At 39.7% G+C, this 144,179-nt stretch overlaps 2 protein-coding genes and 1 long non-coding RNA gene across 6 annotated transcripts; 1 reads left to right on the top strand and 2 right to left on the bottom strand.

The window, feature by feature from the left end:
* The first annotated feature begins 34,177 nt into the window (after positions 1-34,177).
* On the top strand, positions 34,178-108,598 carry RPRD1A (regulation of nuclear pre-mRNA domain containing 1A). 3 transcript variants are annotated; one of them, XM_010362699.2, is made up of 8 exons: positions 34,178-34,518; positions 65,600-65,729; positions 68,327-68,433; positions 68,518-68,615; positions 72,113-72,239; positions 72,347-72,522; positions 105,114-105,312; positions 107,826-108,598. In XM_010362699.2, exons 1-7 carry the CDS (start codon positions 34,368-34,370, stop codon positions 105,261-105,263), a joined length of 939 nt encoding a protein of 312 aa, XP_010361001.1. In that variant the 5' UTR covers positions 34,178-34,367; the 3' UTR covers positions 105,264-105,312; positions 107,826-108,598. The 3 variants fall into 3 exon arrangements, with proteins under 3 accessions (XP_010361001.1, XP_010361000.1, XP_030781766.1); XM_010362698.2 differs by having other exon boundaries at positions 105,114-108,594; XM_030925906.1 differs by lacking the exons at positions 105,114-105,312; positions 107,826-108,598 and adding an exon at positions 73,724-75,020.
* LOC115895487 lies at positions 88,313-99,236 on the bottom strand. Its single transcript, XR_004055679.1, has 3 exons — positions 99,119-99,236; positions 98,063-98,125; positions 88,313-88,385 (listed from the first exon to the last, which is right to left on the bottom strand). It is a non-coding gene; the product is annotated as an uncharacterized LOC115895487 (long non-coding RNA).
* A 13,051-nt stretch (positions 108,599-121,649) lies between the features above and the next one.
* C21H18orf21 (chromosome 21 C18orf21 homolog) lies at positions 121,650-128,662 on the bottom strand. Of its 2 annotated transcripts, none has more exons than XM_010362700.2 (6): positions 128,511-128,662; positions 128,069-128,177; positions 127,967-127,989; positions 125,661-125,860; positions 123,335-123,525; positions 121,650-122,085 (listed from the first exon to the last, which is right to left on the bottom strand). In XM_010362700.2, the coding sequence occupies exons 2-6, from the start codon at positions 128,143-128,145 to the stop codon at positions 121,920-121,922; spliced, it is 657 nt and encodes a 218-aa protein (XP_010361002.1). In that variant the 5' UTR covers positions 128,146-128,177; positions 128,511-128,662; the 3' UTR covers positions 121,650-121,919. The 2 variants fall into 2 exon arrangements, with proteins under 2 accessions (XP_010361002.1, XP_030781998.1); XM_030926138.1 differs by having other exon boundaries at positions 128,394-128,633.
* Between the last annotated feature and the right edge of the window lie 15,517 nt (positions 128,663-144,179).

Below are 144,179 nucleotides of genomic sequence, written 5' to 3'. Positions count from 1 at the left end.
CATAGGAAAAGCAGAAATTCATATAGATAAAAGAATCCTAGATAAAATAGCAAATCAAGCTCAACAGTATATAATATGATTAGGTAAGGTGATCCCAAGGAATACAAGGAATGGCTCAACGTCAGAAAACCTATTACTATCATATACCATGTTAACAGATTAAAGAGAAAAATCACAAATTTAATAAAATATTCAGGATTAAAGAACAACATTTCAGCATACAAAAATAGAAGAAAATGTTTACAATTCGGAAAGTCTATTAAAAACTTGCCTTTTTCCTGAATACTCCCATCCTGTGAAGTCAAGGGGTTAAGAATGAGCAGCAGAGGGGGGTGAAAATGTGCAGAGAGGAAGGAACTACTGGTAGACCAGAAAGATAAACTATAATACAACTCATGGATGGAGCTTGACTTTCTCAGCTTGTCTGCTTACCTATAAAATACTATGAAAATTGAGGTAGCAAATTGTTGCAGTTCCATAGCTATCATCGTAAGCACTGAGTCACTGGTGGCTACAATTATTTTTTTTTTCCTTTTTTAAAAATTGCGGTGAAATGCAAATAACATAAAATTTACCACTTTAGCAATTTGTAGGTGTACAGGTCAGTGACATTAAGTACATTCAGGTTGTTGTACAATCATTACCATCCATCTCCAGAACTTTTTCACCATCCCAAATTGAAACTCTGTACCCATTAAATAATAATTCCCCATTCCTCCCTGACAGAAAGCAGGACAGTGGTCCCAACCCCTAGTAACCACTGTCTTACTTTCTTCTCCTCTATGTACTGGAGTATTCCAGATAGGTCAAGTAAGTGAGGTCATACCATATTTCTCCTTTTTTGCCTGCCTTATTTGTGCATAATGTCTTAAAGGTCTATCCATGTTATGACATGTGTCAGAATTTTATTCCCTTTTGAGGCTGAAAATGAATGTGTATTAGAGTTCTCCAGAGAGACAGAACCAATGGGAGATAGAAAGATAGGTAGATAGAGAGATAGAGAGATTAGATAGATGATAGATAGATAAGAGGGGATTATGGGATTATTAGGGAAATTGACTCATACAATTATGGAGGCTGAGAAGTCCCACAACAGGCCATCTGCAAACTGGAGACCCTGGAATACCAGGAGCATGGTTCAGTCCATGTCTGAAGGCTTCAAATCCAGGGATGCCGAGAGTGTGACTCTCAGACCAAGACCAAAGACCTGAGAACCCAGAAAGCCACTGGTGTAAGTCCTGAAGTCCAAAGGCCAGGAAGCCTGGAGTTGTACAAGGACAGAAGAGAAAGAGTGTACCCCAGGTCCCACAGATAAACCAACATATTCACCTTGTCTCTGTTTCTGTTCTCTCTGGGCCCCCAGCAGATTGCAATGTGCCTGCCCACACTGAGGGCAGATCTTCCCTACGTAGTCCACTCAGACTCACATGCTCATCTCCTCTGGAAACACTCTCACAGACACACCCCAAAATAATGGATTACCAGGTTTCTGAGTATTCCTTAATCAAGCTGACACCTAAAATTAACCATCACACATTGTAAGTGTATGACACATCATGTTTGTTCATTCATTGATGGACACTTAAGTTGCTTCCACCTTTGGGCTATTGTGAATAATGCTGCTATAAACATATGTATACAAATACATGTTTGAGTCCCTGCTTTCAATTCCTTTGGGTATATACTCAGAAGAGGAACTGCTGGATCATATGGTAATTCTATATTTAATTTTTTGAGGTATCATCATACGGTTTTCCATAATAGTTGTACCATTTTACATTCCCACTAGCAATGTTTATATTATTTTTGCTTCTTAGGGTTCTTTTTTCTTTTATGATAACCATCCTAATGGATGTGGTGTCTCATTGTGGTTTTGACTTGCATTTCTCTAGTGATGTTGAATATCTTTTCATGTGCTTTTTGGACATTTATATATCTTTGGAGAAATATCTATTTAAGTCCCATCAGGACCCTCTTCCAACACGGGGGGTTACAATTCGACATGAGATTTGGGGGGATACAAATTCAAACCATATCACGATATTTATGTAAGTCTGGTTTTTGTATCAGAGTAATCCTGATCACATAAAAATGAGCAGAGAAGTATTTTTTCCTCTTCTATGTTCTGGAAGAGATTTTGTAGAATTCACCATTAAAACAATCTGGGCATGGAGTTTTCTTTAAAAGTTTTTATCCATGAATTCAATTTCTTTAATAGATATAGGAACATTCAGGATACATATTTGATACTGAATGAGTTTTACTTAGTACTTTGTGTCCTTCAAGAAGTTGTTTCATTTTACCTCAGTTGCCAAATTTATAGCCATAGAGTTATTCATAGTCTGCCTATTTTCTTACCAGCAGTAGCTTCTGTGGGGATATCATTCATACTATTGTTAAAGTGTCTTTTCTCTTTTTTCCCTCATCAGTCTGACTATAGGTTTATCAATCTTGGTGATTTTTTTTCAAATAAGATTTTGGTTTCATTTTCTTATCTGTTTTCAATTGCATTGATTTCTGCAATTATCTTCATTATTTACTTTCTTCCATTTGTTTTGGTTTTACTTTGATTTTAATTTCTAATATATTAAAGTGGAACCTTAGAATATTGATTTGAAATCTATCTATCTATTTATTTATTTATTTATTTATTTATTTATTTATTTATTATTTATTTGAGACGGAGTCTTGCTCTGTCGCCCGGGCTGGAGTGCAGTGGCCAGATCTCAGCTCACTGCAAGCTCCGCCTCCCGGGTTTACGCCATTCTCCTGCCTCAGCCTCCGGAGTAGCTGGGACTACAGGCGCCCGCCACCTCGCCCGGCTAGTTTTTTTTTTTTTGTATTTTTAGTAGAGACGGGGGTTTCACCGTGTTAGCCAGGATGGTCTCGATCTCCTGACCTCGTGATCCGCCCGTCTCGGCCTCCCAAAGTGCTGGGATTACAGGCTTGAGCCACCGCGCCCGGCCGAAATCTTTTTAATACAAGCGTTTAATGCTATAAATTTCTCTCTAGACACTGCTTTGCTTACAATCCCACAAATTTTGATATTTTGCATTTTCATTTTGTCTGCTTGAAAATAAATTAAAAGGAGGGAGTCCTAAAAGGAGAGCTACCTGGGAGGCTGACGTGGGAAAATCTCTTGAGCCCAGGAGTTGAAGACCAACCTGGGCAACTTAGTAAGACCCTATCTTTAAAAAAAAAAATAAATAGGATAAAGAATACTGAAAAATTACACTTGCATAAATTTGGAAACTTAGATCAAATGGACCAATTCCTCAAAACACACAAATTATCAAAACTCACCCAGGATAAATAAGCAACCTAAATAGCACTGTAACTATTAAAGAAGTTGAATTTATACACTTTGGGAGGCCAAGTCAGGTGAATCACTTGAGGCCAGAAGTTCAAGACAAGTCTGGCCAACATGGCAAAACCCCATCTCTACTAAAAATGCAAAAATTAGCTAGACGTGGTGGTGCACACCTGTAGTCCCAGCTACTCAACTTGGGAGGCTGAGGCACAACAATCATTTGAACCTGGGGGGCAGAGGTTGCAGTTAGCTAAGATCATGCCACTGCACTCCAGCCTGGGTGACAGAGCAAGATTCTGTTGAAAAAAATAAATAAAAAGTTGAACTTATAGTTAAAACCTTCTGAAGAAGAAATTCCAGGCTGATATGGTTTCACTGGTGAATTCTACCAAATATGTAAAGAAAAATGATAGCAATAGTACATGACCTCTTTTCGAAAATAGAAGAGAGGGAAACACCTCTTAACCCATTTTATAAGGACATTACCCTGATATCAAAACCAGACAAGTGACAGCAAAAAGGAGACAGACAAATTCCTAGGTAGACAGGGAGAGGTCCCTGGTGAAACTCAACCTTCAAGCCAAAGACAGCCTGAAGCCTGAAAACCGAGCTGCAAGTTGTGGATAGAGTCCATGACTGGAGTGAGAACTTTCTTGATACATTTTAGCCTATCAAATGGTGCTTTTTCCAGCCCACCTATGGACCAGTCAGCATGTACTCCCCCATTCTGAGCCCATAAAAACCCCAGACTTAGCCTCACTACCCGCTCTCGGGCCCCCTCTCTGCTGAGAGCTGTCACTCAGTAAACTTCTTCTCCGCCCTACTTACTCTCTGGTGTCTCTGTACCTTATTCCTCTTGGTCCTGGGACAAGAACCTGGAACTCGCCAAGCTGCGAGCGGCAGGACTGAACAAGCTGTAACAAGACCCCATCCTGCTGCTGTGGGCAGCAGGAATGAGAGAGAGCTATAACATTTCTTGGGGGCAGAACTTGGGACTCCCAGGCAAGAGCTATAACACTCTTTGGGGCTCTGTGGTTACTGATGTCTCCAAGTTTTCAGGTGCCACCATGTTCCCCTCATCTAGATGCCGGTGCCTAACATGGAAACCATTCACAGCATGCCTGGTCCAGCCACAGGTTGAGTGCGGATCCCACAGCCTGTGTGGGATCCAAGCCCGGCACGAGCCAAGCAGAGCTTTCTGGGTCGAGCCCACAGAGTGAGCCCAGCAGGCTCAAGTGAGGTCCTTCCTGGACAGAGTTCACAGCAGCCAAAGAGATTTCCAGCTGCCAATGTAACACCAAAGGAATCCTGTAACACTGAAACCCTCCCTTCTGCTCGCTGAGCAATGGGGGAGAAAAAAAAAAAAAAAAAAAAAAAAACTGCTGAGAGCCATTCCCTTCCACTTGCTGAACTACAAGAGCCACAACACAAGGACAATACGAGAAAACTACAGACCAAGAAAAACCTCATGATTATATCAATTAGTACAGAAAAAGATGTCTGATAAAAATTAACGGTGGGGAGGCACCAAGATGGCCAGATAGAAGCAGCTCCCATCTGCAGCTCTGAGCTAGACCAACACAGAAGGTGGCTGATTTCTGCATTTCCAACTGAGGTACCCGGTTCATCTCACTGGGACTGGCTGGGCGGTGGGCGCAACCCATGGAGAGAGAGCAGAAGCAGGGTGGGGTGTCACTTCACCCAGAAAGTGCACAGACCAGGGAAACTTCTCTTCCCTAGCCAAGGGAAGTGGTGATGGACTGTGCCACCAACCAGGAGCACTACGCTTTTCCCACAGTTTTTTCCAATCCGTGGATCAGGAGATTCCCTTGTGGTGAGGTTACAGAGAAATAGGAACGCTTTTACACTGTTGGTGGGAATGTAAATTAGTTCAACCATTGTGGAAGACAGTGTGGCAATTCCTCAAAGATTTAGAACAAGAAATACCGTTTGATCCAGCAATTCCATTACTGGGTATATACCCAAAGGAATAGAGATCATTCTATTTTAAAGACACATGCACACGTATGTTCAATGAAGCACTACTCACAATAGCAAAGACATGGAATCAACCCAAATGCCCATCAATGATAGGCTGGATAAAGAAAATGTGATATATATACACCATAGAATACAATGCAGCCATAAAAAGGAATGAGATCATGTCTTTTGCAGGGACGTGGATGAATCTGGAAGCCGTTATCCTCAGCAAACTAATGCAGGAACAGAAAACAAAACACATAGCATGTTCTCACTTGTAAGTCGGAGTTGAAAAATGAAAATACGTGGACACGGAGGGGAACAACATTTACTTGGACCTTTTTGGGGAGGGTAGGGGTGGGAGATCACTAGAGAAAAGAGCTGATACATGCTGAGCTTAACACCTAGGTAATGGGTTGATAGGTGCAGCAGACCACTGTGACACATATTTACCTATGTAACAAACCTGCACATCCTGCACATGTATCCCAGAACTTAATTTTAAAAAAAGAAAAAAATAAATAACCAGTTGTAGGCTGAGTGTGGTGGCTCACATATGTAATCCCAGCACTTTGGGAGGCCAAAGTAGGAGGATCACTTGAGTCCAGGAGTTCAAGTCAAGCCTGGCCAACATAGTGAGACTCCCTTTCTACAAAGATATTTAAAAATAAGCCAGACATCGTGGTGTGCACCTGCTACTAGGCAGGCTTTTGTTGGAAGATTGCTTGAACCCAGAAGTTCAAGGCTGTAGTGAATTATGATCACACCACTGCACTCTAGCCTAGGCAATAGAGCCTGTCTCTTTAAAAAAAAGTTAACCGGCCGGGCGCGGTGGCTCAAGCCTGTAATCCCAGCACTTTGGGAGGCCGAGACGGGCGGATCACGAGGTCAGGAGATCGAGACCATCCTGGCTAACACGGTGAAACCCCGTCTCTACTAAAAAATACAAAAAACTAGCCGGGCGAGGTGGCGGGTGCCTGTAGTCCCAGCTACTTGGGAGGCTGAGGCAGGAGAATGGCGTAAACCCGGGAGGCGGAGTTTGCAGTGAGCTGAGATCTGGCCACTGCACTCCAGCCTGGGTGACAGAGCAAGACTCCTTCTCAAAAAAAAAAAAAAAAAAAAAAAAAAAAAGTTAACCATATATGATTAAGAAAAAACAGCTCAGTAAACTATAGCTAACATCATACTTATTGGTGAAAGACACTTGCTTTTCATCTAAACTCAGATATAAAACAAGGATGTCAGCTGGGCATGGTGGCTCATTCCTATTAATCTCAACTCTTTGGGAGGCCAAGGTAGGAGGATTGCTTGAAGCCAAGAGTTCAAGACCAGCCTGGGCAACATAGACTCTGTCTCTATGCAAAATTTTAAAATGAGCCAGGTATGATGGCATGTGCCTGTAGTCCCAGTTATTTGGGAGGCTGAGGTGGGAGGAGCGCTTGGACCCAGGAGTTTGAGGTTGCAGTAAGCCATGATCATACCACTGCACTCCAGCCTATGCAACAGAACAGGACTGTCTCTAAAAGTAAAAATTAAATTTTTAAAAGAATGTTCATTAGTAAAATGAAGTAAGAGAAATGCATATAGACCCTTCTATAACTGAGTGTCTTCATTGTAAAATGCATTTTTGAACTTTTTTCTCCAAACTCAGTATATGGGCTTGAAATGTACTTTGAAACTCTTTGTTTCTCTCCATTTTCTACCAGACACTCCCTTGCACCATACTCACTTATCTAACCATCTGCTTGTTTAAAAGTTCCAGGGGCTAATCTTGAAACAAGCTAGGCATGGAGCCCTTAGGAAATCCTTCTCTTTAGGGGAGTCCATAAACAATTAGTTCACCATCATCAGGCTGAAGTCAAGATAGCACCAACAAGACTTCTGAATAGGTGATTATCCAAGATAGCCATCAGAACAAGGCATGCAGAGCTGCACTCTGCAACACTCCTACATGATTCTCACAGCAAGTTTCTCTTTTGAAATTCCCTCAGTCAGCCCAAGAGTTTGACATGATCTCTTTGTGACTTGAGCTCAGCTATCTCCCTAACTGTTGGCATTTGAAATAAAGGTTACTTTTCTTTTACCATGCATTGTTTCTTGTGTGTTTAGCTTGATAGGTGGTGAGCAGCTGGACCTGAGTTTGGTTACACTTCTAGAAGTAATAAGTGAATTTAGCTTTGTACAGGATACAATACCAACACACAAAAGTCAATTATGTTTCTATTTACTGACAATGAACAACTGGAAATTAAAATTAAGAAATAAAATTCCATTTAAAATTGCTCCCCCCAAATTACAACACTTAGGTGTGATTCTAACAAAACATGTACAGGATGTTTATACTAAAAACTACAAAATGCTATTAAAAAAAAAAAAAGCAGCCGGGCACTGTGGCTCATGCCTGTAATCCCAGCACTTTGGGAGGCCAAGGTGGGCAGATCATGAGGTCAGGAGATCGAGACCATCCTGGCTAACACGGTGAAATCCTGTCTCTACTAAAAATACAAAAAATTAGCCAGGCGTGGTGGCGGGCACCTGTGGTCCCAGCTACTCAGGAGGCTGAGGCAGGAGAATGGCGTGAACCCGGGAGGCAGAGGTTGCAGTGAGCCGAGACTGCACCATTGCACTCCAGCCTCGGGGACAGAGTGAGACTCTGTCTGAAAAAAAAAAAAAAAGAGTTCAACAGCATAAATCACTAAGGAAATGCAAATTAACACCATGACAACCTGTCAGTTCTCACCTCCTAAAATGGCTAAAATTAAAAATTCTGACAATATCAATATCCAGCAAGCATGTGGAGTAACTAAACTTTCATAAATTGGTGGTGGGTATGCAAAATGGTACAGCCTCTATGGAAAACAATTTGGTCATTTCTTACAAAAGTAAATATATAACCACATTATGGGTACATTATGACCCAACGATCCCTCTCCTGTGTGTTTGCCCTAGACTAATTAAAACCTAACATTTGCACAAAAACTCGTACAGCAGTTCTATTTATAATCACCAGAAACTGGAAACCACCCAAGTGTCTTTCAACAGTTGAATGGATAAATAATGCTGTGGTATATTTGTATAATGCAATACTACCCAGTATTGAGAAGAATAAACTATTGACACAGGCAACAACCTCCATGAATATCACAGTGATTTTGCTAAGTGAAAGAAAGCAGACTCACAAGGTTACATATTACATGTTTCCATTTATATGGTGCTCTGGAAAAGATAATATGATAGGAAGAAAAGATCAGTGGTTTCCCAGGGTTAATTTTGGGAAGGGTGTGACTGTAATGTAAAATAGTAGCATAGGAGTTTGATTTTGGGGGGACAGGAGTTGAGAGATGGTAATGGAATCATTCTGTATCCTGATTTTGGTGGTGGTTACACAAATCTATATGTATTGAAACTCACAGAATTCTACTGCATAGGAAAAAACTTAGTTGTAAGCTTTTTTTTCTAAAGAAGGACGAGGTGGATATTTCTCTTGATTGAACCATACAGTGTAAAATATTGAGTTATTTATGCCTGGGTGTGGGTGTACTTACAGAAATTTTGGAAGGATACATAGTACAGTGGGAGACTTTTCTATATATATATATAGAAAATATATTTTTTTCTATATATATATAAATAGAAAAAAATATATATATATATAATTTTTTTTTTTTGAGATGAGCCCTCTGTCGCCCAGGCTGGAGTGCAGTGGTGTGATCTCTGCTCACTGCCAGCTCCGCCTCCTGGGTTCATGCCATTCTCCTGCCTCAGCATCCCGAGCAACTGGGACTACAGGTGCCGGCCACCACGCCCAGCTAATTTTTTGTATTTTTAGTAGAAATGGGGTTTCACCATTCGCATAATGGTCTCGATCTCCTGACCTCGTGATCCATCCACCTCGGCCTCCCAAAGTGCTGGGATTACAGGCGTAAACCACGGCCCTTGGCCGACTTTTGTATCCTTTATACATTTCTTTACTTGAATTTTATTTTTGACCATCTTTTTTATTGTGGTAAAATATACAATAACACAAAATTTACCATGTTAATCATTCTTAAGTGTACAGTTTAATGGCATTAAGTACATTAACATTGTTGTGCAGTCATCTCCACCATCCATATTCAGAATTTTTACATCTTCTGAAAGTGAAACTGTGGATCCATTCAACAATAACTCCCCATTCAACAATAACTCCCCATTTCTTCTTTTCCCAGCCCTGGGCAAACACCATTCTACTTTGTCTCTCTGATTTTGACTACTCATATAAGTGGAATATACGATATGTGTCCTTTTATAACTGGCTCATTTCACTTAATACAATGTTATCAAAGTTTTTTCATCTATGTTGAAGCATGTGTCAGAATATCATTCTTTTTTAAAGCTAAATACTATTCCATTGAATGCATATAACACATTTAGAATGTATTTAAACCCATGCGGTGAGCCCAACTTAGTAGCGCCACTCTGCCACCTTGTGAAATTTTAATGCAACTTCAGATTTTACAAATTGAGAGGATGACTGATTTAGAAGTGGTGCTACTAGTGTTCAATTACTAGTTATTTTCTGGTGTCAATTTAAAGAACTAGTTTTATTTAACATAACTATGCAAGATGTATGTGAAGAGAACTTCAAATGCTGCTGATGGGTCAAAATATTTGAGTAAATGGAAAGTTACTTCCTATTCTTGGGTAGGAGGAATGGACCACAAACATAAAAGACACAAATGGCTTTTTATCATATAAAAGCTTACATATTACGAGCTTTCAATCTCACTCATCCAAAAAAATGCAATTTAAAAATTGTCTACAAAAATTGTAGACAGAACAAATTTGTCTCCAAAAAAGTTGTAGACAAAAAATTATCTACAACATGATGAAAACATATGGTAAAATGGAAAAAGCCAGATACAAAAGAATAGATATCATAGTTGTCCTTTATTTATTTATTTATTTATTTATTTATTATTTTTGAGATGGAATTTCATTGTTTCACTCTCGTTGCCCAGGCTGGGGCGCAATGGCGTGATCTCAGCTCACTGCAACCTCCGCCTCCCGGGTTCAAGCGATTTTCCTGCCTCAGCCTCCTGAGTAGCTGGGATGATAGGCACCTGTCACAACACCCAGCTAATTTTCTTATATTTTAGTAGAGATGAGGTTTCACCATGTTGGCCAGGCTGGTCTTGAACTCCTGACTTCAGGTGATCCACCCTCCCCGCCTTGGCCTCCCAAAATGCTGGGATTACAGGCGTGAGCCTCTGCCCCCGGCCCTTGTTCTTTTTTTTCAATATGGTGTTATCCTTTAAAAATAAGCCCTTTACTTCCATTTCATCTTAGCTGAAAACATTTGGCAAATGGGAAGAGGTTATGAAGTAAGAAAAATAGCATTTACTGATGTCTACTATAGTCCTCTACGTAATTCTCTCCAATCCTCATAACAGCCTCACTATGTAGGCCTTATTAGTTTCATATTGCAGATGACAAAATGAAGTTTGGAGAGGTTAATTGGTTTGGTAAAAGTCCCAAAGCTAGTTGATGCCACAGAAGAAACTTAAACTCCTGTCTATGGTCTCCAAAGTTGAAAATTTGGGAGTTCAAGTTGGGCATCTTTACTTTTCTTTTTTGTTAAACAGAGTCTCTCTGTTGTCCAGGCTATAGCTCACTACAACTTCAAACTCCTAGGCTCAATTGATCCTCCCACATCGGCCTCCTGAGTAACTGGGATTACAGGTGCACGCCACCATGCCTGGCTTATTTATTTATATATATATTAGTAGAGATGAGATCTTGCTATGTTGCCTAGGCTGGGGCTTCCCTTCCTTCCTTCCTTCTTTCTAGTTCATATTCCTTCCTCCTCAGTGCAGTGAATTCCTTAATCTCTTCTTTTTATTTCCTTCCTCCCTCTTGCAAAGGAAGAAGTCCTTTCCTTCCTCCCTCCTTCTCCTCCTTCCTTGTCTTCCGCGGCCTTTGTCCTTCCTTCCCTCCTTCCATCCTTCTCTCCGCCCTCCCTCCCTTCCCTCCCTCCCTCCCTCCCTCCCTCCTTCTTTCTCTTTCTTTCTTTCTTTCTTCTTTTCTTTCCTTTCTTTCTTTCTTTCTTTCTTCTTTCTTTCTTTCTTTCTTTCTTTCTTTCTTCTTCTTTCTTTCTTTGTTGGGGACATCCTTTCTTAAAAGAGATTTCCCAATTGGATGTCTGATGTCCTTTTTCTCCATTTCCTTTGAGATGTGTGATTCCGTTAGAGATACAGCACATATCCTGAGCTATGAGGGGTTGGCTGACTGTGGATTTTCTTCTTTGCAGGAAAAGTACATGGTTCTGGATAGGGAGGCATGAAGTGGCTGATATGCCTGCCAAACAAGCTAGGCTTGCTGGGCTGCATCGTAAAATGCCAGGGTTTGAACAAAGGGGAAACATCCTACTATTCCAGAATTTGGCTGGAACAACCCCTGATCATTTTAGAGAAACACTGCCAAAGGAACGTGCTCATGGATGTGGGACAAAGGTCACAATGGATCTGAAAACTATTCATTCAACAAGTATTTATTGAGCCCGTACTATAACCAGACACTGTTCTATGCAGTGTTTGTTAATTAGAAAAACAGACCCAAATCCTTGCTGTCATGGAACTTTTATTCTAGTAAGAATAGTAAGAATAGGCAGAGAGGCTGGGGTCAGTGGCTCACTCCTGTAATCCCAGTACTTTGGGGAGGCAGAGGTAGGAGGATTTCTTGAGGCCAGGAGTTCGACCAGCCTGGTCAACATAGCGAGACCCTGTCTTTACAAAAAAAAAAAAAAGAAAGAAAGAAAGAAAGAAAGAAAGAATAGGTGGACAAGAAATAGGTTAAATAGATAAACAATGTAGTGTGCTAGAAAGAGACATTTTCCAAAAAAAAAAAAAAAAAAATGTTGCGCCGGGCACAGTGGCTCACGCCTGTAATCCCAGCACTGTAAGAGGCTGAGGTGGGAGGATCGCTTGAGGTCAGGAGTTTGAAACCAGCCTGGCCAACACGACAAAACCCTGTCTCTACTAAAAATACAAAAATTAGCTGGACGTAGTGGCATGTGTTTGTAATCCCAGCTACTGAGGAGGCTGAGGCATGAGAGTCACTCGAACCCGGGAGGTGGAGGCTGCAGTGAGCCGAGATCGTGCCAATGCGCTCCAGCCTGAGTGACAGAGAGAGACTCTGTCTTAAAAAAAAAAAAAAAAAAGGAAGAAAGAAAGAAAAGAAAAGAAGAGAAAGAAAGAAAAAAAAGAAAGAAAGAAAGCAGAAGAAACCACGTGATTTTTCTGTTCAACACTTTGCAACAACTTCCCTTCTCACTCATGCAAAGTAAAAGCCAAAATTCTGGCAGTGGTTTATAAGGCCCTATCTGATGATTGTTCTCTCCTCACACCTCATCTTACTGACTGTCTCCTCCTCTCCTCTTTGATCCCCCACTCCAGCCACAGGAGTTCTCCTTGCTGCTCATGGGCCACCCCAGGCACCCTCCTGTCCTAGGGCCTTTGTATTGGCCATTCTCTCTTTGAACACCCCGAAACAGCTGTGCGGCTCACATGTCCCCTCCCTCAGATCTTAGAGTGGCACCTCAATAAGGCTGTTCCTAGCGAACCAAAATCCCAAAAGCCATATCCCTTCCTCGAAACTTTTCTGCATGGCACAACCAACACACCATACTACGCTTTCAAGTGCTTCACTCTTCACTTTCACGGAAGCTCTGATGGAGGCACAAAGTTTTGTTTGTCTTATTCATTGCCCTATCCCTAGTGCCTGGCTCACATTAGGTATTCAGTATGTCAATGCCTTCCAGCCAAAGACCACCAGGAACATACCCGTAATTGAACAAATTCAGTTTTTGGCTTGTTGTCATGAGAGAGAATGTACAAGAGGGGGAACCACGGAGTGGATTGGTATGTTAGCAAGGAGCATCTGGGCTTAAGTTAGGTGATTTAGCAGAGGTTTCAAGGAAGTGAAGTTTTGCTCTGAATTGGATGATGCCAGGAAGCAGGAATAATTCTCTGATTGGGTACCTTAATAAAATTTTTTTTTAGGAGGAGGGAAGAAGAGAGCAACGCTAAGGATATAATTGGTAAAGAAGCAGCAGTTACATTAGCAGGAAGAGGGGACTATTTTTGTGGTTTACACAGTGACTTTATTTTTTTCCTGTTCTTGGATAAGATTTATGAAGTGGTCTTGTTTTTGTTTGGTTTGGTTTTTATCTCACTTTACCAAGATCATAGAGTGCCCTTGTCTGATGTAGGTGCTCTGTGAGATTGTTTATGTTCATCAGGAGAATACCATGACCTGTCTGTGATGCCAGATGAGCTCCTAAAATCACAGAGGGCCAGCTGATAGAGCCAGGCCAACTGCCCATGTCAGTGGTTTCTTTTCTCTTTTTCAAGTATATATTTGTTAAATGATTGAGTGACTGATTATAACGGTAGTCTTCATACACCTAAAAGGCTATCATGTGGAAGAGGTTAGGCTAATTTTATAAGAATTCAGAGAGTAGAACTGGGACAATGGGGCCAGGCACGGGTGGCTCATACCTGTAATCCCAGCACTTTAGGAGACCAAAACAGGCAGATCACTTGAGGCCAGGAGTTTGAGACCAGCCTGGCCAACATGGCAAAACCCCATCTCTACTAAAAATACAACAATTAGCTGGATGTGGTGGCGCATGCCTGTAATCCCAGCTACTCAAGAGGCTGGGGCACAAAAATCACTTGAACCTGGGAGGTAAAGGTTGCAGTGAGTTAAGATCGTGCCACGGCACTCTAGCCCGGGTGACAGAGCAAGACTGTGTCTCAAACAACAACAAAAAAGGGTTGAGACAGTGGGTAAAGCCAGACAGTGAGTAAGCTTCAGCTTACCATAAAAACTTAAAAATAAAATGAGCCCCTGCCCCTGCAGAGAGATGAGTGTCAATTACTTGAATTCTTAACAGAATCTGGAGGGGACATTGTAGAAGTGATTAAGAAGTGATTAACAGAATCTGGAGGGGACATTGTAGAAGGACACTGCACGGAGTGCTGAAGGTGATGGCCTCAGATTTCCTGAAGTTCTAGGAAGATCTGCCAATGCGTCCTTGGCCTTTCAGGGTGCTTCCTATGAAGATCTGGGCAAGAATCAGTCACTGGCTACCCTAATATAAGGAAGAAATTGTCCAGGCCTTAAGGATTTCACAGAAGAGAAGTGAAGACAGGTGTAAAAGCAAGTATCTGCAGTGCAGTTCTTCAGGGTAGTTTTGAAGAAGTAGTTGCCACTGGGGCCAATTTTGCCCATATGACATTTGGTAATGTGTGGAGACATTTTTTGCTGTCACAAGGAGTGAGGAGTTTGCTACTTACAAATAGTTAACAGAGACCAGGTTGCTGCAAAGCATCCTCTATGCACAAGACCACTTCCCACATCAATGATCCCTGTCAAAATCAGTACAGGTTAAGCATTCCTAATCCAAAAATCCAAAATCCAAAATGCTCCAAAATTGGAAACATTGTTGCTGACATGAGACCACGTGGACGATTCATACCTGACCTCATATGATGGGTTGCAGACAAAGTGCAGGTGCACAACACACAGATTATTCAACATCCCCAAGGGAAAAAAGATTTTCCCAGGCCCCTTCAAGGGTCTTTTCCACACATGCCAGACATGTGTGTCATGTTTCACTATTAAGCACTGACGTGTGAATACGTGTAAGAAACTGATGGCTTATTGGTAGTATATAAATTCAGAGCCAGGAATGATGATAATGACAATCAATCACAAATTGTCCACATGGGTGACTAAAATAATGACACCTTTGCTTTCTGATGGTTCAACTTGGTCCCATGCACAAAATCATTTAAAATATTGTATAAAATTACAGTACCTTCAGTGTATATATAAAACATAAGTGAATTTTGTGTTTAGATTTGATCCCACTCCCAAGATATCTCATTATGTATATGCAAATGTTCCCAAATCCACAAAAAAATCCAAAATCTGAAACACGTCTGGTCCCAATCATTTGTGGATTTTTGTTTGTTTGTTTGTTTGTTTGTTTGTTTTTAGAGGCAGGGTTTTACCATGTTGGCCAGGCTGGTCTCAAACTCCTGGTCTCGAGTCATCAACCCACCTTGGCCTCCCAAAGTGCTGGGATTACAGGCTGAGCCACTGGGCCCCACACATTTAGGATAAGGGGAGCAACTTGCAGTGCCAAGGTTGAGAAACCATGGTTCAGAGGAAGAGGTAAGGAGTTGTCAATACACATAGAGAGGAATGGGTCATGCTGCTTCTAAGGGAAATGGGAAACAAATGGTCTTACAGAGAAGGTGGTATCTGAGGTGGGTTTTGAGGGAGGAATAGGAAATCCTTGGTAAAGAAATACTTACTATGTTCAGACGTGGTGATTCAATCCTGTAATTCCAGCGCTTTGGGAGGTCAAGCGGGGCGGATCACGTGAGGCTGAAAGATCAAGACCAGCCTCGCCAACATGGCAAAATCCTATCTCTACTAAAAATGCAAAAATTAGTTGGGCGTGGTAGCATGGGCCTGTAATCCCAGCTACTTCGGTAGCTGAGGCAGGAGAATTGCTTGAACCTGGGAGGCAGAGGTTGCAGTGAGCTGAGATCACGGCACTGTACTCCAGCCTGGGTGACACAGTGAGACACTGTCTCAAAAAAAAAAAAAATGCTTAATTTATTTTGGAAACAATTCTCAAATATTTGTAGATAATAAAATGTCTGGATATTGCTGCAAAACAATCCAGCAGGGAGGGTGATGTGTGAAAGAGCAGAATTTGGCCAGAAATTGATAATTGTTAAAACTAGTGATGGATACATGGAAGTTCATTACACTTTTAACTTTGGTATATGCTTAGAAATTTCCATAATACAATTTCAAATTGAGTTTTCTTTTTTTTTATTGTGGCAAAATATACATAACATAAAATTTACCATTTAAACCTTTCTCTGTTTGTTTTTTTGAGACGGAGTCTTGTTCTGTTGCCCAGTCTGGAATGCGGTGGTGTGATCTCGCCTCACTGCAACCTCCACCTCCCGGGGTTCAAGCGATTCTCCTGTCTCAGCCTCCCAAATAGCTGGGCTATAGGCACGTGCCAGCATTCCTGGCTAATTTTTGTAGTTTTATTAGAGACAGTGCTTCACCATGTTGGCTGGGCTAGTCTCAAACTCCTGACCTCTCAGGTGATCCACCCAACTTGGACTCCCAAAGGTTGGGATTACAGGCCTGGCCAGAATTTCATTATTTTAATGACTGAATAATTTTCCATTGAATGCACAGTCATGTGTCATTTAATAACATGAATATGTTTCAAGAAATGTTCCAGGCCAGGCATGGTGGCTGATGTCTGTAATTCCAGCACATTAGGAGGCTGAGGCGGGAGGATGGCTTGAGCCTGGAAATTTGAGACCACCCTGGTAACATGATGAAACCCTGTCTCTACAAAAAATACAAAAATTAGCTGGGTGTGGTGGTGTTGCCTGTAGCCCCAGCTACTTGGGAGGCTGATATGGGAGGATCACTTGAACCTAGGAGGCAGAGGTTGTAATAAGCCCATATTTGCACTACTGCATTTCAGCCTGGGCAACAGAGTGAAACTCTGTCTGAAAAAAAAAAAAAAAAAAAAAAAAAAAAAAAAAAAAAAAAAAAAACGAAGAAAAGGTAAAGAAAAGAAATGCACCATTAGGCAACTTCATCTTTGTGCAAATATCATATAGTATACTTACACAAATCTAGATGGTGTAGCCTACCATACAACTAGGCTATATCACATAGCCTATTGTTTTAGGCTACAAATCTGTATAGTATGTTATAGTACTGAACACTGTAGACAATTATAACACAATGGTATTCATGTATCTAAATCTTTCTAAATGTAGAAAAGGTACAGTAAAAATATGGTATGAAAGATAAAAAATGGTTCACCTGAATAGGGTACTTACCATGAATGGAGCTTGTAGGACTGGAAGTTGCCCTGGGTGAATCAGTAGGTGAGTAGTGAGTGAATGTGAAGGCCTAGGGCATTACTGTACACAACTGTACACTCTATAAATACTATACACTTAGGCTACATTAAATTTGTAAAAATGATTTTTTTATTGAATAATAAATCAACCTTAGCTTACTGTACTTTATAAACATTTAAATTATGTTTTGACTCTTTTGTGTTTTAAAAATTTTTTTCAATAGTTTTTGGGGAACAGATGGTGTTTGGTCCCACGCGAAAGTTCTTTAGTGGTAATTTCCAAGATTTTGGTGCACCCATCACCCAAGCAGTGTACACTGTACACAATATGTAGCCGTCGGGTTTGTTTTTGTTTTTGTTTTTGTTTGAGACAGGGTCTTGCTCTGTCACCCAGACTGGAGTGCAGTGGCGCAATCTTGGCTCTTTGCAACCTCTGCCTCCCAGGTTCAAGCGATTCTCCTGCCTCAGCCTCCCGAGTAGCTGGAATTACAGGCATCTGTCACCATGCCTGGCTAATTTTTGTATTTTTAGTAGAGATGAGGTTTCATCATGTTGGCCAGGCTGGTCTCGAACTCCTGGACTCAAGTGATCTGCCTGCCTTGGCCTCCTAAAGTTCTGGGATTACAGGCATTAGCCACTGTGCCCAGCAGCCACCATGTCTGGCTCCCAATGTGTAGTCTTTTATCCTTCACACCTCGTCCTAACCTTCCCCGAAGAGTCCCCAGAGTTCATTATATCATTCTTATGCCTTTGTGTCTTCATACCTTAGCTCCCGCTTACAAGTGAAAACATATGATATTTGGTTTTCCAACCCTGAATTACTTCCCTCAGAATAACGGTCTCCAACTTTATCCAGGTTGCTGCAAATAGCATTATTTCATTCCTTTTTATGTCTGAGTAGTATTACTTGATTGAGATATATATATATATGCCACATTTTCTGTATCTATTCAGTTGCTGGGCGTTTAGGCTGGTTCCATATTTTTGCAATTGCAAATCGAGCTGCTATAAACATGCTTGTGCAAGAGTCTTTTTCACATAATGACTTCTTTTTCTCTGGGTAGGTACCCAGTAGTGGGATTGCTGGATGAAATAGCAGTTCTGGCTGGGCGCGGTGGCTCAAGCCTGTAATCCCAGCACTTTGGGAGGCCGAGACGGGCGGATCACGAGGTCAGGAGATCAAGACCATCCTGGCTAACATGGTGAAACCCCGTCTCTACTAAAAAATACAAAAAACTAGCCGGGCGAGGTGGCGGCCGCCTGTAGTCCCAGCTACTCGGGAGGCTGAGGCAGGAGAACGGCGTGAACCCAGGAGGCAGAGTTTGCAGTGAGCTGAGATCCGGCCACTGCACTCCAGCCCGGGTGACAGAGCGAGACTCCGTCTCTAAAAAAAAAAAAAAAAAAAAAAGAAATAGCAGTTCTACTTTCAGTTCTTCAAGGAATCTCCATACAGTTTTTCAAAGTGATTGTACTAGTTTACATTCCCACCAGCAGTGTGAAAGCATTCCCTTTTCACCACATCCATGACACCATTATTTTTTGATATTTAAATTATGATCATTCTTGCAGAAGTAAAGTGGTATCACACTGTGGTTTTGATTTGCATTTCCCTGATAATTAGTGCTATTGAGCATTTTTTATACGTTTGTTGGCCATTTTTTATCTTCTTTTGAGACTTGCCTCTTCATGTCCTTTGCCCACTTTTTGATGGCATTATTATTATTTTTCTTGATGATTTGTTTGAGTTCCTTGTAGATTCTGGATATTAGTCCTTTGTTGGATGTATAGTTTATTAATATTCCTTCCCACTCTGTGAGTTTTCTTTTTACTTTGCTGATTACTTCTTTTCTTCTTCTTCTTCTTTTTTTTTTTTTTTTTTTTTTTGACAGAGTCTCACTCTGTCACCCAGACTAGAGTGCAGTGGTGGCACAATCTCAGCTCACTGCAACCTCAGTCTCCTGGGGTCAAGTGATTCTCATGCCTCAGCCTGCCGAGGAGCTGGACTACAGGCATGAACCACCACACCCAGCTAATTTTTGGAGCTTTAGTAGAGATGGGGTTTCACCATGTTGGCCAGGCTGGGCTCAAACTCCTGACCTCAAATGATCCACCCACCTCGGCCTCCCAAAATGCTGGGATTACAGGTGTGAGCCACTGTGCCTGGCCTTCTGCTCATTGTTTCTTTTGCTGTGCAGATGATTTTTAGTTTAATTAGGTCCCATTGTTATGGAATCCTTGGCATGTTGCTTTTCTGGCTAGAAACCTCTGTGACTGGTGGCACCTTTGCCCAAGTTTTACTCAAACCCACTAGGCTCATTTTGCCCACTCAGCCTGGCAGGCTGCACTCAGCTCACACTACCAGCCTGGATCACATGCCTCAAAGGCCTGGATCCCATGTCTGCTAAGGTTGAGTCAGGCATGAAACAGTGAGGGGTGTGTGAGCAAGCATGGGGTCTGACCACCATGCACAGTCAGACATGCTGGCTGCTGCAGCGGGGCAGGCGGCTCCAGGTGCTGGCATGGGCACCAGCTCTCTGCAAGGCTATGGCAGACCGGGCTCACTGCAAGCAGCTTCCATGGTTGGCACTGGGGAACGTGGTGGTTTCCAGAAGCTTGGAGATGCCAGAAACCACAGAGCCCCAAAGAGACAATCATAGTCATGGCTCAGGGAGCTCCCAGGTGTGGGCTCCCCAAAAGGCTGCAGCTCTTCTCTCCTTCTCCTTGCCTACAACATGGTGGGCAAGAGGCATGTTTCAGTCCTGTTTGTGTTACAGCTTTTTTACCCTTGCCATTCAGTGGGTCCCAAGTTCTTGTCCTGCAACCAGGAGGAATGAGGTACACAAGTAAGTGAATGGTGAGCAAGACGAAAAAGAACTTTATGAGCAATAGAACAGCTCAGAGGAGCCCCGCAGGGAGCAGCTCCTTTCTTCATCCAGGGTGTCCTGTCAAATGTTCAGCTTTTAGCAGAGAGGGTAGCTCTTCTCTGCAGGCAGGTCGTCCCAACAAGTGTTCAGCTCCCAGCAGAGAGGGTACCTCCTCTCTGCAGCTGGTCATCTTGTCATCCGTCCAGCTCTGGCTGACCCCAGGGCTTTTATGGGCCTCAGAGGAGAGGAAGTGTGTGCCAATTGGTCCACAGGCAGCCATGGATGGGCCCAGAAAAGTCACCACAAGTTTTCATTCCAGTCCTCAGTCTTTTTTTTTTTTTTTGCAGCTGCTGCACAAGGGGTTGAGTTCTTGATTTGATCCTCAGCTTGGTTATTGTTGGTGTACAGCATTGCTACTGATTGGTGTACAAAGTATCCTGAAACTTTACTGAATTCATTTATCAGATTTAGGAGCTTTTTGAATGAATCTTTAGGGTTTTCTAGGTATACGATCACACCATCAGCAAACAGTGACAGTTTGACTTCCTCTTTACTGCTTTGGATGCCCTTTATTTCTTTCTCTTGTCTGATTGCTTTGGATAGAACTTGCAGTACTATGTTGAACAGAAGCGGTGAAATTGGGTATCCTATCTGGTTTCAGTTCTCAGGGTGAATGCTTTCAACTTTTCCTCACTTGGTATAATTTTGGCTGTGAGTTTGTCATAGATGGGTTTTATCACCTTGAGGTGTGTGTCTTCTGTGCTGATTTTGCTGAGGGTTTTAATCATAAAGGGATGCTGGATTCCATCAAATGCTTTTCCTGCATCTATTGAGATGATCATATAATTTTTGTTTTTAATTCTGTTTATGTGATGTATCACATTTATTGATTTGCATATGTTAAACCATCCCTGCATCCCTGGTATGAAACCCACCTAATCATGGTGTATTATCTTTTTAATATGCTGTTGGATTAAGTTAGCTAGTATTTTTTGACAATTTCTGCATCTATGTTCATCAGGGATATTGGTCTGTAGTTTTCTTTTTTTGTTATGTGCTTTCCTGGCTTGGGTATTACGGTGATACTGGCTTCACAGAATGATTGAAGGAAGATTCCCCCTTTCTCCATCTTTTGGAATAGTTCCAGTAAAACTGGTACCAATTCTTCTTTAAATGCCTGATAGAACTCAGCTGTGAATCTCTCTGGCCCTGGACTTTTTTTGTTGTTGGCAATTTTTAAAGTTACCATTTCAATCTAGCTACTTGTTATTGATCAGTTCGGAGTTTTTATTTCTTCCTAATTTAATCTAGGAGGGTTGTATATTTCCAGGAATTTATCCATCTCCTCTAGATTTTCTAGTTTGTGTGCATAAAAGTGTTCATAGTAGCCTTGAATGATCCTTTGTATTTCTGTGGTATCAGTTGCATAATAATATCTCCTGTTTCATTACTAACTGATCCTGTTTGAATCTTGTGTCTTCTTTTCTTGGTTGATCTTGCTAATGGTCTATGAAGTTTATTTATCTTTGCAAAGAATCAGCTTTTTGTTTAATTTATCTTTAGTTGTTTGTTTATTTCAACTTTATTTAGTTCTGCTCTAATCTTCATTATTTCCTTTCTCCTGGTTTGTTCTTGTTTCTCTAGCTCCTTGAGGTGTGACCTCAGATCGTCTATTTGTGCTCTTTCAGACCTTTTGATGTATGCATTTAATGTTACGAACTTTCTTCTTAGCACCATTTATGCTGTGTCTTGGATGTTTTGATAAGTTGTGTCACTATTATTGTTCAGTTCAAAGAATTTTAAGATTTCCATCTTGATTTCATTCTTGACCCAAAGATCATTCAGGAGCAGAATATTTAATTTTCATGTATTTGTACAGTTTTGAGGGTTGCTTTGCAATGAATTTCCAATTTTATTCCACTGTAGCCTTAGAAGATACTTTATATAATTTTGATTTTTATAAATTTATTGAGACTTGGTTTTTGGCCTATCATATGGTCTATCTTGGAGAATGTTCCATGTGCTAATGAACAGAATGTGTATTCTGCAGTTCTTGGGTAGAATGTTGTGTAAATATCTGTTTAGTCCATTTGTTCTAGGGTATAATTTAAACCCATTGTTTCTTTGTTGACTTTGTGTCTTGATGACCTGTCTAGTGCTCTGAGTGAAGTACTGAAGTCCCCCACTACTACTGTGGTACTATCGATCTCATTTCTTATGTTGAATGATAATTTTTTTATAAATTTAGGGACTCCTGTGTTGGGTGCATATATATTTAGGATGTGATATTTTCCTGTTGGACTGACCCTGTTATTACATAATGTCCCTCCTTGTCTTTTCTAACTGTTGTTGCTTTGAAGTCTGTTTTTTTGGATATAAGAAGAGCTATTCCTGCTCACTTTTGGTTTCCTTTTGCATGGAATAGCGTTTCTCACCCCCTTTCCTTAAGTTTATGTGAGTTCTTATGCATTGGGTGAGGCTCTTGAAGACAGCATATTCTAGGTTGGTGGATTTCTATCCATTCTGCCATTCTGTATCTTTTAAGTGGAGCATTTCGGCCATTTATGCTCAACATTAGTATTGAGATATGAGTTACTCTTCTATCCACCAGGCTAATTGTTGTCTGAATACCTTGTTTTTTTTTTTTTTTTTTTTTTTTTTTTTTAATCATGTTATTGTTTTATAAGACTTGTGAGACTTATGCTTTGAGGTGGTTCTATTTTGGTGTATTTCAAGGTTTTGTTTCAAGATTTAGAACTCATTTTAGCATTTCTTGTAGTGCTGGCTTGGTGGTGGCAAATTCCACATTTGTTTTTCTGAAAAAGACTTTATCTCTCCTTCATTTAGAAAGCTTAGTTTTGCTGGATACAAAATTCTTGGCTGGCAGATATTTTGTTTAAGGATGCTAAAGATAAGACCCAATCCCTTCTGACTTGTAGGTTTTCTGCTGAGAAATCTGCTGTTAATCTCATAGGTTTTCCTTTATAGGCTACCTGATACTTTTGCTTCACAGCTCTTAAGATTCTTTCCTTTGTCTTAACTTTAAATAATCTGATGACTATGTGCCTGAATGATGATCTTTTCATGGTTAATTTCCCAGGTGTTCTTTGAGCTTCTTATATTTGGATGTCTAGATCACTTGTGATCTAGATCTTCCCTGTGAGGTCAGGGAAGTTTTCCTCAATTATTCCCTCAATTATGTTTTCCAAACTTGTAGATTTCTCTTCTTTCTCAGGAACAGCAATTATTTTTAGGTTCCACTGTTTAACGTAATCCCAAATTTCTTGGAGGCTTTTTTTTTAAAATTATTTTTTCTTTGTCTCTGTCTGATTGGGTAAATTTAAAGACCTTGTCTTTGAGCTCTGAAGTTCTTTCTTCTACCTGTTCAATTCTATCCTTGAAACTTTTCAACATATTTTGTATTTCTCTAAGTGTGTCTTTCATTTCCAGAAGTTGCAATTGTTTTTACTTAATAATATCTATTTCTCTGGAGCATTTTTCATCCATATCTTGTATTTTTAAAAATTTTCTTTAAATTGGTTTCACCTTTCTCTGGTATCTCCTAGAGTAGCTTAATAATCAACCCTCTGATTTCTTTATCTAGCAATTTAGAGATTTCTTCTTGGTTTGGATCCATTGCTGGGCAACTAGTGTTGTCTTTTGGGGGTGTTATAGAACCTTGTTTTGTCATTCTACCAGAATTACTTTTCTGATTCCTCCTCATTTGGGTGGACTATTTCAGTGGAAAAATCTGGAACTCAAGTGTTGCTGTTCAGATTCTTTAGTCCCACAGGGTGGTCCCTTGATGTGGTGTTCCCCGCTTCCTCTAGGGAGGGGGCTTCCTGCGAGTCAGACTTCAGGAAGTAATTGTTATTGCTTTTCTTGGTTTATACACGTGGAGGTACTATCAGGCTCTGTTGCTGGAGAATATCTGTGAAGAGTCCTATGATGCCATCTGTCTTCATGTCTCCCAGCCATAGATACCTACACCTGCTCTGGTGGAGGTGATAGGGGAGTAAAGTAGACTTAGAGAGTCCCTGGTTGTAGATGTGTTTAATATGCTGGCTTTCTTGAAAGCTGGTTTTGCTAGCAGTGAAGTTGTCACATGGACAGACTCAAGATTACTGGTTAGCCATGATGTTGGAGGCAGTGGAATTAGCTGTTATTTTCTCCTTCCTTGGAGCAGGGTCATTCAGTCATGAGTTGCTGTAATGTCCTGAGTTGGTTGGCCTTTAGCCAGGAGGTAGCAATTTTGAGAGACCACCAGCTGCAACAGTAGAAGGGGGATATAGGCTTGCCCTAAATTGGCCATGTTAAGTATTCAACCTTCTCAGGCGATGGGCGGGGTCATAAAGCGCCCAAGAGTTTATCTTTTGTGGTCAACTACCGGGACAGGTAGAGAAATACCATCAGGTGGCGGGGAGCAGGGTTAGGTGGGTCTGAGCTCAGACTCTTTTTGGGTGGGGCTTGCTGCAGCCACTGTGGGAGATGGGGAAGGCAGTTCTTGGACCAATGGGGTATGTTCCAGAGGGGATTATGGCTGCTTCTGTCACCAGGGAAGTGGGGGAAAGCTGGTAGCAATAGACCTCAGCCAACTCCCAACCAGTTGGCAAGGCCGGTCTCACTCTCAACGTACCCCACTAACAGTGCAAGTGTATCTTCAGACAGCCTGTGCACAGGACTCTGACTTAGCCCCGAACTCTAAGTTTCACCCACTAAGAAAGCAAGCAAGCATGGCTTTCAGCCACGCCCCTCCCCATCTGCCCTCACTGTCAGCTGTGACTCCTGCTTTCCTTTCTGCAGCAGTTCCCATTTGTCCTGGATTCTGCTCAAGAAAGTTTGTGCCCCATCAAAGTTATTACAAAGTTTAGCTGGAAGCTACTTTCATCTGGCAACCCCTCCCAAATTCCACTGGCTGCCTTTCCCGAGGGCCTCTGTGAGATAGAGTCAGGGATGGTTTCCCTGGGCTCAAGCTGGAGAATGGAAGTGCCTACAAGGCTCTTCTCATGACCTTCATATTTCACACTGTTTCAGATCTAAGTAAGGTTAAATCCTTCTCCCATAATCTGGACTTTCGGGTTCCCCAGTAGGGATGTGTGTTCAGAGGCAGGTTTCCCCCCCTCACACCTTGAGAACTCACAGTTTTTCACCTGTCTCACAGAATTTGCAGCAGCCTACCACTTCTTTCAAAGGATCTGTGAATTCTTTTGGTTTTCCTAGTACATCCCTGCAGTAGTTCCTAGAGCAAAAGTCCATGGTGTAAGTCTCCACACATTGTTCTGTCTGTCCAAGTGGGAGCTGCACGTCTGCTTTGTCTCCAATATTCCATCTTGAATTCTTATCTCTAACTATTTTCTAATAACACTTAGCTTAAAACACAAACACACTGTATAGCTGTACAAAAATTCTTTCTTTATATCCTAATCTTATAAACTTATTTTTGCCAAAAAAATTACTTTTTAAACTTTTTTTGTTAAAAACTAAGACACACACATATTACCTATGCCTAAACAAGGGCAGGATTATGAATATCACTGTCTTCCACCTCTACATCTTATGCCACCAGAAGATCTTCAGGAGCAATAATATGTATGCATGGAGCTGTCATCTCTTATACAATGCCTTCTGAAATACCTTCTTTTTATAAAAGACCATGAGGTGTGCAGAGGAAAAACAAAAGTGAGCTTTATTTTCTAAAAATGAGCAATCTGCAGATTCAGGAGAGGAAGCCCTGATATAAAAAGAAAGCATGCTCTGGAGAACAAAAAGGGGTTCTGGCTTAAATAGGGAAAGGTCCTGCCCCAGTCCTCAATCAGGTCTGTATATGCAAATGAGGAACTCAAACTCATTCAGTCCTGATTGGTTGAAAACAGTTGAGTCCCAATTTGGTAGTTTCCAAGCCCAAACCAGAAGTCTTGGTGGGAGTTTTCCCCACCATAGTGTCTCAGCTCAGAGAGTTTCCCTCTCCAGGATCAAATGGGGTGTGACTGTGCTGCTCTCACTCACCATGGCTGTTGGGTTAGTTTCACTCCACATCCTGAAAAGCCTGCCTGAGGCTGTTTCACAGTTAACTCTTTTTCAGAAGTAGAAGTCCACTTTAAAATAAAGATAAAAACCACAGTAAATACTTAAACCAGTAACAGAGTTGTTTATTATCAAGTGTTATGCACTATACATAATTCTATGCACTATACTTATACAACTGGCAGCACAGGTTTGTTTACACCAGCATCACCACAAACACATGAGTAATGTGTTGCACAACAATGTTATAACAGTTACACATCACTGGCCAATAGGAAGTGTTCAGCTGCATTATAACCTTACTTGTCTGTCATTGACCAAATGTCATTATGTAGTGCATTATACCACATTTTGACTATACATTCACATGTTGGTTCAAATCAAATTTTATTTTATTTTATTTTATTTATTTTTTGAGACAAAGTCTTGCTCTGTTGCCCAGGTTGGAGTGCAGTGGTGTGATCTTGGCTCACTGCAACTTCTGTCTCCCAGGTTCAAGCAATTCTCCTGCCTCAGCCTCCCGAGCAGCTGACAATTACAAGCATGCACCATCACAACTGGCAAATTTTTGTATTTTTCTTAGAGATGGGGTTTCACCATGTTGGCCAGGCTGGTCTTGAACTCCTGGCCTTAAGTGATCCACCTGCCTCGGCCTCCCTAAAGTGCTTACAGACACGAGCCAGCTGAGAAAGTTCTTTATTTTGATGGGTGAAGTTAGAGTGCTGCAGGAAGAATGATGTTTGCCTGTTTAATGGATAGAAGGCAGTGGAAAATGGAATAGGAATGGATTTGGGAAATAGAGAAGTTTGGCCCTGCTGGAGATTCAAGAACATAGTGAGGGAGCTGTGGCAAGGGGACTGCAGAAAATGGTAGAACTGGATTAATATGAGCCTTGTATGCCATACTAAAAATATGATCTTTATCTTATTTGCAAAGGGAAGTCAGTTGAGGTCCCTCTTCTGCCCCAGTCAAGATATATTGATTATTTTCTCATTATACAACAAACACATGCTTGTAATAAAAAATTCAAACCATACTGAAGTATAGGTCAGGCATGGTGGCTCACACCTGTAATCCCAGCACTTTGCGAGGCTGAGTTGGACTGACTGCTTGAGACCAGGAATTTGAGACCAGCCTAGACAACACGGTGAAACCCCACCTCTATAAAAAATACAAAACATTAGCTGGGCATGGTGGTATATGCCTCTGCTCCCAGATACTTGGGAGGCTGAAAAGTGGGAGGATTCCTTGAGTCCAGGAGATCAAGGCTGCTGTGAGCTGTGATTGTGGCACTGCTCTCCAGCCTAGGCGACAGAACAAGACCCTGTCTCAAAGAAAAGGAAGAAAGAAAAGAAATACATACATGGAAAGAAGAAATTACCTGTATTCTTACCCATAGAGCTAGTCACTATTAAAAGTTTGATGTATGGTACATATGAAAGCCCATGGGTTGGGTGCCATAGCTCATACCTGTAACCCCAGCACTTTGGGAGGCTGAGACTGGACGACTGCTTGAGCCCAAGAGTTGGAGACTGTCCTGGGCAATGCAGAGAGACTCTGTTTCTACAAAAAATTTAAAAGTTAGCCTGATGCACTGGCATGTGCCTGTAGTCCCAGCTGCTCTGGAGGCTGAGGTGGCAGGATTGCTTGAGCCCAGGTGGTCGAGGCTGCAGTGAACTATGATCGTGCCACTGCATTCCAGCCAGGGTGACAGAGCAAGACCCTATCTTAAAAATACCAAACAAACAAACAAAAACCAAACCCACCAGCCAAAGACCATAAGAACCATATAACTTTAAACAAAGTTTATTTAGTTTGCTGCAGCAAACAAGAATGAGAACACACCAGAAACAAGAATGAGAAACTATGGGGTGTGTTATTAAGAAGGAATTGGGAAGGCTTATTTTAAGATTTGAGCTTGTGTGATTCTAAGGATACTTTAGAGGTGCAGAGTCAGTTCTGGATTAGGTGCTGTGAGGAGCAGGAGCAACTAGGTGATTGGGTAGATTTTTGATCATTTTTTATGTAGGAGGTCAGAGGGTTGAGATGGGGGTAGAGATGTCACTGGCTAAGAAGGTGCAATTATTCATGTTAGTTATCAGAAGGCGATACTAGCAATTTTCATGGCTGCAGGGTAGCCTTGGCTCTGTTTTGCTCTGCTACAGTCATAGAATGGACTTGCCTAATTATTGTTTATATCCTGTGAGAACAGTTTATATTTCACTGGCAAGACTGCAATCTAGCTGTCAGTAACCACAGTTATCTTCTTTCTTTCTCCGTATCCCATTTTGATGTAGCTGAAGTTAACCTGCAGGAATGTTATTCTGTGAAATTCAGACTCATTGTCAAGTTTCTATTGATCAGAAGATTGCAGAGAGAACATCATCTTTTGTTCAACTAAAGGCAGTACTTCATACTCCTGTTGTAGGAAGATGGGCTGTTGAGTTATCTGACGTGACAATGGCTCGAAAGCAGTATTTACACATATGGGAGTATCAGCTAGAGTCAGCTAGAATACCTAACCTCCTAATTTGTTTGTTTATTTCCTGGAACTTTTTAGGAATATTAAATATTCCAGAGAAGTCTGTAGAGATGTAAGTGTATGTTTTTTTTTTTTTTTTAAGATAGCACATGTTCCATCTCACAAGATCAATATTATATAAATACTCTGGAATTTATGTTGTTTAAATTGGTAACAGTGCTTGTTAAAGTCCTTTCCTTTAAGGTTATTATCTGATCTCCTCCAGAACCTAAAATCTCCTGGTCTAAGATCATGTGGAAGGCCAGGTGTGGTGGCTCACACCTGTAATCCCAGCACTTTGAGAGGCTAAAGTAGACAGATCACTTGAGGTCAGGAGTTCCAGACCAGCCTGACTAACATGGTGAAACCCCATCTCTACTAAAAATACAAACATTAGCTGGACATGGCAGTGCACATCTGTAATCCCAGCTACTTGGGAGGCTGAGGCAGGAGAATTGCAGGAACCCAGGGGGTGGAGGTTGCAGTGAGCCAAGATTGCACCATTGCACTCCAGCCTGGCAACAGAGTCAGATGATGTTTCAAAAAAAAAAAAAAAAAAAAAGTACTTTTTTTCTTAGGTGGCTGGTGAGATAGTGGCAGCTCATATCTATTGGTGATGAGACTAAACAATTTCCCCTAATTATATTATGATTATATTTAACAGTCTTATTGGAATAGATATTGAGAGTATTAACATATTATAGATAGTATTTTTTAAACTCCAAAGCCTTTAATTTTTCGTTTTTTCTTTTTCTTTCTTTTTTTTTTTTTGAGACACGGTCTCACTCTGTCACCCAGGCTGGAGTGCACTGGCGCATTCTCGGCTCACTGCAACCTCCGCTTCCCGGGTGCAAACAATTCTTCTGCCTCAATCTCCTGAGTAGCTGGCATTACAGGTGCCCACCACCATGCCCGGAGACTTTTTTTGTATTTTAAGTACAGACGGGATTTCACCATGTTGTCCAGGCTGGTTTCGAACTCCTGACTTCAAGTGATCCGCTTGCCTCAGCCTCCCAAAGTGCTAGGATTACAGGCATGAGCCACTGTGCCTAGACCACACTGTTTTGATATATTTTTTTTTGAGACGAAGTCTCGCTCTGTTGCCCAGGCTGCAGTGCAGTGGCGTGATCTTGACTCACTGCAAAATCTACCTCATGGGTTCAAGCGATTCTCCTGCCTCAGCCTCCCGAGCAGCTGGGACTACAGGTGCACACCACCACGCCCAGCTAATTTTTGTATTTTTAGTAAAGACAGGGTTTCACCATGTTGACCAGGCTAGTCTCGAACTCCTGACTTCGTGATCCGCCACCTCAATCTCCCAAAGTGCTGGGATTACAGGTGTGAGCCACTATGCCCGGCCTGATATATGTTTTGATATAACTGTAGCTTTGAAGTAATTTTTGAAATAAGAAACTGTGAATCCTCCAACTTTGTTTTTCTTTTTCAAGATTGTTTTGATTATTCAGGGCTCCTTTCAATTCCATATGAATTTTAAGGTCAGGTTTTCCATTTCTGCATAAAAGGCCATTGGTATTTTAACATGAATTATATTGAATCTGAAGATTGCTTGGGGCATTATTACCATCTTAGGAATATTAAATCCTCCAATCCATGAACACAGGATATCTTTCTATTTATTTAGATCTTTGATTTATTTCACCAATATTTTGTAGTTTTCAGTATACAAGTCTTACACTTCCTTGGTTAAATTTATTTCACAGTATTTCAGCCTTTTTTGATGTTATTGTAAATAAGATTTTTTTCTTAATGTCATTTTCAAATTATTTATTATCAGTGTATATAAATACAACTCATTTTTGTGTGTTGATCTTACATCCCACAACTTTGCTGAATTTGTTTATTATCTCTAATTTTTGTGGGTGGATTCTTTAAGATCTATATCTAAGATCATATCTTCTGTGAATGGAGACCATTTTACCTCCTGCTTTCCAATTTAGAGACAAGATATAAAAACAAGTCATAAGTGTCTAAAGGTATAAATAGTCAATATTTTGAAAATATAACTATAAGTAACAACATCAATAAACGTAGATCTAACAGCCTAGTGCCAAAAGCCATAGTACATTCATACATAGAATGTTCTGGGAGCCTGGAGCAGGGACAGTCAAATCAGACTGTGGACCAAGGAAGACAGAAGAGTTGGTGCTATGACTGAATCATGGAGTGCAAAATCTAGCTGGAGAGAGAGAATACAGATATTAAATTGTAAATAACATAGACTAGTAGTGTAAGTGCTAAATAAGGCATTCAAGTAATTCAAAAACACAAGGAAGGAATCTAACATTGGACTGGGTGAAAACAAAAGAAAGCTGAAATTTAAGGCAGAATTTAAGCTGAAATTTTAGATAGAATTGAGACACAGAGGAAGACAGAGATAGAGAATGAGAATAGTGGAAATCTCAGGTGAAGATACTGGGAGATGGGAAGTAGTCTTTGGTGGCTACAGGGCTCATGGAAAGGAATAGCACTGAAGATACTTTTAAGGTCTCAGAGGATAGATAGGTTTGGCCAGCCTCAGTAGCTCATGTTCCCAGCACTTTGGGAGGCAGGGACAGGAGGATGGCTTGAGCCTGAGAATTCAAGACCAGGATGGGCAACATGGCGGGACCCCATCTCTACAAACAAAATTTAAAAATAAGGTGGGCATGATGGTACGCCTGTAGTCCTAGCTACTTGGTAGGCTGAGGTGGGGGGATCACCTGAGCCTGGGAGGTTGAGGCTGCGGTGAGCTGTGATGATGCCACTGCACTCCAGCCTGGGCAACAGAGCGAGATCTTGTCTCCTTTGGAAAAAAAAAAAAAAAAAAAAGGTTAAACTTGAACTAAATTAAAATTAAAAACTAGGCTAAATAGATTGGATAACCAAAAAGATGTACAATGGAGAAAAAAATGTAAAGATAGGAATAGATATTGGAGTGAAAGGAGGTGAAGGAAGAGTGAACTTCACCTCTACAACAATATCTCTGAACCTCAGGCACAAATATACATATTCAGTTCCTACTTGTTGGAAGTTCTTTTTCTTTTCTTTCTTTCTTTTTTTTTTTTTTTTCTTTTTTTTGAGATGTAGTCTCGCACTGTTGCCCAGGCTGGAATGCAATGGTGCGATTTCGGCTCACTGCAACTTCTGCCTCCTGGATTCAAACGATTCTACTGCCTCAGCCTCCTGAGTAGCTGGGATTACAGGCGCCCACCACCACGCCCAGCTAATTTTTTTTTTTTTTTTTTTTTTTAGATGGCGTCTCGCTCTGTCGCCCAGGCTGGAGTGCAGTGGCCGGATCTCAGCTCACTACAAGCTCCGCCTCCCGGGTTTACGCCATTCTCCTGCCTCAACCTCCCGAGTAGCTGGGACTACAGGCGCCCGCCACCTCGCCCAGCTAGTTTTTTGTATTTTTTAGTAGAGACGGGGTTTCACCGTGTTAGCCAGGATGGTCTCGATCTCCTGACCTCGTGATCCGCCCGTCTCGGCCTCCCAAAGTGCTGGGATTACAGGCTTGAGCCACCGCACCCGGCCAAATTTTTGTATTTTTAGTAGAGACGGGGGTTTCACCATGTTGGCCAGGCTGGTCTCGAACTCCTGACCTCGTGATCCACACCGCCCCCCACTGCCTTGGCCTCCCAAAGTGCTGGGATTACAGGTGTGAACCACCGCACCCTGCCCTTCTTTTTCTTTTTTTGAGACAGGGTCTTGCTCTGTTACTCAGGCTGGAGTGGAGTGACACGATCATGACTCACTGCAACCTCTGCCTCTCAGGTTCAGGTGATCCTCCAACCTCAGCTTCCTGGGACCATAGGCGCATGCCACCATACCCAGCTAATTTTTAAATTTTTAGTAAATACAGGGTCTCACTCTGTTGCCCAGGTTGGTGTCTAACTCCTGGGCTCAAGCGATCCTCCTTGGCCTCCCAGAGTGCTGGGATTATAGACATGAACCATGCATCCGGCCACAAAGTTCTTGAATGGTGCTTCTCCAAAGATAGTTTAGGAATTCCTATTGTTTCTTATGTATCTTTCTGGAAGTTTCTTGTATTAATATTTAGGGCCAGACACAGAGGCTGACAACTGTATTCCCAGCACTTTGGGAGGCTGACACAGAGGAGGAGTGCTTGAGCCCAGGAGGTTGAGACTGCCATGAACGTGACTGAAACACATACTCCAGCCTGGGCAACAGAGTAAGACCCGGTCTCAAAAAAAAATTTAGGATGTGACAGTGTTTGCATTAGATTAATAATGAGATTTCTGTAATTAATTTTTAACTATGTAAGTAATATATTCACATATTCTTTTTGTAAAAACGAAAACAATATGGACACAATTTAAGGGCTCCAATTCTGATCCTCTCCCTGAGACCAATATTCATGTGGTGTGTATTCCTCTAAACCTTTGCCATGCATTTACGTACTTGTGAACCCATATGAACTACATACCTTTAAACAAGAAGTGGTATACTATACTTTTGCTTCTGTAATTAAAAAAAAAATCCAGCTGGGCACGGTGGCTCACACTTGTAATCCTGGCATTTTGGGAGGCCAAGGTGGGAGGAATGCTTGAACCCAGGAATTCGAGGCTGCAGTAAGCTGTGATCGTGGCACTGAACTCCAGCCTGGGTGAGAGTGAGGCCCTCTCTCAAAAAAGATCCCACAAACACCCACTCAAACCCCTCCAAATCCACCATATCTTGGATTAATCCTTATTTTAAACTGCTGCATGTATTATGGAATATACATGTATCTGTGTAGATTGCAACAGTGAATGTTTCAATTTTTCACTGTTACTGTGTTGGACTGAACACCTAGAATAAGCCTCCTGGTGCAAACATGCTGGTGTTTTTTTCCAGCATTGACAGCAATTAGTGAAATTGCTAGGAAAGTGTATTTTTATAGTTTTTAAATTTTTATTCATTTTTCATTTTTGTGGGTACATAGTAGGTGTACATACTTATGGAGTACATGAGATATTTTGGTACAGGCAATGCCTAATAATCATATTATGCAAAGTTGGGTATCCATCCCTTTAAGCATTTATCCTTTGTTACAAACAATCCAATTGTACTTTTAGTTATTTTAAAATGTACAATTAAATTATTATTGACTCTAGTCCCCCTGTTATGCTATCAAATACTAGGTCCTATTTATATTTAGTCCTTCTATTAGTCCTTCTATCTAGCCCTCCCCCACTACCCTTACCAGCCTCTGGTAACCATCCTATACTCTATCTAGGAAGGTGTATTTTTAAATGTCATGCAAATAGTCTTTAAAGTGCCTGCCCTAATTTATCCCAATTTACACGCCTATATAGAGATCTGTAATCACTGCTTCTTTGACAGAGTTTCCCTTAGGGAGGGTTCAGGCCTGGCAAACTCCCACCATGCCTCTGAGACTAACCCAGACGTCAAGCCCCTGCCCACCTCCCCTGAACTTGTTTCGGCTCCGCCCCTTCCGCCTGGTGGTTCCGCTTTTAGGCCACGCGTTTTCCCAGGGCTTGCAGCGGGAGGGGCGGGACGTGGGTCCGTGTGACGTCACTGCCGGGCGGACGCCATCTTGCTGGTTTGCGGCCGGACTTGGATGAAGCGGCGGCCGTGGTGAGAGCGTGGGGAAGGGTGGGGTGAGGGGGCGAGGCCGCGGCTAGGGCGGCGAAACTCTCCTCCCCTCGGCCCCACCGCGTGGGACGGCGTGAACGTGGTGTCGGAGGGATGTCAGCCTTCTCTGAGGCGGCGCTGGAGAAGAAGCTGTCGGAGTTGAGCAACTCACAGCAGAGCGTGCAGACCTTGTCCCTGTGGCTCATTCACCACCGTAAACACTCGCGGCCCATCGTCACCGTGTGGGAGCGGGAGCTGCGGAAAGGTGAGTCCCCCGCACCTGTCGGCCGCCCCCCACCACCCGGCCGGCCTCCAGGCATTCCCGGGAACCCTGCTTCTCCAGCGCCCCCGGCTTCCTGGCGTCGGGATGCCAGCCCGCGGTGGTCTGCGGGCTTGGAGGAGCTGCGTGCACCACGCTTCTGCAAAGTCTGGGCTTAGATATTTATTGAATAAAGAAATGAATAATTTTAAAAACTCCAGTTAGCTTAACAAAGAAACAGTAGCAGGGGGTCGGGACTCCACAGCCAATTAGGGCCAGAAATTCAGGTGGTCAGGTATTTTTTTTCATTCTGTGAATGATAATGGAGGATAAGGGAGGAAAAAGGTAGGGGAGTGGAAAGAAAAAGATTGATGTGGGTTTGGGAGTTACTTCTGTCATTTCTATAACGCAACAACTTATTCTCGTGAAATTAATAGAGAAATAGTTTTAGAAGTCTAATGTAAGTAGAGGGGTGATGCAGTGGAAAAGACTCTGAATTTGTAGATTTTAGAGGATCTCAATTGGGCAAGTTTCTTACAACTTCTGGGTTGCAGATGCCTTACCTGAAAAGGAGAGATTTGGAGTAAGTGACCTAAAGTCCTTTCCTGTTCAATGATTATATGCCCTAATGCAGTGTCTTTGTTTTCCGAAACATTTGATAGTGTTCCTGTAAATGAAGTAAACTTTTTTGAGATATCTGTCACTAAAGCATTCAGAATCAGTTCACGTATGCAGGGCAACTTGAGCAACTTTATCTGTAAAAAGTTAATTATGCTAGTGCGACTGAAAATGAAAAATTTCATTTGCTTAGTCTGAGCTTGTACTTTAATTCTTAATTCATGGGGTAGAGTGGACACTCTTCATTATTGTTGCAAACATCCTGATGGATATGATGGTTGTTTATCAAGTGTTAAAGGTTTTAACAAACCGTTGTTAATCGAAATAGACGCTTGCTTACTGAACCTTGTGAAAGCTATATGATGTATTTACATAACAGACAAAATGTGAACCAAAATGCTGGCTGTATAGAATGGAGACAATCTGTCTTTGTATATTGTTTGTGGTTATGAAAACGTCACCCATTCTTTAGAATAAATTGATTTATAGCCTTGTTTTTCAGTTTATGTGTAGGTATATGTGTATTGGCCCTGAATGAGGAATTCATCTTCTGTGAGTGGACAGAAAGGTTTGAGAAACACTGACATAAAGGTCTGGAATGTAGCTTTGAGCTTTGAAAAGTCAGGAATTAGCTTTGCTTTTACATTTTACTAGATTTCAGAATCAGTAACAGGTTTATCTTGTTTTTTCTTTTTGCAAAGCGCATTTAGAAACACATGTAATCAATATAGAGTTGGTACCTAGACTGTCTTAAGAACTATTACAAATCAGAAGAAAAATGGCAGTACTGTTTATAGGCATTTCACATGAGGAAACCTGAAAGGTCAATAAATGATACTTAATCTTACAAGTCAGAAAAAGTAAGCCAGTGAGGTACCACTTTATGGTCATCACTTTGGCAAAAAGTATGGCAGTATGGTTAATTGTTGCAGACGAAGAGAAACAGGAACTCTTACACCACTCGGTGTGCAGACGAAGAGAAACAGGAACTCTTACACCACTCGGTGGGGATGTAAAAACATGTAACTATTTTGTAGATCAGCTTAGTTGATGAAGTTGGAGGTATATATTAAATATATCCTTTGACCTAACAGTTTTCTTTCTAGGAATATATTCTAGAAATAAGTATTGTGCTCAAGGATTATGTTTATTGCAGCTTCATAACAAAATTGAAAGCAAGTGAGACCATGTCTTTACAAAAAAATAAGAAAACAAACAAAAAACCATTCCATTAGCTTGAGAATGGGCAAATAAACTGTGATATTGATAAAATGTAGTACTATCCAAAAGTTCTCACGGGTGAACTAGAGCTGCATGAAACAACATGACTGAACTGAAAAACAACAAACAAAATCTTGAGCTAAGAAAACAAGGTACAGACGAATAATGCTATAGGGTAAAGTTTAAAAACATGCAAAACAGTACTCCTTTTGTTTATAGATACTATATTAGAATATGTATAGTAGTGATTAACACCATTTTCCAAGGTAGTGGTTGCCATAGAAGAAAGCTAGCTAATATTTAATGTATTTAAGAAAATGTTGGTGCAAGTGTGGGAAAATTGTAAGATATGCTTTTAGCAAGGTTTGTGATATTTCCGTATGTTTAAGTGTTTCATAAGTAGAAAAAGTTAAAGCATATAAAAAGATGCTTTAGGAGGAGAGTGGTAGTGATGATAGTGTTGATAGTGATGGTGATGCTGATGAACATACCGCTGCTGCTGCAATCCTCATATTAGCCTGGCCTACTCTGCCAAGGGTTTCCTTTTCTTGACAGATGACTGCTTTTGTAGGGTGTAGCCTTTGTGTCCTTCCCCTTCCTTGCAGTTTTGCTCATCAACTTCAGGATTCTCATCTCCGGTAGTTTAATGATAATGACAATCACTTACTGAGTACCAGACATTCTTTTAGTTATTTTCCCATATCTTGAATCACATTATCTCTGCAGAATAATTATAAAATAAATCAATCAATCTTGAAAATATATTAACAAACTAAGGAAAATTAGTTGAACATTTTGTGTTAAGCCAAGCATTCTTTAGTTTCTCAAAGTGTGTAAAGACAAAAATGTGAGAGTGGGAGAAGCTACTGTTCAAAATATAACAATGAGCTGGATACCGTGGCTCACGCCTGTAATCCCAGCACTTTAGGAGGCTGAGGGAGGTGGATTGCCAGAGCTCAGGAGTTTGAGACCAGCCTGGCCAACACGGCAAAACCCTGTCTCTACAAAAAATACCAAAATTAGCTGGGCGTGATGGCGCGGGCCTAAGCTACTCAGGAAGCTGAGGTTGGAGGATCACTTGAGCCCAAGAGGTTCAGGCTGCAGTGAGCCAAGTGTGCCATTGCCCTCCAACCTGGGCGACAGAGCAAGGCCCTGTCTCAGAAAATAAACAAAAAAATTAAGAATGAATGGTTAAATTATATATGTTAGATATGGTAGCCATTCAGTTATGAAGGTTTCCCTTCTTTTTCTACCTTCCTTATCTTTGTCTCCTTTAATGAAAGAGTTTCTGTTTGGAGGGATAAATCTCAAGACCTTTATGAAGACCAAAATGACATATAATTTTCCTGATAAATGCAGTAAAGTGTAACCAAAAATGTAAGTGACCGTTTTGTTACTTCTTTATTAAGATGTAATTCACATGCCACACCATTCATCCATTCAAGTATACTATTCAGGGATTTTTAATGGTTATAGAATTGTAAAGCTGTCACCAGTTATAGAACATTTTTGTTACCCAGAAAGAAACTCCATGCCATTTAGCTGTTGTCCCCAGTTCCCCATCTCTCCCAACCCTAGGCAACTGCTAATTTACTTTACCTCTATAGATTGGACTATTTTTACCATTTCATATAAATAGAATTATATAGTATGTGGTCTTTTGCATGTTTTCCATCCAGGCTATAACATGGATGAGCCTGGAAAACATGCTAACTAAAAGAAGCCAGTTGCAAAAGACTGCTTACTGTCCTTCAGTCCTTTTTATGGCAGAATAATATTCTGTTGTATGAATTTAGCCATTCATCAGTTGATAGACGTTTGAGTTATTTCCACTTTTTGGCTATTATAAATAATGCTGCTGTGAGCACTCCTGTACAAGGTTTTTTTTTTGTTTTGGTTTGTTTTGTTTTTGTGGATATGTTTTCATCTTGGATATTTACTGAGGAGTGGAATTTCTGGGTCATATGGGAATCCTATGTTCAACCTTTTGAGGATCTACCAGGCTATTTTCCACAGTGGGTACATGTTTTTAAAATACATTCCTACCAACAATGTATGAGGGTCCAATTTCTCTACATCCTTGCTAATATTTGTTATCTGTCTTTTTGATTACAGCTGTCCTAATAGGTATGAAGTGGTATCTCATTATGATTTTGATATGCATTTCCCAGATGACTAATTATGCTGAGCCTATTTTCATGTACTTACTGGCCATTTGGATGTTGTCTGGAGAAATATTTATTCTGCCTATTTTAAAATTTGTCTTTTTATTACTGAGTTGTAAATGTTCCCAATGTTCCCAATGTATACTAGGTACAAGTATTATATTCATACCACAAATATTTTCTTCCATTCAGTGGGTTGTCTTTTTACTTTCATAATAGTGTCCTTTAAACTGTTTTAAACTGTAAATGTCTCAGTCAATACTAGGCTAAATTATAAAACTTAATATGCATTATTTATGTTCGTTTCTGTAGAAATATTGACCATGAACATACCTGAACTTAGAAACCAACACTAACATTTGGGCCCTTTTCTACACACACTCACTGAAAGATCTCTATAAGAGCTGTAGAAAACAAGATAGATAGGAGGAAATTGTTTGTAGTTGGTGAAGGTCACTGCCCTCCCTTGTCTGGTGATTGTATCCTTTGTACCAGCCTCTTTTATGTTATATTGGTGTCTTAACAAAATTATAAGTGCCTCAACCCCTTAAAGTATGTTAATTCACCCTGTATTTATTGATTGTGTATTACAGTGGTAAAGAAAAGAAAAGTTTATTTCTGCCCTCAGAATTTATAGTTTCGTGGTAAGGGCAACCAATAAACAAAACATTTTTGATATAAATTTTGTGTTTAGTTCTTTGAAGGAGGAAATCTTTAGTTAGAGGGAAATCATCTCTGCAAGGTGATGTTTGATAGAAGACCTCTTTGAAGAAGTTGGGGGAGTTTGGGCCTGCAGCCACTGGGGATATGTGAAAGTGCTGAGGTGATAAATAGCTTTGGATGCAAAGAGCCAAACCTGGAAATGGTCGGCCTTTGAATGCCTATTAACTGTGTTTCCTAATTTTTTTTTTTTTTTTTAAATGAGACAGTGTCTCACTATGTTGCCGAGGCTGCTCTTGAACTTGGGCTCAGGTGATCTTCATGCCTCAGCCTCCCAAGTAGCTGGGACTACAGATGCACACTACCATGCTGGGTTTATTTTTTTCTAGGGTTGGCAACAATTAAAATAATACATTATTTAAGGTTTAGATTTTCCTCCTATTTGTAATCATTTGTTGAAATGAGCACGTTTTCATCAGTAAGCTATGTTAGATATCTTTCAGGGAACTAATTACCATTTCATATTGTATTATAGGTTGGGGAGTTACATATTGGTTGTGAAGTAGATAGTAGGCTCCTTCACGTTGTTTTCCTATTTCAATTTTTAGCTTCCATAGCCCCAGCATACTGCGTTGGATGAAAGATCTTAAATATTTGTTGAATTAACATTCGTATTCATTAATACGGCTTTAAATTTGTAAGACGTGCTAAAATAAGTACTGTATATTCTTGCCTGTTCTTACTATTTTGGTTTTAGAAAAATGGAGACGTTAAAGAACATTTTTCATTTGCTTTAAAAATATATAGCAATATAAATCCTAAAAATGAGGAGATTCTGTTTTAAATTGTCAATTCAGTGACTTTTATATTGTCTGATACTGTTACTCGTTTCTCTTTCAGAGTTAGAATTGAAAAAGTAGACAATGCTTGCACCTTCTAAGTTCTTATATTTAAGAGGATTAATGTTGTCAAACTGACCTTGATGACTCCCATGTAGTGCATGTCCGGGCTCGGCAACAGAGTGAGACCCTGTCACAAAAAATACAAGAAATTTCTTCTGTTTTCTTTATTCAAGAAATACTTACTGATCTCCTTACTCTCTTAGTGAACAAGGATGATTGAGCACATAAAAAGACATATAGCTGTCTTCATGAAGCTTACATATCAGCCAGGCAAGTGGACTCTGCTAAACTAGTAACTGCACAGTAATACAAAGGAGAAATGTAATTGGGAACCTATCCTAGTTTATGGAATCAGGGAATGGTCCTTTGATTTAAGATTTGAAGTATATGTAGAATTTACTAGGAGCTGTACCAAGAATATAGACATAGGTTTTAGCTGTTGTAATCATTCAAATGTGGTCTTATGTAGAACAACATTATTTGACTTTTCAAATAGAACATTTCCGTTCATGAGTCCTTTCTGGAGGTAGACAGGATAACACACATTTAGATAAACTTTAATTTTAAAATTTTTTTTGAGACAGGGTCTTACTCTCTCACCCAGGTGCAGTGGCATGATCTCGACTCACAGCAACCTCTGCCTCCTGGGCTTAAGTGATCCTTCCACTTTAGCCCCCTGAGTACTGGGACTCTAGGTGCATACCACCATGCCTGGCTAATAATTGTTTTTGCATTTTTTGTAGAGACCGTGTTTGCCGTATTGCCCAGGCTGATCTGAAACTCCTGGGCTCAAGTGAGCCTCCTGTTTTGACCTCCCAAAGTGCTGGGATTATAGGCATGAGCCATGGAGCCTGGGTTAGATAAACTTTTAGTGTTTTATATCTGAAAATAAGTGTCTAAAGGTGTGTGTGTGTGTGTGTGTGCACGCTATGTGTTGTTGTTTTTGAGAGACAGGGTTTGGCTCTGTTGCCCAGGCTGGAGTGTGGTGGTAGATCAGGGCCCACTGCAGCCCCAACCTCCTAGGCTCAATCAATCCTCCTGAGTAGCTAGGCCCACAGGTGCATGCCACCATGCCTGGCTGATTTTTTCTTTTTTTCTTTTTTTTGGATAGAAACAGGGTCTTGCCATGTTGCTGAGGCTGGTCTTGAACTCCTGGGCTCAGATGATCCTCCTGTCTTGGCCCCACAACATGCTGGGATTATAGGTGTCAGCATTGCGCCTCACCTTTCTTATTTTTTGTTTGTAAAAATATATAAAGAGGATTATACAGAAAAAAGAAAAATGAAAGGATTATAATGATGAATTATTTATTTAGTCACCTTGCTGTCATCTGAGCTTTGTGGTCATTTTGGTTCTCTTGCATAACTCATGGCTGTTCTAAGGTGCCTATTCATCTTGTTCTCCTTTTTATAGCTTTTCTTACTCCTTTTTATCTGTAATAACTGATAATTTTTTTTTTAACAAAATGGTTTACCATGCTTATGTTGAATGCTTGGATTTTCCAGGTGTGTTTTTAAAAATATTTAGTAGGTAATATGTGCATAAAATGAAATTTAAAAGGCAAAAAAGTCTGGATGTGGTGGCTGACACCTGTAATCCCAGCACTTTGGGAGGCTGAGGTGGGCAGATCACTTGAGATCAGGAGTTCAAGACCAGCCTAGCCAATATGGTGAAACCCTGTCTCTACTAAAAATACCAAATTTAGCTGGGTGTGGTGGTGGGCACCTGTAATCCCAGCTACTTGGGAGGCTGAGGCAGGAGAATCACTTGAACCTGGGAGGTGGAGGTTACAGTGAGCCGAGATTGTGCCACTGCATTCTAGCCTGGGAGACAAAGCTAGACTCCCACTTAAAAAAAGCAAAAGAATGACCAAAAGCCTGTAAAGAATGATATATGGGTTCTTTCCATTCCTATTCCCTCCTTAACCATTTCTCTACCCAGAATCAGTCTGTTAATAGTTTAATGGCATTGCTTTGTTTTAAAAAATGATTGCATTGTATTTCATTTTATGGATATGTCAAAATTTACATAATTGTTACTCTGTTGATGAACGTTTAGGATGTCTGTTTTTTCTATTAAAATGTATATGTCGTTAGTAAATATACTAGTATTTTCTTAATGGTTTTAGGTGATGATTTAAGAGACCTTGATAGAAGGACTCAGCATTAGTGTATCACACCATTTTGTGAAAAGTTCATTACCTTAAGTTTTTCTATGTATTGGTGTGTATTCTCAGTCTCATTGTGTTGCATTGCTCTGTCTACTCATGTAGCACTATTATATACTCTTCATTATGTTTTCATGGCTGATAGGACATGTACCCTCTCAGACATGCTTTTTTCCCTTCAGCAATTACCCTTCCCTGTTGCAGAGTTTTCTTGTGTATTCTTGTTTTTTTTTTTTTTTATATAAACTCTAGAATCAACTTGTTATTTACAAGAACAAATTTTTTGGTATTTCTGGAATTATCACTTTAATTTGTTACGGTATCTAAAAGAGAATGTACATCTTTATGATGGCAAATGTCAGGCTGAGAACTGTGCAATCTTATTTTAAATGTGTATTTAATTGTTTAAGTGATTTTCAAACTCGTTCAGATGTCACTTCTTGATGCTTTGTAAAAAAACTCTGTAAAGAGTATCATGAAATGCACATTTAAGTTTAAAATAATTGTCTAACTTTGTGCTAAATAAATGTATCTTACTTGATTCTTGTACAGGCTAATAGAAGGAAGTATTGAAGAATTAAGTCGCATTATGAAAAAAGACTTAAAACTGAAAACATCAATTAGTTTTTCTCTAAGTTGGGAAAATGGTTTGTATTGGTTGATTTTTGTGATGGCACACTTTGGTCCAGTTAAAGGAACATCATTTTGCTTCAGAATATGGTTTAAAAATACCTTAGACATTTAATCTAGCAAATCATTTTTGTCAAGGACCGTATTTTTGCCAAACTATCAAAAAATTCACTTTTCTTAGTTGAATATCATGAGGTATTATCTTGAACAGCATTTGTGATGGTTAATTTTCTTTGTCAACTTGACTGGGCAACAGGATGCCCAGACATTCAGCCAGCCATTTCTGGATATGTGTGTGTAGGTGTTTTCTGGATGAGATGAACATTTGAATCAGACAGAAAAGCAGATGCCCTCCCTAATGTAAGTAGGACTTACCCAGCCAGTTGAAGACATAAATAGAATGAAAAGGTTGATTTTTCCATGGATAAGAGAGAACTTCTGCTGACTGCCTTTGAGCCTGAACTTTTTTTTTTTTTTTCTTTTTTCTTTTTTTCTCCTGCCTTTGGACTCAAACTGAAGTATTGGCTGCTCTTCCAGGTCTCCAGTTTGCTAGCCTTCAGACTGAAATTACACCATTGGTAGTGCTGGTTCTTAGGCCTTTGGACTTGGACTGGAACTACTCCATTGGCTCCTCTGGATCTTAAGGCTGTCCTGCAGTCTGAACTGCAGATCTTGGGACTTGTCAACCTCCAGATTCCCATGGCTGATTCCTTATAGTCAGTCAGTATTTCTCTCTCTGTCCTATTGATTCTATTTCTTTGGAGATCCCCAAGTAAAAGTAATTTGAGCACTTCATCTAGATTTACTAATATTTTATTTATTTACTTATTTATTTATTTTGAGGTGGAGTCTCGCTCTGTTGCCCAGGCTGGAGTGCAGTGGTGTGACCTTTGCTCACCGCAACCTCCGCCTCCCTGGTTCAAGTGATTCTCCTGCGCCAGCTTCCCGAGTAGCTGGGATTACAGGCACCCACCACCACATCTGGTTAATTTTTTTCTATTTTTAGTAGAGACGGGGTTCATCATGTTGGCCAGGTTGGTCTTGAACTCCTGACGTCAAGTGATCTGCCTGTCTTGGCCTCCTAACGTGCTGGGGTTACAGGCATGAGCCACCATGCCCGGCCATAGATTCACTAGCATTTAATTGGTAAATCAATTAGTACGGGTTTATAATTTGATGCTTTAGATGGTGTTTTTAGTTTCTGTCATAAATATGCTGATGATTCGATGGTCTTTTTCTGTAGCCCCAGTCTCGGCATCACTGAATGGCATTTCCTACACATCCCAAACTCATTGTGCACATAAACCCTTTTTTGTCATCTTCCCCCATTCCCATTCCTCTTCCCTATTGCTCTGCCTTTCCTATTTCAGTGAAGGGCATTACTAATCTTCTAGTTGCCTATGCTCAGAACTTCAAGATTGTTTCAACCTCTTTCTTCATAGTTTTCTCACCTTCAGCTTTTAAAATTATTTTTGGCAGTATCTCCCTTGCCTTTCCTTTTTCACCCCACTGCCTAGGTTCTCATATTTACTAGTATTCTTGCTGTAGCCTCCCAGCGGATCTCCTTGTATCTAATTTCATTCACCTACTAGCTGTCCTCCTTATGTTAACATAGAGTTACTATATGACCCAGTAATTTCACTCCTAGGTATATGTTTATGAGACTTGGAAACAGATATTCAAACAAATACTTTATAAGAATTCTCATAATAGGACTGTTCATAGTGACCAAACGATTGAAACAACCTGCATGTTCATTAGCAGATGAATGAATAAACAAATATGGTGTATCCACATGCTGGAATATTATATTCAGCTATAAAAAGGAATGAAATACTGATACATTCTACAGTGTTGAGCAACCTCAGAAACGTGCAAAGCAAAAGAAGTCAGACACAGAAAGTCACATATTGTGTAATTTCATAATATATGGAATATCTAGAATACATAAGTCCATAATACTCCTGGGGGCTAGAGTGAACAGAGGAATGGCGAATAACTATTTAGTGGGTGTGGGCTTGTCTTTGGAGGTGCTGAAAATATTTTGGAACTAGATGGAGGTAATGGTTGCACAATCTTACAAATGCAGTAAAAAAGCCTGAATTGTATGCTTTAATGTGGTTAAATTTATGGTATGTGAGATTCACTTCAGTTTTATAAATGATGTGTCTTGTACTTTAATGTGTCTGTGTGCTTTTATGTACTTTTTCTTTTTTCTATTTCTCCTCTATCCCCTAGTCTCCAGACTCTCATGACAACTCCTCTCTTCAGGTTTTTATAGTCTGTCCTGGGAAGAATTAATTGTTCACCCACCCATCATCCCTAGTTCTGTTTTTTGAGATGGGTTCTTTAAAACATTTTTTGAATTAAACTTTAAAACTTTAAATTTATAATTTTTAAATTTATAATTTATAATTCAAATTTATAATTTCAGTTAACATCTTAAATTTGAATTGAGGTTGGGCATTGGGCGTGGTGGCTCACACCTGTAATCCCAGGTGGCTCACACCTGTGATCTGCCCGCCTCATGATCTGCCAAGGTGGGTAGATCACGAGGTCAGGAACTTGAGACCAGCCTGGCCAACATGGTGAGACCCCATCTCTACTAAAGATACAAAAAATTAGCCAAGTGTGGTGGTGCATGCCTGTAATCCCAGCTACTCAGGAGGCTGAGGAAGGGGAATCACTTGAGCCCAGGAGGTGGAGGTTGCAGTGAGCCGAGATCATGCCATTGCACTCCGGCCTGGGTGACAGGGCAAGATTCTGTCTCAAAAAAAAAAAAAATTTTTTTTTAAATTGATACCAACTTATCTTCAATAGGATACAAAAACTCTGTTCCTCTATAGCCCTATCCTCCTTTTATGTTATCACAAATTACATCTTTATATGTTGTATACCATTTGATAAACTTATGTTTTATGCATTTGATTTTTAAATCACATAGGAAACAAAAAGAGAAGTGACAGAGTAAAAATACAATATTGGTTTTTATATTTACTTAGGGAGTTACCTTTACTGATGCTCATTATTTCTTATGGCTTCTAGTTACTATCTAGTATCCTTTAATTTCATCCTGAAGTACTGTCTTTAGGATTTCTTGTAGGTCAGGTTTAATAGTAGCAAACTCTGTCAGCTTTTGTTTAGCTTGAAATGCCTTAATTTCTCCTTTAGTTTTGAAGGATTTTTTTGCTAAGTATAAAAATCTTGGTTGACAGTTTTTTTTTTTGTTTTTTGTTTTTTTTTTTTCCTGTTAGGATGTTAAATACATTGTCTCACTATTTTCTGGTCTCGTGGTTTCTGATGAGAAATTGGCTTTTAATCTTGCTGCTTTCAAGATTCTCGTTGTCTTTGTTTTTGACCGTTTGATTATAATGTGTCTTAGTGTGGGTTTCTTTCAGTTTATCTTGCTTGAAGTTTGTTAAGCTTTTTGGATTTGTAGATTCATGTCTTCAAGTTTTGGAGTTTTCAGCCATTAGTTAATCATGTATCATTTCTTCATCCTTTTCTCTTGCTTTTCTTTTTGTAACTTCATAATGCATTTGTTAATTGGCAGATCCATTAGACTGTGTTCATTTCTCTTCATTCTTTTTCTTTCTGCTCCCCAGAATCAATAATTTTAATTGTCTTCAAATTCACTAATTTTTCCTACTCGTGATATTTTCCATGGTGTCATGTACTTTTAACTGTTGTTATTATAGCATTTATATATAATAGTGTGTTGAGTTTATTACTGGAGGACTGAACTTATTTCTTTATTCCCTCAGAACCTAGCATACAATAGACACAACTGTGTGTTGAATGAGTTACTGAATGAATGTTGAAAAGTGTTTAGAATCTGAGGGTTTTAGAATTGGAAGAGGTATTAGAGAATATTTGGTTGTTTCTTTTAGAACTAGTGTATGATTTAGGAACTTCTGATATCTTGAGTCAAATAATGAACCCTGAGTTATATTTTCTTGGTTGAGAAAGACCTGAAAAATTTCCAGCCTTTTTAGTCTATTACATTGTTCCACCCTGTTCATACTTAACCCTTTTTAGAGCTGTGGTCCTTAAAATGTGGTCAACAGACCACTGTGAATCACCAAGACCCTTAGGTTAGGGGGTTATATGGGTCCAAAAGGTCAAAATGATTTTCCTGATACTACTTAGGCTTGTTTGTCCTTACTTGCTATATTGACACATGTCTTGATGATACCAAAGCAAAGGTGGGTGAAAACCAGTAGCACCTAATCATTAGTTAAGGCAAACTGTACTAGTAATCATTGCACAGTTTTCCATTAAGCAGCGTAGGTCTGACCTTTGTGGGTCCATGTATACATGAATTTTCTTCCTGAGGCAGCAAGACACCAACTCCTTAAGTTTTGGGGGGGTCTCAAAAATTATATGCAGGTTTTTGATTGTGTGATGGATTGGTGCCTGTAACACCTGTGTTATTTAAAAGTCAACTTTTTTTTTAATGCCACACACAGTTTAAAAAAAAATCAGTTGTATCTAATGTGCACATTAAAGGCAGTAAAAAAAAAAAAAAAAAAAAAAATTCTGGTGTGGTAGTTCACACCTGTAATCCCAACACTTTTGGAAGCTAAGATGGGTGGATTGCTTGAGCCCAGGAGTTTGAGATCAACCTGGGCAACATGGTGAAACCCCGTCTCTACAAAAAAAAAAAAAATAACAAAAATTAGCTGGGTTTGGTAGTGTGTGCTGTAGTCTCAGCTATTCCCTAATGACTAATGATGGTGAGCATAGTTTCGTGTACTTATTGATTTTCTGTATATCTTTTTTGGATAAATGTCTGTTCAAGCAGTTTGCCTGTTTTGAATTGTTTTTTGTTGTTGAATTGTAGGAGTTATGTGTGTGTGTGTGTGTGTGTGTATGTATGTGTGTGTATATATATATTCTGGCTATCAATCTCTTAGAAGTTCAACGATTTGCAAGCCATATATGAGACGCATCTTCATGATACAAAAGCAAAGGTGGGTGAAAACCAGTAGCACCTAATCATTAATTAAGGCAAACTTAGTAGTAATCTTTGCACAGTTTTCCATTGAACAACATACTCTGAGATTGGAGGATCCCCGACTCAGGAGGTTGAGGCTGTGGTGACCATGGCTGTGCCACACTGCACTCCAGCCTGGGTGACAGAGTGAAACCCTGTTTTTTTTTTTTTAATATATATGTATACACACATATATATGTATGTATCTATAACATATATAAATGTATATATAACAGAATTTACAATTTCAACCTTTTTTAGTTCGGTGGCATTAAGTACATTCAGTTGTTGTGTAGCACTCATCATTATCTCCAGAACTTTTTTCCATTTCCCCAAACTGAAACTTTGTATCCACTAAACATTAACTCCCCATTTTCTTCTTCCCCAGCAACCCTTTTATTTTCTGTCTCTGTGCACATCAAAAGCACAAGCAGATACCACTTCATATCCATTAGAATGGCTATTATCAAAAAGCAGAAAATAACAAATGTTAGTGAGGATGTCAAAACAAGTAAGAACCCTGGCATACTGCTGGCCAGAATATAAAAGGGTGCAGCTGCTATAGAAAACTATATGACAGTTTCTAAAAAATTTAAATATACAATTACCATGATTCAGCAATTCTACCTGAGTATAAACTCCTAAAGAATAAAGGAGGGACTCAAACAGATATGTGCACACCCATAATTCCAGTGTTCCACAGCAGCATTATTAACAACAGCCGAAAGGTGAAAGCAACCCAAGTGTCCAACAACAGATAAATGAATAAACATAATGTAATATATACTTAAAAAGAAAGGGTATTCTGACACATGCTACAACATGGATGTACCTCAAAAACATTATGCTAAGTGAATTAAACCAGTCACAAAAGAACAAATTGTATGATTCCACTTATATGAGACAACTAGAGCAGTCAAATTCATAGGTCTGACCTTTGTGGGTCCATGTATACATTAATTTTCTTCCTGAGGCAGCAACACTCCCTAAGTTTTGGGGGGGGGTCAAAAATTATATGCAGGTTTTTGATTGTGTGATGGGTTGGTGCCTGTAACACCTGTGCTATTCAAAAGTCAACTGTATTTTTAACGCCACACACTCACAGTTAAAAAAAAAGTCAGTTTTACCTAATGTGCACATTAAAAGCAGTAAAAATGACCAATTTTGTTGAATCTTGATCCTTGAGTACATTTTTGTGTGTGTGCATTTTTTCATTGTGGTAAAAATAATACACAGCAGGGTCTGGTGGCTCACGCCTGTAATCCCAGCACTTTGGGAGGCCAAGGTGGGTGGATCACCTGAGGTCAGGAGTTTGAGACCAGCCTAGCCAACATGGCAGAACCCCATCTCTACTAAAAATACAAAAATTAGCCGGCAGCGGTGGTGCACGCCTCTAATCACAGCTACTCAGGAGGTTGAGGAGGAGAACCGCTTGAACCTGGGAGGCAGAGGTTGCAGTGAGCCGAGTTAATGCCACTCACTGCACTCCAGCCTGCACAATTCAGCTCTTGCTGAACACATTTATTTGCTGTAAAAATTTTTTTTTCATAAATTCCTTGGCGTTTGCTTTGTAGATAATCATGTCATCTGCAAATAGGGACAGTTTTATTTCTTTTTTAATTTTTTGTCTTGTATTTCCTTTTCTTGCCCTATTGTACTTGCTATAATATCCAGCATCATGTGTAATAAGACTGATGAGAGTAAACAGTTAATTGCCTTGTTCCTGATCAACATTCAGTCTTTATCCATTGTGGTGGAATGTTAGCTGTAGGTTTTTTTTTTTTTTTCTCTTCTTTTTTTTTAGGTGCTGTTTATCAAATTGAGGAAATTCTCTATTCTTGATTTCTGAGGGATTTTATCATGAATAGTTGTTGAATTTTGTCAGAAGCCTCTTCTGCATTAATTGGTTTGACCATTCAGTTTTTCTTTTTAGCCTGTTAATATGGTGCATCACATTGATGTTCTGATCTTGAACTAGCTTTGCATTCCTGGAATAAATTACACTTATCTGTGTTGTATAATTCTTATTTATATGTTGCTGAATTTTATTTACTAATATTTTGTTAAGAATGTTTACATCTGGCTGGGTGCAGTGGCTCATGCCTGTAATCCCAGCACTTTGGGAGGCTGAGATGGGTGGATCACCTGAGGTTGGGAGTTCGAGACCAGCCTGACCAACATGGAGAAGCCCCGTCTCTACTAAAAATATAGAATTAGCCAGGTGTAGTGGTGCATGCCTGTAGTCCTAGCTACTTGGGAGGCTGAGGCAGGAGAATTGCTTGAACCTGGGAGGCTGAGGCAGTGGTGAGGCCAGATCACATCATTGTGCTCCAGCTTGGGCAACAAGAGTGAAACTCTGTTATTAAAAAATAAAAAAGGAATGGGTACATCTGTATTAACGAAGACTGTTGGTTTGTAGTTTTCCTTTTTTTGGGTTCTGTGTCTGGTTTTGATATCAGAGTGCCATAGCACTAACTTCATAAAATGAATTGAGATGTGTTCCCTCTTCTATTTTCTTTTTTTTTTTTTTGAGGCGGAGTCTCGCTCTGTCGCCCGGACTGGAGTGCAGTGGCCGAATCTCAGCTCACTGCAAGCTCCGCCTCCCGGGTTTACGCCATTCTCCTGCCTCAGCCTCCCAAGTAGCTGGGACTACAGGCGCTCGCCACCTCGCCCGGCTAGTTTTTGTATTTTTAGTAGAGACAGGGTTTCACCGTGTTAACCAGGGTGGTCTCGATCTCCAGACCTTGTGATCCGCCTGTCTCGGCCTCCCAAAGTGCTAGGATTACAGGCTTGAGCCACCGCGCCCGGCCTCTTCTATTTTCTAGAAGAGATTGTGTAGAATTTTAAAGATTCTTTAAACATTTGGTATAATTTTCTGGTGGAAACCGTCTGGATCTGGAGATTTTTTGGGGGAGGAATTTTAAGATTGAGAACTCAATTTCCTTAATTGTTATAAGGCTATTCAAATCTGTTTCATAGTGAGTTGTGGTAGCTTGTATTATTTGAGGAAGTGGTCCATTTTATCTAAGTTGTCAAAGTTATATGCCTAGAGTTGTTCATAGTATTTCCTTTTTATCCTTTGGATGCCTGTAGAGGCTGTAGTGATATCCTGTTTTATTCCTGATATTGATAATTCGTGTCTTCCCTCTTGTTTCTTTGTCATTCTGGCTGGAGACTTTTCAGTTGTATTGATCTTTTCAAATAACCAGTGCTTTGCTTCATTGATTTAATTTTTTTCTGCATTTTTATGTTTTTATTTTCATTGATCTCTGTTCTAGCCTTTATTATTTCATTCCTTTTACTTGCTTGGGTTAATTTTGTTCTTTTTCTAGGTTCTTGAAGTGGGAACTTATTACAGATTATTGATTTGAGACTGTACCTTTAGTGTTCAGAATTTCTCTCAGCACTGCTTCAGCTATGCCCCACAGATTTTTGATATGTTGTATTTTCAGCATATTTTATTTATTTATTTATTTTTTGAGACGGAGTCTCGCTCTGTCGCCCAGGCTGGAGTGTAGTGGCCGGATCTCAGCTCAGCTCACTGCAAGCTCCGCCTCCCGGGTTTACGCCATTCTCCTGCCTCAGCCTCCCAAGTAGCTGGGACTACAGGTGCCTGCCACCTCGCCCGGCTAGGTTTTTGTATTTTTTAGTAGAGACAGGGTTTCACCGTGTTAGCCAGGATGGTCTCGATCTCCTGACCTCGTGATCCGCCCGTCTCGGCCTCCCAGAGTGCTGGGATTTCAGGCTTGAGCCACCGCGCCCGGCCTCAACATATTTTATATGCTAGTTAATAAAGGATTTTTATGATGGCTGCTTACTTTATTTATTTATTTATTTCGAGACAGAGTCTTGCTCTGTTGCCCAGGCTGGAGTATGGTGGTGTGATTGTAGCTCACTGTAACCTCCAACCTCTGGGCTCAGGCAAGCCTCCTAAGTAGCTGGGACTACAGGTATGAGTCACCATGCCTAATTTTTTAATTTTTATTTTTGTAGAGATGGGGGTCTCATTGTGTTGCCCAGCCTTGGTGGCTGCTTTAAGTCTTTGTAAGATCATTTAAACCTCTCTACTTTGTGTTGGGATCTGTTGCTGTTTTTCCCCATTCTGTTTCAGATCTTCCTGGTTCTTGATATGGGGTGATTTTTTTTTAATGGATATAATGGATTTTGGGATGTTATGAGACTCTAGGTTGTTGTTGTTGGTTTTTGTTGTTGTTGTTGTTGTTTTTGAGATGGGCTCTCACTCTGTCACCAGGCTGAAGTGCGGTGGCACCTCACTTCATGACCTCCCAGGCTCAGCAATCCTCCCACCTTCTGAATCCTCCCACCTCAGCCTCCTGAATACCTGGGATTACAGGCATACGTCACCATGCCTGGCTGATTTTTCTGTGTTTTTTGTGAAGACGGGGTTTCGCCATGTTGCCCCGGCCTGGCCTTGAACTCCTGAACTCAAGCAGTCCACCCACCCCGGCCTCCTATAGTGCTGAGATTACAGTCATGTGCCACAGTGCTTAGCCAAGATGATAGATCTTATTTAATCTTAATTTAACTGGGTTTCTCTGACACTGCCCCATCAGGAGAAGGAGGTACTGTGGTACTGTTGTGTGCGAGTAGAAGTTCTGGCTTTCCAGTAGGTCTCCACTGACACCGTGGGGAGGGGAGAAGGAGTATATGTTCCCATTACTGCCATACCATGGTGAAAGTCCTGTTGTTCCCCTAGGCCTCCTGTGATACAGCCCAGTGGGGAGTGTTTCCTTATTGCTGAGTGGGGTTGGAAGTCCAGGTTCCCTACTTTGCCTTCTCTGACACTACTCTGGTGGGAATGTTGGGATCCACATTACAGTACTGTGAGGGTGGAAGTCTAGGCTTACCGTTTTCTTTGCTAGTATGGGTATGGCAGAAGTTTTTTTCTATGGTGTTTGGCTGGAGCAGAACTGTTTTTGTGCTGTTATTATAGGCATGAGGCACCATGCCTTGCCTGTTTTCTTTTTTTTATCATTTTCAGCTCATGGATTTTTATATGTTTGTATTTCAGACTATTGTTATTATTTTTGATGCTCTTTTGTCAGTGGCAGCCTCTTGGAAGTTTGCTTGTGTCCTTTGGATACAACTGCAGTTTTTAAAATCACTTTTATCCTTTCTAGCATGACAAGATGTCCTTGGTACATTTTGTGCATTTCCTGCTTTTATTTGCCAGAGGACGTGAGACTTGACCTGCTTTTATTTAGTTATTTTATTTTTTATATTTTTTGATGCCGAGTCTTGCTTTGTGTCCAGGCTGGAGTGCAGTGGTGTGATCTTGGCTCACTGTAACTTCCACCTCCTGGGTTCAAGTGATTCTTGTGCCTCAGCCTCCTGAGTAGCTGGGATTACAGGCGTGCACCACCATGCCTGGCTAATTTTTGTATTTTTGGTAGAGATGGGGTTTCACCATGTTGGCCAGACTGGTCTCGAACTCCTGTCCTCTGGTGATCCACCCGCCTCAGCCTCCCAAAATGCTGGGATTACAGATGTGAGCTTTCGTGTCCGGCTTTGATCTGGTTTTATTAATGAAATGTTTTTTAGGGACACAGTATGTATGGGGCTTGAGAGTGCTGATTGATTTCATTGTAATTTACATTTAATTACAGTTTCCCTTTGAACAATATGGGTTTGAACTGCCCAGGTCTACTTCTATGTTAATTTTTTTCAGTAAAAGTTACATGAGTGTGTTTGCCTTCCCTTCCACCTCCTTCAGCGCCTTCTGCCTCCGATGCTCCTGAGACAGCAAAACCAACCGCTCCTCTTCTCCCTCTTCCTCCTTAGCCTATTCAACGTTAAAATGACGAAGAGAAAACCTTTTTGATGAAAACACCTCCACTTAATAATAAACGTTTTCTTTCTGTGATTTTCTTAACATTTTCTTTTCTCTAGCTTACTTTATTGTCAGAATACAGTATATAACATACAAAATACGTGTCATTTATGTTATCAGTAAGGCTTCTGCTCAGTGATAGTCTATTTGTAGTTAAGTTTTTTGGGAGTCCGAATTTATACATGGGTTTTTTACTGCACAGGGGGTTGACCCCCTTTACCCCCCATTGTTGAAGGGTAGCTGTACTTTAATAATTGTTTTGTGTCCGGAATTGGTGGGTTCTTGGTCTCAGTGACTTCAAGAATGAAGCCACGGACCCTCGTGGTGAGTGTTACAGTTCTTAAAGACGATGTATCTGGAGTTTACTCCTTCAGACATTCAGATGTGTCTGGAGCTTCTTCCTTCTGGTGGGTTCATGGTCTGCTGTAAGAAGTGAAGCTGCAGATCTTTGCAGTGAGTGTTACAGCTCATAAAGGCAGCGTGGACCCAGAGAGTGAGCAGCAGCAAGATTTATTGCAAAGAGCGAAAGAACAAAGCTTCCACAGTATGGAAGGGGACCTGAGCAGGTTGCCACTGCAGGCTTGGGCAACCTGCTTTTATTCCCTTATCTGGTCCCACCCACATCGTGCTGATTGGTCAATTATTACAGAGAGCTGATTGGTCTATTTTACAGAGCGCTGAGTGGTCCATTTTGACAGCATGCTGATTGGTGCATTTACAATCCTTGAGCTAGACACAGAGTGCTAGATGGAAAAGTTCTCCAGGTCCCCACTAGGTTAGCTAGACACAGAGTTAGCTAGATACAGAGTACCAATTGGTGTATTTACAAACCTTGAGCTAGATGCAGAGTCCTGATTGGTGTATTTACAAACCCTGAGCTAGACACAGAGTGCTGATTGATGCGTTTACAATCCTTGAGCTAGACACAGAGTGCTAGACAGAAAAGTTCTGGAAGTCCCCACTAGGTTAGCTAGACACAGAGTTAGCTAGATGCAGAGTACCAATTGGTGTATTTAGGAACCTTGAGCTAGATACAGAGTACTGATTGGTGTATTTACAAATCTTGAGCTAGACACAGAGTGCTGATTGGTGTATTTACGATTCTCTAGATAGACATAAAAGTTCTCCAAGTTCCCATCCGACTCAGGAACCCAGCTGGCTTCACCTAGTGGATCCTGCACCGGGCTGCAGGCGGAGCTGCCCGCCAGTCCCAAGCCGCACCTGCACTCCTCAGCCCTTGGGCTGTCAATGGGACTGGGCGCCATGGAGCAGGGGGCAGCGCCTGTTGGGGAGGCTCAGGCTGCGTGGCGGCACACCGCAGGATGGGAGCTCAGACATGGCAGGCTGCAGGTCCCAAGCCCTGCCCCGCGGGGAAGCAGCTAAGGCCTTGTGAGAATTTGAGTGCAGCACTGGTGGGGCAGCACTGCTGGGGGACCCGGCGCAATCTCCGCAGCTGCTGGCCCGGGTGCTAAGCCCCTCACTGCCCTGGGCTGGCGGCGCCAGCCGACCAGGCTGCTCCTGTGCGGGACCCACCGAGCCTGCACCCCTGGGAACTCGAACTGGCCCTCAAGCGCCAGCGCGCAGCCCCAGTTCCCGCTGGGGCCTCTCGCTCCACACCTCCCCGCAAGCAGAGGGAGGCAGCTCTGGCCTCAGCCAGCCCAGAGAGGGGCTCCCACGGTGCTGTGGCAGGCTGAAGGGCTCCTCAAGTGCTGCCAGAGTGGACGCTGAGGCTGAGGAGGTGCTGAGAGTGAGGGCTGCTAGCACATTGTCACCTCTCATCGTTGGTAAAATGAGGATAACTTACCTCGTAGGGTTGTTTTGAAGATTAAATGAGATACATAAACTTTTAGAACAATGCTCAGGTCATAAAAATTGTAGTATTATTTCTTTCAATTTATTTGTAAAAAAGCAAAAAAGTTTTAGTCTCAATTTCATTCTATAAGTGTAATGTGAATAAATGGGTATGGTATGTATTCCAGAATTGTTCCACTTGACAGTGTATTTTATAGTGGTCTAATGGTCCAGGATGAAGTTTATTCGTCTCAGGATTTTTATAATTCATTTGCTGCATATACTGAAACCAAGGTTTTAAAAATTATTTTGTTTACGAAAATTTCTTAGGAATTTGAATTTCCTTTGGCCTTTTAGAATGGAAAAGATGTTCCTTTGCTTGGACGTAGGTATTTTGTTCTCCTTAACCAAGCATTGAAACAGGAGAAGCCATGGATAAACGCACCTACACAACGAAGTCGGTTGGTGGAGTACCAGGCAAGCACTATGCTGAAGCCTTTTTCAGCATGTAGGCTCAGAGTAATCATTTAATATATAATTTATATGTTTCTCTTTTATAACTTAATTCTTTGTTGGTAACTCCGCCTCTTCTCCCCAGATTCTTCTTGGTCTTTCCCAAAGATATAGTTATTGTTTACTGTGTTTGTGTGTGTGTGTAACTTAATACTATGTCTTGGATATTTTTCCATATCAGTACATCAACCTCTATTTCATTTTTGAACAGCTGCAGAATATTGTGTGGATTGTATGAATGTTTATTCAGTTCTTTCTTGATGCTGTCATGAATATCCTTAACGATTTCTTTGTGCATTTATGAGAAATATATCCATAGGATAAATTCTTAGAAGTAAAATTTGCAAGGTCAAGAAGCTTTGTGCAATTATGTTTTCTGAATTCTGATAGATATTACCAAGTTGTTTTTCTGAGAGGTTGTACTAATTTATGATTTAACCACCAGTGTCTGAAGGTATCTAAATTTGGTCATCTCACCCATACTTTTGTCAGTTTTAGTTCGTGTCAGACTTTAGTCTTGGTCACTCTAGTAGGTTGAAAATGGTAGTTGGTTTTAATTATTTAACATTTCTGCTTCTTTTTACTTTCTGTGCACATGTCTTGACTGTTTTTCTATAAGTTATTGCTTTGTGAGAACTGTAGAGTGAAGGAAGGAAAATGAAAATAGTTGAACCCAATACGTTAAAAAAGTACAAATGAGAGTGCTAAGGAAGTTTGTCTTTCATAATCTGAATTAAAAATTCTTGCGGTTTCTGACAACAGTGTAATTTTACATGTGTTCCTGTCTCCTGTGCTGGCTGAGGTTAATGATCAGAAACTAAGTTACTGGGACAAGTAATTAAAGCCAAGGTCTAGGCCAAAATGTATTCAGTAAACATTGATCAAATTAGGAGCTAGCTGTTGGGTTTGATTTTGGTAGATTTGACAGTCATTGTTCTCAGTGGAACTTAGTTTAGTTGGGAAGCACTACATGAAATAAAAATAATTATAGTTAGGGTAGATGTGCCATAGGAATAGTGTGGAGTGCTATGAAATCATCTCAGGGCTACCTAACCTGTGTGGTCTTGTTGGTCAGGGAAAACTGGAGGAACCCATTTAACTGAGGTCTGAAGTATGGTAGGAGTTGGGGAAGTTGGAGGATAGTGTTGGATGTGAAGAGTAGTGTAGATGGTAGAGACCTCTTTGTTTAAGGCCTTTGGTGCATATTAAGGATTTTTAAAATGTTGTCTGGAGAACAGTAGAAAATCTTCAAAGGCTTGTAAGCAAGAATTGACAGGATCAGTCCCTACTGTGTAATTTGAAATGTGAACCTGAACTCTTCCAAGGAATAGGCTGCCAAATCTGAGACCTCCTGGCAGTAGTACAGGAGTACATCACCTCTACCCACTTTTCACCCACCTCTGCTGTGGAGAAGCAGCCAGCTGTGTCTGACTGAACTCTTTGTCCTGTCTGGGACAGATAGAATCCATTGAAGAATCATCTATTGATTATATGCTTTCTGTGACAAAGATGTTGACTGACTATAGCAGTTTTTGGCTTACAACCACCTATCCATCCATAGGAACATGTCTTCCCCACAATGCCACAGGCAGAAGGAAAAGTCTTGAAGTTGTTTTGGAAACAGGTTCAGAGAAACACTCTCAGGATACAAGTCTACACAGCACAGACCTTTCTTTTTTTGCCTCAGAAAATGCTGATTTCCACAAACGTGTGTTTTTAATTTGTTGCACTGTATTTTTAAAATGAATATTTAGGTATAAAATTATCTCAGGGTTAAGGAACTGAATTAGATCCATCTCCATGCTTTTCTGAACTAAAAGAAATAGGATTTAGTTGGGAGAGAGTCTAGTAAGTTGGAGATAGCCCTGCTGTGGGAAGAGTGATTACTGTAGTAGGACTTAAAAGAGCATGAGGATACCAAGGAATTCAGAGAAAAGGGTTCTATAAGATGGAAGAGAAGTGTAGGGCCTTTTAAAAGCCATACATAATAGGAAATGCTACATAATTAACTCCTTGGTGTCAGGAGAGGTACGTGGGGATTATTAATGAAAAAAATTATTATTTAAAAAAATTTTTATAAATGGAGCTGGTATAGGTGATAATTGAGAAAACCTGAAGATTATCCAGAAAGTTAGGAACAGGTTATTTTTGATTAATTGTTCTAGTAGTTTTGAGACTATGCAGAAAACCTGTCTTCAATTCGCATTTGAATTTCACTCAACTTCAAGAATACTTAATGTAGTAGTGTTATGCATTAAACCCTTATGTGGAATTCTTTTTTTTCACCTGAAATTGAGCAGTGTTTCTGGTTCATTCTGAAAGACAGTTACTGTAAAGAACTATTTAACTCTAAAAGGTGTAGTATATATTATCTTGTTAATTGCTTCCTTTTAGAATGGAGGTGCAACAAATGAGAAATTCCAATTGGAGATTTTGTCAAACAGGAATTTACTGTAAGTTAATAAAAACACTTTTCTTCTGTGTAAGTACCACTTCCCTAAAAAGCTTAGAAATTTTTAGGGGTCATTAGATGTGGGAAAGGAGGTACTGCATAGAAAAATGAAAGACAAAGTTCCTGTTATCACAACTCTAGTTTTGAATTCTTTCTTCTTTCCTTGCCTATTGCAGTATTCTTAGTGTTCGGTGTTACCTACTTCTAGTTTTCCTAATGTACCTCAGGGTCTCCTGTTCGCCCCTGCTCCGAAATTAAAACTTCAATACTTCTCTTTTTGTTTGCAAAATGAAGCTGAAACACTTGTTAGCTTGGTATTTAGTTTAAGTCTTCCCTTCTTTCCAGCTTTACACTTCATTATTCCCTCATATATAATGTACAGTGCATTCATTAGGTCATGAGCAGAGCTTCTTTCTGCCAAGGATGTTCTTTTCACTAATGCTTCATCACACATTTACACATAAGGCTTAAGTAGGCTTTTATCAACCTGACTGTTGAGTCGTCTTTTATTCCTAGTAGCTAATGCAGTGTCTGTGAATGGTAGATACCAAGTAATTATTTGTTGACTGTATGAGTGGCATGAGACCTTAATCATTTATAATTATCTTTTAGTTAAATGCATTTATAGTTCCACCCAACTCAAACTTAGAGAAGATAATTAAATTATAGTTAAAATTTGAGGATTTAATATGTATATACTATATAAGCAGGATATATAGAAACTTTTTCTAGTCTGTAGTCATTCATTTTACCAGGGATATAAATGAGGATGTTCAGTAATTGTTAATAAATCTTTAGTAGATTTTTTTTTTCAAAATGAGTTTTCTCCTGATTTCCTTGTACAAGACCTGCAGTAATGCTCCTTCCTCCCATTGATATGTATGTGTGTGTATATGTACATGTGCATATTTTTGTGTGTGTGTATATGTGCATGCGTGTGTATATGTGTGTGTGTGTTTCCTTATTCAATTTCCTGCTGCTGCTTTCCATATAGAAGGTTTCCCTCGGAACGATGGTTCCTGTGTTTATAGATAACAGGATTTTAGCTGTTTATTGTATTTATCAGCATTGCCATCTACTGTAGTTTTAAATTCAGTCTTCATAAACCATGGATGATTAATTATATTATGATATCGTGCAGCATATAAAAATGAATATACATAAGGTATGTACAATGTAAGAAAATAGGTAACACTTCTCCTACCACTTTCTACCATTATGAACAACTAAAACTATGAACTGATTATGAATTAGTGGAACTAGAGATGTTGTTTTAATCCTTTCACTAAGTCTGCTTCATATTGTTTAATAGTGCATACTCTGATTTCTTTTTGAAGCTTGGTAATTGATCTTTTAGTTGAATTGTTTGTGGTATGTTTTATAACTGTCTCCTGGTTATGTGATTAACTGAACTTTTATTACCATGTGCTTCTGGGGGATGTGCTCAACTTTTTAGGTAATTGTATTAGTCTCTTCACACATTGCTATATACAACTATCTGAGACTGGGTAATTTATGAAGAAAAGAAATTTAATTGACTCACAGTTTTGCATGACTGGGGAGGCCTCAGGAAACTTACAGCCATGGCACCCACTCTGCCTGTTACTCACTTCCAAAGTGACTTCTGCATTTTCAGGTATCTTTACAGCAGTACCCCACTACCTGGTACCAGTTTACTGTGTTAGTCTGTTCTCATGCTGCTATGAAGAAATACCTGAGACAGGCCCCTCCCCTGACATGTGGGGATTACAGTTTGACATGAGATTTGAGTGGGGACACAGCCAAACCATATCATTCCACCCCGGCCCCTCCCAAGTCTCATGTCCTTCTCACATTTCAAAACCAATCGTGCTTTCCCACCAGTCCCCCAAAGTCTTAACTCATTCCAGCATTAACTCAAAAGTCCAAGTCTAAAGTCTCACCTGAGATAAGGCAAGTCCCTTACACCTATGAGCCTGTAAAATAAAAAACAAATTAGTTACTTCCAAGATACAATGGGGGTATCATAGGTATTGGGTAAATGCTCCTGTTCCAAAAGGGAGAAATTGTCCAAAACAAGGAGTGTATAGGCCCCGCGCAAGTCCGAAACCCAGCAGGGCAGCCATTAAACCTTAAAGCTCCAAAATCACCTTTGACTCCCTGTCTCACACATCCAGGGCACGCTGATGCAAGGGGTGGGCTCCCACTGCCTTGGGCAGCTCCTGCACGGGCTGATGTTGACTGCCTGTGGCTTTTCCAGGCACGAATGCAAGCTGTCGGTGGATCTACCATTCTGGGATCTGGAAGACAGTAGCCCTCTTCTTGAACTCTGCTAGGCAGTGCCCTATGGGGACCCCATGTAGGAACTCTAATCCCATATTTCCCCTATGCACTGCCCTAGTAGAGGTTCTCCATGAGGGCTCTACCCCTGCAACAGACTTGCCTGGACATCCAAGTGTTTCCATATATCCTCTGAAATCTAGGTGGAGGTTCCCAAACCTCAGTTATTGCCTTTTGTGCATCCACAGGCCCAACACCACCTTGGAACCCACCAAGGCTTGGGGCTTGCACCCTCTGAAATAATGGCGCAAGCTGTACCCTGGCCCCTTTTAGCCACGGCTAGAACTCGCGCAGCTGGGATGCAGGACACCAAATCCTGAGATTGCCCAAAGCAACAAGTCCATGGGCCTGGCTCAGGAAGCCATTTTTTCCTCCTTGGCCTCTGGGCCTGTGATTGGAGAGCTGCCATGAAGGTCTCTGACATGCCCTGGAGACATTTTCCCCATTGTCTTGGGGATAAACATTTGGCCCCTTGTTGCTTGCAAATTTCTGCAGCCTGCCTGAATTTCTCTTCAGAGAATGGATTTTCTTTTCTATTGCATCCTCAGGCTGCCAATTTTCCCAACTTGTATGTTCCACTTGCCTTTTAAACATAAGTTCCAATTCCAAACCATATCTTTGTGAATGCCTAAACCTGAATGCTTTTAAGAGCATCCAAGTCACTTGAATACTTTGCTGCCTAGAAATTTCTTCCACCAGATACCCTAAATCATCTCTTTCAACTTAAAAGTTCCACAGATCTCTAGGACAGGGGCAAAATGTCACCAGTCTTGTTGCTAAAGTGTAGTTAGAGTCACCTTTATTTCAGTTTCCAACAGGTTCCTCATCTCCATCTGAGACCACTTCAGCCTGGACTTCATTGTCTACTTCACTATCAGCGTTTTGGTCAAAGCCATTCAGCACGTCTGTAGGAAGTTCCAAACTTTCCCACATCTTCCTGTAGTCTTCAGAGCCCTCCAGACTGTTCCAATCTCTGCCTGTTACGCAGTTCCAAAGTGACTTCCACATTTTCAGGTATCTTTACAGCAGTACCCCACTACCTGGTACCAGTTTACTGTATTAGTCTGTTCTCATGCTGCTATGAAGAAATACCTGAGACTGGATAATTTATAAAGGAAATAGATTTAATTGACTCACAGTTCTTCAGGGCTGGGGAGGCCTCAGGAAACTTATAATCATGGCAGAAGAGGAAGCAAACATGTCCTTCTTCACATGGCGGCAGCAGGAAGTACAGAGTGAAGTGGGGGAAGGCCCTTTATAAAACCATCAGATCTCATGAGAACTCACTAACATGAGAAAAACATGGAGGTTGCTGCCCCCATTATTCAATTATCTCCTACCTGGTTCCTCCTATGACACATGGGATTATGGGAACCATAATTCAAGATGAGATTTGGGTGAGGACACAGCCAAACCATATCACAAGTATATATTATTTATGATTGTTTCTGTGTTGCTGTGATATATTCATGGGGAGAAGAAATAAAGGAAGAAAAAGAACTAACATTTTAGCGATGTGACCTATCATCTGCCAATTTGTATGAAACTTGCAAACTCCTGATTGAACAGGAAAGGTTAATTTTAGTCTGTACTTAGAGTGGTACCTGGTACATGGCAAACATTAAAATAATAAATGCTATTTAAATTGAATGGAAGGTTTGGAAAACAGGTGTTTTTGGAAGGAACCCCATGAGCAACGGAAATATAGGAATTAACTGGGTCAGACCTGTCATTTAGTCTTATATTCTTTGTTCCCAACAGTGACATTTCTTTGAGGAATTATGAAATGATTTGTTTCCCTTTCTGTTAGCTTTCTGTTTTTCTTTTAATAACAATTTATGGCTCTGTTATTTTTAAAAATACCAAATTCATTTGAAATTTTTTTTTGTGATTTTTCTTGCATTGCTTGTTGTGATTACCACCATTAACTATTTGTTGTATGTATAGGGACACATAATTTTAAATGGAAGTAAATTTCATTCCCTGAAAATTTAGGAAAGGGCATAAGTTGTGACGATTGCTGGGTATTTTTCATATTTTTGCTTGGTTCTACAAGGATAAAAGCAAAAATAGTATCTTAGTATTTGGACCCCATGCTCAATCACCTAATATAGAATTTGTCCTTTGGAAAACAATGGTAAATATATTTTTAAATCTTGTAAATTTTTATTTTAGTGTATATTGTGAAAGCAATTCTGAATTCTTTGAGAAATTAACCATGAATTTAAAAAACATTCCAGGGCCAGGCACAGTGGCTCACACCAGTAATCCCAGCACTTTGGGAGGCTTAGATAGGAGGGTCACTTGAGCCCAGGAGTTCAAGACCAGCCTGGGCAACAAAGGGAGACCTTATCTCTACAAAAAGTTAAAAAAAATTAGCCAGGCATGTGGTGGCGTGCCCCTGTGGTTCCAGCTACTTGGTAAGCTGAGGCAGGAGGATTGCTTGAGCCCAGGAGGTCGAGGCTGCAGTGAGCCTTTAGTCTGGGAGACAGTGAGACCTTGTCTCAAAAAAAAAAAAAAAAAAACTGAAATTTTTTGTTTTTGTGGTAATAAATATTATTTACCATCTTCATTTTTTCAGTGTACAGTCCAGTAGTATTAAGTACATTGTTGTGTAGCCAGTTTCCAGACCTGCTCATTTTGCAAAGCTGAAACTCTGTACCCATTAATAATTACCCATTCTCCTCCCATTCCCACAGCCTTTGGCAACTACCCTTCTACTCTCTTTTTCTATGAATTTGACTACCTCCAATAAGTAGAATCATACAGTCGTTTGTCTTTTTTCGTGACTCGATTATTTCACCTGACATGGTGTCCTCAAGATTCATCCATGTTGTAACAGCTGTCAACATTTCCTTCTTTTATAAGGCTGAATAATACTTTATTGAATATATAATTCACGTTTTGTTTGTTCATTGTTCAGTGCTCTTACCTATTGGCTATTGTGAATAATGCTGCTAACGTTGTAAAATATTTTTGAGTTGCTACTTTTTGTTTCGCATTGTTTTATCTTTTTCTTCCTTTGAGTTGCTACTTTTGAGTCTCAAAAGGTTAACGTGCCCATTTAATTATGACAGGAAGCATGGTCTAGTTGTTAAGAGGGATTTGCTTGGCTATTGGAGTTTTTGGATTCCAATCCTGGCTGATCTCTTCCTCATTATTTCCCTGGGGGCAAATAATGTTTTTGACTTTGTTCTACTGCCAAATAGAGACGTATTGTTAGGATTAAGTGAGATAATATATGTAAAGTGCTTGGAATAGTGTGTAGCACATAGTAAAAGCGCAGTGAAAGGATTCCATTTGTTCAGGTACCCATTCAAAAGTATTGCAGGCAACCTACCAATTAGATAATACAAATTTGAGTTTCTAAACTCATTTGACACTGGGAAGGCAAAAACCTGGATTGAATAATACCAACCTATTTTGTGGGTGAGATTGAGAGGGCAGGGATGGGTAAAAAAGAGACAGGACTAAATGTTAGGAAAGGGTCCTGATATCTTAACCAGTTACACACTGTGGTTTATCTAAACAGACAAGGAACCTGAAAACCAGAAGTTGGTCTCTGTTATTGCCATCTCTTCTTATCTTTATTCCATGCCAGCAACTTTCAAAAGCAGGAAGAGTGGTAGATAGCAGTTTAAACAGACAAACCAGGTTATACAGTGGCATGGGACAAGTTTGTAAAGTTTGATCAGTTGTGACTTAGTATGTGAGAAGGTTGGGCTTCTGGTTGTCCCTCAAGAATGATGTGAACTCAGAGGTGACTTTTTAATATGTTGAATGCTTAAATTTGTAAATTGACATCTTAACATCTAGAAGACCACATGTAGCCTGATCAGAATTTTTGTCTTAAATCCAGTAAGATCGCCCACAATAGGATACTGCATAATTGGTCCTGACTGTAAGTTTTCTGCAGCACTGTATTACGGATGCCATAAGGTATAATGCTTCTGAATATGACTGTACTACATTGAGTGATTCAAGTTTAATTCTAGTAAAATATAATAATAGTATAAAAGATTATGTTCAACACTGTTTTCCTTATGTATAGTCTTGTTTGAGTCATATTCAGTACTACTATGCTATTTAACATTGTAACCAGTAAAAATGTACTCTGGCCCACAACTGTTGAAATCTTGTCTACTTCCTTAGAGAAATGATGACACCCACAGAGCATAGTGAGTAGGGGAATATTTTTGTCACAGTGAATTCAGTTTAAAATTTATGGCCATGTATTCTAAAGACAGAAACATCTAAACTTTTCCCATTTATTCTCCCTAGCAGTTAATCTGTTACCTTCGCAAATATTTATTGCATGAACAAAAAATATATAATTGATTGAAGGGATGTCTCTTTCAACCTGTTTTACATTTCATGCTCTTCTGTTGTTTTACAATAGCTTAACAACGATTTTGAATTAACATGTCTATTAAAACAATCCTAAATTCAATGTAGGATTTAGGGTGCCATCTTAATAACATGACCAATCACCATCTTATTTTAAATGACTGTATTTCATATAGTTTGTAATGGTTTTACTAAAATTTAGTAACAGGATAGATAAAATTTAGGTGACAGGATAGAGTCACCGAGATGCATTTTTACATAGGCATTAGTCGTTCTGGTGAGTTTAGCAGCAGTGACTCTGGTTAGTTTGGTAGTAAAATGAGAGACTAGGGTTGAAATGATACATAAGGTTAGTAGGGTTATTTTAGTTCTCAAAGTGCTTAATTCAGATATTGAGAAAGTTTGTCCAAGTAAAGATGTTTTAAGTAGATTTTAAACTTTTTCTTATTTTTCAGCCAAACCAAACAGGAAGCTTACTTTTCTCTACCTAGCCAATGATGTCATACAGAACAGCAAGAGGAAGGGACCAGAGTTTACAAAAGATTTTGCACCAGTTATAGTGGAGGCTTTTAAGCATGTTTCAAGGTATGATCATTGTTTTGGGTATTAGATAATCTGTTTTAAATGTACCATATATCCTTTTGCTAAAATTTGCCTTAAGCTATTAAAATAAAAAATAGGGAATATAGTTCTTTGATGCTTTTATTTGAAAAGACTTCCCTCTACATGGCATTTATAAGTGTATTACATGCCTTCTGTGAAGGAAAAATATTTTTTGAACTGTTGCTAAGGTGGGCCTTTGCAGTACTTGAATTACCGCTTTCCTTTAAGAGACCAGAACCAACTCCTTTATTGGAATGAACTTCATTAAAATGAACTTCATTAAAAATGAATGAAGGTATATAATTAAAAATCAAAAAGCTATCGGTCTTGTAACGAATATTTCCATATGCACTTGGTACTGTTTCTATTTTTTGTTGTTGTTTTTTTTGAGACAGAGTCTCACTCTGTCACCCAGGCTGGAGTACAGTGGTGTGATTTCGGCTCACTGTAACCTCTGCTGCCTGGATTTAAGCGATTTTCTTACCTCAGCCTCCCGAGTAGCTGGAATTACAGGTGGCCTGCCACTGCGCCCAGCTAATTTTTGTGTTTTTAGTAGAGACAAGGTTTCACCATCTTGGCCAGGCTGGTCTTGAACTCCTGACCTCGTGATCCACCTGCCTCAGCCTCCCAAAGTGCTGGGATTACAGGCGTGAGCCACCATGCCCAGCCTGTTTCTATTATTTACTTGCCCTCTGGGTAATTTTGTACATTGCATGTGTTTGGTTATTCTCCACACTTTAATGATTTATAGTTTTATGCTCCAGTCCAGGTTGTTTTTGTTCCAAACCTGTGTGCCCAATTACCTTTTGACATTTTTAGTTGTATGCGTCTTCAGACATCTCAGACTCGCTGTGTCTGATACAGAACTCATTATGTCCTTGCTTCCCGCCATACGTGCCCCTCCCGTAGGTTTTATACTCTGTGAATGGCAACTCGATTTATCCAGATGCCTGTGCAAGAAATTGTGTTATCTTTAAACTCTTCTTTCTCCTTCACTTCCCATATCTCATATAGTACACCTTGACTCAGTTCTTTGGATTTCTTTCCCTTTTAGTTAGCATAATGTCTTTTTGGTATAATTGCAGTAGTCTTTAGTATTGTTTAATTTCTTTAGAAAACTAAACAGAGTTGCAGAGCCGGTCATAATACTTCCTTGCTTTTGAGTGGTTCCCATTTGTTTTAGAGATGAAGTCTAAAGTCCTGAGCAAGACTTAAGATGTTCCTTCGTGGCACTGCCTATGTCCCCAGACTCCTGTCTCACATTTATTCCACACAATCTGTAGTCTACAGTTTAAGCTAAATTAACCTTAATTTTTAGTTCTTTCTGCCTTAAGGCTTATATATATGTTGCCCCTCCCTAGAATTCAATAAAATATTTATTGGCTGCCTACTATATGCAAAACCCTGAGTAGTAGTGACCAAGCCAAAGTTTGGTCTACTGGAGCCTGCATTTCAGTGGATGACAAAGGTAATAAGTAGATAGATGAGTGAATGCATAATGTCAGATGACAAATGCTAGCAAGAGATACAAAGCAGGGAAGGAACTAGATGGTATGAGGGTGCTCAGTTATGTGATGAGATAAAGAACAACAATTTGGAGAAGGTGGCATTTGAACAAAGACCAAAGGAAGGGATGAAATGAGCCATTTGACTAGGCAGAAAGGATTCTAGGCAGAGAGAATATGTGGCCAAAAAAAATGAGATAGCTGTGTGCTGGACATGTTTGAGGACCTTAGCAAGGAAATTTGTATGGTATTAGGGAGTGTGTACTGAGGGATTGCCAGAAAGCAGAACATGTGGGCCTTGTGGCCCAGAGTAAGGATTTTGGTTTTATTTTTGATATGATTGGTAGCTCTTGGAGGATCGAGAGCTGTATAACCTGATTTACATTAGGATGCTTTGTACAGAATAGAGTAAAAGAGTAGAGGCTGGGAGATCGTGAGAAGACTACAGAATTCTAAGCAAGACATAATAGTGTTTCAGTCTACAGTGATAGCAGTGAAGGAGGTAGGAAACAGTTGGGAGTAGTCTGTTTTTCATTTCCCCATATGTCTAGTCTTAAGATCTCAAATTGAGTATCATTTCCATAAATACTCTTCCGGATATCTCTTAAACTGGGCCAGGTCGGTCTTAAGCACTTTGTTCTTTTTTATGATACTTATAAAGTAACAGCTGCCGTAAGCTGCATTTGTATCTCCATGTCAAAGATAGTAACTGGATCAATAAATATTTGTTGAGTAAATTAAAAAATTATCTATTAGAAATCTTCCTTAGCCCCATGTCTAGCCCCCATTAGGATAGGAAAATCCCTAGTAGCCAGTACTAAAACTTTTACAGTTTAAACTTTTTTTGGTTGTTTAATAATATGTTTATAAAATGTTTACTAGAACTAGCAAGCAGTGTGTCTTGATCACTTCAGTTTTGAACTGCTGGCCACATAGTGATGCTAAGTAGATATTTGGACAGTTTTTTCCAGGGAATGAATGTCTGATTATCTTTAAAGTTACCATTATCTTTTTAATAGCACTATATATTTTTACTGTTAACATTTTTGTTTTTTTTTTTGTTTTTTTTTTTAGTGAAACTGATGAAAGTTGTAAGAAGCACCTTGGAAGAGTGTTATCTATTTGGGAAGAAAGGTCTGTTTATGAAAATGATGTGTTGGAACAACTTAAACAAGCTCTGTGTAAGTGTAGAATCCTGATCTCTTATCTCGATCTCTTCATTAAAATGTATTCTTCATTAAAACTTAAATGTTCTTTCATTTCAGATGGTGATAAGAAGCCTAGGAAGCGAACTTACGAACAGATAAAGGTGGATGAAAATGAAAACTGTTCCTCTCTGGGATCTCCAAGTGAACCACCACAGGTAGAAGTTTTACCCTGTTAAAAGAGTTACGAACTTCTACTTTGTGTTGCCACCAAGCTTTATTAATTTTGTTTCACTTCTGTAAATTGATTTCTATTATACTTTTGGGTATAAGAAAGAAGCCACATGAATATCTCTTATTTCCTCATTAACAAATTAATGTAGTATGTTGTATATTGTATAGAAATCATATTTTGCATAGAAAGAGGATTTTTAATTGCCAAGCATGGTTAGATATGGTGAGATTTCAGTTATTTAAACAGATTCTTTTAAAAATAAAACATGCCTATTTTGTTATATGATTTTTTTTTTTTTTTTTTTGGAGATGGAGTTTCACTGTGTCCCCCAGGCTGGAGTGCAGTGGCACTATCTTGGCTCACTGCAACCTTTGCCTGCCGGGTTCAAGTGATTCTCCTGCCTCAGCCTTCCAAATAGCTGGGATTACAGGCATGGGCCACCAAGCCCAGCTGATTTTTGTATTTTTAATAGAGTTAGGGTTTCACCATGTTGGCCAGGCTGGTCTTGAACTCCTGGCCTCAAGTGATCCTCCTGCCTTGGCCTCCCAAAGTGCTGGGATTATAGGCATGAGCCACTGTGCCTGGCCCATATATGATTTATATACACTAAAATTTTTGTTATTGGACATAAACACTGCCCCTTTAAGTATTTTTGTTTTTAAATGTAAAAAGTAGTGTTAGAGTGGCCGAGTGCGGTGGCTCACACCTATAATCCCAGCACTTTGGGAGGCCGAGGCGGGTGGATCACAAGGTCAGGAGATCGAGACCATCCTGGCTAATGCCATGAAACCCCGTCTCTACTAAAAAATACAAAAAATTAGCGGGAGGTGGTGGCGGGTGCCTGTAATCCCAGCTACTCGGGAGACTGAGGCAGGAGAATGGCGTTAACCCGGGAGGCAGAGCTTGCAGTGAGCCAAGATTGCGCCTCTGCACTCCAGCATGGGTGACAGAGCGAGACTCTGTTTCAAAAAAAAAAAAAAAAAAAAAAAAAGGTAGTGTTGGAGTGATACATATGTGTTCATACATTTCTGTTTAACTATATAGAACTATGTAGTTCTGTGGAAAAATAAGATAAGTTAGAATCATTATCTTAGTACTCTGTGTCCTCCCACATTGGTACAGTATGGTATTCCTTAATCATCAGATTAATTCCAGAAAGACTTTTTTTTTTTTAAGTGGGCATTGAGTCTTTAAGCTTCCTCCTATGTTTCAAACATGTAGGGGAGACAGATAAAGTGTAAAATGAGAAAATGAAGACATAACCATACTCTTAAAACAAGGTGAATATATTTTCATGGTCTAGAAATTGTATACCTAACTTCATAAGTGAGACAAAATCTGGCTCCTGCTGAGCCCTGGTCCAGAAGCAGACATGGGGTTGCCAGAAATTAGTATCCTCTAGGGTCACAGGAACTCACAGTGCTCTGTGGGAGTGAGAGGACTGAACCTAAATTCACTGAATAAAATCAGAGGCTTGGAGGAGCTCTTTCCCCCATAAAGGGAGCTTGAAAGAAAATACAATCAATTACTACCTGTAATTGTGGATTTATATTAGTCTCAGTACTGGAGAAGCAGAAGGAATGAGACCAAGGCCAGGACCTGAGTCAGCCTACCTGTTTGTTCAGTGATAGGAATGCTGAAGCCCACTGGCTACTATGGACAAGAGCTTGAATAGAAAAGTGATAAAAATGTAACATTTGGAACAACCAAACGCTAAGATTTATGTCTCTTCCTATTTGGTAATAACTCATGACAGAAAATCATTTTTGGCTAAGAGCCTCATGATTCCATGAACAGTGTTTTACCTGAGTTCTAGATAAAGGATCTGGCCTCCTTCCACTCTCCCTGATGAAAGAGTAACCACAGTTGCATATCTTAGGAATGTTTTTAAGTAATCATTTGCCTCTTCTCTAATACTTGAATAAAATGCTATTGCTCTTTGTTTTATAATGACCGTTTTTTAGATTAGTTGTGCTGCTTAATTATCAATGGTTCAGCTTTGTGGTCTTCATTTTTTGTGTGTGTTATTCTTTATAAGAATGGCTAAAATCTCTTTGTAGGATCCGGTTAAACTCATTTCATTCTCCTCTAGTAGAAAGTACTAGGCTTAGTGTTGTTTCATACAACTTTGCTTTCTTATCGGATCCTTGATGAGGCATTGGGAACTTAGAATGTACTTATGTAGGACTGTGAAGGCGTGATGACATCAGATTGTAATTAAAGCTTCAATGCATTGCCAAGACAGTAAAGCCAGATTTCTTCTTAGAACTCTAGGCAATTAGAATTTTCTAAGAATGATTTAAAAAATAGTAGTTAGTTGGGGCAACATGAGAAACAAGCTTTCTGGTAATTGTTGTTACTCTTAAGCACACCTGAATTGTAGAGAGGATATATCTTACAATGAAATTATTTTTTAAAATACTGAAATTTTAAACACTTTGAATGAGTGAGCACACGTAGGATAGTATATTTCTTATTAGTTTCATTCATTCCTACCACATTTGATCATTTGTCATGTGCTACCATTTTTTTCAAGGGAATAGTTTAAAAATCTTTATATATACACAGAATTACTAATATCATATATTTTTTAAAGCATATGTGTAATTTCCTAGTGTTTCTGAATCTAGTCTTAGAAATTAAAAGAAGAAAGAAAGATGAAAAAGATGGGCCGGAGAGTGGAGACTAGTAAAATAAAATTCAATTGTTTTTCTTTGGAGTAACTTTGTAGACATTATGATTTGTGAAATCACCAGCAAAGAGTTGCTCTTCTCTCCTAATTATAGCTTGTATGAAAACAGTGGAAGTAAATATTTTAATGATAAAATAATTTCAGTACTGGTTAAGCAATATGTAAATACTAGTCATCAGATTATGGAATTTTGAAATATTTTAATGATCTTATTAACAAGCCATTGGATAGTTGAAGATATCATATTTGAACATATTCCAGAGCTACATTTCTCTTGGGCTTTAATTACAGCATTTAGAAATGAAATCTGGGAGACTCTTCTGTGTTGTAGTAGATGATTTGTAACCCTCTTTCCCTAATATCCAATTTAATACTAAAAAAAAGCTCGTGTACAATGATAATGTAATGAATATATCATACATAAAACTTGTATTCTCTAGGTTGAAGTTAAAGTCTACCTTCTCTTTTACCACTGATGTATTTGCCATATAAATCAGTTGCTTACCTCATTTTAGTACTCAGATAATTATTTTTACACTCTGTCTCTACCACTGGAGTAAGCTGTCTTCAAGGTCTAGGGCCTTGTCTTGTTTATATTTTCAACACCTAACATAGTATAGCTTCCTTTTTTCTTAATATATAAAAGAAATTGATTGTCTTCAAAAGCAGTTTATATTAGAAGCTTTGTGCTAGTAAATAGCCCATAGGGATGAAAGAATATGAAATTGAAGTCTTTTGCACTTGTTTAAGCTTAATTTGTTTTGGTTCTGAAGTTGTGTACTTTTTAGACTCTAGATCTCGTTAGAGCACTACAAGATCTAGAAAATGCAGCCTCAGGTGACGCAGCAGTTCATCAGAGGATAGCTTCTTTACCTGTTGAAGTCCAAGAAGTATCTCTATTAGATAAAATAACAGGTAAGAAAAGAAAATGTGATGCAGAACTTTTTTGGGAGTTGGATGAGAGAACAGCATATGTCATTGTTTTTGTTGTATAATATTTTATTATCCTATGCTTTTCTTAGATAAAGAATCTGGAGAAAGACTTTCCAAAATGGTAGAGGATGCGTGTATGTTGCTGGCAGATTACAATGGCAGATTGGCAGCAGAAATAGATGATAGGAAGCAACTCACTCGAATGTTAGCAGATTTTCTTCGTTGTCAAAAGGAAGCCCTTGCAGAGAAAGAGCATAAATTGGAAGTGCGTAACCTTTTTCTTCTTTAGTGCTTATTTATTTAATTTACTTTTTGTTAGGAATTTTAAAATATTTTAATCTATATGCACATTTTGCATTTTTTAACATAGACCTGGCAGTAGCCTAGGTAAGCTTCTCCTTGTATTAATGGTTTTTCTTCTACTTGAACCAAATTAACCTTGCAAGTAAACTTGGAAATTTGGAATTAGCAAAATTGGTTGCATTTAAAAATTATTCTTGTGAAATTCCATGCAACTGTAATTTGTCTTATCAATTTAACCCTTATCTATCACAGAAATAATAGGAAAATAGCAGGTGGCAGTAACTTGTAGTAGGATTTATTTAGTTTTTGTTTTGAGAAGATGTAGTCTTTTAGGTACACCATTAAGGCTTTAAATTACTCCCTTAATTCCACCCACCGATTCTAATGCTTACGTGTTCCCAGCCCCACTCCCGGCTCACACCTTTAGGTAGAAATTCATTGCTCCTGTAAATTGAGTAATAATTAGTACTGCTGATGAGAAATCTGGGAGTGCAGGAGATAATAAAAAAAAATGCTCATATTTCCTTTGATTAGAGTAGCAATTGTTAGGGATACATGAGCCAGATTTGGTTTTATGTAAAAAAATCTTTCAGTTGCTGAGTTCTTGTTTAACTTGTATTGTTGTGGCAATTTCTTATTGTAATAATATGTAGGAGAATTTCTTACTTGAATCCCTTTATTTACAGAAAGCTCACTGTAAATCTGTAGGAATGTCATGGTACTACCCCATTAAATTATTTTTATTCGTGTTTAGTTATTGATTCAGCAGTCTCTAATTGTGCCAAAAATGGTGCTTAGATTAGATTGCCATTGCTACCTATGAGAGCTGCTACTTAATTATTCCCACCTCAAATTCCTGGCTCTCAAGTTAGCACTACTCCTTTTCAATTTACTCCTTCTCTGCTCATGTAAATACCCTCAGATGATAATTGTCGGCGGGCACTATGCTCTACCTTTGAAGATGTTGCCCACTTCTACATGGAAAGGAAAAGATGGTTTTGATAATTAACTTGCCAGTATTTCACCTTGTGATGAAACCTCAATCTTAAACATAGTGTTACTTGTTTTATTGTCCACAGAATTAAGGGTAAGTAATGTCATACAATTTTTGTCTTTAGTGTTTTAGTACGGTTTCTTTAACTTCTATTGAGCTTCTGTTGCAGATATTGGACATGGGCGTATCTTCTAACGATGTCATCACCATTAGTGTATTCTTCCTGCTAAAAATAAATATCAAACCCCAAAGCCTGTATTGTCTCATGTTTTTGAAAATTGAAGAGAAGACTGTAACTTTATTCTTCTTTATACTTTCTCACTTATGATGATGGTCTTTTGTCACTGTTTACAAAAATAGAACTTAATTTGAAGTGTAACTGTAGAAAATAGATGAGATGCCACTCCCCATAATCCCCTCTTTCCCCAGTGCCTTCCAGCCACATTTCATAGTTGGTAGTCATAGATTATGAGGCTAATAATAACAGGCATAGATAATGAGGCTGATGATAATAATAATGTTAACATTCATGTGTCAGGTACTATTCTCGGCACTTCACATAATCCACTCATTTAATCTTATACAGCAGGATGTATTATCCACATTTGATAGATACAGAACTGAGGCACAGGGAGATTAACTTGCCTAAGGTCACAAAGAGCTAGTGAGTTGTTTGGAACCCAGAGAATCTGCCTCCAGAGCCAGTGCACTTCATCAAAAAGACACATTTGCTTCCTGTTTTTACTTAAGATTACAGCAAATGCTAAAGCCCTATTTTTCCAACTTTTTCTGCTCCCTCTCTCCTCAGAGGTAATTACTGTCTTGAAATAAAGCCTTCTAGGAACTTTTGTTGTTGTTGTTCTGCATAACTGGATTTTATATTATAAAGAAGAAATCAATTATGTTCAGCTGTTTTTTTTTTTAACAAGTAAAGAAATACTCTTTACAAGTAGAGAAATAAACTTGAAAGTTATTCCACAGAACTCTTTGTAAATTATCACTTAGAACTATGTTATTCCTTTGTAGAAGATGTGGAAATGATTTGAGATATTTAGACTTTTTTGTACCAAGTAGGTGGCATCACTTTGAAGTTGAGACTGAGAGGCGAAGATTTATATTTTCTGAATCAGCTGTGATACCATCAAATAATTTTCATCCACTATGTAACTTTGAACATTAACTGTGATTGACCAGATACTGATGTATCATTAGTTGCAGCTTTTTTGAAAATGGAATATAAATTTAAAGTATCAATTCAGGAATTGGCCATTTCATATTTCTTAAGGAAGCCATTATTAAAGCATGTGTAATGAATGAAAACCTGAAGTGGTTTAAAATTTGTGTTTTAAGAAATCATTAATCATTATTTTTAAAACTTCTGACTATAGTTGGTTACAAACAGAAGCAGATAACTGTTGGGCCAGGTGTGGTGGTTCACACCTGTAATCTCATCACTTTGGGAAGCTGAGCTGGGTGAATCACTTGAGGTCAGGAGTTCAAGACCAGCATGGCCAACATGAGGTGGAGGTTGCAGTGTGAGCTGAGATCACATCATTGCCTTCCAGACTGGGCGACAGAGCGAGACTCCGTCACACACACACACACGCACACATACAGCAGATAACTGTTAAAATAGACTATTAATAAATTTAGTTTACATTTATTTATTTTAGGGATTGCTATAGGAATCATGTTGCCATTCTGAAGTTGAAAGTATTTTATAAACTGTTGTTCGGTTAGCTTATTGTCTTGGAAGGCATACATGAATAGGAGAATTAAAATGACATTTTGATTTTGACATTGTTTCCTAGTACATACAAAAGTTATGTTTACACTTTACTGTTGTCTAAGTGTGCATTAGCATTATGCATAAAAATGTGCATATATTAGTTAAAAATATTTCATTGCTAAAAATTAATCATCTGAGCCTTCTGTTAGTCGTCCTCTTTGCTAGTGGAGGGTCTTGCCTCGATATTGATGGCTGTTGACTGATTAGAGTGGTGATTGCTGAAGGATGGGGTGGCTGTGGCAATTTATTAACAGTGATAAAGTTTGCTGTATCAATTGACTTCTTTCTTGGAAGATTTCTCTGTAGGATGCAGTAAATTTGATAGCATTTTGCCTACAGTGGAACTTCTTTCAAAATTAGAATCAATTTTCTCAAGCCCTGCTACTGCTTTATCTAGTAAATCCTTGTTGTCATTTCACCTCCACTGGGAGTAGATTCTGTCTCAGGAAACCACTTTTTTTGCTCATCCATAAGGAGCAACTCCTCATCAACAAGTTTTATGAGATTGGAGCAATTCAGTCGCATCTTCAGGCTCCACTTCTATTTCTCATTCTCTTGCTATTTGCAGGACATCCACAGTTATTTCTACCACTGAAGTCTTGAACCCCACAAAGTCAGGCATGAGAATTGGAATAAACTTCTTCCAAACTCCTGTTAATGTTGGTATTTTATCTCCTCCCATGAATCATGAATGTTCTTAATGCCATCTAGAATCATGAATCATTTTCTGAAAGTTTTCAGTTTACTTTGCCCATATTCATCACAGAAGTCACTATGGCAGCTATATGGCCTTATGAAATATATTTCTTAAATAGTGAGACTTGAATGTCGAAATTACTCTTTGATCTATAAGTGGCAGAACACATGTGTTAGCAGGCATGAACACTAGTCACATTGTGCGTCTTCATCAGAGCTCTTGGGTGACCAGGTACGTTGTCAATGAATAGTAATTTATTACTGTTGTTATTTTGGAGACAGGCTCTTGTTCTGTTGCCCGGGCTGGAGTGGTCATGCAATCACAGCTCACCATAACCTTGAACTCATGAGTACAAGTTATCTTCCTGCTTCAGTCTCCCAAGTAGCTAGGACTGCAGGTGTGTGCCACCATGCCTGGCTAATTTGTAAATGTTTTGTAAAGAAGAGTTCCCGCTGTGTTGCCCAGGCTAGTCTTGAACTCTTGGGTCAAGCAGCCTTCCCACCTTGGCCTCCCAAAGTGCTGTGACTACAGGTGGGAATCACTACATCTGGCCAATAGTAATATTTTATAGGTCTCAACAGTGGGCTTAAAATATTCAGTAAGCTATACTGTAAATAGATACATTGTCATCCATACTTGTTTCATTTATAGAGCATAGGCAGAGTAAATTTAGCATAATTAATTCTTAAGGACCTTAGAATTTTCAGAATGGTAAATGAACATTGGCCTCTACTTAAAAGTCATCAGCTACTTTAGCTCCTAATGGGGGTCAGCTTGTTTGTTGAAGCTTTGAAGCCAGGCATTTATTTTTCTCTAGCTGTGAAAGTCCCAGATGGCATCTTCTTATAGTACCAGGCTCTTTTTCTACATGGAAAATCTGTTGTTTAGTGTAGCCACCGTCATCAAAGACCTTAGCTAGAGCCTCTAGGTAACTTGATGCAGTTTTTATATCCACTTGCTGCTTCACTTTGTACTTTGAAGTTATGGAGACAGCTTCTTTCCATAAACCCCATAAACCCTCTGCTAATTTCAAGCTTGGCATCTGTAGTTTCTTTACCTCTCTCAGACCTCATAGAATTGAGAGTTCGGGCCTTGCTCTGGATTAGGCTTTGGTTTAAGGGAATGTGGCTGGTTTGATCTTCTATCCAGACTACTAAAACTTTCTACCAGTAAGGCTGTTTCGCTTTCTTATTTGTGTGTACACTAGAGTAGCCCCCCACTTTCTTTTGAGCTATTGTGTCACTCTTGTCCAGGCTTGAGTGCAGTGGCTTGATCACGGCTCACTGCAACTTCAACCTCCTGGGCTCTAGCAATCATACTTCAGCCTCCTGAGTAGCTGGAAATAGAGGCATGTGACACCATGCCTGGCTAATTTTTAATTTTTTTGTAGAGACAGGGTCTCACTATGTTGCCCAGGCTGGTCTTGACCTTCTGGACTTAAACAGTCCTCCTGCCTTGGCCTCCCAAAGTGTTAAGATTACAGACATGAGCCACCACACCTGGCCTGGAGTGGCGATTTTAGTTTCCTTCGAGAACTTTGCCTTTGCATTTACAACTTGGCTAATTGGTGCAAGTGGCCTAACTTTTGGCCTGTTTTGGCTTTTGACATGCCTTCCTCACTAAGCTTAATCACTTCTAGCTTTTGGTTTAAAGTGAGATACCTGTAGGATTCTTAATTGACCCAATTCCAATATTGTGTCTCAGCAAATAGGGAGGGAGAGAGACAGGGACAGCCAGTCACTGGAGCAGTGAGAACACAGACAATGTGTGTGGATTAAGTTTGCTGTCTTAAATCACTCATCACAGATTACCATAATGCATAAGAATAGTGAAGCAGTTTGAAATAGCACAAGAAATACCAAAATTTGACAGACACTTAAGTGAGCACATGCTGTTGGGAAAATGGTACCTGTAGACTTGTTTGGTGCCGGGTTGCCACAAACTCAGCTTATAAGAAAACACAATATCTTGAAAGTGCATTAAAATGAAGCATGATAAAACAAGGTATGCCTGTATTTGATTTAAATTTAGAATTTGGTAAGATGCAGCTCTGTGGATGTTTCAAAGAAGCATGTGACTAGTTTCTTGATTTATATTTTTGAGGCCTAAATATTGTCTAAAATATTTTATGTTTAACTCAGTTTTTTCAGGAATCGAGTCTTTTAGTTGTTAATGATACAAGTAATCTATTTCCATCATAGGGAAAAAGTTTCTTAAGCAAAAGACTTAGCCCTGTTTATGGACTCTGTATTTTCTGTCCTTTTGTTTTCATGTAATACATTATATGCATCTTACATGTCATTGTTTTTCTTTTAATATATGGATGTATCATAATTTATTTAACTGCTCTGTTCTCGTTACTTTTTTTATTTAATAGACAAGATCTCACTTTGTCATCCACACTGGAGTACAGTGGCAAGATCAGTTCACTGTAACCTCACACTCCTCCTGCCTCAGCCTCCCAAGTAGCTAGGACTACAAGTGTACATCACCACGCCTGGCCAATTTTTTATTTTATTTTTTGCAGAGAGAAGGTTTTGCTGTGTTGCTCAGACTGTCTATTTTTATTGCTTTTATATTCTTAACAGAATTTCAGGGAACATCTCTTTAGTTAACTTTTCACTCAAATGTGTTGATACCGTTAATTCTTCTGATAAATTTCTAAAGATGAAATGGCTGATTCATGTTAAAGACTTGATCCTTGTTACCAGTCTTATTGCCGTCTTTGATGATTTCTGAATATTATCTGTATGTCTTCTGCCAAGGCCATTCATTTTCTCCAGAGGGAAACACCTCAGATTTACTGGTTAGATAACATAGGACATCTGTTTTTAGAACAGTGCTTTACCTCTTAGCACTGTGATTTGGGTCCCTAAATGCACACACTGTTTTGCTGAGTTTCTTATCTTCCATCTTTTAGTTCTATGGGATAAGGATTTTACCAGATTTGTGTAAAGAGTTTTAGTTGATCCTCATTGTCAACCTTAAGACTCATCGTTACATATTAAGAAGCCTGGTACTTCAAAGTCCGGAACCTATCCACAATCCTCGGGATGAATTGCATTACTTTTGGTCATTATTTCCTGTTGCAGTTGTCCTCATCTTCCAACATGTTCGTTCTTCCTTTCCCTTTCCCTTTCCTTCTTTCAAATGGAGTCTCACTCTGTCACCTAGGCTGGAGTGTAGTGGCATGATCTCAGCTCACTGCAACCTCTGCCTCCTGGGTTCAAGCGATTCTCCTGCCTCAGCCTCCTGAGTAGCTGGGATTAAGGGTGCGTGCCATCACGGCTGTCTAATTTTTGTGTTTTTAGCAGAGACAGGGTTTCACCGTGTTGGCCAGGCTTGTCTCAAACTCCTGACCTCAGTTGATCTGCCCACCTCAGCCTCCCAGAGTGCTGAGATTACAGGCGTGAGCCACCACACCTGGCCTTCCAGCAGGTTCTTGACACCTGTGTGCTGTGGTCCACTTTCCTCTGTCCTTACGGATTTCTGCCTGTGTAAATTGCTTTATTATTTTAGTGACTTATTGGGAGGGAGCAGATAAACATGAGTTTGCTCTGTCATATAAATGGAACTTTTTATGTCTTAAGTAATTATTAAGAATTAACTGTAATATATGTATTTCATAACTGCTGCCAAACGACCCCCGTCTAAGTGGTTGTCATGTATTACCTAGCTTAAAAGATGATCTTCCTGCTCCCTCTCACAACTTCCTACATCATTGCAACCATATGGATCTTTTAAGAAATAAGAACCCATCACACCCCTCTTTAAAAACTCATCAATGGTCCCCCAATACACTTTTGGATCTTATTTTGAACTCATATCAGACACCATTTAACCTCATCTTGTATCATCTCCTTGGCGTGCATTTTGTTTTTCAGGCGTATCAAGCATGTTCTAAAATCGGAGTTTTTGCTTTGCTGATTGTTAACAGAGAGAGACTGGAATGCTCTTGCCTTCTGCTATTTCCTTAGCTGGCTCCTTTTCCACTCAGGTTTACATTCCTATGTCAGGTCTTCAGAGAATCCTACATCCTTTTCTTTTGGTCCCACCTATCCACTCCTCTGGCCCCCTCTTCCCAACTGTATTACATTGTCATTTTGGTTTTTGTTTTTCTTCCATATTATTTATTTCTATTAATACTTTATATACTTAGTTCATGTGCACCTGCCACTAGGATGTTAGTTTCATGAGAGAAAGAACCTTGTTTTGTTTTTCATGTTTGTTGCCATACCCTCAATGCTTAGAGTAATTTCTGTCGCCTGGTAGGCACTCAGGTGTTTGTGTTAAGTAAATGAATGCCATTAGAAATGTAACTTGCAAGAGGTATATATTTTAAATTGGTAACTTATTTGTAACTAAATCAGGAAAGAATGATACTTTAATAAATAAAAATGATTGAAAGACCCTTGAGGATTTTGAATAAATTATATCCCGCATAATTGATTACATCATTTTAGCAGAGTTTTTTTTTTTTTTTTTTTTTTTTTTCTGAGGCGGAGTCTCGCTCTGTCACCCAGCCTGGAGTGCAGTGGCCAGATCTCAGCTCACTGCAAGCTCCGCCTCCCGGGTTTACGCCATTCTCCTGCCTCAGCCTCCCGAGTAGCTGGGACTACAGGCGCTCGCCACCTCGCCCCGCTAGTTTTTTGTATTTTTTTTAGTAGAGACGGGGTTTCAGCGGGTTAGCCAGGATGGTCTCGATCTCCTGACCTTGTGATCCGCCCGTCTCGGCCTCCCAAAGTGCTGGGATTACAGGTTTGAGCCACCGCGCCCGGCCTAGCAGAGTTTTTAATACTTAAAAAGTCTTAAGTGGGCTGTGTGTTCAAGGCATGCAGTTTGTAGAGCTGCAGTTGAGCATTTTGAACAAAGGAGTAAATGATCATTTTGAAATTGTAGAATTATTTTACCAGCTTGTGTTTTTTTCCCTTCTGTAGGAGAATAACACTAACAATATGTGAGAATAACATGAATAAGAAATGAATGGTAGTAATCCATAGCATTGTATAAGTACTGAATTTGTAGAGAGTAAAAGTGCCATCTAGTGGAAGAGCTGGAGCTACAGATGAAACCAGAGTCCTTAAGCCAGTGTTCATTCTTTTACATGAAAGTCTGTAACAGAGAGGAATTTACACTCTTGCCCTTTGTGCCTGTTCACTCATTCATGGAATGGAAATGTAATACTAATACTAATAACTGTCAAGAGAGGCGTTCATGGAACTCTGATGGTTAAAACAATGATGCATATTGGCAGTTACACTTTCTTGAGACAAAGGATGTCCTTAATAAACTGGTAACAAAGACTACATTTTGTTGTTACTGTATCAGTTCTTAGAAGTTAGATGAGACTGAAAAGTAGTTTGGAGCCACATTGTGGAGTGCACTTGAATGTCAGGCCCAGTAGAGGTTGGTAACAGGCCAAAGGGAAGAAAGGAGTGGTGGTGGTGTTGGCAGTGTCTGAAAATGGTTGTAGTTGCTGAGTGGATTAGATTGGAGAGAGATTTGCAGTAGGCAGACCAGATGAAACTTAATTACAAAAATCTATGTTCTGAGCAGTAAAAGCCTGAACTATAGTGGTTGGTAGCTGTGAAGTGTGTGTGTGTTTTGAGACAAGGTCTCACTCTGTTACCTAGGTTGGAGCACAGTGGCACAGTCATGATTCACTGCACCCTTGACCTCACAGGCCTCAGGGGATCAGCCTCCCGAGTAGCTGGGACTACAGGCGAATGCCACAACGGTCGACTAATTTGTGTGCTTTTTGTAGAGACAGTGTTTCACCATGTTGCGCAGGCTGGTCTCGTACTGCTGGGCTCAGGTGATCCACCTGCCTTCGCCTCCCAAAGTGCTGGGATTACAGGCGTGAGCCACCACATCTAACATTTTTTTTTTAACTGCAAAAGTAGTACATGCTTATCATAGTTGAAAAACCATTGATAAGCACATGCAGATACCATCTGAAATTTTTATCACCCATTAAATAACCTTTGATGAGATTTAGAAGGATAGAATCAGACTGTACATGCCATTTTATATGGTGTCTTTTTGCACATTTACTATAAACATTTTCTGATTATAAATTTCATTTAATGGCTAAGTTATATTGTTCTATAGAAGTAGTATTTGTTTAGCCAGCTAACTGTTTAGTGTTTATATTTCTTCCAGTTCCTTGCTCTTGAAGAACGTTGCTTTAAATCACCTTTTGGCATTTATGTTACTTCCAGTTTGATACTGAAAACGTTTCTCTGAATCACCCTTCAGCTAAGTTTGGGCTTATCTGTGATAGTCTTCTCATAAATTCCTGGAAGTGAAAGCTAAGTTTGGGCTTATCTGTGATAGTCTTCTCATAAATTCCTGGAAGTGAAAGAAAAGAAAAAGCAATAAGGAGATACGGTTTTCATGCTTGAGTTCGTGACAGTTTAAGAAAACAGCCTGGTCACGATGGCTCAGGCCTGTAATCCCAGCACTTTGGGAAGCCGAGGCGGGCAGATCACCTGAGGTCAGGAATTCAAGACCAGCCTGACCAACATGGAGAAACTCCATCTCTACTAAAAATAAAAAATTAGTTGGGCATGGTGGCGCATGCCTTTAATCCCAGCTTCTCGGGAGGCTGAGGCCGGGGAATCGCTTGAACTCAGGAGGCGGAGGTTGCAGTGAGCCAAGATTGCGCCGTTGCACTCCAGCCTGGGCAATGAGTGGAACTCCGTTTCAAAACGAAAAAGAAAAAAAGTGATATTCTTTGTAATGACATGGGGTTGTGGAAATGGGAACTCTTAACACATTGTTGATGTAAATTCATTTGGTCCACTCTGTGGAGGACAGTTTGGTAATAAGTATCAGAAGCATTTATTTTACATAGTTTTTTTTCTCTTTGCCTTTTATCAGATTACTTAAATGTATGTAGTGATGTAAAGTAACTAGTAGACCAAATGCTGGGTTCAGTCAAAGGGATGGTATAGTTTTGTTTTACTGTTTTAAAAAACTTCAGGTAAAATACACGTAAAATCTGCCATATTAAGCTTTTTTAAGTATATATAGGTCACTAGTGTTAATTATATTCACATGATTTTGCACCTTATTTCTAGAACTCTTCATATTGCAGAACTGAAACTCTGTATCTACCCATTCAACAACAATTTCTCATTTCCCCCTTCACCCAGCCACCAATTTTTCTTTCAGTCTCTATGAATTTGACTACTCTAGATACCTTATATAAGGGAAAGCATACAGTATTCTTTTTGTGACAGGCTTATTTCCTTAGCATAATGCCCTCGAGGTTCATCCAATTTGTAGTACACGTCAGAATCCTTCCTTTTTAATAATAATAATCCGTTGAATGTAAACGCTGCATGTTTTCGTTTGGCCATGGATGTATACTTGGGTTGCTTCCACCTCTTGGCTATTGTGAATAATGCTACTATGAATGTTGATGTGCAAATAATATCTTTGAGGCTGGGCATCGTGGCTCATGCCTGTAATCCCAGTACTTTGTGGGTGGATTATTTTATGTCAGGAGTTTGAGACCAGCCTGGCCAACATAGTGAAACCCTGCTTCTACTAAAAATACAAAAATTAGCCGGGCATGGTGGCTGGCGCCTGTAGTCCCAGCTATTTGAGAGGCTGAGGCAGGAGAATCACTTGAACCCGGGAGGTGGAGGTTGCAGTGAGCCGAGATCACGCCACTGCACTCTAGCCTGGGCGACAGAGTGAGACTCTGTCTCAAAAAATATATATATATATAAAATATATATATGTCTTTGAGACCCTGCGTTCAACTTGGGGGCATAGACTGAGAAGTTGAATTGGCTAGATTATACGTTAATTCTATTTTCAAATTTTCTTGAGAACTGACATACTGGTTTCCATAGTGCTACAACATTTTGCATTCCCACCAACAGTGCACAAGGGTTCCCCAACATATGCTGTTTTCTGTTTTTGTTGATAGTAGCTCTCCTAATGTGTATTAGGTAGTATCTCATTGTGGTTTTGATTTGCATTTCCCTAATAATTGATGATGTTGAACATCTTTTTCATATGCTCATGGCCTGTTTAGCTTTGGGGAAATGTCTGTTCAAGTCCTTTTCCTAGTTTAAAATCAGGTTTTCTATCGTAAGTGATGGTATCATTTTAGGTTGATGATATTTGTTATAGTCAGGAACTAGAAAGAATTTGGAGACCATCTAACTGACTTTGTACTGGATATGATTCTAGAATCTTTCCTGAAAGATGAGATAGTTTAGCCAGCTTCTGCTTGGAAGTTTCTGGTGTAAAGGGAACATACTGTTTTGAGAGTAGTCTGTTCTATCTTCTGGACAGTTGCTAGAAATTTATAAGCTTTTTTATTTTAAATATTTATGATACATGCTGGCAGTAATAGAAATTTATAAGCTTTTTAAAGAAATTAGCAAAAAAAATTTGTCCAAATACATATATTCTTTTATATATGTACGTGTATGTAGGTGTGTGTGTATTTATATACTCACACTTTGGAGAAAATGTGGAGTACCAAAAATCACAGGAAGATAATGAAAACCACAAATACTGAAAATGTATGACTTGAAACAATAGCCCTTTATCAGTTTCTCTCAGACTCCTTCCTTACGGTTTTTTATGGACTTACTTTGTTTATAGGATTCTAGATAGATCATTTTGTTGTTTAAGAAATTTTATTTTTGAAACGTTTTCCTCTTTCATTATCATTATTCATGCATTATTTCTCACTTAAAATTTTACTTGATTCATGTGTCAGAAATGTAAAAAAACTTTTTTTTTTACTTGAAAAGATATTCCAGAAAAAAGAAAAGAGAAATTACGTTTTAAAATTTTAAAATAAGGGATAAAAATAAAGATGTCATGACGAGCAACAAAAATGGCCCAGGTCTTTGCATGTCTGAGAGTGGCTGTCCTTCCTGTTCACCCGTGGACAATAGCTTGACTGAATATCTTTTTGTCTTTTGGCCCAGATATTGTATTTTTTTCCTTTATCCTACACTGACTAGCACATATCTCGGATATTGGTCTTTCATTAATTTTGCATGATAGCTGATGTGCCCTTATATTAGGAAGACCCAAGTTGTCTTTTATTTTTGCTTCTCAGTTTATAGTTTTTTTCTTAAATCTTATTATAGGTATATTGAATGTTCTGACTCTTCATGCTGCTCATCTTTTGTTTTGCCCCACTTTTCTCATTTTCCTTCAGTATTTCCTATGGTTTTGTTGTTGTTGCTATTTTTTGTTATACTAATGATTCCTTACTGCATGAGAACTCTGCTTGTCTAATGTTGGGAGTGTAGATTGTTTTGTCAGATTTTTGTGGTCTCTGTTGAAGAAAGGGATTTATCATTGTGTTTACTTGGCTAGTTCACAGATCTACAACTCAAGTTAAGAGCGAATCAGGAGTCGTAGATGTTAGTGCCAGAGTTTGCTGAGTTAGCCCAGATCTGACTGGGACCTTGCCTCTATTTTTGCCAGCACACCAGCCCTGCCATCCAATTATTCCGGTATTGTACTCCCTGAATCCTCCCTGTATCTCTGGAAACCACAGCAGTTACCAGCTGTCCTTGTTAAAATGATTTGGAGTAATGACTAAAATATTCACACCTCCAGAGCTTGGCAGAGTCTGTAGGAATGTTCGGACCTATTTAATGTAAATGCAAAATACTGTTTAATTAGCCTACTAATAAACATTAATGAATTTTTACATTTTTAATTATTATTTGAATAGAGACTATTTAAACAAACTTCAGTAAATGCAGTAGTCCCCTGCTTATCTGTAGGTCCTGTGTTCCAAGACCCATAGTGAATGCCTGAAACTTGTGATGATACTGAACCTTATACACTGTATATAGTCATGTGTCACTTAACGATGGGATACATTCTGAGAAATGTATAGTTAGGCGTTTTGTCATTGTGTGAACATTGTAGCATGCACTTACCCAAACCTAGACGGTGTACCTACTACACACTGAGGCTTTATGGTATAGCCTATTGCTTCTCGGCTACAAACCTATATAGCATGTTACTGTAGTGAATACTGTAGGCAGTTGTAATACACTGGTAAGTATTTGTGTATCTGATAATGCCTTCTGGTATACCTCTTGAAGGACCCGAGGCCATTTTACAGTTAACTTTTTTTTAATAGAATATAATCTAACAATAAAAAGTGTAGTAAATACATAAACCAGTAACAAAGTCATTTATTTTTATTATCAAATATTATATACTGTATATAATTGTACTGTACTTTTATACAACTGGTAGCATGGCTGTCACCACAAACACATGAGCAATGCATTGTGCTATGATGCTAGGATGGCTACACTAGGCGATAGGAATGGTCACTAGGTGATAGGAATTTTTCAGCTCCATTATAGTCTTATGGGACCACTGTTGTATATGCAGTCCATTGTTGGCCAAAATGTAATGCAGTGTATGACTGTACAGTTGTTTCTATGCAGTCACATTGTATGGGGACAGTAACGTACACAGCACGCTGGATTAAGGGATGATTTTTGTCCTGGGTGGAATGGACAAAAAGATGTAATTATGTAAAATGTAATTATGCTACTCAGAACATCATGCAATTTAAAACTTAGGAACTGTTTATTTCTAGAACTTTTCATATAATATTTTTGGACCAAGACTGACCTTAGGTAACTGAAATCATGGAAGGTGAAATTGTAGACAAGGGTGGACTCTTACAAAATCTTTACTGTGGCATAAATAGTTTATGACATTTATTTTTGCTACATGTAAGCTATTATTTTACTTACAGACTCTGAGCTTTTTTGTTTGTGGAAGGTACACATTTTTGGCAGTGTGGCATTGGCTTTTTTTGCTTATGTTAATTTTGGGACTATCTCAAACCTCTCTTTTTTAACATCTGCCATTGTTAATCTTGGAGATATTCATCAGATTCTTATGTAGTTTTTAAAATATATGTGTGTTTTTTATCTTGCTGAACCAGTGTTTTAGCTTGTTGAGTTTTTTAAAAACTTGACTTTTGTGATTTCTTATTTTGGCTCTATTGGCTTTGTTTCTTCTGCTGGTTTCTTAAGAATGTATTTTAATTACAGAAAAAAATAAAAATATTTTTACATGTTGAAGAAACAAGGCCAGAAAAGAGGCCAGTGGTTATTAACTTTTCCTGGCTGACTTTGGTCTTAAATTAGTTAACATTTGGAGGGGCAGATTAGCTTTGTGGTGAGCAGGATTGCCTAAGTTTCAGTTCTGCTTCACCACTTACTATCTCAGTGACATTTGACAACACATTTGGCCTCTGTTTCCTTGTCTGTAAAATAGGGATAATAATTGTACTGACTTTATCTGGTTATTATGGAATTTAAGTGAGTTAGGTGCTTAAAACCACCACACAAAATACCTCAGAGGTTTTAGCCCCCAACAACAACAACAACAACAACAACAACAACAACAACAAAACGTGGAGATTTTCTACCTAGCATATCTCTAGCATTTAACCAGTGAAATTAGGTAGTTTTATGGGGATACTCTTGAGTTTTCAGATGTCTGTAGTATTTTTATATCTGTAGCTCAGTGGTCCTCCCAAAGAGGAAGTGTTTGTTTTGCTAGTTAAGTCTTAGTATCTCAGTGATTGCAACTGGGTCCCCAAGTTCTTTTAAACAATATGTTCAATCATTTTTTTGAGATTTTGGCTTATCTGAGTCAAGCCTACTTGTCTGCTGTTTATGAAGTCTATCGCCTTTCAACGGGAGGTAATAAAGTATTTGCTGTTTACCCTTTTGGCAGTTTTTCATGATTTCTTGGAAGTAGTTGTTTCAGAAATCAAGTTGGTGCAAAGTGTTTTCTTCTCCCCACATTCCCCAACCTGCCAGTATTCTCAAATATGATTGATGAAATTAGGACACTTGGATTCAATTAAAGAGGTGTGTTGCCCCATTTCCTTGCCTGATTTAGATTTTCACTCTCTTTTGTAGAGAAAAACAAAAGACATTTACGTCCTACCGTTAACTTCTATTTTAAGGTATTAGACTGAGTTTCAACTTTTGTTTTTTTGAGATAGGGTCTCATTCTGTTTGTTGCCCAGGCTAGAGTGCAATGGTATGATCATAGCTCACTGAAATCTTCAACTCCTGGGCTCAAGCAGTCCTCCCACCTCAGCTTCCCAAGAAGCTAGAACTACAGGCACACACTACCACACCTGACTGATCTTCTATTTTTTATTTTTTATTTTTTTGTAGAGACAAGGTCTTGCTATGTTGCCCAGGCTTGTCTTGAACTCCTGGGCTCAAGCGATCCACCCGCATTGACCTCACAAAAGTGCTGGGATTACAGACGTGTGCCACCAGGTCTGTCTGTAGCTTTTCTTTCCTAGAATTCATGGAAAAGAGAATATATGTTAGAATATGATAAAGAATTACATAAAACAGTATATTCTGTCCTTATATTAAAATAACTATAAAATGTATGTATCATACCATATTATATAGTATACAAAATTCATATATTACAAAGATGTATGTAAGTATATACTAAGTTACATGTCTGTTGACTGTGAAGATAAATATAATGAAGGGAGAGAAATGAAATGGGAGAGGGATAGATGAAATGCAGGGGTTGAGAGGGTGCACTGTGGTGTTACAGAGCTGCACTGTTCCCTAGGCAGCCACCAGCCACATGTGCTGTTTAATCAAAATTACATAAGAATTAAAATCCAGTTACTCAGTAGCAGTAGGCACATTTCAAGTGCTCACTAGCCACATACGGCTATTAGCTACCATGTTGGGTAATGCAGATAAAGAACATTTCCATTGTCACAGTTCTATTCATAATGGTTGATAAAGATTGCCAAAAAGATAAGTATTGATGAAGTAAATAGATACATAGGAAATGAAGAAATTATAATATATATGTAATATCTCTGTTCTAATAAGAGAAGAAATGCTGTGGGTGCCCCAGAAGAGACAGTATTCATAGAAGGTAGAACAGTGACAGGATTGAATTAAAGATTTCACATCCTAGCATGTACTGTTGTAAAGGTGGAAGCATTTACACAGATGTTCCATGCCAGAAGTGAGACACCTGGAAGCAGGAATTTGGAACATCACACAGTGACTCCATTGCAATGGAAACGATCAGGCGGGTAAACCCCTCAATATCCTTTCTTGGGCCAGGTAGCAATGGTGAGGAGTCTGCCTGTGTTGGAGCTTGGAACAGAGGAAAAGGGCAGTGTCTTCTCCAGGCTGATGAGGGCCAGGAGTGATTGAGATAATCGATATGGAAAACCAGTTGCTGGGATAATCCATGTTGAATCTTTTCCACCCTTCTGACAGCCCAAGTAGGTTATTCATACAGTCTGTACTTTAAAGATGGTTGAACCACTAAGCATTTTTGGAAAGACAATACGTAAGAGAAAAAGCTCAAAGGGAAGAACTGGAAATAGTTAATACAAAAAAAAAAAAAAAAATACGTGAAATAACTGCTGAAAATGCCTGAACATCTGGAGTTTCCTCTCCCTACTCCCATACCCAGTTAGTGTCCATCAGAAAACAGGGTGTCCTTACAGCCGTGTGATGAGAGTATCTTCACTTCTGATCAGCAAAGGAATGTTTGGGAATTCTAGGCAGGTAAGCAAGGAAACAACATAAGTAACAGAGTCAAAGCCATAATGACTGTGAAATGAGAGGAGATGAATGAGAGTGGAACAAGTGAGAGATTTTGTGAGATTTTGGAAAACGAGTTGTGCTGATGTGGTTTAAACTTGATGTAGTAAGTGGTGCTCTACCGTTGCACATAATGCATTCCTAAAAATATATATGAAAGTAAGTCATACAAAATTCCAGCATCAAATGTGTATAAAAATATACAGAATTTCAATATATCAAAATTGATATACCATGAGGGGCAGTTATTTTTTTCCTAGAGAGATTTTTAAAGTTATATATATATATATATTTTTGAGACAGGGTCTTGCTGTGTCACCCAGGCTATAGTGTGATGGCACAATCATGGCTCACTGCAGCCTTGACATCCTAGTTTCAAGTGATCCTCATTACTCAGCCTCCTAACTGGGATTACAGATGCATGCTACCATGCCTGGCTAATTTTTGTATTTTCTGTAGAGAGGAGATCTCGTTGTATTGCCCAGGCTGGTCTTGAACTCCTGGGCACAAGTGATCCTTTCACCTCGGCATCCCAAAGTGCTGGGGTTACAGGTAGGAGCCACTGCACCCAGTCTAATTATAATTTTTTAAATTACAGTTACTGATGCTTTTTAAGCACCCAAGGAATAGTTTAAAATTAGTAAAATCATAGGAAAAATTATTAAATGCAGACAATGCCTTTTAAAAATGTAGCCTCTCCAGCTAAACAGAAATAAGTAACTTTAGTAGTTAAGTGGAACTGGTCCTCAAGTTGGGAAGTTTAGGTTACTTTTTGTTTTGGTTTGCTTTTTTCTGGAGACAGTCTTTCTATGTTTCCCAGGCTGGTCTCAAACTCTTGGACAAAAGCAGTTGTGTCTATTTACTTAGAGTTGGAGTCTCTCTCTGTCACCCAGGCTGGAGTGCAGTGGTGCGATCTCGGCTCACTGCAACCTCCGCCTCCCGGGTTCAAGCGATTCTCTACAGGCACACGCTGCCACACCCAGCTAATAGTTTATTTTTGGTAGAGACGGGGTTTTGCCATGTTGTCCAGGCTGTTTTTGATCTCTTGACCTCGTGATCCGCCCACCTTAGCTTCCCAAAATGCTGGGATTTCAGGCATGAGCCACTGTGCCCTGCCAGAATTTAGTTTTTGGTAGATCAATCTGGAAATTATGTTGATTTTGATGGTGATCTCATTTTTATTAACTTACCTTAAATCTGTCAAGCAAAAATGTGTAACAGTTACATTCTTTTGCTTTTTCATGAGATGTAAAGAAGCAGTGTCCTCTGAATCCCTGCATTTCCTTTGCATTTGGATCTGTAGAATCTTTTGATGCTAAATTCCAATTCAGAATCAGAAAATTCTCTTCTTTTCCTTTAGTATTGAACATAATGTGAGCTACCTGAATATTTGCCACTCAGCATGCCCGATATCCTTGTTTCTTGTCACAAGTATCACCCACATTGCAGACCCCGTTGTACAAAACTGAAATGCTGACTAACATCATCATGGGATAGTTCTGACCTGCTTATTTGTTGATATGTGAAAGCCTGAATTTTGCTTCAAAAAAGTCATTCAGGATTAACATTGTATTGTGTAATAAAGTGGACTTTGTGTGAAAGTTGGAGATCTCTTGTAGATAATTCAGAACTACTGGAAGTTTCACAGTACACTTGTAAATGATGAAAGTGTTAAGAGTTTCCTTTGACAGTAAAACACAGGATGGCAAGAGGACAAAATCTGAAAGTAGAGAAAAAAGGACAGAAGGAAAACTGGGAAGAGGAAAGAAGACAGGAACACATAATACAGCTTTATTCATGCCTGCGAGAATGTTGTGTCCCCATGCAGAAGCAGGTGTCATATAGGCCAGATGACCCTTTTCCCTCAACTCTCTGTCTTAGAATGTATCATCTGTGGGAAGGAGGGGAGCATCTAGGTGTCTACTGCTAGGGAGCTAGGAGTTCTAGGATTGTCAGGTTCTAGGATTGTTAGGTTGGGCTTAGCCTGCTAGATTTTATTCTGTCTGTATTCCGGCATTTTTACCCCTTTCTGGCTAATCATCCAGCACCATTTCCCTCCATTTGAGGATTTATAGGTGTAATTGGGCTGGGGGATGGGGGGCTCCCTTTTTATCAGGTGATGCTGCCCTTGAAGCCTCCAATAGCTTATTAGTTTCAAGATTCTCAGAATTCTTAAGCCTCTCAAATTAAATCTCCAATACTACATAAAACATTTCTGTACACTGCGGGGGTGAAAAATTGCCACTGTCTGTACCTAACTGAAACCTTGCTATGGCCAGGCATGGTGACTCACGCCTGTAATGCCAACACTTTGGGAGGCCGAAGTGGGAGGATAGCTTGAGCCCAGGAGTTTGAGACCAGCCCTGGCAACATAGCGAGACCCTGTCGCTACATAAGATTTTTTAAAAATTAGCTAGGCGTGGCAGCACATGCCTGTAATCCCAGCTACTTGGGAGGCTGAGGTGGGAGGATTGCTTGAGCCTGGGAAGTCAGGGGTGCAGTGAGCCATGGTGATGCCACTGCACTCCAGATTGTCTGACCTGTGTCCAAAAAATAAAACCCTGCCATGACACTTAAACTCCCTTGTATGTGAGATAATACTCTAAAATTTAATCGTAACGTAATACTTATTTAGCATTAGCTCTGTGCCAAGACACTGTTCTAAGTACTTTTTCTATTTTCATTAATACTGTGATTGTCATAGGTAGATTCTAATCTTATCTATTTTATAAATGAAAACAGTGAGGCACAGAGGTATTAACATACTGTCTTTAAGGGAAATTTGAAAAAATACATTAAAACCATTTAAACAGCTCCGGTCACATTTTGATATATTTTCTTTAGTCTTTTTTTAACAAAAGAAATCATGATTAAAAATGTCATTGTAAACCTAGTTGTAAAAACAACAACAACAGCAACAACAAAAACACAGTTGTAGCCATGCTGTGTGTACAAAATTAATTCCTGCTTGGCTGTCTATCTTGGTTAGTCTCCAGTGAGTGATGCATGAAGTAAAATCACGAACTAGGAATTGAGAGTTACGGGTTATAGAAGTGACTCTATGAACTTGAATAAATTGTATACTATCAAGGCATTCTTCATTTTCATGCTGTGGATTTCAAACTTAATGATTTATAAGACCTAGCTCTAAAATTCAGTGCCTTTAACTTTTTCCGTATTTCTGCCTCATAGTTGAATACTTCTCAGTACTTTAATTCAACTTACGAAAGAGACATACAGAGTTTAAAATTTTCTTTCCTTGCCTCTTTTTCCTAAGAATTTTCCCTTCACGAAAGCAATACATAATCATTAGAGAAAATTTGGAAAATACTGAAAAATAGAAAAACCGCCCACAAATTTACAGCAGTCACTGAAAACCATTATTAAAATTTTCATGTATTTTGTTTCACTGTTTTCTTTTTTTGTTTTAAATAGTTGCAAATATGTAGTTGTATTTTTTTAAAAGTCTTTGTGAAAGCAAGTTTCTTCAACTTAACATAGGTAGCCAGATTTATATTGTCTTTTATTTTTTTTTTTTTTGAGACGGAGTCTCGCTCTGTCGCCCAGGCTGGAGTGCAGTGGCCGGATCTCAGCTCACTGCAAGCTCCGCCTCCCGGGTTTACGCCATTCTCTCGCCTCAGCCTCCCGAGTAGCTGGGACTACAGGCGCCCGCCATCTCGCCCTGCTAATTTTTTGTATTTTTTTAGTAGAGACGGGGTTTCACCATGTTAGCCAGGATGATCTCGATCTCCTGACCTCGTGATCCGCCCGTCTCAGCCTCCCAAAGTGCTGGGATTACAGGCTTGAGCCACCGCGCCCGGCCTGTCTTTTATTTTTTAAATTTATTTTATTTCTTTTCTTTTTTTGAGTTGAGTTAGAGTCTCGATCTGTTGCCCAGGCTGAAGTGCAGTGGCAGGGTTTTGGCTCACTGCAACCTCTGCCTCCCAGGTTCAAGTGATTCTCCTGCCTCAGCCTCCTCAGTAGCTGGGATTATAGGTGCACACCACCACACCCAGCTAATTTCTGTATTTTTAGTAGAGACAGGGTTTCTCCATATTAGCCAGACTGGTATCTCTTGTTTCTTTCATTTCAAATAAGAGTGGAACTTTTTTAAGGTCTGTTTATCCACATGGGGATAAATAAGTTATTCTTGTTGGATTTATTGAAAGAACTAGGCCACATAACAAATCAGGCAGTGGGTTACTGAAAAGAATATTGAGTCTGGGCGCCAGCTCATGCCTGTAATCCCAGCACTTTGGGAAGCCGAGGTGGGAGGATTGCTTGAAACCGGGAGTTCAAAACCAGCCTGGGCAACATAGCAAGACCTTGTCTCTACAAGAAATAAAAAAATTAGTTGGGTATGGTGGTGTGCACCTGTAGTCCTAGTTACTCGGGAGGCAGAGGCAGGAGGATCATTTGAGCGCAGGAGGCAGAGGTTGTTGGAAGCTGATACTGTACCACTGCATTTCAGCCAGGGTGACAGAGTGAGACCCCATCTTGGAAAAAAGAAAGTAAGATTGGAAGTCTGTTAGTGTGCTATTGTAATTTATTGTTGGAATGCTATCATTGGTGACAATACCTTCTAAATGTATTTAAGCCCTCCTAGCTTTTGAAGTAAGATTCATGTTAGGGCTAGAATTTGTCTGGGTATGGTGGCTCATGCCTGTAATCCCAGCACTTTGGGTGGCTCACTTGAGCCCAGGAGTTCAAGACCAGCCTACACAACATGGTGAAACCCAGTCTCTACCAAAAAAAAAAAAAAAAAAAAAAAAATCTGTGTCTGTCTGTCTCCCTCTCCCTCCCCAAGTTTGGTGGTGTGCACCTGTAGTCATAGCTACTTGAGAGGCCAAGGTGGGAGGATCACTGGAGCTCAAGAGGTCGAGACTGCAGTGAGCTGTGATTGTGCTGCTGCACTCCAGCCTGGGCAACAGAGTGAGACCTTTTCTAAAAAAACCAAACAAAAGAAACAAAAAAAACCTTTAGACTTTGATATTTTGATATCATTGCACTGAAGAAGTTTGAAATACAAACCTCTTAAAGCAGTTATATCAAAGAGCAGAATATGGAAGTTTTAACTTTTTAAGTTGCCAGCAGCTTTGAAAAATGCACATATGCACACGAATTTACTTAGAACTTCTGCTTCTGAAACTCACCCATCAGTAGCTAACTCATTTAAACCGTGGTTAAGGTACATTTCTGTTGAGTAATGTTCTTGACAGGTTAGACCATTCGTCTATAACCAGTGCAAATTGAATGGAGATCACTGTGAAACACTGCATTTCTTTCTTTATACCTTTCTTTGCCTAAACATTTCTAGTATAAATTCCCTTATTTTGATTTTCCAAAGTTAATTGCATCAGTATTGTCTGGACCTGGCTTGGCATCACTTAATGGGAGAAAGCACTGAATAAGTATAGCTATTAGCATGGTGATGCAGTTTATTTAGTGTTAAGCTACACTAATAAACTAAGTGATCAGAATGTGGAAGATAGGTTCTGTTTCATCAGATGCTGGTTAAACCACAGCGGGGTTTCTGTCTTCAACTCTGGATTCCATATTACCAAAATGAATTAACTTGCTACAGTGTATCCAGAGGCAGAGACAAGAACAAAGGGAAATGGAACTAACGTTCCTTGGAAAATGGTTGAGGGAACTGGGGAGATCAGAGCTGGGGAGGGGTATAAATTATGTGAATACCTATCTTCAGAACCTTTGAAAGCTATCAAAAAAGAGGATTTGGTTTACTTCTGAGAGCAGAACTAGGACAAGTGGATGTATTACAGGTGACAAGCAAGACCACTCTGCCATTTAAAACTTCCTAATGTATAAGGGCTATTTAATAAAGTAGTCAGTTTTAGTCTCTGGCCATCTACCTCTATAGCAGGTCTTATGCACAGTCTAACTCCTAGCTAGATTAATAACACTATTGACCTATTTACCTCACTGTTACCTGATGTTCAGGTTTCAATAAAAAATTACAAGGCCTGCTGAAAGTCAAGAAACAGTCTGAAGAGAGAAAATTTGAAATGATCAGACCAACAATTTAAAATAATTGAAATGTAAAGAGGTGTAACAGAAAAAGTAGATACAATGCAAGAACAGGTGGGTAATATAAGCATAGAAGTGAAAATGCCCAGAAAAAATCCAAAGCAAATGCTAGGGGGAAAAAATTACCAACACTTTGGGAAGGTTAGGTGGGAGGACCACTTGAACCCAAGAGGTGAAGGCTGCAATGTGCTGTGATTGTGCCTCTGCACTTCAGCCTGGGTGACAGAGTGAGACTGTGGAAAAAAAAAAAAAAAAGTGTCTTTGATGGGCAGTTCAGCAGACTGGACACTGCCAAGGAAGGAAGTGGTGAACTTGAAGACTAGGTCTATAGAAACTTCCCAGACTGAAATGCAAAGTGAAAACAGAATGGAAAAGAAGTCCCCACAAATAAACAGAACAGCCAAGAATTGTGGGACCATTTGGAAAGGTATAGTGTACATGGGCTTGGAATACTAGAAAGCAAGAGAATGAAGCTGAATAAATATTTGAAGTAAAAATAGCCAAGAATTTTAAAAATTAGTGACAGACACCCAATCACCGATCCAGGAAACTCAGAGCTCTAACACCAAGCAGGATACCAAAAGGCCTACAATCTCTACTTAGGCATGCCATATTCAAAAGTGCAGCAAACCACAGTAAAACCTTGACAGAAGTAAAGTAAAAACCTTGAAAGAAGCCAGAGGGGGAATCACCTTACGTTACCTGTAGCATAACAAAGATAAATTATGGCCTTCTCAGCAGAACCATGCAAGCAAGAAGATAGATGGTAAGTGTTGAAAGAAAAAACTCACCAACTTAGAATTATATACCCAATGAAATATATTCTTCAAAAGTGAAAGACAAACTAGTGAGTTTGCTGTTGCTGGAGGTGGTCAAAAAGAGGTTGAATAACAAGGACGAGAAATGCTGGGTTCAATGTTTGCCTAACTGTATTCGATACATAAGCTGTTAGCTCTCTAAGGTGGTAGTAAGTGTTCAGCAGAAATGCATTTCAGTGATTTTGAGGAATGTTGCAAACCGGATTGTACTCTTGGAACTTCACTCTGCTCAGATACTGAGGATCTGAGCAGGCCTGTAGCAAAGAACCCTATTTTTGCTTACAAACATAAGCCCAGAATCTCTGACTTTTGGCCTACTTGTTAAAACCTTATGGAATGATGTTTCATGGAACACCCAATTTGGGAAACACCAGATTAGATGACATTTATGACCCTGAGAAATGGGATTCTTTATTAACTGGATAATATATGTACTAAGTGAGTGAAGCTAAAACGTTACTTAGAAAACAAAGGTAACAGTATTAACTTCCTTATTTGAATATGAGTACATGTAGAAAGACTGATTATGGAGGGTCATTTCTTTAAATTCTTTCTCTCTGCTTGATTTGAAATTTCTTAACAGAAATAACCAAAGTTAAATGCTGCTTATCAGCTCCTGGCTTACTCTTTCCGCTCCATCTTTCCACCCTCAAGGTCAAAACATTATTAGGAGGTTCAGCTTTCCTGACACTGGGCACCTTTTCTGGTTGAACTAGCCCCTTGCTGCCTTTTCCCTAGTGTCTTTATGTTGCTGCTATTACTCTTGTTTAAGAAAATTTATCGTGGGGCCCATATGCTGTTATTCATGGGAAAATGACAACTCTGCTTCACTACTAGGAATGTCAGAGATGTTTTAAGGACAGAAGTAGACTACCTGATACAAGTCACAGTGTTTCCTTGTTGGATTTTGAGTTTTAGGAACATAACTAGTTCTCCTGTCACTGTGCTGATCCCTTAGTTGAGCTTTCGTTTGGATAACATCTTCAGAATACCCACCCCCAAAATAATTCCAGGATACGAGAGAGAGGTTAGCATAATGGTTAAGCACGAGGACTCTGAAGACAGATTATCTTAAGTTGGAGCCCCCTTTGGCCCCTGTGTGTTGACTTTGGGTGAAGTTTCTTAATCAATGGTTAAATGTGATTTAGTTTCATCATCTGTAATACATGGTTAGTAATAATCTCTATCTGTGAAGGTTAAATGGAGCACTTTGAACAATGTTTGGCATGTAGTAAGATGAAAAGTGTAGTAGCTATTTGGTTAGGGTCACAGTGTGGTATATGAAATCTTGGAATATATAAAGTTTGTTTGTAACATCTATCCTAATAATTTAACATTACCGGTTTTTCAAAACCCAGCTGGCAGTCAGGCATTGGATTCCTTGCCGAAAACCTGATAAATATCTTTTTCCACATGCTTGTTAACAATCTGGAAGATTAATGAAACTTTGCAGTAGTAGATTTCTTAAGAGAATGAAATTAACTAAAGGAAGTGAGACAGTTCGTTAGGTAATACTTACACTAAAGTAAAACTTCTGCAGTCAAGGGGAAAAAAATGCTCCATCTGAGATGTATAGGATGACCTGTGAAAAGAAATGAGAAAGGATTTGATACATTGGATTTTACATTTTTAAAATTGTCAATTCCAGGATTAGAGACCAAGCTAAATTTGAGCATTTGTTTCCCAGAAGGTAAGGGCAAGCCACTGAGATCTTTATCTCCTTTGGACTCTGTCCCCTGGGGATGGTAACAGACTTGACTCATCTGCAGTTTCAGAAACTCCCTGGCCTCATGGAATTTCTTGGCCTTATTAAAAAAGAAAATGGATGTGTGCGTGTTATATCTTGATTAATACTTCAGTTAGTTTTTCCCTCTAATCTGGAAAAGAGGCCCAATTCCAGGACATGCTAAACGAAGTAAAAGTAAATGGTGATGGCTCCTAAAAATGAGAACTGAAGCTTCTTAATAGTTCTATTGAAGGCAGTGGCTTAAGGAAGACTTGTATGTTAACTTCTTAAAAGAGGCAAAGGACATTATACTACAGATAAATGAGGTCACCAGAGAAAACAAACTTTGTACCTTTTTTCTCTACAAATTCTGCTGTTTTTATCAAGAAATGGGTAGGAAGCCATAGGTCTGCAATAGAGTAAGTATGGTGCTTAGAATTGACCAAAGCCTTTAATTGACCACTAAAAATACCCGTATGGATGTAGTTGAAATTCTCTCTCTCTCTTTTTTTTTTTTTGGTTACAATTATGTAGGAAAGAGAAAAGCAGAATTATTAGCAGCATCTGCAAGAAAAAGGCAGCAATGTAAATATTTTAATTTCAGAAATAATATATATTTAAAGCAACTAGAAGTTTAGAACAGCTATCTGGGTCAGTCCTAAAATGAACAAGAATTACAAATTTCAGGAAATGTATTCGCTTAGATGTTCTTAACTGCAAGGTGATTCTGATATCTCAGAATGATAACCACAATTATATAGAATTTCTTTGAAAATTTCCACATCAGTTTGGCCACACAGCACTGTAAAATAGTACCCTTATTTTATAAAGGAGACATCTGAGACTTACTTAGATAATCTTCGGGAGTCCTTGCCCAGGGTTACATAGATAGTAGATTGAGGAAACAGTACTCCATCCAGATCTTCTGACTTCATGGAGTGTTGACTGGGGCGTACTGTTAATACTCAGTCCCCTGCTGGATACTGCAAGTAATGTCGATACATAGAAAGTGTGTTTTCTCCTAATTATGGGTATGAAATTAGAAAACAATCCAGTAGTAATTCAGAAATAACTCATGTAGTAGCATATCTTAGGAAGTTAGCTTGAGGCCAGAGTCAGAAGAGATTCTGTGGCAGTGTTTAGTCTTAATGTAGGTCTTGAAAAATATATAAAATTTGGATCCTAAATATATACTTAGTATTAACTGTAAAGAAATCTGTAATGGTGGTTCAGATTTCAAGAAGCTGTAGCCCACTTGCAGTGCACACAAGGCAAATCACACCTCCTAGTTCACTAGTGTTGAAGTATAGCAGTGTAAAGAAGGCTTCTGCCCTTACACGTATTAACAACCAAACAGTGCAGAGATAGTTTCAGCTAGGAGCCTAGAGTAAGGATGGTAAGAACAGTGGAAAAGTTTTAGGCAAAGTGAAAATTTGCCTGGCTTATGACAGGTGGGCAAAATTTTGAAGAGTGGAGGGGCTTGGATATGATCAGTGGAATTGAGCGTTGGTATGAAGCTGGAACTGCAGAAACTGACATGAGGGTTGCTCATGACTGAGGTGATAACAAACTTTAGGGTGGTAGTGATGACACTGGTGGCAAGTAAAGGGTAAATTAAGGACAGAAAGGTGGGCCTTGTTGAATGAGGAAAACGGGAAGTACAGTGGCTTAGGTCAACAGAGTAAGAAGAATGAGGTAAAGCATTGGTTCCCAAATGCACCCATGCCATGGTGCCACCTGAGAACATTTATTTTAATAGTTACTTTTTTTTTTATTTTTTGAAACAGTTTCGCTCTTGTCGCCCATGCTTGATTGCAATGGTGTAATCTCAGCTCACTGCAACCTCCACCTCCCAGGTTCAAGTGATTCTTCTGCCTCAGCCTCCCAAGTAGCTGGGATTACAGGTGCCCACCACCACACCCAGCTAATTTTTGTATTTTTAGTAGAGACGGGGTTTCACCATGTTGGCCAGGCTGTTCTTGAACTCGTGACCTCAGGCGATCCACCTGCTTCGGCCTCCCAAAGTGCTGGGGTTACAGGCGTGAGCCACCGCCCCTGGCCCTAGTTACGTTTATTTTGATGTGTGAGTCAAAACCAAAATGAGCACAACAAACCTGTGATTGCATGCATATTATTTCTTAGAATGAAGATGTTAAAAAATGAGTTGATTTAAATATTATGTAAATAGTGTAAGTGAGTCGTGGTAAAGAACATTATGAAGGATGGTAGTTAATTAATTGAAGTTTGGAAAATAGTGATTAAAAGTTGGGAGAGGTGGTATGAGGAAAATTTCTGGGGTTCTGAAAAAGCCTGTATCTTGATCTAGGTGTTGGTTACACGGATGGATACACATATATACTAACTGAAGTATCTTCTTAATAGTTACGAGTTTTATGTTGTGCCCCAATTTAAAAACTTTAAGTGGCTTTTGACTAAAGATGGGTAAGATGGAAAGAAGAGCAAAATTTGTAGTAGAGGAAAAACATGCAAAGTTGGTTTTCTTTGCTGATCTTATTTGTAGTAGAATAGATACTCAGTTACATTCCTTTTATTTACATTCTCTGCTTTCCAAAAATAATTTTTAAAGGCATGTAGCTAAGTCAATATAAAGAAATTGCTTATGAATGTTGGATATTGAATGTTTTGCTTATGAATGTTGCATTTCTTAAGAGATACATATGTATATACACGTGTGTGAAAGAGGTTTAACCATTCAAATGATAGAATTTTTTCCCTCTTTTTTGAGATTTCATTCATCAGTTTTTTTAAAAAGTGTTTTCTATATATGTGATATGTGAATGGTCAATAGGATGTTAAAGCAATACATTGTTACATGGTCAGAAAATAGTGAAAGTTTAGATATGAGAAAAGTCATTGGGGAAGGTTCAATGTAGAGTTTGGGATTTCAGCTGGCACTTGGAAGTATGGAAAGAAATTGGAATCCTGGACCGGTAAAGGAGGAAAAACTTGAACAAAAGATTCTAAATAGGAATTTTTACTGTATTTGACTTTAAGGGAATTTTGTTCATATTGGGCTTAATATCATAAAAATTCTATATAGTTTAAAATAACTTTAATATATTTGCTGTAGTGACCATACATTATTTGTAATCTTAAATACAGATATTTCTTTCTATTTTATTTTATTTTTAATTTAATTTTATTGTTTGAGACAGGGTCTTACTGTGTTGCCTAGGCTGGAGTGCAGTGGCACAGTCATGGCTTATTGCAGCCTCGACTTCCTGGGCTCAGGTGACTCCCACTTTAGCCTCCTGTGTAGCTGGGACTACAGGTGCATACCACCCATGTCTGGATAAGTTTTGTACTTTTTGTAGAGACAAGAAGTTTCACCGTATTGCCCAGGCTGGTCACAAACTCCTGAGCTCAAGCATTCCACCCACCTCGACCTCCCAAAATGCTGGGATTACAGGTGTGATCCACTGTGCCTGGCCAGTATTTTTAACCAAGTTGCATCACAGTGTGGATAATACAACTGCTACTCTGCAAAACATCTCAAAATGTTTTTGGTTGTATCTTTTTGAATAGCAAATGTATCATTTGACCAGAAATAACTTAGATCTATTAATTTATTCATCAATTTTGATGTATCAAAATCAATTATGTTACATGGTGCCTGGTGTTAATGAACCTTGAGCAGTTTATGTTCAGTTTTTAGTAAAAGTTGGAAGATTTGTTTTACCTGAAGGGAAACCAGTGTGTTATCTTCAGTTTTTAAAGCCTGTTTTCTTATCTATGGAACAGGAATAATGATGCCTCTGTTTTAGCATTTTCGTGAAGATTAAGAATTATGCAAAACAGCTTTGATAATCTGGGAAAATGTTTAATTTGTCCATCAGACTTTTTTTTTAAGTTTTGATTTTAGAATAATTTTAGGTTTACCAAAAAACTATGAAGAGAGTATAGAAAATTCTCATACACTTCACATCCAGTTTCCCCTATTGTAACATCTTGCATTAGTATGATACATTTGTCATAAGTAGTGAACCAATATTGATACATTATTGACTAAAGGCCATACTTTATTCAGATTTTCTTAATTTTTACCTAATGTCCTTTTTTCTGTTCCAGGATCCCATCCAGAATATCACATTAGATTTGGTTGTTTTGCTTCTCTTGGATGTGACAGTTCCTCTGACTTTCCGTGTCTTTGATGATCTTGATAGTTTTCAGCACTACTGGTCATGTCCCTCAGTTGGGATTTTCTGATGTTTTTCTCACAGCTAAAGTGGAGTCATATGTTTCAGGGAGGAAGACCGTAGAAAGAGAATGCCATTTTTGTCTCATGTCAAAGGAAATACTGTCAACCTGAGTGATAGTGTTGATAGGGCCTTTATCACATGGCTTAAGTATTGTTTGTCATTTTTCTCCTCTGTAAAGTTGATCTTTTTTCCCTCCTTTTCATACTGTACTCTTTGAAAGTCAATCATCACATACAGCCTACACTTAAGAAGTGGGAAACTTCAAATATGAAATGCTGTAGGTGAACCTTTTTCAAATATCAAATTACAATGAATTTGTTATTGTATTCTTTTATAAGATCTTAGAGAGCAGGCCGGGTGCAGTGGCTCACGCCTGTAATCCCAGCACTTTGGGAGACCGAGGCAGGTGGATCTCCTGAGGTCGGGAATTCGAGACTAGCCTGACCAATATGGAGAAACCCCATCTCTACTAAAAATACAAAAAACTTAGCTGGGCGTGGTGACACATGCCTGTAATCCCAGCTACTCGGGAGGCCGAAGCAGGAGAATCACTTGAACCCAGGAGGTGAAGGTTGCGGTGAGCTAAGATGGCACCATTGCACTCCAACCTGGGCAACAAAAGCAAAACTCCGTCTCAAAAAAAAAACAAAAAAACAAAAAACAGATAGTCTTAGTTAAGGATAATTACTGAGTTATTCAGATAATGGATGTGAGTGGTATTGTTCTTGAAGGGTTGGATTATAGTTACCACATCCAAAGCATCTGTTCAGCAAGCCAGTATTTTCATAAGAAAAAAGTGGGAAACTTTCCAAATACATGCTCACTTCTCTATCCTGGTATCTGCTACTCTTTTACTGCTCTTTCCTTTTCAACATTGGTGACATTTCTGCATTTTGCTATTAGCTCACTTCTCTTCCTTCCTGTGTGTACTGTGATTCTTAACCAGGAGAGGGAGGGGGGTCATGCCATCTTTTGGGTGGACACATTAGAATCATGGGAGGTAGTGTGGTATGATGGAAAAGATAGAAAATCAGATACATTCATTGTATGTATGTTTTTACTAAAACCACAAAAAATAAAGTTTGACAAAATCTTGGCTCATGGTAGATGTGCAGAAGAGTAGAGAAGGGAGGGGCAAAATTATTGAGAAATGTTGTAGATTATTTATATAAACCTAAGTGGCTCATACTCTTCTCTTGGTTTTAGCTAGAATTTGTCAGTTATAAAGCCTAAATTGTTATTTGTAGCTCAGAATATTGTAATCACATTTCCAAGTGTCTACTAGAAATCCCATGGACAACTCACACTTAACATGCTTAAAAATGAACTCTGTATCTTTCTCCAAAGGAGTTTGTGCCCCTCTCTTTGCTATCTCAGATGACAGCCCCGATATCCACCTGCTTTTGAAGCCTGAACCCTCATTATTCCTTACAGCAGAACCACAACTAATTCCTGCTGATTTTTCTTTCTAAACATTGTTTTAGTCTTTGAAATTAAGGTATTATATACATATAATGTAGTTTATAAAGGACATTGCTCTATCCTTACTACTGTTGGTTTGGTTCAGGCCCTAGTCCTTTCTTTCCTGGAGAGTAGCAGTAAACTAGCTGGGTTTCTTCCTTAGGTGTTTCCTCATCTATACACTTGCTAGGATGGTCCTCTCAGGACTTACCTGTGACATTTGGAAAGAGCCTGAATCTCCCTGCTTTGTGCCATGCACTGTGGTAGTAGTGAATTGCCATGGACATATCTATTTTACTGCCTGCTACTTCCTTCAGACCAAATCTCTGAGTCAGGACCGTGGAACTGAGATGGGTATAGTGGGAAACTTTTCTCTGAGTGATACCCTGCTGTGGGTGCTGAGCTTTTGGAGGAGAGGGGTGCAGCAGCCTGAGGCTGTCTTGGCTTGCCTCTTCTTCTGTGGAGCCACCTCCTCATGAGTTGGAGGTGAGGCTTATCAGGTCCCAAGTATTTTCAGTCCTCCATGCATAAGAAAGAACTTCTTTTCCAAGAGTGGGGCTGGGCAGGAGGGATTCCCCAGGCTCTTACCTGCTCTATCTCAGGACTTAGCTTCAGCACCAGGTAGCTGGGGTGGGATGAAAGGCACTCTTTCTGGGAATAAAGCCCTCCTGCTGGGAGTTGTAGGGAGAGTGATCCTGTATTCTTGGCTGCAGCAGTCTGGAGTGGACCCTCCTTGCTTAGATGGGAGGGCACAGGAAGGGAGCAGTCCTGCTTCAAACACCATAGACTCTTGCCATTCTTACTGAGTTTTCATAGATGTTCTTGCCAAATTTTAGTTAAGGTTTGTGAAAATAAATATGTACTTTTTCTTGCCCAAACTCAAGAATAACTGAACATCTTACATGTCGAGGTTAAGCATATTAATGTTAGTCTTCTTTCTACTGGTGTGAAGCAACAGCTAAAGATTGTGGTTTTTCTTAATAATAATAGTTTACTAGTTATGTATTTCCAAAGCTCATCTTTTGATGCAAAAACTCACACTGGAATAACATTTTTAAATATGGCATTAACTGAGTATATACAGTACCTGACGATGTAGGTCATTATTAGCTAGGAAGTTCTTTCAATCCTTGAATACTAATGAAAGTGGTTTGATGTTACAGGAGTACAAGCGCAAGCTAGCCAGAGTTTCCCTGGTGCGCAAAGAACTCAGGTCCCGGATCCAGAACCTGCCAGACTTATCTCGATTGCCCAACGTCACTGGCAGCCACATGCACCTGCCCTTTGCGGGAGACATCTACAGTGAAGATTGATGGACCAGCCTCTTCCCAGGTCCCAGGACTTTGCAAGAGATGGAGACAGGTTAGGTGGATAGTCCTGTAGTGTTATTTTTGTATATTGTTGAGAAAGAAACACTAACAAAAGGAACAACGAGTAATTTATAAAATTGTTTAAAATGTTGGTTTGTTTACTATTTTATTGGTAAATTAACATGACTTAATTTGAACAAAGTGATGAATTGTGTGTATTAATAAGCTCACAAATAGTGATTATTTTCAAAAGATCTTTTTGTAAATTTTTTTTTTTTTTTTGATCCGGGGCCTTGTGAGAAATCCCTTGTTTCTATTTCTTCAGGTATTTTCAATTGTTTTTCTTTATTTTCTTCAGCATCTAATCACTGTATACTATGTAATTCCTAAAGGGGAAGAACTAATTAGGAGTTGATTGAGACTTTATTATGGTATATAGTTAGGACTTGATTGTAGAAGGGACTAAATGTTCCAACATAATCTTTACCCTTCTCCCCAAACAAAATATCTATTCTGTGTCTCTACATGCCTTTGATTCCTTAGAGGTCGGTAATTTAACATTCAACATAGAAGTCACTTTGAGGGGCAGATGAAAGTCTAGAAAACTGTTCCTTAATAGCATTGTAAAAGTTCCATTCCAACTGCCAGTGTAGATTTTTAAAATGTTAAATAGTGACTCCCTTGATTAAACTGTTTGTAATTATTTGAGTAGATTAATAATGAAAATACTTTGGAAATAACATAAATTTTGACATTCTACCAAGAGGACAACTTTGGTTCTGGAACTGGTTTCAGTTTGTCAAATCAGTTTCCTTTTAACATAATTGATCCCTTTAACAAAAAGCCATCTATGGGATTAAAAGACACATGAAATAATGATACTTTTATTATTCCCTTACTCATATAACTTTAAAAAATAGTATTTTTAGCTCTAATAGCTCAAGAACACAATATTCGTTAATGTTCAGTAAAGTAGCCTGAGACATTTTAAATGTTTCCTTAAGGTTTTTGAATGACTGTATATTTGGCAGTTAAGCAGTGCCACACTACAGGGTAGATATGGTAAATTTTATATTTGTATATTTACAGTTACCAAAACAAATGTACTTTTACCTTTTATTTCTAACCCTGTGTGTTAGAGCAGTTGCATGCTCTCCTGCTTTTAAAAACACGTTGTTAAGCTGTGGATTTGTACTTAATAATGACTTAGGATAAACGTTTATTTTCATTCATTGCTTTACATAGTAGACATTTTTCTTCTCCTTGTAAGTAGATTCAAATTAGGTAGTCAATAAAACATCTTGAAAATCCCACAAGCCAATTATGTCTCTCTAGTCTGAATGGCTTCATTGTTTCTTTCTCAGTATTAGAAATTATAGTTAAAATGAATTACATATGAAGAAGGCAGACATTTATTTTTAATAGCCTAGTAGTTCTGCAAATAGTTCTTCTAACAATTTGACCTCTTTCCAAAACAGAGACACATATAAGTAGTGCCCCTCCATGCACTACTAATAATACATGGCTTATTCCAAAGTTTTTTAGTCAACGTTTGGGACTTGGGGTGCATTTTCTCACAGAAAGAATAGTAGATTCCCTAACACTACTGCTGATAGCTCACCTGGGAACTGAATCCACTTAACCATGAATGTCCTTTACTTGTAACGTGGTTCACAGGTTACTAATCATAGATCCTGACCAACATTTGTAACACCGCTCTGAGTAGAACACAGCATGCAGCAGCCACACTCACACCCTGGGATGTCTGCCTGTGCTGTATACCTCTGTCCCTAGGTGTAGGAAATTGAAGAAAAAGATTCAGCCGAGTGGGAAGGTGACAACTGCACAATTATGAAACCTGGTTGTACATGTTATGAAAGTATACTAAGTTTTTATTAATGTGAAAACAAAAACTTGTATGTTAACTTATTTTCAATCTCTTGACCTTATTTATGATCTGCTAATGTGGTGATTTATCCATTCAAAATATATATATTTTTTCCATTTAAAACTAATTTATAAACTGTACTCCTGGGAAGATTTGAAATCTTTTAGAAGTTTGTTGAAATATTTTCACCATTTCAGACAGACTTCTGACTTAGATACTGATTTTAATGCCAGTATCTGCTCTAAATATTTATGATAAAAATGCATTATTTTTTTAAAAAGCTTGATGAGATTTGTGATAAGTGATAGTACTCAAAACCCTGAATCCCACCCCTCGACCAATCCGCCACAAACTTCAGTTGTTGGTTAACTTATTAACTGAACACAGACAATACAGTCTGATTTAGAAGTCATCTTTTCAGCCGTGTGATAATTAACATGGTAAGCCTTAGCAGCAAACGTTCTTCCTAAAAGGAAGACTTCATTTTCTCAAGAAATGGGATTAGTTGGGGGTATTATAATACCAAATTGTAAATCATGAGCATTTTCTCCACTGTGTACCTGAGGCAAATCATGCATCTTTGAGTGCAGTTTGGTCTGGCCCCTCAAGAGAAAAGCATGGTGCCGTAGGGCTACTATGGTTTGAATGGATACCATCACTCTTTTCTCCACATACAGTGCAGAGAGCTGTCTGGAGTGGCAATCTGAACAGATTCCCGGGTGCTTCTTCTCTCCTTCCATCACTACAGTAAGTAAAAGGACCATAGAGGGGAACCAGGAATCAGAGAATCAGCTGTGCTCAATAGGCAACCTCCCTGTCCAGATGCAGCTATTTTGGTATCTCCTCTCACATGCACTCTGAATCAGGGTTTTTCTATAAGAAATCTTTCAGAATCAGCAAAAGTGGGGATGACCCAGACATCTTGATTTGCAAAATCACAAAACTAAGTTGTCAATTATCACTGTAGATGAGCAGCTCATCTTTTTAAAGTATAGTTACTGAACTGATTCTGAGAAATCTTTAGAGAGAAAAAACTCAAGAGTACAAATATGACTAATTGGGAAAGTTAGAATTCCTTTTTGAACTTTTCATTAAAAAAAGTTACATTATCTGAAATAACATAAAGCTACTAAACTGCTTTGTATTCTATTAAGACATAGCTCCTAAAGATGTAGTCTTGTTTCATAGTTGTTGCACTATATCAAAGCTTAAAATGTAAGCCCAATTCTTCTCTGTATAGAAAGGAAACATTGTGTTACTTAATGAATTATTTATACAGAGCATTTGTTGCCAACTGTTGTTCCAGCCATCCACACAGGAGTCTGTTTTGAGGTGGCAATAGCACATGGGAAGATGAACTTTCCCTGTTTGTTTACCCGTTTTTCTTTGGCTGTATCTGATGACAGTATAAGATATTCTTAATAAAGTTTTATGTTCTTTTTGAAATGTGTAGGTTGTTTTGTGAATCTCATTCATTGGATATAGGGTGGGGAGGGGAAAGATTAATGGACTGGGAGGGAAGCAAAACACTGGAAGTAATTCTGATGTTATGGTAGAGAGACTGCTGAAGGAGGAGATTACTTGGTCAGTAGTTCCCAAACTTGAGCGAGCATCAGAATTACCTAGAGCCAGTTTGTCTAACCTGTGGGCTGCACGTGACCCAGGACATCTTTGAGTGTGGTGCAACAAATTTGTAAACTAAAACATTAAGAGATTTTTTTTTAAGCTCATTTAGCTATCATTAGTGTATTTCATGTGCGGCCCAAGACAATTCTTCCAGTGTTTAAATCTTCCAGGATTTATAAACTACAGAGAGTTGGGCCCCACTCCCAGAGCTTCTGATTCAGTAGGTCTGGGGTAATGCCTGATGGTTTTCAGTTCAAACAACTTGATGCTGATGCCACTGGGGTTACGGACCACATTCTGACAACCACTGCTCTAAACAAATTCCAGGTAACAAGATAATAAAGTATGGTTTTTACAATTCATTATATAGCAAGTTCCTTATGGGAAAAGAACAAGACCACATATTCTTTTCTGGTCCACTCCTTAGTAGTGCTTTATTAAGTGCTTTTGAGTGAACAGATTCAATTGGTACTTTGAACCTTCTGGAGCCTTTGCCCTTTCACCACTCCTTGAATTTAAAGCAAAATTGAAAATACTAGAAATCTGTGAGAATCTCCAGGGCAGTGTTTGCCATAATTTTTGATAAACTCAGTTGGAGCATTTACAAAAAGGATACATACCTAGTGAGAAAATTTTCTGTGATTCTTACCATCTAAAAAGTTGGGGAGATGCAGTCCTCTGGCTAGTACCCCTGGTTCTCTATTCCTGGGTGGCATCTGGTCACTTTATCTGAATTCAGATACTTCCCATTCCCATCCACTTTTTTGCCTCTGCAGTAGTAGGTTTTATACAGTGGAACCCATACCCACAGATTCTGTTTCAGAAGATTTGGGATAGATGCAGAAATCTGCATTTTAAACAAGCTACCCAGGTGATTCTAATGCAGGTAAATCATAGACTGCACTTTGAGAAACATGCCCTACAAAGCAATGTATGGTCTGTAACAGATAATAATGGTAGCTCACATATATGGTACTTAACTGTGCACCAGGAACTCTTCTAAGCACCTCACTTATCCTTTGTGGTAAATACTCTGATTATTCCACTTTTATATCTGGGCAACGAAAATAATTTAAGTTGTGTGTGACTCTGCACGAGTCGATGGTGAAGATGAGATTCAAACCTGGCTCCAAGTTTGACTCCAAGCTGGTTGGTGCTCCTTAACCACCACTACATGATGCTGCCTCTTTTTTTTTTTTTTTTTGAGACGGAGTCTCCCTCTGTCACCCAGGCTGGAGTGCTGTGGCCGGATCTCAGCTCACTGCAAGCTCCGCCTCCCGGGTTCACGCCATTCTCCTGTCTCAGCCTCCTGGGTAGCTGGGACTACAGGCGCCACCACGTCGCTAGTTTTTTGTAGTTTTTAGTAGAGACGGGGTTTCACCGTGTTAGCCAGGATGGTCTCGATCTCCTGACCTCGTGATCCGCCCGTCTCGGCCTCCCAAAGTGCTGGGATTACAGGCTTGAGCCACCGCGCCCGGCCTAATGCTGCCTCTTACACTGATGTGTTGCAGTTCTACCATCACCAAGTCTACATTTTGCATAACATTTCATGTGATAGTGAAATTAACGTTATCCAAGTATTCAAACTGAAAAGCAAGACATCAGCTAAACGCACTGTTGAAGGATAGGGGCTTGTGGGAGGATACCTTTTTTTTTTTTTTTTTTTAGTTAAAATGTACATAGCAGGGCTGGGTGTGGTGGCTCACGCCTGTAATCCCAGCACTTTCGGAGGCTGAGGGTGGGTAGATTACCTGAGACTGGGAGTTTGGGACCAGCCTGACCAACATGGAGAAACCCCGTCTCTACTAAAACTACAGAATTAGCCAGACGTGGTCCACATACCTGTAATTCCAACTACTTGGGAGGCTGAGGCAGGAGAATTGCTTGAACCCGGGAGGCAGAAGTTGTGGTGAGCCAAGATCGCGCCATTGCACTCCAGCCTGAGCAACAAGAGTGAAACTCGGTCTCAAAAAAAAAAAAAAAAAAAGTATATAGCCATATATACATATGGTAAATTTTAACCAGTTTTAAAGGTACTCTGGAATTAAGTACATTGACATTGTTGTGCAACCATCACCACCATCCATGTCTCGAACTTTTTCATCTTCCCCAGCTGAAACTCTGGACCCTGTAAACAATAACTCCTCACACCACCCTCCTCCCCAACCAACCCCTGGCAACAACTGCTCTCCTTCTATGAATTTGACTTCTAGAAGTACCTCACATAAATGGAGTTATAAAATATTTGTTCTTTTTAGGACTGACTTATTACACTTGATGTCTTCGTGGTTCTTCCATTTTGTACCAAATGTCAGAATTTCCTTCCTTTTTAATGCTAATATTCCATTGTGTGTATGTGTACACCATGTTTTGTTCACTCATCCATTGATGGACACTTGGGTTTGCTTCCATCTTATGGCTGTTTATGAATAAAGCTACAGTGAATATCAGTGTACAAATACCTGTTTGAATCCCTACTTTCATTTCCAATTGTTTTTTTCAAAGCAATTATTTGTATTCACATCAACAAAGCAGAGTCAGAGTGAACTATTACTAGGGATATTCTAGACAACATATTTCTTCCAAGCCAGCAGGTTTGTTAGGCCAGTAGTATTAGCTTCAGCTGGGAACTTGTTAGACGTGCAAATTCTTGGGTCCCCAGACTTACGGAATCAGAAAATCTGAGGCTGGGGATCAGCAATATATCTTTTTAACTAGCCCTCTAGGTAATTATGATGACCACTTAAGTTCCAGGTCTGTTTTGGGAACCACTGTTCTGGGCATCCGACATGTTACCTCAAATAGACTTCTTCTCACATATGGCAAACCTTTAGAGGTTTTAAAAGGACTTTTTTTTCCAACAAAAGCAATTGTAATAGCAGGCCTTCCTGACAAGCCAAAAAAATGCTTTTCATCTGCCTTATTTTTAAGTTTACACGTGCGGGATGTGCAAGTTTGTTATTGTTACGTGGGTAAACACGTGCCATGGTGGTTTGGTGCACCTATCAACCCGTCACCCTGCATGTATTAGCTATTCTTCCTGATGCTCTCCCTCCTCATCTTCCTTATTTTAAACTTAAGAACCCCGTTCTCCACCTGGGCAAATTCCTCTAATTTTCTTATTTCATTTCTCTGTCTAGCACAGTTCTTATGATTCTTCTGAGAATGGGAGAGTGAAAGAGAAACAGAAATGCATTTTGGGGTCTGACCATCATCTGCCTTACCATAAAAGACTCAGTAGCCCTTGGTATGATTATATCACCACAGGTTTTTTGGATGACATAAAAAAATGGAAACTGTATTTTAATGGCTCTTCGATAAATGGATCATGGACTAAAGTAGAATTTGCAATGAACCATAGAATTATACATATATCTGAGTTCTGTGCTTCATGGAAAAAGTATAAAACTGAAATTTTGAATTAATGTAAATTATATTGTGGTCCAGAGTCATTAAGTTTATTCAGATATGTCTTTAAAAATTCAGTTGTACAGGTATTGTTTGGTTAGTTTTATCATCTTTTTTTTTTTAATAGAGTTGGGGTCTTGCTATTTTGACCAGGCTGGTCCTGAACTCTGGCCTCAAGTGATCCTCCTGCCTTGGCCACCCAAAGTGCTAGGATTATAGGTGTGAGACACCACACCAAGCCAGTTTTATAATCTTTTTAAAGTCATATTTCTTTGTTCAGTGAAGGAAATCTCATGTTACTTAATGGAAAAACAAGATAAGTGAGAAATTTTAAGAAGTTTAAATCATACATTAAAACATGGCTTTTTCAAAATACTGTGTTAATATTTATTGTCTTTTCTAGCTCTTGATAGTTGTTATAAAACCTTGTATTTTTATAGGAAAAGTACAAGATTAGCAGAGTGCTCACAATGCTATTTGATTCTTTTAGAGGTATTTTTGTATAATTTCATTATACTGCCATAAGGTGGGAAGTGGTGCCTGGGTTGTGGTTTTGTGATTTGAGTTGCTAGGCTGCAGCAGGAATGTGGTAAACTGCGGGAGGTTAAAGTCTGTTTGCATTCTGCATTCTGAGCTGGTGTTTGAGTGCTGCAGGAACTCTGGTGAGCTTCATGTCCAATTCCTTGTATCCCTATAGAGCTAATAGCTGTGGATGCCCAAGTACAGGCAGATGTCATCGGTGCTTAGCATTCTCCCTGTTTGAGTTTCTAGTATCTTTATGTGTTGGCTAGCATGATGAAGAAAGATTGCAACTTCTCTCTAGTTTCTGTCTCTTTGCTTTCTTGCTTTTATATCCATTGATGGAACAGAACAGTTATAGTTGTGGTAAAATTTTATACTGGTAGCATAAAGCACCATCTTTTTCCACTTGAGCATAATTTTCCCTCCAGGAACCAATAGGAAGCTAACTGCTAGTGATGAACTTATTGATTGGTTAAAATATAATTTTAACCAGTTTTTGCAGTATGGCATAAAGTTTTGGGTTAGAAAAATCTTTTTTTTTTTTTTAAGGGCATCTCTTTTGAAGAATACCACTTAGAAACAGAAAGCTTAATTTTTTAAAATATAGGGAAAGTGTTTTCAGAATATGAATTTTTTAAAAAACTGTATATTTTTAATATTTAAATTAGTTTATAAGTTCTTATAGTTATAAAAGTTAAGCAATTTTATTTTCAGCTGTTATCTTAATTGTAGTCATATAGGAAATAAAATATTCATTACATATATTTTTGGCAGTTAATAACCTTTGAATACTGTAATGAGGTTAGATACAATGAACATATTTTCAAGTGTTTGTTATCTATCATTTTACAAATTCTAAATACTTTTATTACGGAAAGTTATTGCCATCATTATACATCATTTGGTTAAAATATTCTTCAGTTTCATTTTGTTTTGGACTCTGATTTGGCTTCCATCTTTGTTATAATATATATTACTTAGAACATTCATAGTGAACAGTAAGAGGATCATGCTCTTTGAGTTTGTAGTTTCCTAAGAATACCCACTGCAGAATTCTTCCTCAGCTTTGCAGCATTTTATGGACCTAAGTTACTTAGTACATTGCGTGGATTTAGATAGCTTCTGTAAGCACTTTAGAATTCCTTCATTCTGTACTAGAAATCTCATTTGTTTTTTAAATACGTTAAAGATGCACAGACTTCTTTATATGCTACTTAATGAAATTAAAATAGTATTTTATATCTTCTAAAAATCCTCCACACAGTGTACTTTTGTTTTCCAAAGGATAAAATTGAAACATGACTTCAATAATTGTTTGCAGATGTGTTCTGATTTAAAAAATAATCTTAGTCTTTAGACATACATACCATCTGAACTTATCAATAAAAGCCAACAAAATTTAGTTATAAACTCAAAATTGTAGCATCTTCAGTTCTCTTTACTTTGGACAATAGTGTATCAAAGAACGCTACAGATTTGCATTGTGTCTGAACCCATGCCGTCATCCCTTCAGAGAAGGGTGACAGGTGTCTGCCATATATGCCCTTCTCATCTTAACATTCCTCTGTCTCTTGCTTATGGCCCACATCACTAATTCTATGAAGCCTGACTACAATCAGCACTCCAGGTAGCCATTACCAAGTTGACTGGAGTTGGAACAGGAGTTAAAATACATTTCTTTGCCATCTGTCTAGGTGAAAAGTTTGATGGGTTGCTTTCAGCTTCAAAAGTGGTGCCAACTAACTATAGTGAACAGTACGAGGAACATGGTCTCGGCTTTTGTGGTTTCCTAAGGGTACCCATTGAAAAATTCTTCTCAGCTTTTCTGCATTTTATGGACCTGAATTGTCAGAAGTCCAGTTAATAAGTCAGAGTATCTAAATAAACACCTCTTATCCATTCAATATAACAAGAATAGTTTCTAAGGTTGTTGAATGGATATGTTGAGCCTTTACTATGTGGCAGACATTATAGAAGCATAAAGGATTTAAAGATGAGTGAGATACAGCTTGCCCTCATAGAACTCAAAATTTAATGTAGGAGACAGATGCTTAAATAATGTCATAAGTTCTACACAAGTGGTGTGAAAAAGTTACACAACACTGAGGAAAGAATGGTTGATATCACCACACTGAGGAAAGAATGGTTGATATCTGTGGGAAATAGATGGATAGTGCTTTATAGCTCTAGGAATGACTATGTACTCATTTCTGAAGGTTGATCAACTGACCATGGGTCAAATAAACAATGAAAAAGACTTTTAAAAGTTCTTTTTTGGAAACCTGTCTCAACATACTGAATTAAATGAAAATTAAACAGGATGAGACACTATATATAAACATACTTTTTGTAAACTATAAAGCACTACCAAAAGTTAGTGCTGTGGCCAGGTGCAGTGGCTCATGCCAGTAATCCCAGCACTTTGGGAGACTGAGGCAGGTGGATCACAAGGTCAGGAGATCAAGACTATCTTGGCTAACATGGTGAAACCCCATACCAAAAGAAAAAAAAAATAGCCAGGCGTGGTGGCACATGCCTGTAGTCCCAGCTACTCGGGAGGCTGAGGCAGGAGAATTGCTTGAACATGGGAGGCAGAGGGTATAGTGAGCCGAGATCGCGCCACTGCACACCAGCCTGGATGACAGAGTGAGACTCCACATCAAAAAAAAAAAAAAAAAAAAAAAAAAAAAGGTTCGTGCTGTTAATGGTCTTTGCCCAGTGTAAATCTGAAAGCATCAAATGAATCTGAATGCATGTTAAGTTTACATGGTTAAGCTTAGGGTAGGTCTGTTGGAAAGGGTAAGGCTTTAGAGAGAAAAAAAAAATTTTTTTTTTTTTTTTGAGTCAAGGTCTTGCTCTGTCACCTAGGCTGGAGTACACCTAGGCTAGTCTTTTTATACGAATCACATACGATTCTATTTCAATACCAAGTATCAAGTATCATCCCCTGGTGTTTCCCTGAGGGTATATGAAGAACAGTAGCTAGTACTATGATACACTAAGACTGACAGGGAGAATTATTTAGATCTATATGCTATAAATGTAATTCCAAGATATCAAAACAAAAATCCAAAACATGGATACTTAATACCACTACCCAATTGTCCCATAAGCTTTGTGTGATCTTTTCCTAAGTCCAGAATGAAATAATGCAATAACTAATTTGAAATACATACGATCTATTGATGTTATTTTATTATATCTTTAAAAGTTAAGGATTTTAAAACATGCTTTAAATATTGTAAATTTAAACATAATTTGGTATACTGGGGTGTGATTTCATATTAAAGTTGGTAAGAAAATATTCTCTAAAAAGCTGATAGCTCTGAATAGATAAATTTAAAAGCTTTCATATTAAGACCGGGCTAAAAAGGGCTTACAGTTGAACTGAATATATTGAAAACTGTGTAAACACCTATACTATTGCATTTTCTTTTGTCTGTTAATATTGACAACTGAGGACTATACCCAAGGTTTGTAAACCATCATTTTGGGATGCCCAATTTATAAAAGAATATGTCAGTTCTAAAAGTTTTGCTGTAATTTCCATCCTTGAGAAAAATAAAAGATTTGGAATTATTTCAGAGAAAATGATTGATTGATTTTTCCTGAGACAGAGCCTCACTCTGTCGCCAAGGCTGAAGTGCAGTGGCCCAGTCTCGGCTTAACTGCAACCTCTGCCTCCTGGGTTCAAGCGATTCTTATGCCTCAACCTTCAGAGTAGCTGGGATTACAGGCACACACCACCATGTCCAACTAATTTTTGTAATTTTAGTAGAGATGGGGTTTCACCGTGTTGGCCAGGCTGGTCTCAAACTCCTGACCTCAGGTGATCCACCCCCTTCAGCCTTCCAAAGTACTGGGATTACAGGTATGAGACACCACGCCTCGCCTGGTTGTTGTTTCTTGAGCCTCTTTTTTTTTCTTTTTCAGATGGAGTTTCACTCTGTCACCCAGGCTGGAGGTGCAGTGGTGCAATCACTGTTCACTGCAGCCTCGATTTCCTGGGCTCAAGCAACTCTTTCACTTCAACCTCCTGAGTAGCTGGAACTACAGGCATGTGCCACTAATTTTAGATGTGGCATCTAAAACCCCTACTCAGATTTTAGAACATCTAAAATTAGAAGTCACCATTGTGTCACAACATTGTGTCACAATTGTGACTTCTAATTTGTCACAATGTTGTGACACGTTGTGACAAATTAGAAGTCACCATTGTGTTTTTACACAAAGGGCTGTGCTGAGGGGGAGAATAGTGTCCGCTTTAGAACTAGGGTATGTCAAAGATGATTTTGGCTTCCAGATTGTCATCAACTCTGTCATCCCAGAGTTCTTTGTATCACCAACAAGGCACACCAGTTTTTGTCCCCTCTTGCCATTTTCCCAATGATTCCTGTTGGCTTTTCTCTCTAATAGGGTTCTGCTTACCCCATACATCCCTTTCTGGCTGGTGAGGGTCTCCTTTTCATCCTCATGATGGCTACCTTTAACTTACGCTTGCTGGTCCACAGGGTCAGTGGTACTCTGGTCACATGTTCCAGGCTCCACAGCCCATGACTAGAAAAGTAGCCCACGGCTATTTTGAGCTGTCTTGAGGATGCACTGCTGTAGCCAGTAGGATGCATAAGCATGTGACAGGCCCTATGGCAATATGGTGGAGGCCCAGGAAAGCTGTGAAATTAGAGCTGCTCAAAATCTGAGCCTATGTTGTATCTCTGCTGCTTCTCTTTACAGGATTTAAAACTTAATGTCTACATTAAATTTTAGGTAATGTTTTATTTTTTTAAGAATAGATAATTCACATAAAATTTACCTCTTCAATGTGTAGAATTGTGTTTTTAGTATAGTCAGAGTTGTGCAACCATGGTTACCATCTAATTCCAGAATATTTTCATCACCCTAAAAAGAAACCCCATACTCATTAGGAGTTGCTCCCCATTTTCCCTATCTCTCTGGCAACCACTTGTCTATTTCTTTTTTTTTTTTTTTTGAGACGGAGTCTCGCTCTGCCGCCCAGGCTGGAGTACAGTGGCCATCTCAGCTCACTGCAAGCTCCGCCTCCCGGGTTTACGCCATTCTCCTGCCTCAGCCTCCCGAGTAGCTGGGACTACAGGCGCCCGCCACCTCGCCCGGCTAGTTTTTTTTTTTTTTTGTATTTTTAGTAGAGATGGGGTTTCACCGTGTTAGCCAGGATGGTCTCGATCTCCTGACCTCGTGATCCGCCTGTCTCAGCCTCCCAAAGTGCTGGAATCACAGGCTTGAGCCACCGTGCCCGGCCCCACTTGTCTATTTCTGTGTATTTTCCTATTCTGAACATTCCATATAAATAGAATCATGCAATATGTGGTCTTTGGTGTCTAGCTTCTTGCAATTAATACAGTGTTTTCAAGGGTCATTCATGTTCTAGCATATATCAGTAATTTTTTATGACTGAACATTACTATTCCACTGTATGGAAAAACCACATTTTGTTTATTCAATAGTTACTGGACATTCAAAAAACACTTAGCTATTTTGAATTTTCCATTTTATGCATATTATAAACACTACTGTCATCAACATTCATATATAGGTTTTTGTGTGGACATCTGTTTTCAGTTCTCTTGGGTATATGCCTGAGTGGAATTGTTGGGTCATATGGTAACTCTGTTTAAATTTTTGAGGAACTGCCAAACTTCTAAAGTGACTCCACCATCTTACAATCCTAGGAGCAATGTGTGATGGTTCCAGTTTCTTTACATCTTCACCACTTGTACTGTGTCTGTGAGTCAGCCTAGGTATGAAGTTATCTTTTTATGTATTCATTAGCCATGTTGGAGAACTGTGTTCAGATTCTGACCATCTTTTGTCTGTTTATTATTGAATTTTGAGAGTTCTTTATAATTCTGGATATAGGTCCCTTATCAGATACAAATGCTTCTCAATTTATGGTGGGTTATGTCCTGGTAAACCCATCGTAAAGTTAAAAAATCTCAAGTTGAGGCTGGGCACAGTGGCTCACGCCTGTAATCCCAGGACTTTGGGAGGCTGAGTTGGGCAGATCACGAGGTCAAGAGATGGAGACCATCCTGGCCAACATGGTGAAACACTGTTTCTACTAAAAATACAAAAATTAGCTGGGCGTGGTGGCGTGTGCCTTTAGTCCCAGCTATTCAGGAGGCAGAGGCAGGAGAATCACTTGAAACCAGTGATTCAAGTGAGGTTGCAGTGAGCTGAGATTGCGCCACTGCACTCCAGCCTGGCGACAGAGCAAGACTCTGTCTCAAAAAAAAAAAAAAAAAAAAAAATCTCAAGGTGAACCATCGTAAGTTGGAGGTCATTTGTATATGATTTGCAAATATTTTCTCCCATTCGGGGGCTGACTTTTCACTTTCTTGATGGTGTCCTTTGAACAAAGCACATAAGTCTTTAATTTTTATGAAGTCTAGTTTATCTGTTTTTCTTGTTGCTTGTGCTTTTGATGTCATATCTAAGAAACCACTGCATAATCCAGGGTTATGAAGATTTACTCCTGTATCCTCTTTCTAAAGGTTTTATAGTTTTATATCCACACTTGAGTTTTCAAATATTCTTTAGAAATGCCCAAAGACCTTTCTGCCAAATAGAAAAGTCAAGAATCCATGGTGTCCCTCACTTGCAAATGAAGTAATGTGAACAACTTCCCACTTAAGAGTCCCTGTCTTTACTACTTTTTATCTACTTTCCAATCATGTGCTCAGAAAGGACCTTAGTTCTTAGTGTGGAACAAGTAGAACTCATTAAATGTAGTAGTCTAGGAATCTGCAGAGCTTGTGCTGTGTGCTAAACAACAAATTAAGTACTGGGGGTACACATGAGACCACTCAGGTCTGCAAAGAGCTCACAGGTAGTTGGTAATGATCAGAAACAAGAAACTACAGGGTCACCAGAACTGTGAAAAAAAAGTGGCCCCTCATAATGCAGTGGGGTTGAGGTGGAGGGCAGTCTCCAAAGTAGTCCTAAAGGAAAAAGCACATGCAGAGGCCCGAAGCTGACAAGTACATCGTATGTATTGAGAACTGCAAAGAGCTCGCTATGACCGGGTGATCAGGAGCAAGAAGAGTTCAAGAGAAACAGATGTTCTAGAGAGAAGTTAGCCAGAAAGGTAAAGCAGCTACCATAACCATTGTGTTGTGCCAGATGCTGTGGACACAAAGTGAATACCTGGTCTTTTGGTGCTGGCACCAGTTAGCACAATTTCATTTCATGCAACTATAAGACCAAGTGGTTAACCTTGGCCTTTGAGTATTTTTAATTGACAAATAATAATTGCAGGCCAGGCATGGTGGCTCATACCTGTAATCCCAGCACTTTGGGAGGCTGAGGCGGGCGAATCACTAGGTCAGGAGTTCACGACCAGCCTGGCCAACATGGTGAAACCCCGTCTCTACTAAAAATACAAAAGATTAGTTGGGCGTAGTGGCGGGTGCCTGTAATCCCAGCTACTCGGGAGGCTGAGGCAGGAGAATCGCTTGAACCCAGGAGACGGAGGCTGCAGTGAGCCGAGATCACACCACTGCACTCCGGTCCAGGCGACAAAGTGAGACTACATCTCAAAAAAAAAAAAAGACAAATAATTGTATATATTTATGTGACACAATGTGTTTCATTACATGGATACACTGGTGTAATCCAATCAGGCTAATTAATAGATCCATCACCTCAAACGTTTATCATTTCTTTGTGGCGAGAACATTAAAAAATCCTCTTTTGGCTGGGCACTGTGGCTCACACCTGTAATCGTAGCACTTTGGGAGAGTGAGTTGGGAGGATTGCTGGAAGCCAGGAATTCAAGATGAGCCTGAGCAACATAGTAAGATCCTGCCTCTACAAAAAATAAAAAATTATGCCTTCTTGTAGTGGGAAATGAAAAATATTAAAATGAAGTATTAGCCAGGTGCAGTGGTGTGTGCCTGTAGTCCCAGCTATTCTGGAGGCTGAGACAACAGGATCACTTGAGCCCAGGAGTTCAAGGCTACAGTGATCTATAATCATGCTATAGCACTCTAGCCCAGATGACAGAGCAAGACTCTATCTCTAAAGAAAAAAAGCCAAAAACCCTCTTTCAGCTATTTTGAAATATACATTAACTATAGTCATCATGCTGTACGATAGATCACTGGAACTTATTCCTCTTAATTGAAATTTCCCTTTCCCTTTCTACTCCCCCCACCCCCAACCACAGCCTCCAGTAATCACCATTATATCCTCTACTTCTATGAGCTCTACTTTTTTAGATCCCATGTAAATAATATAGTATTTGTCTCTCTGTGTCTGGCTTATTTCACTTAGCATAATGTCCGCTAGGTTCATCCATGTTATCACAACTGACAGAATTTCTTGCTTTTTAAAGGCTGAATAGTATTCCGTTGTATATATACACATTTACAAAAATCCATCCTTTGACAAGCATTTCTGTTGTTTCCATATCTTGGTTATTATGAATAATGCTACAGTGAAATACTGTAGGGCAGACATCTCTTTGACATACTGATTTCAGTTCCTTTGGATATATATGCAGATGTGGGATCATATGGTAATTTTACCTTTAGTTTTTTAGGAACCTCCATACTGTTTTCCAAAGTTGCTGTACTAATTTATAGTATCACCAACAGTATGTTCCCTTTTCTAAACAGAAAGAAAATTTTAGTCTCCTATTGAGTGATCTATAATCAGGGATGTTCCAGATATTTACTTTTGCAATCAAAATAGGAATAAGGTTCAGGTTTTACTAAAACAGTTATGCAGATAATTGTGAGAAAATAGGACCCACTTGATCCTTTTCCTGAATTATCAGTAATGCTATAGACACATGGAAGAAACCCTTCTGAGTGAATAGACCCTCTCATAAAGATTTCAATTCCTTTTTGAAAGAAAATAACATAAAAACTGCTGACTAAAGGAAGAAAAAGTAGTAATGCCACTACTCAATGTACATATGTATCTTTATATACATACACATACATATCTATAGATATATATCTACAAGGAACTTTCATATATTTTTTGATCCTCACAGCCATCCTATGAGGTAGGCAGGTTTCGGGTATTCATACTAATGAGGTACTTTCCCCATAAACAATGAAGGATACCAAGAAAAGTTTGCATTCAGATCTAGTTTCCACGTATTCAAAAACTAAAAGTTTAAAAAGTTGTTTTACTTTAGTTTCAGAATTGACATCAGGCACTTCTTATTTTCAAAGTCCACCCTTCAGAGAAGATAAGAAATTTCTGAAGTCCACCTTTGGATTCTTTTGGGACTCATTCTGACTAAGTAACATTTTCAGTTGAGAGAACTGTTTCTTTGTTTTGCTTGTATTCTTTGAGGAGCAAGTAGATACTGACTGTCCAGACGTAGGTGTTCTGAAAAAAAAAAACCCACACTTAGTTATACCAACAAATGACAATCATTTTCTACTCTTTTTTTATGGCCATATACAGGCAATGGCTATCCTTGGTGTATTATCATTTGACAAATGCCTGTTCAGTTAGATTTCCTCAGGAATTTCTGACAGAGAAAAGGGCAAAAACAAATGTTTAGGGCAAGAAAGTATACTATGAATGGTTCAGTATTTTTTTTTTTTTTTTTTTTTGGAGAACGAGTCTCGCTGTGTCGCCCAGGCTGGAGTGCAGTGGCGCCATCTCAGCTCACTGCAACCTCTGTCTCCCAGGTTCAAGCAATTCTCCTGTCTGAGCTTCCCAAGTAGCTGGGACTACAGTTGCACGCTGCCATGCCTGGCTAATTTTTGTATTTTAGGAGACATGAGACACGGGATTTCACTGTGTTGCACAGGCTGGTCTCGAACTCCTAAGCTCAGGCAATCCACCTGCCTTGGCCTCCCAAAGTGCTGGGATTACAAGTGTGAGCCACCATGCCCGGCCGTGAATGGTTCAGTTTTGTTGGCACATAGGATGATTTAAGGCAAAGAAAGACAGGCAGACAGATTGGTGCCAGATAGGGCTGGAAAGCATTGATCCATATGCTACACAGTGATGCTTTCAATCAGAGCTATGCTCCAGAAAGATGATCACACTAAAAGAGTTTGATCCTAGAAGCAGGGAGACCCATTAGGAAAATCACTGCAGTAGTCCTGACAAATGCTGCATAAGGACCTGAACCAAAATATAGCAGTACTAGAGAAAAAGGAATAAAAAGATGAAAACATGGAAGTAGAATATATATAAATCAGTGACAAGGATGAAGGGAATAGGGATTTTTGAATGTATCTGTCATTTTAGGTCAAAATGTCCAGAAAGGTGTGTTCATTCACAGAATAAGGAACTAAGGAGGATGGACAGGTTCGAGTGGTTAGCTGTGGGGAAATGATGAACTAAGTTTTGAACATATAGGGGACTGAAGTGGATATATTTAGCAGGTAGTTGGAAATAGGCACAGGAGATGTTGGAAGTAGAGTAACATACGTAGAAGTCAAATGCATTGAAATAAGCATTGAAGATATGGGAGTATGTGACATTAGAAAAGCATATGGAGGAAAAATGGCCAAGTTCTGAAATGCATGGCATATTTAGGGAGTATATATTAAACACAGGAAATTAGAAGAAAACACTTGAGTTAACACTGGCAATTCAAAAACTTCATGGATAAAGATACCTGAAAATCGATGCTGGACTCCTGCCTTTGGAACCAGACATGTCAGGATTTGGGTTTGCAGTCCTTCTCTCTGGTGTCTTCAGGCTGAGTTTACTTGTAGGAGTGGCAGGATTGCTCTTCAATGCTGATAGAAAGCTTCTACTTTTACCATGATGTTTCACTGTTCTGTTGCATGTTTTACAAGTGATCAACTACCATACAAAGAAGAAATATCAGTCCCGTCATTTATCTTATAATTTAACCCCATAAACCACATGTTAATTGAATTCTTAAATGTCAGGGACTACACCAGATACCATAGGGGTAAGTAAAATAGAGGCTGTCCTTAGGGAACTTGCAATCTAGTAGCAAGGATCAAATAAGACAAATTTTTGTTTTTGTTTTTTTGGGATGGATTCTTGCTCTGTCCCCAGGCTGGAGTGCAATGGCGTCATCTTGGCTCACTGCAACCTCTGCATCCCGGGTTCAAGCAATCCTCCTGCCTCAGCCTCCCATGCAGCTGGGACTACAGGCGCCTTCCACTGCGCCCGGCTAATTTTGTATTTTTAGTAGAGACAGGGTTTTGCCATGTTGGCCAGCCTGGTCTTGAACTCCTGACCTCAGGCAATCCACCCACCTCGGCCTCCCAAAGTGCTAGGATTACAGGTTTGAGTCACTGTGCCAGCCGACAAATTTAAAGTGAGAAAATGTTCAATAAAAACGAATGGCTAAACATTTTTATTTAATTTAAAATAGATTTTCAAAGATAATGAACTCTCTACTTTTTAAATATAAAACCATGTTTGGGGGAAATTAGGGAAGAGATGGGAGACGATACTCTTTAACATCTGGAGGAATGTTCTTTGTAACAGCAGTAAGCATTTAATATTTTTTTACGGATGAACTTCAAGCCTCTTCCCCAAAAAAACATGGCAGAGTATCACTGGAAATTTAGCCCCTTCAAATCCTTAGCAATTTTGTAAATATAAGTCTAAAGTAACTTATACAACCAAACTAGTTGTTATATTCTCACACCTCTTCACTCCTATCATTAGATCTAGAAGTTGACTTTCTTTTCAAGATTCATTTCTCAAGAAATGGTCCATTTTCTAGCTAATTTCCTTTCTTCTACATATCTAACTGACTATGCACAGGACTCAGCCCGTGCCTCAGCAAATTAATACAAACTAATTTAAGTGAGAAGTGTTTTGATGTTGATGAGCAGATGAAAATGCCAATGGAAGATCTGCATCTATCAAAGGTCTATGTTGCTTTACACTTTTTGGAAGGAGGCTGTATACAGATTAAAATAAATCAGAAAAACACCTCTAGCACCTTTCTAGCTGACTTCTGATTAAAGTACATTAGAATGTAAGCTTCGTGAGGGCAAAACACTGCAAGACAGTGAGGCAGCATTTACTGTCTTCCCATTTAAGAACATTTTCCAAATATGTGGCAGTAATGATTTTTGAAAAATACAATTCTCCAAGAACTAAGCAACTGAATTCTATACTCACTTAAATATTCTATCTCTTCTTTCTTTCCCTTTAACCATTCAATTTTATGACAAAGCAAAATGTACCTACGTGACCAACACTAGTAAACTCTTAAATATGGCAATTTTCAATCCAAGTAATTACTAATTATAGTCTTAGGCCAGACATAAGCTGTCATAATGTCCAGTGCCCGGCACAGTGCTGGACAATAAAGCATGTACTTGAACAGTTGATAAATGTTAACATAGAATATGCAGGATATAAAGTGTATTTGCTACTGGCCTCCGTATGGTAAACCATACATAATCTGATTTTGGTTATTTCATCTTATATCCCCAATATTAAATGTTGCTTGGCATATAATAGACCCTCAATAAAATGTTTAAAGAACAAAAGGCGCATTCACCTTTGTTGGGCATACCTGTAAATACACACTCTGACATGGAGTGGGAGGACAGCCGAAGAAGTGGCATGATACCTACATACATAACATACTACTATTTGAAGCAAAGGACCATTAACTGAAAAAATAATGTAGTGGTAACTGCAATTTAGGTGGAGTCATAATGGTCAGTTCAAGAAATCTGCACATTTGTGAAAAATAATGTTCAACAATGGGATCTCAAAACAATTGAGAGCTCACCATGTTTGGTTTAGGTAATCATGAAAAATAAAAATAAGCTGTCCTTATAATGAAACACTAATCATTAGAGAAATGTTTATGTATATATTTTGATAATCCAAATATACTACTACAAATCTGAGTTATATCGAGGTTGATTCTTAACTGATTTTAAGTGAAAGAAAAGAAAATTCTAGTTTACTCATACATACTGGAACTGAAATCTTACCAACACACTTTTGGAGTCTTTGAACTTTTTCACAATTTTCGCTTCTTTAAAACTGAGTGTATAGTTTCTCGCTTCTCGATTAAGAAGTTTCTGTATTTTGGGTGTCAACTTGGCTTTGGGTTTGAGACGCACTCGAGAGTTATCCAGAACCAACAACTGGAAACAGTATGGACACGTTTCTTCAAAAGTGCTCTTATCATCTAAAATTATACAAATGAAACTCACAATTCAGCAAATTAGAATGTTTTGTTACCTCAAACTGCCAACACTATAAAAAGTATATTGATATTTAATATAAGCAGATATACATTTTTAAGTAAACTCAAAATATGAACATTTACAAAAAGATAAATTGGCAGTAATTTACTTTGCAAAATACTATAATTCCATCCATTCACTCCTTTCAGCAACAGACAGGCTAATCTCCAACCTATGCTAGCAAATCCTGTAGGCTTTAAAATATATCCAAAATCCAGCCACTTCTCATTACTTGCTACTAAGTTTTAAAAGGCTGTTATGTTTCACCAATTTTACCAGTGCATTTACCACAAAATAACAAATTGCACTGCGGATTTTGTTTCTTTTTTTAAATAATTAGCACAATGAATAGTATCTACCATTGAGCACTGTGCTAAGTGCCAGGGATATAACAGCACTTATGAAGCTAAAGACCACACTTAAATTTAGCTCCGCCAAATGTGAAATTCATTCATATTTACTAAGTGACAATTAAGAATGCCAGGCACTGTTCTGAGTGCTGGAGACACAGCAGTGAACAAAGGACAATTCACTGAGGCATACAATAAATATAGCAACATCAAATGTTAAGTGGTGGGAATAAAAAAGCAGATAGGAAAGGGGAATAGAAGTGTTGATGGAGTTACTGTAATTTTAAATAGGTGGCTAGGGAAAGCTTCACTGAGTGATATCATAGAGACCAGATGGAAACGGAGGATTAGCATGATAGCAGATATGTGAGGCAAGAATCCCAGGCAGAGTGAAGAGTAGCTGCAAACGCCCTGAAACAGAAAAGCAAGGATGCCTACTGTGACTGGAGTTGTGTGAAGGAAAGAGAGAGTAGGTCAGAGAGGTATGCGGGCCTATGATGCAAGGCCTTACAATCCTTTTAAAGGACTTTCACTTTTACTGGGAGATGGGAAGCCATTTGAGTTTGTGGCAGAGAAGTGACATGATCTAGCTTTGGTTTTTATCAGAATCATTCATGCTGCTGGCTTGAGAAAACACTAGAAACGCATTGGAGCTGTTAGCAATAATCCAGGAGAGAGCTGGTGATGGCCTGGAGCAGGGTAGTAGCAATGGATGTGGAGAGGAATGGAGTGCACTGGCGCCACCTCCGCTCACTGCAACCTCCATCTCCCAGGTTCAAGAGATTCTCATGCCTCACCCTCCCGAGTAGCTGGGATTACAGGCGTGCACCACCACGCCGGGTAATTTTTTTGTATTTTTAGTAGAGACGGGGTTTTGCCATGTTGGTCTCGAACTCCTGGCCTCAAATCCACCCGCCTCGGCCTCCCAGAGTGCTGGGATTACAGGTGTGAGCCACCGCTCCTGGCTGATTCTGGATACATTTTAAAGCCAACAGGATTTGCTCGCATACTGGCTTGGGGGAAGAGAGAGAGTTTGGGAGTCAAGAATGGCTCCAAGGTTTTGGGGCTCAGTAACTGTAAGGGAAGGATGTAATTATTTACTGAAATGAGGAAAAACTGGAGGATCTTGTTGGGGGGTAAAGCTCAGGTTTTGGACATATTAGCTAAGTTTGAATTACCAGACACTGAAAAGAATTTGTCAAGACATTTGGATATATGAGTCTAGAATTCAGAGGAGAGGTCTGCACTGAGTATATACATTTGTAAGTCCTCAGTATATGGTATTTAAAAGCCATGAGATTGGATGAAAAACTGTCACCAAAGAAGTGAGTGTACCTAGAAAGGAGGTCCAAGGGCTGAGTACTGGGACACGACAATACTTAAAGCTTGGGGAGATTAGGAGGAACCAGCAAAGCAAATCGAGAAGTAATAAATAAAGAGGAGGTGAACTACGTAATGACCTAGAAGCCAAGGCAGGAAACTATTTCAAGACTGATCAGTGTGTCAAATGCCGCTAACAAAGCAAGACAAGGCACATTAAGGAATCTGGACTTTTCATGAAACGCAGAAACATGCGGGTTTGTTTTGTTGTAGTTTTTAAGGAGTAGAGAGAGTCCATCGTCCTTAGTTGAGCGTTGTGCAGAATGGAGGAAAGCGGGGCAGGAGCCCAACGCACTAAGAGACAGGCGTTCTTCCTACCGTGCGACGAAGTGTAGGCCCAGCTGTAAAAGAGAAAAAGACTCGTGAGGAGCAAAGGAACACCTCCCCGCTCGCCTCCCGCTTCCTCTCCAGTCCTCTTACAGGAGATAGCGGGCTTGGCCTGGGCAGCTGTCGTGCAGTTCCCGCGCTGCAGCCTCAAGGTAGTGCTTCTGTCTCATCGCCGCCGCCGCCGCTAGCTCGCCGCAGGTACCTGGTGAAAAAATAGGGCGCCGGAAGTCTGCTTCCCAGCGTCGCCGACGTTGGCGTCCAGAGTCAAGCTGCTTCCGGAAACTGGCCCTCCCCCCGTCCCCCACCGCCATCGCCCGGGCAGAGAGGTTCCGGTTTCCTTCGCGTTAAGTCTGGCGTGGAGGCGTGCCCAGCCGGGAGGCTGCCCCACCCTCCCGCCGCGTCCCCGCCCCCTCAGTACCACCCCTCGGCCTGCCGGGTCGTCTCAGGCACCCAGCGGAGTTAGGAGTCCGACTTGAGCCTGGGGAGAGCGGCTTGACCGGGCTGCAGCGGTGGAGTCCAGAGATGAGGCTCTCACCCGCCTTTGCATCTTCCTGCCAGCTCGCCTCCTCTCTGACAGTCCTGTTGTGATTGCTCCACCGCAGCTTCGCCCTCCAGATTCGCCGGGCGCCGTACTGACTGGGGCGCCGGCGGGCGGAAGCGCTGCCAGCAACGAGGCCGCCGGGAGGAGCGTCCCCAGCCTGCCCTGTGCCTGCGTAAACGCTAGCGTTTCTCTTTTTGTAATTAAAGTGAAATTCACATAATGTATTATGGACCATTTTACGGTGAACAATTCAGTGGCGTTTAGTAAATTTACAATGTTGTGCAAGCACCATTCTGCTATTTCCAAAATATTTCGATCACGCCGAAGGACAGCCAACTCCATGAAGTACTTATGGCCCATTTTCCCCTCCCTCCCAGGTCTTGGCAACCACCAGTCTGCTTTCTGTCTGTATGGATTTACCTATTCTAGACATTTCGTATAAATGGAATCATACACGCGACCTTTTGTGTCTGGCTTCCTTCACTTAGCATGTTTCTGAGGTTCATCCACCTTGGAGCAAGTATCAGTACTTCATTCGTTTTTTTTTTTTTTTTTTTTTTTTTTTTGAGACGAAGTCTCGCTCTGTCGCCCAGGCTGGAGTGCAGTGGCCCAATCTCGGCTCACTGCAAGCTCCGCCTCCCGGGTTCACGCCATTCTCCTGCCTCAGCCTCCCGGGTAGCTGGGACTACAGGCCCCCGCCACCGCACCCGGCTAATTTTTTGTATTTTTAGTAGAGACGGGGTTTCATCGTGTTATGCATTCGTTTTTATGGTTAAATAATACTCCATTGTATGGCTGTATCACAATGGTTTTCCATTCATCAGTTGATGAACGTTTGAATTGTTTCTACCTTTTGGCTGTTACGAATGAATGCCGCTGTGAACATGTGTGTACATGCATTTGTTTGAGTGCCTGTTTTCTGTTCTTTGGGTATAATACCTACGAGTAGATCTGCTGGGTTATGTGGTAATTCTGTGCTTAATGAGGGTTCCAGTTTCCCCGTATCCTCACCAACATTTGTTTTTCCTTTTTTTTTTTCTTTTCTCTCTCTCTTTTTTTTTTAATGTAGCCTTCCTAGTGAGTATGATGTAGCATCTCATTGTGGTTTTGATTAACATTTCCCTGACGACTGATGCTTTTGAGCAGCTTTTCATGTGCTTGTTGGCAATTTATATATCTTTGGCTGTTTAAGTTCTTTGCTCATTTTTTAATTGGGGTTGTCTTTTTGTTGATGAGTTGTAAGTTTTTTTAATGTGTATATTCTGGATAGTGGACCCATATTTAGACTGCTTTATTTATTTATTTATTTATTTGAGATGGTATCTCACTCTGTTGCTAAGGCTGGAGTGCAGTCGTGTGATCACAGTTCACTGCATTCTTGAATTCCTGGGCTGGGCTAAAGGGTTCTCTTGCCTCAGCCTCCCTAGTAGCTGGGAACCAGGCACACTGCCATACCTAGCTTTTGTTTTTGTTTTTGTTTTTGGTAGAGATGGGGGAATCTCACTATGTTGCCCAGGTTGGTCCCGAACTCCTGGGCTCAAGGGATCCTCCCACCTCAGTCTCCCACAGTGTTAGGATCACAGGTGTGAGCCACTATGCCCAGCCCATTTTTAATTTTAAAGGGGAGCTAATTTGGCTAGGCGCAGTGGCTCACGCCTGTAATTCCAGCACTTTGGGAGGCCAAGGCGGGTGGATTGCCTGATCTCAGGAGTTCACAACCAGCCGTGGCAACACGGTGAAACCCTGTCTCTACTAAAATACAAAAATTCAGCCAGGTGTGGCAGCATGCGCCTGTAGTCCCATCTACTTGGGAGGCTGAGGCAGGAGAATCGCTTGAATCACAACCAAAGAGGTTGCAGTGAACCGGGATCGTGCCGCTGCACTCCAGCCTGGGCGACAGAGCTAAAGTCCATCTAAAAAAAAAAGGGAGGGGGGGTCTAAATTATATAAAGATTTGTAAAGAGAAAGTATGTATTTACATCTCTATAGGCATTTTAACTTTTTCCAAAGACAGTTCTTTTCCCTGCTCTTCCCACCTTTTCATCCCACTTCTCTGAGGCGATCAACATGAATAATTGGGTGTCTCCTCTACCTATGTCCTTATACACTTAAGTACATGTATAAATATGCAATGCCCCCCCCCCCCACTTACCATGACCACAACAAAAAGAAACAAACCAAACACACACACAAAACCAAAACCAAAAGTAAAATGTTAGTTCTTTACTATATAACTTGCCTTTTTTCCTTAACAGCAGGCCACGGACATTTTTTCAAGTTAGTATATGCTTTTAAATAGCTGAACGTATTACAAAATGTAATGAAACATAATTTATTTAATACATAAATAACCATAATTTATTTTCCTATTGATGATCATTCAGAAAAAATTTAGTGCTTTGCTGGTTCATACAGTACTGGTGCTTTTTATTTCTTTTGTCTGAATTCCTAAAAGAGAAATTACTGGGTAGAATAATATGCACATGTTTTATATGCCAGATCATCCAGAAAAGGTTGTAGCAATTCATATTCCCAGCATCAATGACTAACAAGGCTGGGTCAAATTAAATGGGTGAAAAGCAAATCCTCTTTTCATTTATCCCTTGATGGTTTGCATTTTCTCTTATGAAGAGAAATCTCCTGTTGGATTATTTATCAGTGGTTTTTTGTTTTTGTTTTTGTTTTTGTTTTTGAGATGGAGTCTCGCTCTGTCGCCTAGGCTGGAGTGCAGTGGTGCCATCTCGGCTCACTGCAAGCTCCGCCACCCGGGTTCATGTCATTCTCCTGCCTCAGCCTCCCAAGTAGCTGGGACTACAGGTGCCCGCCACCACGCCCAGCTAAATTTTTTGTATTTTTAGTAGAGACGGGGTTTCACTGTGTTAGCCAGGATGGTCTCCATCTCCTGACCTCGTGATCCACCCGCCTCAGCCTCCCAAAGTGCTGGGATTATAGGTGTGAGCCACCGCGGCTGGCCTTATTTATCAGTTTCTAGAAGATCTTTTATTTTGGTGAAATTCACTTTCTGTTTGTCATATATGATGCAATATTTTCTTCTTCCTTATCTTTGGCATGATTTATAACTTTTTTTTTTTTTTTTTTTTGAGACGGAGTCTTGCTCTGTCGCCCAGGCTGGAGTGCAGTGGCCGGATCTCAGCTCACTGCAAGCTCCGCCTCCCGGGTTCACGCCATTCTCCTGCCTCAGCCTCCCGAGTAGCTGGGACTACAGGCGCCCACCACCTCGCCCGGCTAGATTTTTGTATTTTTTGGTAGAGACGGGGTTTCACCGTGTTAGCCAGGATGGTCTCGATCTCCTGACCTCATGATCCGCCCGTCTCGGCCTCCCAAAGTGCTGGGATTACAGGCTTGAGCCACCGCGCCCGGCCGATTTATAACTTTTTTTAACCTTACAGAATTTTGTATGTGATCAAACAAGTCACTCTTTTCATTATTGCATCTGGGTCTTCTGTGTGGTCTAAAACGTCCTGCTTTGTCAAGGTTAGGCAACTAACTATTCAATCAGATTTTTGTTTTGTTTTGTTTTGTTTTTGAGACGGTGTCTCACTCTGTTGCCAGGCTGGAGTGCGGTGGTGCGATCTTGGTTCACTGCAACCTCTGACTCCCTGGTTCAAGCGATTCTCCTGCTTCAGCCTCCCAAGTAGGTGGGATAACAGGCATGTGCCACCATGCCCAGGTAATTTTTGTATTTTTAGTAGAGACAGGGTTTCACCATGTTGGCCAGGATGGTCTCGATCTCCTGAACACGTGATCCACCTGCCTCAGCCTCCCAGAGTGCTGGGATCACAGGCGTGAGCCACTGTGCCAGGCCAATCAGATGTTTTTCTCATACTTTTCTAGTATGATTTCTTCCATGCACATATTTAATTGATATTAAATGTATTTTCAATGAAAGGTAAGAGCATATGACATTTTTTCAAAATGGATAGTAAGTTATGCAAAAGCCCCTTGCTAGATAAACTAGTCTTTTTCCATTTGAATTGAAATAAAAATAATATGCAATGAGCACTATATATGTGCCAGGCACTTTTCTAAGCATCTTAACATGTATTAATTTATTTAATCTTCACAACAACACCATGGCATAGGAGAAATGCCACTACACCATATAGAAGTTTCGTTTTGTTTCGTTTTTTACATAGTTGTATATGTTTCTAGGTCACTCACTAATAAAGCAGAAAGAGGGAAAATGTGAAAATGAAATCCAATATGTGTGCAAGTGTGCTCACTCACCCACCTGCCCACCCGCACACATTCCCCCTCCTCCCAGTACATTTCCCTTCAGCTGCTTCTCTTCTCTCTCCTCTGAGCGCTACACTCCTCCCTCCGTGATGCCTCCTCAGCATTCTGCCCTTGCATTGCAACTTGTCTTCTTAGATGCAGTGTGGCCAAAAGCCCTCTTGCTTTCCCCACCAACTTGCCTGGCTGCCCAGTCTTCCTCCATCTTAAACCCAGCAAGTGTCATTACTGCTTCTTCCTTCCCACCGCTTGCAGCTGGTCTGCCTACAGGTCCTGCTGGCTGTACATCAGAAGCAAATCATGACTGCCCGCTTCTCTGCACCACCACAGCCACCCTCTTCTCTTGCCTGCACCCCTACTATGGCCCTCTGCATTCATTTCCTGCCTTCCTCTTTTATCTCTCCCAGTCCAATTGAAACTGCTTTTGCAAAAATTAACAGTGAAAATGATTAGCGTGAAAGAGATCTGACCTAACCAACTCCGTCTTCTTCTAACCTCTAAGCTGTCCTTGTTCATTCCCAGGAATTGGCTGAACTAATTTTGGGAGGAACTTAGTTTGTAGTTTAACTTTGTAACAGCCCTTTATAGTTTAACTTTGAAAAAAAGATGATAACAGCTCTTTCCCAAAACAAAACCCCTTCTTGCCTGGGGACCAGTCTGCATTTGTAGGACTAACAAATTAGCTACAAGATTAGAAATGATGGTTTAGGAGCCATGCAGCTGGAGGCTGCAAGATTCTGATCCTCCCCAAATTGCTCCTGGGGATAATAACATCACTGTTGTAAAATCTAAGATCAGTGCTTGGTAATCTGGCTCAACCAGTTCTGTTGTGATGCCCTACCTTGTTTTAACCCGACTGACTCTTAGCTGAGAGAGCCAGACAGACTCCATTTTGGTTCCTTCACTTGCAGCCCCCCATCCCCTTCCCTTAAGGACATAACTAGTGCCGGCTGACTCCAAGCACATCCAGGAATGCACTTGCTGACAAGATACTGAGGCAAGCTGTACCAGCAGCTCCTAGGAACGTGCTTGGTTGATGGCACCCAAAGCCCCTGCGTTTATCACTTTGTGATAGTTTAAGCCCCTGCACCTGGAACTGTTTATTTTCCTGTAACTGTTTCTGTAACCATTTATCTTTTAACTTTTTGCCTGTTCTGCTTCTGTAAAAATTGCTTCAGCTAGACTCCCCCTCCCCTATTTAGACCAAGGTATAAAAAGAAATCTAGCCCCTTCTTCAGGGCTGAGAGAATTTTGAGCTCTAGCCGTCTCTCGGTCGCCAGCAATAAAGGACTCCTGAATTAGTCTCAGTGTGTGGTGTTTTCCACAACTCGCTGGGTTACAACACTGTGATCCTACACTGGAACAGAAGACAACAAGAAAAACCCACTTTAACCCCCTATGGTTTCTCTCTCTCTTTTTTTTTTTTTTTAAGGCAGAATCTCACTCTGTCATCCAGGCTGGAGTGCAGTGGCACAATCTCGGCTCACTGAAACCCTGCAACCTCTGCCTCCTGAGTTCAATCGATTCTCCCGCCTCAGCCTCCTGAGTAGCTGGGACTACAGGCATGCACCACCATGCCTGGATAACTTTTTTGAAGTTTCGGTAGAGATGGGCTTTTGCCATGTTGGTCAGGCTGGTCTCGAACTCCTGATCTCAAATGATCTGCCCCCCTCGGCCTCCCAAAGTGCTGGGATTACAGTTGTGAGCTACTGTGCCTGGCCATTAGGCCCCTATGATTTCATTGTTGACGCAACTAAACAGCATTCCCCACTTCCTAACTCCATACCCACCACATTATCCTTAAAAACCCCAATTCTTGTATTTTTGGGGAGACTGACTTTAATAATAATAAAACTCCAGCCAGCTCTGTGTGAATTAAATACTTTCTCTGTTACAACTCCCCCGTCTTGATAAATTGGCTGTGTTTAGGCACAGGCAAGGAGAACTCGTTGAGCAGTTACACATTTTCCACATGGCAGACAGAGTGGCCTTCGTAAAATGTCAATCATTGGCCAGGCGTGATCACTCACAACTGTAAGCCCAGCACTTTGGGAGGGCAAGGACTTGAGCCCAGGAGTTTGACACCAGCCTGAGCAACATAGGGAGACCCCATCTCTACAAAAATTACAAACATTTGCTGGTCATGCTGGCCCACACCTGTAAGTACCAGCTATTCAAGAGGCTGACTTGGGGGGATCACTTGAGCCTGGAAGGCAGACATTGCAGTGAGCCGAGATTGCTCCACTGCACTCCAGCCTGGGTGACAGAGTGAGACCCTGTCTCTATAAAAAATAATAAAATGTTAATTACTTTTTGGACATGGAATGTTCCTGCTCAGAGCCTCTCAGGGCTCCTTATTGCCCTTGGAACACCAGTGCCTCGCCATGCTCTCTAGAGCCCTGTCTGGTCAGGTTGCTGTCCCCACCTCAGACTCACTTTGTCTCACCTGGCCACCTTCTCACTGCTCTTGCCACTCTGGTCTTGTCTCCATCCCAGTGCTTTTGCTGCTCTTTGCTTTGAATGAGGGTCCCTCCTATAGCTGTGTTTCCTCATCATTCTAAGGGGAGGCCTTTGTTGACTACTCCAATAAATAATTCCTCCCTGCCCCCACCCAGCAAGTCATTCTTTGTCCTTACTGGCTTGTATTGTTGTCACAGTAACCTTATATCTGAGATTACCTTATTTATTCATTGTTTACCTTCCCCTCCAGAATGAACCCCTGGCAGCTGGACTGGGTCTGTCCTGTTTGCTGTTCCATATGTGATTCCTAGCCCAGGGCCTGGACTCTATAAGGATTTGCTGAATGCATGAGTTCTCACAATGGCCCTGGGAGGCAGGCACTGTTGTCATCCCCACTTCACAGGTGCAGAGACTGAGGCTTAGAGAGATGGAGTACTAGGCCAAGGCCATGCAGATGGTGTGGGATTTGATCCAGCTCCCTCTGGCTCAGAACCCCATGCTCTTCCTATTAGTCCTCTCCTTGCCTGGTTTACCTGCTATAGATCTTCCAGCACTTCACAAGCCCTGAAGGGAAGGATGTGTTTCTGAGCCCCAGTTTCCCTGACACATTAATTTTCTCTGCATCATTTCCCTGTTCTAAAACTGGCACTAGGAGTCCATATAAATTCCTCTGTCTAAAATATCAAGCTTTCCTGTAATTTCTCATTAGTACCACTTCTCCTTTCTCTAGAAACCCTGTGCTTTATCTATTCCCTACCCAGGAATTATTATTTTTTTGGTTCAACAGGAAGGCAGGATGACTTCAAAGATCTGCTGGTGCACCTGGATTCTGGTTTTCTTACTATTCAACTTCATGACCTTGAGCAAACTTTACTCAGTTTGGCTGTGCCTCAGTTTAGTCATCTGGAAAGGAAGGGGATAGGACTATAACTAAATATAATTCTAGATCATTTTAAGTATCATCTGTGCACCCATGCAATACGTGCCTGAAACTTGGAGGCGAGAGTACAAAAGGCATGGTGCTTGCCTGTCGACATGAGGCTCCTACAACCCAGGGAAGGCCTGGTGGTCCAGGATCCAATGCTGCTTCCTACCGGGGGAAACCAGCCCCCGATAATTCAACATAGGTTCTTTTCTATTTTCCCTAAGTGTCAGTGGCCTGAGAAATAAAGGGAAAGAGTACAAAAAGAGAGAAATTTTAAAGCTGGGTGTCCAGGGGAGACATCACATGTTGGCAGGTTCCATCATGCCCCCTGAGCCACAAAACCAGCAAGTTTTTATTAGTGATTTTCAAAGGGGAGGGAGTATAAGAATAGGGTGTGGATCACAGAGATCACATGCTTCACAAGATAACAAAATATCACAAGGCAAATGGGCAGGGCAAGGTCACAAGGCGAAGGTGAAATTAGCATTACTGATGAGGTTCCCTGTCTTGCTGTGCACGCATTGTCATTGATAAACATTTTAACAGGGTTCAAGAGCAGAGAACCGGTCTGACTAGAATTCGCTAGGCTGGAACTTCCTAATCCTTGCAAGCCTGGGGGCACTGCAGGAGGCCAGGGCGCGTTTCATCCCTTATCTGCAACTGCATAAGGCAGGCATTTCTAGGGCAGCCATTTTAGAGGCCTCCTCTGGGAATGCATTCTTTTCCCAGGGCTGTTAATTATTAATATTCCTTACTGGGCAAAGAAGTCAGTGGTATTTCTCTTACTCGTTTTCAGTAATAAGACAAATATGGCTCTGTCCTGCCTGGCCCACAGGCAGCCAGACTTTAAGGTTATCTCCCTTGTTCCCTGAAAATCGCTGTTATCCTGTTCTTAAGGTGCCCAGATTTCATACTGTTCAAACACACGTTTTACAAACAATTTGTGCAGTAAACGCAATCATCACAGAATCCTGAGGCGACATACATCCTCAGTTTACGAAGATGACAGGATTAAGAGATTAAAGACAGGCATAGGAAATCACAAGAATATTGATTGGGAAATGTCCACGAAATCTTCACAATTTATGTTCAGAGATTGCAGTAGAGACAAGCGTAAGAAATTACAAAAGTATTAATTTGGGGAAATAATAAATGTCCATGAAATCTTCACAATTTATGTTCTTCTGCCATGGCTTCATCTGGTCCCTCCATTCGGGGTCCCTGACTTCCCAGAACAGTTCCCCATGTGCCCATCTCACCCACTGCTTGGCACCAGCAGCAATCACCACTCCACTTCTCTCAAGAGGTAAGAAGAAATTCTTAGAATCATTAAGACAAATTGATGTATTTCTGACAAATTAATTTTGATTTAAAAACAACTTATACCAGAGGGTATTTTTATTTTCATTTATTTCCTTTAGAGACAAAGCCTCACTATGTTGCCCAGGCTGGTCTCAAACTGCTAGACTCAGGTGATACTCCCTAGTGGTTGGGACTACAGGAGAGTGCACCATGCCTGGCTCCCAGTAGAGGGTCTCTTTAGAGGAATGGAGTGTTGACTGGGCGCAGTGGCTCATGCCCTGTAATCCCAGCACTTTGGGAGGCCGAGGCAGGTGGATCACTTGAAGCCAGGAGTTTGAGACCAGCCTGGCCAACATGGAGAAAGCCTGTCTCTACAAAAAATACAAAAATTAGCTGGACATGGTGGGGTGCACCTGTAGTCCCAGGTAGTTAGGAGGCTGAGGCAGAGAATTACTTGAACCTGGGAGGTGGAGGTTGCAGTGAGCCGAGATTAGGCCACTGCACTCCAGTCTGGGCAACAGAGCAAGACTCCATGAAGAAGAAGAAGAAGAAGGAGAAGGAGAAGGAGGGAGAGGGAAAGGGAGAGGGAGAGGGAGAGGAAGGAGGGGGAGGAGGGGGAGAAGAGGAAGAAGAAAAAACACATAAGCATGAGCATGTCAGTAATTCTGAAACCGTTGGGAATTACTGTCACAAATATTGATGATGAAGGGGAAGAAAGAAAAGCCTGGGGAGATGTAGAAATGAACTATTCATCAATGATTTTATGATTTGGAGAAATGTCGATACTCTTCAGTGTCTGCTCCAGCATCCGAAAGTCATCACAGCTCTTGCTCTATGTGGATGAATTATTTTGTCATCACACTGACTTAAATTCATCTTTGTCTGGTGTGCATGTTAGGAACTCTTTCAGTTCCACCTAACTTTCACCAACTTGAGTTGGAAAAATCAGTCAAAAGACAACACTGCAGCTCGGTGGGTCGGGCCTGAATCCAGGCCCCAGAGCAGGCCTTGTCCAGCTGAGTATAATGGACTTTGGGTGAGAGGCAGAGGAAGCACTTGGAGTCCTGAGCAGAACCAGGGATGAGGAAGGCCACCCCTGTGCCAGTACAGACTCAGAAGTGGGGATCAGTGCCCAGAGAGGGGCTGTGTAAGTAACCCAGCCTTGTAGACTTGCTCTACTGTTGGCTGCCTGTTTTGGCTTCTGAAAAGTTTTTCTTTGTGAGATGTACACTTATGAATCATGCACTGCTTGTAGTAGTTAGGAGTTTTGTTTCCAATTTCATTCATTTTACTCCTTAAAAATATCTTTTTATCATGGAAAATTTCAAAGGTACAAAAGTAGTAAAAACAATGGAATGAATCTATCACCTTCCATAAGTAATAAATAAATGACCAGTCTTGTTTTGTCTGTACTTCCATCTACTCCTCCAACCACCTTCTGCCCCACTGTCTGTCTGGTTTTTTTGTTTGTTTGTTTGATTTTTTGAAGCAAATATGTGTGTAGTTTTTTTTTGTTGTTTTTTTTTTTTTTTTTTTTTTTTTTTTTGAGACGGAGTCTTGCTGTGTCATCCAGGCTGGAGTGCAGTGGCATGATCTTGGCTCAATGCAAGCTCCGCCTCCCGGGTTCACGCCATTCTCCTGTCTCAACCTCCCAAGTAGCTGGGACTACAGGCGCCCGCCACTATGCCCAGCTAATTTTTTTGTATTTTTAGTAGAGATGGGGTTTCACCATGTTAGCCAGGATGGTCTCGATCTCCTGACCTCATGATCCACCCGCCTCGGCCTCCCGAAGGGCTGGGATTACAGGTGTGAGCACCACGCCTGGCCCATGTATAGAGTTTTTAGGGTAAACAAACTGAATGATTTGTAGAAACAAACCAGAATGCTGCTGGAAAAAGGCACAGCCAAATAAAGGGTTGCCAATTTCAAATGTCCTTGGTCATCTCATCCATTCCCCTAAAGCCATTTTGGTTCTTCCCCATGCCCTTATCATCCTATGCCTCACCTGCTGCTTCACAGAAAAACTAGAGTCCGTCACAGGTATGTCATTTAGGAAGGGTCAGCAAACTACCAGGGGGTGCTCCAATCAGATATCCGAGAAGTGGCTGGGCGTGGTGGCTCACACCTGTAATCCCAGCACTTTGGGAGGCTGAGGCAGGTGGATCATCTGAGGTACAGCCTCCACTTCCCTGGCTCAAGCAATCTTCCCACCTCAGCCTCCAAGTAGCTGGGACTACAGGTGCATGCCACCACACCTGGCTAATTTTTTTGTTTTTTAACTCCACTACCCCATCTCTCTTTATCTCTTAACATATGTTAATCTTTTTAAAATTTCAAAAAATGGAGTAATATAGTATATACTCTTTCACATAGATTAGTTACGACTTTCTAGAACTTTACACTAATGGAAAAAAATAGTATGTACATCTTTTACTGTGAGTTTCATCCATCTTGTGTGCATCAGTAGTTTGTTCCTTTTTATTGCTGAGTAGTATTTCATTTTGTAAATATACCACATGCTGTTTATTCATTAACCTGTTGATGGACATTGGACTGTTTCCAGTTTTTGGCTATTATAAATAAAGCTGTGATAAACATTCTTATACAAGTCTTTTTGTAACCTATTTTTCTTAGTTAAGTAACTAGGAATGGAATTTCTTAGTCAGAGGGTAGTAGCATGTTTTTCTTTATTAGAAATGGCTAAATGGTTTTTCAAAGAATTTGAACCATTTTGCATTGCCATCAAGAATGTATAAGAGTTCCAGTTGCTCCAAATCCTTACCAACATTTGGTGTTGTTTGTCTTAACTTTTTTTTTGTTTGTTTTTTTTGTTTTTTGAGACAGGGTCTCACTCAGTCATGCGGGCTAGAGTGCAGTGGGGTGATCTTGGCTCACTGCAACCTCTGCCTCCCAGTCTCAAGCTATCCCCCCACCTCAGCCTCCTGAGTAGCTGGGACTATAGGAATGCACCACCATGCCCAGCTAAATTGTCATTCTTAAATTTTAACCATTTTAGTAAGTATGGAGTAGTATGTCATTGTGATTTCAATACTCATTCACCTGATAACCAATGATACTGGGCAATTTTCATGTGTTTATTGGCCATTTGTCTGACTTCCTCTGTGAAGTCTTATTCTTTTGCACATTTTTAAAAAATTGTGTTGCTTTCATGATCTAATTGTAGGTGTTCATTATATATTCTTCATAAAAGTCTGTAGTTTGACTACCCATTTTCTTAATGGTGTCTTTAGATGAGGAGAAGTTTTTGTTTTGCTGAAATCTAATTTATTACTTTTTTCTCTTATGGTTATTACTTGTCTATCCCCAGATCATAAAATATTCTCCTAGATTTTCTTCTAAAAGCCTGAGTGTTTAAGTGTTTATATTTAGATTTATGAGCCATCTCAAATTAATTTTTGTATGGTATGAGTTATAGGAGCCCAGGACGATTATTAAAAAGACCTACCTTTCCCTGTTGAATTTCTCTAGCACCTTTGTCAATAATCAACTGATCATTTAACTGCAAATTTATTTCTGTATATCCCATTCTGTCATCTTGATCTATTTGTCTATCCTCACGTATACACCACAATGTCTTCATTACTATAACTTCGTGGTAAACCTTGAAGTCAGGTAATATAAGTTCCCAGCTGACTTCATTCCACTTTTTCAAGATTGTTTTAGGTATTCTAGATCTTTTGCATGTTCGTATGTATTTTAGAATCATTTTGTCAATTTCTAAGAAAAACCTATCGACATTGAGTTGAAACTGTAGATCAATTTGGGGAGGCATCTTAATAATATTGAATCTTTCAATCTGTGAATATGATATATATTTCCATTTATTTAGGTCTTCTTTAACTTATCTCAATGGTATTTTGTTATTTTCAATGTACAGGGCTTGCATATCTTTTATTGAATGTATTCAAACTTTTTCTTATATTATGATAAATGAGATTATTTTTAAAATTCCATTTTCCCAGTTTTTTCTTTCTTTTTTTGTAGATATGCCTTAAAAGTCAACACTTTTTTTTTTTTTTTTTTTTTTGAGACCGAGTCTGGCTCTGTCGCCCAAGCTGGAGTGCAGTGGCCGGATCTCAGTTCACTGCAAGCTCTGCCTCCCGGGTTTACGCCATTCTCCTGCCTCAGCCTCCTGAGTAGCTGGGACTACAGGCATCCGCCACCTCGCCCGGCTAGTTTTTTGTATTTTTTAGTAGAGACGGGGTTTCACCGGGTTAGCCAGGATGGTCTCGATCTCCTGATCTTGTGATCCGCCTGTCTCGGCCTCCCAAAGTGCTGGGATTACAGGCTTGAGCCACTGCGCCCGGCCAAAAGTCAACACTTTTGCAGTGTTTTCTACTATTATATAGACATACTGTTGATTTTTGTACATTGAGTTAGTTAAACTGATATATTAGTTGATAGGAGGAACCTAGTTTAACTGCTGTATTTGATCTAAAAGGTTTTTGTTGTTGATTCTTTAGGATTTTCTATGCCAATGATCATAACATTTTCAAATAGGGATGTATTTATTGCTTCCTTTTCAACTCCCTTCCTTCCTTTCTTTCTTTCTGTCCTTCTTTCGATTGTAGGAGGAGGGGGCGGGAGGGAGGGAGGGAGGGGGCAGGAGGGAGGTGAGGGATGGGAGGGTGCAGGGGAGGGAGAGGGAGGCGAGGGAGGGAGCGTAGGGGGAGAGGGAGGGAGGGAGTTTCTGTTCGGTATCTTTCTTTCTCGGTCGTCTCATGGTTGTGTATGGTTTTTCTTCCTCCCTCCCTCCCTCTTTCTTCCTTTTCTTTCTTTTTCTTTTCTTTTCTTTCTTTCTTCTTTCTTTCTTTTCTTTCTCCCTTCCTCCATTTCTTTCTTCTTTCTTTCTTTCTTTTTATTTTTATTGTTTTCCTCCCTCTCTCCCTTCCCCTTCCTTCCTTCCTCTTTTCTTTTTTTTCTTTCTTTCCTTCCTTCCTTTCTTCCTTCCTTCTTTTTCTTTTTCCCTCCCTCCCTTCCTTTCTTTGTTATTTTCCTTCCTGCCTTCTTGCCTTCCTTCCTTCCTCTTTCTTTTTCTTTCTCGTTCTCTTTCTTTCAACCTTTCTTTCTTTTCTTTCTTCCTTTCTTTTTCTTTTTCCTATTGAACTATCCAGGATGTCCAGTACAGTAGAAGCAGTAAGAATAGAGAACATTGCCTTCTTTCCAATATTAGGGGAAAATGTTTAGCAATCAGTAGGAATTATCAGTGGTAGTTTATTTCTTTGTAGGTGCCTGCAATTAAATTAAACAAGTTCTCTTTTGTTCCTAGTTTGCTGAGAGTGAAAAACATTTTTTTCATCATTAATGGGTATTGAATATTGTCAAATGCCTATTCTGTATCAATTGATATATTATTTTTTCCCTTTATTACCTTAATATAGTGGGTTACAGATGTTGGAATTATCTGACAAAGACTTAAAGCAGGTACTATACAAATGCTTCAAGAAGCTCATGCACATTCTTGATATGAGTGGAAAGATAGAAAGCATCAGCAAAGAAAGAGAAGATGTAAGAGAGAAATAAAAGGATATTTCAGACCAGAAAAATGAAATAACTGAAGTAAAAAACTTGTTGGATGGACTTAAGAGTGGAATAGAGATGATTGAGGAGTTGGCAAATTTGAGACAGGATCAATAGAAATCATCCAGTCTGAATGACAGAGAGAATAAAGTAAAAAACAATGAACATACCTTTAGGTACCTGTAGGAAAATATCAAAAGGTGAATATTCATGCCATCAGAGTAACAGAAATGGAGGAGAAAGATTGTTTGTTCTCAGAAAATATTTGGAGAGGCTGGGTGCAGTGGCTCACGCCTGTAATCCCAGCATTTTAGGAGGCCAAGGTGAGTGGATCACCTGAGGTCAGGAGTTCAAGACCAGCCTGGCCAAAATGGTGAAATCCCATCTCTACTAAAAATACGAAATTATCTTGGCATGGTGGTGCATGCCTGTAGTCCCAGCTACTTGGGAGGGTGAGGCAGAATTGCTTGAACCTGGGAGGTGAAGAGTGTAGTGAGCCGAGATTGCACCAGTGCACTCCAGCCTGGGCAACAGAGCAAGACTCCATCTCAAAATAGTAATATAATAATAATTTCCAGAGTTTGGTGAAAGACAAAATCTACAGATTCAAGAATGTTAGCGAGCCCCAAAAGGATAAACGAAAGAAATTTGTGCCCAGAAACATCATAATCAAATTACTAGAAACTACAGACAAAGAACAATTTTGAAGGCAGCCCGAGGAAACCTATGCATTACCTGTAAGGGGGATGAAGATACAAATGACTGCACATTTCTTATCAGAAACCATGGAGGCAAGAAAGAAGTGATATGACATTTTTAAAGTGCTAAAAGAAAAGAACTGTCAATGCAGAATTCTATATCCAGTGAAAATATATTTTGTGAATCAAGATGACACAGAGACAATCTCAGATAAAAGAAGATTATTTTTGATGAATGTATCATGTGCAGTTAGTTGCCAGTAAACCTGTTCAATTACTAAAGGAAGTTTTTCAGATAGAAAGGAATGATACCAGAAAGAAACTTAGAATATCAGGAATGAAGGAAGAGTAACAAATGACAAAATTCTGGTAATATAATAACTATTCTTCTCCTGAGATGTTTAAAGTATATTTGACAGTTGAAAGCAAAAATTATAGCATTATCTTATGAGATTTTAATGCACATAGATGTAATATGTAGGT

This window comes from Rhinopithecus roxellana, chromosome 21 (assembly GCF_007565055.1).
Source record: "Rhinopithecus roxellana isolate Shanxi Qingling chromosome 21, ASM756505v1, whole genome shotgun sequence".
NCBI lineage: Eukaryota > Metazoa > Chordata > Mammalia > Primates > Cercopithecidae > Rhinopithecus > Rhinopithecus roxellana.
Note: the sequence above shows the minus strand (reverse complement) of the source record. Positions and strands in the feature narration are given on the sequence as shown.

What these genes read in the sequence shown, in the direction of transcription:
- C21H18orf21 (XM_010362700.2), bottom strand. Translation starts at nt 128,145, where the DNA reads ATGAGACAGAAGCACTACCTTGAGGCTGCAGCGCGGGAACTGCACGAC. An exon ending in GGCCAAGCCCGCTATCTCCT is followed by an intron (nt 127,990 to 128,068) that starts GTAAGAGGACTG and finishes TCTCTTTTACAG; the next exon opens with CTGGGCCTACACTTCGTCGC. An exon ending in GGCCTACACTTCGTCGCACG is followed by an intron (nt 125,861 to 127,966) that starts GTAGGAAGAACG and finishes GTATAATTTTAG; the next exon opens with ATGATAAGAGCACTTTTGAA.
- RPRD1A (XM_030925906.1), top strand. Translation starts at nt 34,368, where the DNA reads ATGTCAGCCTTCTCTGAGGCGGCGCTGGAGAAGAAGCTGTCGGAGTTG. An exon ending in ACAACTTAAACAAGCTCTGT is followed by an intron (nt 68,434 to 68,517) that starts GTAAGTGTAGAA and finishes CTTTCATTTCAG; the next exon opens with ATGGTGATAAGAAGCCTAGG. An exon ending in CTCCAAGTGAACCACCACAG is followed by an intron (nt 68,616 to 72,112) that starts GTAGAAGTTTTA and finishes TGTACTTTTTAG; the next exon opens with ACTCTAGATCTCGTTAGAGC.